This window comes from Ochotona princeps, chromosome 14 (assembly GCF_030435755.1).
Source record: "Ochotona princeps isolate mOchPri1 chromosome 14, mOchPri1.hap1, whole genome shotgun sequence".
In the NCBI taxonomy this organism is placed as follows: Eukaryota; Metazoa; Chordata; class Mammalia; order Lagomorpha; family Ochotonidae; genus Ochotona; species Ochotona princeps.
In genome coordinates this window covers 35,522,637-35,666,815 of record NC_080845.1, presented here as the reverse complement: position 1 = coordinate 35,666,815, position 144,179 = coordinate 35,522,637, and positions in this window count along the sequence as shown.

The window sequence follows — 144,179 nt, the reverse complement described above, 5'->3', positions numbered from 1 at the left end:
GCAAATTATTTAATTGATAATAGGTACACATATTAAATTTCAGTAACAGTACCCTTGAATATTGAAGGCTCTTAAAATTTTTTGGCTTGTTTTCCAACTTATATGATTTAATGAACTTGTTTGTATTAAATCATAGAGAACAGTACTTTTCTCCAATTTTACATGATGAAAAATCATTATATATGTAAACAAATACATACAATAGGATATTTATTTTGTATGCATATGTATCATTCCACCAGAAATTGAAGACATGTTTTACTATTAACTCAAAAGGTCCTATGCTTTTTAATGTATTTCCTAACTGGTAATACACAAGAATGTTGGCAAAATAATGGCAGAGGGAAAAAGTAACCGAATATGTAAAACAAAGCAATCAATAAAATTTCAGGAGTTAGACTAATCTGCCAACATTAACCTTGTAAATAAATGATTCAGCTACTCCAGTTAAAATATTAGTTGGGTGAATGAATTAGGAAAAATAGAAAAGCTCATACTATCACAAGAAAATCCCCTCACAGGAAAAGACACGGCTAGATTGAAGGTGAAGAATTGGGCAAAAAAAATGTGCTTTGCAAACAGACACAAAAATAAGCAATAGTTACTATATCCACATTAAACAGATTATAAATCAAACTCTGTAAAAGAAATGATATAAAACTTTATTATATATATATATCAATGAGAAGATCACTTAAGCATGAAGACATAAAAGCAAAACAAAAGCATGTATCCAACATAGAATCACCTATATAGATAAATATTATTAAACCTATACAGAAGGAGTAGCTACAAAATAACAAGGGTAGGTTTAAACATCCCAATGTCTTCCATGAACAAACAATTCATACAAAACATTCCGGTTAAAGCATTCTATAAACAAACTGGAACTGACAGACAATCACAGTGTATTTATTCCAGCAACTGCAGAATGTACATACTTCTCACCTACCTAAGGAAGATTCTCCAGGATGGACCAAGTATTAGGCTTTAAAGTCAGTGCCAGCTAATAGAAAGAAAACAGCAAAAAAGGAAGGGGAGGTAAAGCAGGGGTGAGGTGGTAAAGGAGCAGTGAGGAGGGATGGGGAGGGATGGGGAGTACAGAGACAAGAAAGGAAGAAAAGAAAGAAGAAAGAGGAGAAAAGACAAGGAAGGAATAGAAAAGAAAGGAAAAGAGGAAACTGAAATCACACTGTATATTTTCTCAGACCAGAAAGGAATAAATCTAGATATCACAAGAACAAAAGAAAATTTACAAATACATCAAAATCAAATAACATGATCCTGAATAACAAATGGGTTATTAAAGAAATTTAAAGGATGATTTACAAAATTTTTGAAAAAATGCAAAGGAAATCACAACAAATAAAAATGTGTGTAATACATCCAAAAGATTATTAGAGGAATGTTTAAATATGTTTAAATTCAAAATTTAAAGAAAGATTTAAAGTAAAACGATACAATAGTATATCTTGAGGACTTAGAAAAACAAAAAACAAAGCTAACACAACTTATAAAGAAGCATGAAGCAATAAAGATTAGAACAGAAATAATTAAAATTGAGCTTTAAAAATAATAGTAATGTAACCAAAAGTTATATTTTACAAGAAAAAAGTACAAAGCTCAGGCCAGATAAGCAAGCAAAACAAACAATTCAAATAAATAATATTAGAGATATTATTACAACTGATATCACAGAAATAAAAAAAGATCACAAAAAAACTGGCATAAACAAATATACACTCACAAAAAGGAAAATCTCAAAGAAAGTGAAAAATTCATGGATACACACAATCTATTCAAATTAAATAAAGAATACACAGAAAATTTAAACAGACCAATAACAGATAAAGCAATTAGAGTAATTAAAAATCTCTCACAAAAGAGATGTCAGAGCTCATAGCTTTCCAGCCTAATTCATAAAATCATTTAAAGAGGAATTAACTTAAAAACTTTCTAAACTATCCAAAAACTTGGCCTCATTTTATGAAACAGCAATATTAACAAAACCTCAAAAATGATAAGGAACACAATAAAGAAAGTATAAGCAAACATTCTTGGTAAACAGAGATGCAAGATGTCTCTGCAAAATATCGCAAATTTAAACTCATGCTACATTAAAAATATCATACATCAGGACTGGGTAAGATAATTTTCGAAGATGCAAGGATTAGCCGAAATTCAGCCATGGATTAAAGATAACACAACAGGGTGACATTTTGGTTGTAGATCAAAACCACAGCAAAGATATCAAATAAACTTATTTACCTCAACATACACATTAGCATTTGCGAAAGAATGTGTCAAGCTGGGGCTGGAGTTGTTTCATAGTCTGTTAAGCTACTGCTTACAATACTGGCATCCCACATGCAAGTGCCAGTTAAAATTTTGGATGGAGGAGTTGAAGTGGTGGCATACCAGGCCAATCCTCCACCTGTGGCATGGACACCATTTCAAGTCTGGCTGTTCCACTTTTGATTCAGTTCCCTGTGTATAGCCCGAGAAAGCAGCAGAGTGGCCTGCAGCCTTGAGATGCTATACACATGTAGGACATTGGGAAGCAGTTCCTGGTTCACAGATTTACACTTCCTCAACTATGGCCATTGTGGCTATTTGGGAATGAACCACCAGACAGACAGAAGTCTCGGTCTCTGTCCCTGTCTCTGTCTCTCTCTCTCTCTCTCCCCCGCTTCTTCCCCCCTTCCCTCCTCCCTCTCTCTCTGTAACTCTTTCAAGTAAAAATAAATAGATCTGAAACAAAATTCTGGATGATCCAATTCTAACCCAGCTGGGAATGCAGGGGAAGATGCCCCAATTGCTTGTGCCATATCACCCCAGATGTAGTCTGTGGCTGGATGGCAGCCTGGATCATCCCCGGATGTTAAAGCAATTTGGGGAGTGAACGAAGAGATGTAAAATCAGTCACATCAATGAAGCGATCGCTCTCACACACACACACCCCTCTCTCTGCCTCTCTCTTGGTGTGTATTTGTGTGTGTGTTTATGAGACTTTGCTTTTCAAATACACAAAGATTTAAATATGTATATATTTAATATACATATGTATATGTAATATATATATATAGGGATCTGTGTTGTGGCACAGCAAGTTAAGCCTCTACCTGCAATCCCAACATTCCATATGGGCTGCTTCACTTAGAATCCAGTTCTCTGCCAATGGTCTGGAAAAAAACAGCAGAAATGGTCCAAGTATTCAGGTACCTGGATGAAGACCAAGATGATGCTCCAGGCCCTTGGCTCATATCCACCCAAGAGTTAAAAAATGTGACCTTCTGGGAGTGATCCAGTAGATGGAAGATCACTTATTTCCTCCCTACTTCTCCCTCTCTCTCCTTCTGTAACTATGACTTTCAAAACAAATAAATACTCTTACAGATATTTTAAAGAAAATTAATCAAGCTATTCATTCAAATATTTAGTGTACTAAAGATAAGTGTTTTGGTTTTAAATAATTTCTGGTTCTATAAAGAAAGAAAATAGCAGAAGTTAAAGAAAGAAATTCATTTCCTTATCAGTGTTCCAGTAAATTAGGCAATCTATGCTATGTAATTTATATGTATATGTGTGTATGTGCATAAATGCATGTGTGTGTTTGTGAAGATATAAAGTTCTTATCATGGCATGCCAAAGTGGTGTAATTTTGAGCAAGATAACAGAAAAGTTTGACTACCCGTAAATAGGAAATATCTTCAAATATGGACATTTTTCAATGATGAAACATTTTTAAAACCCTAAAATATTACATAATTTACAACATAATATTACAAATAGCAAGTCCACTAGAAAAAAGTTCTACACCATTACAATTTTTTTAAAGATTTATTTTATTTTCATTGGAAAGTCAAAAATACAGAGAGGAGGAAAGACAGAGAGGAAGATCTTCACTCAACAAGTGACTGCAACAGCTGGTGCTGAGCCAATCTGAAACCAGGAGCCAGGAGTTTCCTCTAGGTCTCCTATGTGGGACCCAAGACTTTGGGTCGACAGTTTTCCCGGGCCACAAGCAGGGTGCTGGATGGGAAGCAGGGCTGCCGGGATTAGAAGCGGCTCCCAAATGGGATCCTGGCATGTTCAAGGCAAGGACTTTAGCCACTAGGACATCACTCCGGGCACTACACCATTGCAAATTTAATTATAGGTAGTCATTAATTAAATTCTTAAAGGACTAGGGTAATTTTTAATTTCACTAACATAGTTATATTTTCAATTTATTTGCCTGAAAGGCAGAGAAACAGGCAGAGAATAAGAGACATCTGTTGATTAAAAACTCACCTGGCTTTCCTATATATAGATGGCAGGATCTCAAGAAATAACTCAGACCATCTTTGTGGCTCTCCAAGGTGCATTAGCTGGAATGCGGATCAGAAGTGCAGCAGCAGGAACTCTAAATAATGCTCATATGGGACAACAGCCTCACAGCTAATTGCTTAACATTCTGGGCTACAAACCCAGCCATCCTACTATTATGCTTTCAACTCAGAATATGTAATAAAATTAAACAAAGTGAGAACTAGTACGTATATACATGTTTTTGTGCTTAAGTAAGCCAAAAAACAAACATCATGTTTTCCCTGATCTGTAGTAACTGATACACAAAGTATAAAAATACTAGTACCTATATAAGCAAGATCGACATCTTAAGATTGACTATCATTTGCAGCCCATGTCCACACTCTGGTACCGTGGTATTCTGCAAGAATGCTGGATTGCTGGTGGTATTTTTATTTATTCTTTTTTTTTCCCCACTTGCTATCTGTTGATATCTTTACCCACTAGAGTGTTAAACCTGTGAATGTAACGTAGAATGAAAATATGCCACTGTAAAATTTTTTAAAAAGAGAGAGAAAAGAGAAAAAGGGTGTGTGGGGAACATGAGCTGGCGAGTTGAATAGGAGGAAGGACTGGGTGGGAAGTTCTCACTGTGCTTCTAAATCTGCATCGTGAAATGTGTGAAACATGTTCACATTATATATAATGAGTTTAGAAAATACATATGGGTACATTACTCACTGTATTTTCCACAATGAGTGTTTTCTTCAAATTACATATTTGGTATGGAATCTTTTTTTGGAAATGCACAAAATGAAAAAAGTATATACATTCTATCCTTTAAAGAGAAGACGGGAGTTTAGCAGCTACCCAGTATCTAAGCAATCTGTGAAATCTATCAGCTATGAGAAATACGTTTTATTCAAAGATCTACGTTACTATATAATTGAAGATCACCTGTTTGAACCCAGATCTGCTTTTGTACTAGCTACACGTTAATGCTTCTGAGAAAGTAACAGAAAAGGAGTTAAATACAAGGTCCCCATCCAGGCACGAAGGAAAACAGTATGCCGTACCTGATGACTGATTTCTGCCTGGCCAATCCCCATATATGACGCCGCTTGGGAAGTGAACAGTTGATAGAAAATTTCTCTGTTTCCCCTTCTTTATCACATTGCCAATAAGCAAATTAGTTTTCTGAAAGTGAATTTTGAGGGTATGCCTGACCATAACTGTCTTGCTTCTATCGATTCTACTCCCTATTTATTAACCCACACACACTAACAAACTTAGTAAAAGCAGACATGTAATCTCATATATAGATTTATCTTTACCAAGATATTTGCATATTCTACATGCAATATACATCAGAAAAAAAATGGGTTTTTGATTATTTTGGACCTACATATAATCAAAGACTCTAAAACGTATGTTTATGCTCTCTACTTCAGATCAAACCTTTTGACAACACAGAGTCTAACAGCAATCAGCAACTGTCTTCCAAATATACCCCTAGTATGAGAATGGCAGCCTTAATATTCAGTAACTACGTTAATGCACTGATATTTAGAATTTCTAGAACATATTTATTCAGTGAAAATCCATACATTTCCTACAGAGGAATATTTCCTCAATTGCATGGTAATTGAAACTCTTGGCTTTTTATTTAAATGATCACAAATTAAAATCACCTGCAAACAAAACAGTCATAAAAGCAAATTCCAGAAATCAAAGTGAAATATTTATTAAGACTTCATAATTCCTTCATGATTTTGTGCCCAAACTCCAACAAACATTCCCAAAAGTTCTATGTAGTAACACTATTTAAAAAAATAACTTTTTAAACTAGATACTACTTTTGCAGCCAAAAATAATGGATTATTAGTAGCATTTAGTTTATATATTTGTAGGAATGTTATCTACAGTGCTCTAAAACAACATGTAATAATGAGAACGTTGTTGCTACTTTTGCTAGTGGAAATTCTATGCTCCATTGTATGTGTCTTCTTTAAAACTAAAATGATTTTATGTCAACACTGCAATACGTGGAGTTAAGCACCTATCATAGTGTCAGCTCAAATCATGTTAGTACATTTCCCAGTGTGCTAATCTCCATTATACAGTTTATCTATGAGAATATATGCATGCACATTTACCTATATATATATTTATCTTATATTTTGCATGGAAGTTGCCTTATATCACAGAGATCACATGGTATTTGTACTTTTGGAGTTGGCCTGTTTCACTAACCATAATGGTCTCTTTGGGACCATTTTGTTACAAACAGTAGAATTTCATTTTTTGAATGGCTGAGTAGTATTCGATGGAATAGATATAACATACTTTCTATATCCATTCCTCATTCAACAGGCATCTAGGCTGTTTCCAACAGGCATCTAGGCTGTTTGTTATTTGGGATATGCTGCTGTAAATACAGGATTACCAATCACTTTCCCATATACAGATTTAATTTCCTTTGAATATAATCCGAGGTGCAGAATAAGTGGGTCATAAGGCAGATCAATTTTTAGCTGACACAGCAGTCTCCAAACTGACATTCATAATGGCTAGTGGAGATACATTGCAGTATTCATTTCTACTCCTGAATAAAAATGAAAAATCCCAATGAAACTGTTAAATATATCTTGACAATAGGAAGCTAGACTTTCTACCATTATCTATACCTACCATACCATGGTACACTTAAATAGCAGAATGATGAACTTACTGAAGGACTATAATATTGTAATAATATAGGACAACACGATGGCGGGGGCTGGAAGGGGGTGGCTGATGGGAAATCCCTGTGTTGATGGAATCATATCATTAAAATTTAAACATACTAATACATAAATAAATAAATAAAACCCAGCTATTGTGTTTCCCATGCAACTCCCTGTTAATGCGTTTATGAAGGCAGCAGAGGACAGCCAAATACATAGTCCTCTGCCATTCATGTGCGAGATCAGACGAGATCAGGCGCATTCAGGGTGGTATGGCCATAGACTCATGTGCGAGTTCAAACTGGAGTTCCTGACTCCTGGAGTTAGACTGAACCAAACCTAGCTATTAAGAAGTGGATCAGCAGATAGAAGATGTCTCTCTCTCTCTCTCCCTCTCTTGCTGTCACTCTTTCAAACAAACAGATAAATAAATCTTTATATATATATATACATATATAACTTTAATTTTGTTCATCTTGATATTATTTTAATTACCAATAATGCCTCCTAAATTGCACATAACCAGAGGCAACTTCCTGTACTACAAGAGCCATTTACTGAAGAGAAGGCAGTCAATGGGCTTGGATATCTACCATTAACCACAAGACTTCCCACATAAGGTCATGCTACATCTCAAAATATCACATATGAAGGAACTTCCAAAAAGTTCATGGAGGGGCCTACACAGTGGCATAACAGTCTGGTCCTCCATATGCAGCACTGGCATCCCATAAGGGCACTGGTTTGAACCCTGACTGTTCCATTTCCAATCCAGCTCCATGTTTCTGCTGGAGACAGCAGGAGAGGGTAATTTTGGTTCCCTACACCCACATGGGACACCCAGAAGAAGCTCCTTGCTTCAGATCAACTCAGCTCTGGCCACTGTGGCCACTCAGGGATGGAACAACATGATGGAAGATCTCCCTCTCTGTTCTCCCCACTCTGTCTATACTCTGAGTTTCAAGTAAAATAAATACACCTTTTTTTAAAAATTCATGGAAATGTGTACTATTAAAATATGCATGAATTTCAAAATTTTGGCAACAAGATATTAATTAATTCATTCCATGAAGATTTTAAGCACGTTGGTAGATAAGTGAGAAAAGCAACTGAAATGTTATGTAGATTTTCAAGTTTTAATGAATAATTGTCAACATTGTTATTAAATTTTTAGCTACCTTTATTTTTTAATAGGTCCACCATAATATGGCCATTTTATACTGCCAATATTTTATGATTACATTTTTTAATCTCTGCCATTATTATGTGTTTGTAGCAAACATTCTGGGTAAAACTTCTACACTATCATCAACTTTGGATTGCTCTCTCTATCTCAATTCATGAATGAAAAGGCAATGGAAGAAAAGGTACACTACCAAATCTAAAAGCACAAATGTATGAATCATTTCTATTTTTTGTTAAATTCCTAACAGTTAGAAGCTAATACTTTTTTCTATTATTTTTTAAATTTATTTTTATTTTTTGGAAAGGCATATATACACTGAGAAGGAGATACTGAGAGAAAGCCCTTCCATGGGGAGAGCAAAATGGCAGTATAGGGTGAAGACAGATTTAAATTGACAAAGAATCATTAGCCAAGGTGGAGCAGAGAAGACAGTTGTCAGGAGACTGGAGAGGATGGGCGGATGGCAGAGGGGACCTGGAGACACATGGACATGAAGAAGCAGCAGAGACACTGGAGTAGTGTCTCAGGGACCATATACTCCAGCAGGGGTCAGTGAACAGCAATTAGGGCTCCCCTGGGGGCCAGGGATCCGCCATAGGTCAGATGGGAAGGGAAAGTTCACTGGAAACTGAGGAGGTGAATCCGGGCAAAGAATTGCCCATTTTACTGATTCATTTGATCCAAACACAAGCAGACAGAACTGCAGACCCCAGACAGGTGATGCAGGAACAGGGTGCATTTCATGGCCAAGACCCTGATCAGTGACACATCAGACACTGTTTTGTACTGGAGCAAAAGCTGTGGGACTGAAGGAGGGACAACAGCAAGCTGCACATGTGCTAAAGTGGTAATGAAGTAACCTGTGCCTCAGCGCATTGCACTAGTCCCACAAAGAAAGCAGTGCCAACTTGGCATCCTACAGGTTCCACCCAAAACAGGTCCAAATAGCCCCCAGACCTAACAGACAACAGACCCAGAATCCCACCAATGCCTCACAGGGTGCTATTTTGTGTACTGAGGCAAAGACTGTGGGACTAGAGGGACAACATCAAGCCATGCATGTGCTAAGCCACGAGCAAAATCACTCACTGATCAACACATTGCACTGGTCACACAGGGAAAACAGTACCAGCTTGACATCCTATGGGTTCCACCCAAAATAGCTCTGGGTGGCCCTCAGACCTAACAGCCAGCAGTTTCCACCAAAAACAACACAATCAAAACCCAGTAATATAGGACAGTTGGCAAAAACTGACCTTTGTCATGACACATAATAATCAAACACTTTTTAGTCAAACATAAGGAAAAGATCCTTAAATATGCACATGAAAAAGATTAATTAATATAGAAAGGAACCACAATCAGACTTATATTTGGCCTCTCAGGAAACTACAGGCCAGAAGAGAATGAAGTGACATATTTCAGATTTTAAAGGAAACAAATTGTAGGCATACCCGGCATAGTTTTCCTTTGTCTTTGACAATGGGAAGTGGAGCTGCAGGGATACGAACTGGCACCCATATAGGATGCCAGCACTTGCAAGGCAAAAACTTTAACCACTAGACTACTATGCTAGGCCACTTTTTAAAAAACAGGGGTTTTTTGCTTGTTTGTTTGTTTCTTTGTTTGCTTGCTTGCTTGTCCCTACAACAAAATGCCAAAGATAGACTACTTATTAAGAGATCTATTTTGATGTTTTAATTTGGATTTCCCTTATTGCCAGGGAACTTGAGCATTTTTTCATATGTTTATTTGTCATTTGGGTTTGTTCCTTTGTGAAGTGTTTGCCCATTTCCCATGCCCATTTCTTGAGTGGCTTGTTTGTTTTGACATTTTGGTTGTTTTGTAGCTCTTTGTATATTCTGGAGATTAGCCCTTTATCACCTATGTCATGTGCGAAGATCTTCTCCCATTCTGTGGGTTGCCTTTTTACTTTGTTGATTGTTTCTCTAGCTGTACAGAAGCTTCTTAGTTTGATGAGGTCCCAATTGTTTATTTTGGTCTCAATTTCTACTGCTTTTGGAGTCTTTTTTAGGAAGTGAGGGCCTACCCCTAAGTGTTGCAGTGTGTTTCCAACATTTTCTTCCAAAAGTTTGAAGGTTTCTGGATGTAGGTTTAGATCTGTTATCCATTTAGATCTGATCTTAGTGTATGGTGAGAGATGTGGATCTATCTTTTTGTTTCTGCAGGCTATTAACCAGTTGTCCCAACAGCATTTATTGAACAGACCTTCCCATTTGCCTGGATTGTCGTTTGTCTTTTTCTCAAAACATCAATGAGGTACCACCTAACGCCAGTAAGATTGGCCCACATGAATAAAAACACCAACAACACTTGTTGGCGAGGTTGTGGGGAAAAGGGAACCCTACTCCACTGCTGGTGGGGCTGCAGGCTGGTACAGCCTCTATGGAAATCAGTGTGGAGAATATTCAAACAACTCAAAATCAACATACCGTATGATCCAGCAATAGCACTCCTAGGAATATATCCAGAACAATTGTTTTATGAGAAACCAACATGCACTCCTATGTTCATAGCAGCACAATCAGTAATTGCAAAAATATGGAAGCAACCAAAATGCTCATCAACAGAGGATTGGATAAGAAAGCTATGGTTCATCTACTCTATGGAATACTACTCAGCTATTAAAAAAAAACAAAATGCAGTTCTTTGTGGCCAAATGGGCCAAACTGGAAACCATAATGCTAAGGGAAAGGAGCCAATCCCAAAAGGTTAAATACCACATGTTTGCCTTAATTTAAGATGATGTTATGTATAACATGTTATTTTATGTATGTTATATGTTGTGTATAAACTAAAATTGAAATGTAAGTGAGGTGGTCACAGAAGGTGGCTAGGAACTCGCATTTACTTTTTTTTTTTTTTTTTTTTAAGATTTTATTGTTATTGGAAAGCCGGATATACAGAGAGGAGGAGAGACAGAGAGGAAGATCTTCCATCCAATGTTTCACTCCCCAAGTGAGCCACAACAGGCCGGTACGCGCCAATCCGATGCCGGGACCAGGAACCTCTTCCAGGTCTCCCACGTGGGTGCAGGGTCCCAAAGCTTTGGGCCGTCCTCGACTGCTTTCCCAGGCCACAAGCAGGGAGCTGGATGGGAAGTGGAGCTGCCGGGATTAGAACCGGCGCCCATATGGGATCCCGGGGCTTTCAAGGCGAGGACTTTAGCCACTAGGCCACGCCGCCGGGCCCGGAACTCGCATTTACTTTTAACATATTGGTTACTCATTACTATGTCAATTAATTCCATAATGATGTAAATTTTTGCTGATTGTATGTTGGAGCTTTCAATTGACTGGGATACTCTGCTGGCTCTGTCTTCAGACCAGAAAGGGTATACCTAAGAAGCCGTTGAACTTGACTGGACAATAAGATGCTGGATTCTATGTTTGGTATATGCTTGCAATGGGGGAATCTCAACTGAATTTGAGCTGTGGTTATGCAACAAGGTGGAGGAATCCACCATGGTGGGAGGGTTTGGGGAGGGGTGGGGAGAACCCAAGTACCTATGAAACTGTGTCACATAATACAATGTAATTAATGAATTAAAAATAATAATAAAAAAGAGATCTATTTTGGCTCAATCCTGTGGAAATTCCGAGTCCAAGATCAGGCAGGCACCTTTGGTTCAATCAGTAAGGCATGAGGAAAACAACTGTGGATCACACACAGACGAAGGTTCACACTGTGGATCAGAAAATAAATCTTGTTTAGGTCCAGCTTGGATGTTATGACGTACCTTGGGACTTGGGCAAAGCCCCCGTGCTGAAGGACCCCCTAATAAACCCAACTCCTGAGTATTACAGTTAGATTACATTTCTACTCTCTTTGCACTGTTAACTTAAAACTTTAGAGTTAAAGCCATGGCATGACTTTAAAAGCCATATTCTACTCTAGTCAGACTCTACAAAAACAAAAATTTAGGAAAATGGGTGCTTTAATCGATTGTCTCCAAAAATAGGGGTTCCTTAAGATAATGGGTGCTAATTCTTAAAGATTTCACAGAAAAAAATTCTTAGGAAATTAAAGATGTCACTAAAGTTTCCTAGTTCATTGAGTTAAACTGCAGTTACACAAACATTTTTGACCTATATGAACTTTTCCTTTATTTTTTAAAGCTTTTTTTAGCATAAAAGCTCATATTTTTTATTTGATTTTAAGGAGGTATATTTCCTATGCTATTTCAAGCCATAAGTCCCACAATAGCTGAAGTTGAGTAGCCAATGCCAGCAGCCTGGTAACATACTCAGAATCTTCCGCATAGGTGTTAGGGAACTATCATTACCTTCTGCTTTCCAGAGTACAGGTTTGCTGGAAGCTGGATAGAAAATCAAGCTGGTAACGGAACCTTAGGTGCTCTAATATAGAATGTCAGCAGCACAGACAATGCCTTAACCGTTCTATCAAAGCCTGTCCAGTTAATTTAATTTTCAAAAATATATACCGAAAGTAGTTTTAAGAAACAGATGTAAGCTAATCGGAGTTACTACAATGAATTTGATCCCCCCAAAAAGATACAGTACTAAAATCAATGTATGTTTTTCCAAATATGGAGGAATCATTCTCCTTAAGTAATGATTCATTTTAACTAGACAATCTGAATGACACAACAAATAGTCCCACCAAACATGATGTCAGGAGGTTATGACAACACACGCATAATTTGATGCAATCCACATTATATGTTTCAGGGGCAGCTTTCACTTACACAATTCCAATCAGAATTTAACATATGTCTCTTCTGCAAATGCTCATTCCATTGCCCTAAAAACCTGGAAGCCATACAATGGTCTTCTCAAGACAACTGATTTGTAAAGTAAGAAATGGTATGACTCCCACTGATCCTTAAGTTTTTTGTCTTCATTTCTGCACCTAGCTGTGTTCCTTCCAGAAGAGGCCATCATCATCCTATTTAGTAACCTCCAGTATGTGGCTAGTGCCCCAGAAATATCAGCCTCTTTCCAGCCAGTTCAACTGGGCACTCACAAAGCAAAATTCAGGGGATACTCTTTCTTTTCATCACAGTCACTGCTCAGCTGGACAACTTATGTTAGTAACAAGATTTGAGAGTCTAATTTTTTTTGTCAACCTTCCATTAAAACTAACAATTTACTTTTAATTCTTCACTTTTGGTTCCAATATTCTTGGTGACCCAAATTTTTATTATATGCTAGAATTAGAATATTGGCAGCATCTACTGCATATTCAAGATTACCAGATAATTTAATATCTAGGAACCAAAACCTTTACTGCTTATTTTTAGAAGTATACAGGCTTGGGTGTCAGTACAGTAGCCTAGCAGCTAAACTCCTCGCCTTAAACATGCTGAGATCCGGGCCCGGCGGCATGGCCTAGTGGCTAAAGTCCTCGCCTTGAAAGCCCCGGGATCCCATATGGGCGCCGGTTCTAATCCCGGCAGCTCTACTTCCCATCCAGCTCCCTGCTTGTGGCCTGGGAAAGCAGTCGAGGACGGCCCAAAGCTTTGGGACCCTGCACCCACGTGGGAGACCCGGAAGAGGTTCCTGGTCCCGGCATCGGATTGGCGCGTACCGGCCCGTTGTGGCTCACTTGGGGAGTGAAACATCGGATGGAAGATCTTCCTCTCTGTCTCTCCTCCTCTCTGTATATCTGGCTTTCCAATAATAATAAAATCTTTAAAAAAAAAAACATGCTGAGATCCCATATGGGCACTGGTTTTAATCCCAGCTGCTCCACTTCCCATCCAGCTCCCTGCTTGTGGCCTGGGAAAGCAGTCAAGGATGGACCAAAACCTAGGGACTCTGCACCTGCGTGGGAGACCCAGAGTTGGTTCCTGTCTCTTGACTTCAGATTGGTGTGGCTCTGGCCATTGCAGCCAATTGGGGAATGAATCATGAGATGCAAAATCTTCCTCTCTGTATATCTGCTTTTCAAAAAGAAAAAAAAGTATATGACCTTGGAATGTCAGCAACTTGAAATGAATGGAAATGCTATATATTTTCTTTTTATTTTGTTTATTAATATATATAGTTTATATATATATATATATTTGTTTATATATAGGCATGCTTACCAGCATCCTCTGAAAACACTACATACTTTTAATCAACCAAATAAATGAAAATTATTTTTAAAGGCTGATTTTATTTTTTTTAAAATGTTTACCCACTTATTTATCTGAAAGGCAAAAAAGGAGCGAGACATTCATCTTCCATTTCCCAGTTCACTCCCCAGGGTCTGTTACCACCTGAGTTCATCTCTGTTCAGCAGAAGCCAGAAGTTACAAGTCAGGAGCTCTATCCAGCTCTCTCACATGGAAGGCAGTACCCACAAGATTCAGTCATAATCTGCTGCCTAGAATCAAGGTATTAAACTTCTATCTTACTGTTCTTACTTCCTCTACCCAGAAGACCAGAAATTTCCTCTACTGAGAAATATAAAGATACATTCCTATGCAAATGATGCTGCTTGGTTTTCTCTGAGAAGCAAGACAGTGATTGTGATTTGAATCAAAAGTCAAATTTCATAGTGTATTTCATTTAAAGTTGTTTGGGGCTAATTTTATTTTAGTGAAAACCTGAAGAATCACTACTGCATAAACACTCTTAAGCATGCTAGATTCAAAAATTAAATAGAGTTCTAGTAAGAACAACAGCATAGTATTATTAAAAGAAGTTCTATACTAAAAGTAGAACTGTATGAAATAAATTCAAATTCTAGTCCAATGGAGAATTTATTTAAAAGCTAGTTCAAGATCCCAACTTAGAGCATAATAAAATCAACTGTATGACTAATGCCTTATAGGAAAAACAAATGGCATGCATTTCACGAGATGGAATCCATACATCACAGCTTATCTGTTCCCAAGCTTTGGATAAGAAGGGGAAGATGATACTCTATCATGAATGAAAAAGATTTCTTTGCAGGAGGAGAGAGAAGGTAAGGAGAAAGCAGAGCCACTGAAGTAGACTAGGAGAAAAAGCATCAGGTAATTGTCTTCTGTAACACAACAAAAAAAATTCCTAAGGTTATCACTGGTTTCCCAACAACACCAGTTCTCTGAAATCAGATTCCTTGGCAGCAAAAGAGCAAGAGTAACAACGTCACGTCCTTACGAAAGGATTTGATGAGATAACCTATAGAAAGTATATATCCCAGCGACTTGTATACAATGCTTTCTCTTCCAGCTATTATTATTTCTTTAAAAAGAAAAAAACTACAATCTTCCTACTTCATATTACCACAGAAATAAGAAATATTGTCTTTAAAGCTGTGGTTATGCAACTAGGTGGAGGAATCCACCATGGTGGGAGGGTTTGGGGAGGGGTGGGGAGAACCCAAGTATCTATGTAATTGTGTCACATAATACAATGTAATTACTGAAGTTAAATAATAAATATAAAAAAAAAAGAAAACAACAAAAAAAAAAAAAAAAAAGTCTTCATTCTACTTTAACAGGCTACTTTTCCCACATTAGCACTTTCCTGGTACAAACAACTGTGTTCTTTAGTCCTTGGTTCTAGGAATACGAACATCTTTTCCTCTTTAAATCTAAGAGCTCCATTACATGTCTGACAGCGAAAGGTACAGCCTATATGACTCAGGGTGTTCACCACTTGCATGGAAGAAGGACAGATTTCTACTTTTCAAGCCTGTTTTCATTTTACTTCCTTATACATGTTTTGATGCTAAAGATCATGAATATTGTAAACACTGACTACAATCCTTCTTATCCCCAAGAAATATGTGACCTAGAGGTTTCTCATTATCTTTTAGGATATTGTGAAGTTTCACTTTGAAATGAATGAGAAAATAATCACAAAATGAACACTGACCATTACTATTACACACAAAATTATTACTATTTTATTAAGATACCCCATTGCACAAAGGAAATAGAGTAACATGTAGTATAATTAGTTTTTATTTTAAAATGATCTTTGGGAAAGATCTGTTTGTTTATTTGAAAGGCAGAGCTGAGAGGGTGGGTGAAAGGAAGAGATCATCTATCTGCTGGTTCACTCCCCTAAGGCTACCACAGCCAGTCAGGCTGGGCCAAAGCCAAGAGATGAGAACGTCGTAAGGATTTCCCACATTGGGGCAGGGGCCCAAGTACCTGGGCCATCCCCTGCTTCCAGGCAAATTAGCAACGTACTGGATGAGGAGAAGAGCATCTGGGACTCAAACACGCATGCATATGGGATGCCAGCATGTAGGTGCCAGCTTTACCTGCTAGGACACAACCTCAGTGCATCAGTCCTGAAACATCATGAACTTCTAAACATGCAGTGTGTAAGTGGATGTGAACGTTGTTGTGGTTCCTTTCCGGGGCTAAACAGCTTACACTTCCATCTCCAGGTGATAAGAGTAGAAAAAAAATATTGTCCATAAAGTTAAAGACAAAAGTCTCTCCTTTATGGAGAAGACATGAGAGAATATGAGAAGCAAAACCAACTGTTATTATACAGTAAGAATCTATAAGCTTTTCCACCAGGACATGATGGGAGAAGCGATAACAACAAAGATCACACAGAGAACTATAAACTGCAGTCAAAATTAAAGATGTGCCCACTTCTGCATAATGCTATTACACACTGTTATTGCTAAACACACACTCCAGGAATATGTTATAAGTGGAAGCAAGTGCAACAAATAACCACATGTACTCTTCATTATGACATGTTAATTGTAAAACTACAAAACAGCTTCTCAGATATAACTCACAGCCCACAGAGCACTTGCTAATGGAAGAAAAGCCCCATTAGATTTTTCACCATACATTGAGGAGCAGAAAGCAGCTGAATTTTATGTGCTGCTCTAAGAAATGACAGGTTTTATAGCAGTGTAGTTTTAAACAATATTGGGATTTTAGTTACCTTCAAATTCATATTATAACAGTCAATCAACTGCTGGCTTTAGGCAAGAAAAGGAGATAAAACAAACAGACTTCATGTAATGCTGAGTTTCTTACATATTCCTAGATGTGTAACGGAAGCTAGAAATGTACTTTGACAACGACCACATCTCATTTATGCATATAGACTGAGAATCAATAAACAAAGCTAAAATCTAGCATAGTTTGTATGCCACTAAATGCCTTCAGATAACTTTCTACACTGCATACATTGAAAGTTACATGTGCTTTGGAAAGCAACATTTCATTATTAACAGAACACTTCATACAATGCTAGCCTTTGTAGGTCTTTGAATATCAATTTCACATCACTTCCAGTACAGTACAACAAGAAATTCAGTCATCTTTTTCTTATATCTCATAAATCGTTACTCAGAATATTCAATATATCTAAACTTTTTAAAAAGATTATTTATCTGTTTGAAAGTCAGAACTCCAGAGAAAATGTGAGACATAGAGAGAGACAAAGAAAGCAATCCTCCATCCTCTGGTTCACTCCTCTAGTGGCTACAATGATCAGGACCAAAGCAGGCCAAAGCTAGGAACAGGACCTTGATCTGGGCCTCCCATATGGGAAGAAGGTATCCAAGCACTTGGTCCATCTTCTACTGCCTTTCGGCATTAGCAGGATCTACAGTCCATGATCTGGTAACATATGGAAGGCCAGCACTACAGGCATCTGTTTTATCCACTATACCACAATGTCGGCTCCAGCATTGGCATTGTTTAGAAACACTATGGGGTCACTCTGAGAAACACAAATGTAAATATTAAGCCTAATATCTAAATTGCTGCTGCATCATCAAATATTAGATGTTGTATTTTGAACCAATTTGGTTACCTAAGCTTACCTAAGGTGTTGTAGTTGAAACCAATTTTGTTACCTAAGATGTTTAAATCCTCAAAGTAAATATTAACAGTTAATGGATTAAGGGTTGATGAACTGTGATAGGTTTTATCCAAATGTGATACCTAAACATGAAGTTTTCTGTAAGTGAAGTAATTGTACTGTTGCACTTGTGGAGGTCAATGATTGAGTCACGACAGCTTTTTAAAGATGAGACAATATAGAGGGCAGACCAAAAGTACGCTTCCTGTCTCTTCTTGCTGCCTCAGCATGAAAACATCCAGGACTGGGACAGGCCAAAACCATGAGGAGGTAACTCAATCCCATTGGTGGCAGGAACCCAAATGCTTAGTCCATAAACTGCTGTCTCCCAGGGTGACACAAGCAGGAAGCTGGGAAGACTGGAGGCAAATCTCAGAACCAGGCACCATGATACAAGACATATGCATCCCAAGTTGTGGCCTGACTGCTATGCCAAATGCTAATCCCTCCACGGAGGAGCCATGATATATTATTTACTCTAGAGCAAGAAAACTACCAAGAAAATAATAACCACTTATGCAAGTGAAGTAAATTATTCAAGCATTTCCACTGTCTGATTGCCATGATCTCATGAGGTTACAGATGCATAAAGAATTAAATTATATATTCTCTCCAGCACCCACTTACATAAAATATTTTTAAAAGAAATTCCACTCAAGAAATATTCAGCTCAAAATTCTACAAAATGTTACTGAGTATATGAAATCTGACATTACATGAAGCTAAATGAGAAAACAGTCTGTTTCCAAGAAGTATGCAAACAGAGTGGCAGTTGATGAGATAGAATTATAAATGAAGAATTAAAGTAAGCAGTGATATGCTCAATTACAGAAGAACTGTATTTTACTCCTAGAAGTACACTGCCCTGGCTATTGCACCTGTATTGGCAACATAATGTAGTCTAAACATTGAGACACATTATTCCGAAAGCACACGAATAGCAAAATATACTCTCACTTAGGGCCCAACAAAGTAGCCTAGCAGCTAAACTGCTTGCATTGCACGCACCAGGATCCCATATGGGCACCGTTTCTAATCCTGGCTGTCTCGCGTCCCATTCAGTTCCCTAATTGTGGTCCTGAAAAGCAGTCAAGGATGGACCAAAGCCTTGGGACCCTGCACCCGTGTGGGAGACCTAAAGGAAGCTCCTGGCTCTTGGCTTCAGATCGGCTCAGCTCCAGCCGTTGTGGTCACTTGTGGAGTGAATCAACAGATGGAAGATCTGCTTCTCTGTTTTTCCTCCTCTCTATATATCTGCCTTTCCAATAAAAATAAATAAATCTTTTAAAAATATGCTCCGACTTCAAAGTTGTTTTAGGGCTACCATATTATGTTCAGACTCACAGAGTGAGTTTGATCTTGCAGGAGACAGATCTCACAACAGACTGTTATGAAAAGGATATGACTGGCGGCTCTCCAGCCTCATCATGTGACCCTATCTCTCCAAGTCTCTAAATGTGGCTCCTCACAGTACTTCCCACAATTATCATGCTGTCCCCTACACTTTGGATCTTACAAACCATTAACTAAGTAAAAAAAAAAAAATCACACAGTTTCAACTTAAAAAAAAAAAAAACTTTTTCTTTATAAACTATGCACTATATAGTATTAGGCACTTTTGCCTTAACAAAATATACTTACTAACCATAAATATTAGCATTAGTGCTAAAATATTTTTTAAATCCTACTAATAAACTAAAGAGAGAATGACGAATATAAAATTCAAAAGCTGCCATTGACACCTGATCAAGAAGCAGGAGGACATGGTATTAATGGCGAAATGATTAAAAAAATAAGAACACACAAAAGAAAATCCATCTTTTATTCAAAGGCCAATCTTAACAGGAAATTATTCACGTAATTTTATCTTCAACATACTGGAGCAAGGATCTGGGTGGATAATAAAACAATCAGCTCAAGTCTATTTTCTAAAAGTACCCCAGACTCATTCTCTAGAGATTCAATTCTGTGACACATGAAAGCGAGGAAAGAGCCTTCTGGTGGCTTATCTTATGACTCTTTAAGTTCTTACTCAACCATAGTACAGATGCTCCCACTCAGTCATTATTCCAGTTGCCTAAGTGAGTGTGTGTATAAGATCACACACACACACACACACACACACTGAATAAACTAGATCCTCACCTATTTGAAGTCTGAGGGCTTGCATTTCATCCTATAATTAGACATTAGGGCTAATGATGAGGCTTTGAGGAATTACATGGCTTTGATGCCCAATGCTGGATTTCCATCTTATTAGGTGGTGTCAGAACTCAAAACATATAAACTTACTCTAATTTGAGATAGAGACTTCTTTCAACCATCCTTAAACGAGCACCAGATCTCTTAAAATCGGCTCCAAACCTGAACGTTACATATTTATACTAATAATGGAGTTATTTGAGCTATGCACAAAATAAGGAAAAGGGCACATGGTACCTGGAACAAGCAGAATTCGAATAAAAATGTTCATGCTAATAATTGTGCAGTAAATTGTCTTACTTCCTTTCCTGAGAATCCTTAGTATTTTCCCCTGGCTACATACTGAATTTTCCCTCCAAAGTGGGAACTTTGGGCTGATATTTCTCCTCAGCTTCATCCCACATTCAGAGAGCCTACACTCAGATCTTTCAAACTTGTTTTCCTAAGTCAGCAAGTCACAATCACACACTCCTGACTTCAAAGCATCCAAAGCTGTTGATTTAGAAGCTAATATGTGATCTTCCTAAGAGGCCATCAAACTCCTAAAATCATACTTACAAGGTTTCAATCACTCCTCCAGGTTTCTGTGGCAAATTAAGGCCAGGGAGCATCTTAAGGACACTCTTTGAATTACAAAACTTCCTCATACATTATCTCAAACTTCCACAGACAATCATTGTGCTGCCTTCCTTTTTGGATGAACAATCTCATTCACCATATTCTGATTTGTCTAGAATTCTAGAAAAAGGGACAGAATCTGATCTTGAATCTAGATGGACATCTGTCCAAGTTTAAAGTATAGCACAATTACCTGAAGACTTTATACAAACAGATTTCTGGAATCCCTCTTTCAAAGTATCTGTTTCAACAGATCTGGGGTGGACCTAAGGGATTTTCTTTTCAGTATGTTTTACATCATTCAGATATTGTTGGTCCTGAAACAACGTGTTGAGAAACACGGATGTGAATTTGATAACAGACTCTATGCCGTTTATGCTGCAACAGGGCAGCTCGATGAGCTAAGACTGTTTCTGCTGTCACCACTCTTGCGTTTGAGTATTAACTGCGCCAACCTGCTATGGCAAGGAATTTAGTACTTCTTTTCCTTGGCACCTGGGTCAATAAAGAGGGGAAACAAGACGTACTTTAGAACACTTATGAAAAATCTGATAAAGTATCTGAAGTGACCTAGTTCGAAAGAGATTACCAACAATGCCTGTTCTCCTTTAAGGAACTACTTTTGAATACCATATTTTTCTTCAAAGTTCCCTTGATTTAGGACAACATTTTTGTTGTAACAAACAATTCACTATAAATCATAGAGAATGTGATCACTTCCAATGTAATTATTATAAAGTTACACGTAAGTTTGATTTTCAAATACCAACCCATGCACAGAAAGAGACAGATGTATATTTCATCTTTTTCCAAAAGGAATAGAGATAATTTAACAATGAACATATTTTACTTTCATCATTAGCTTTTAGCATAGTATCTTCCAAAAAATGTTTAGCTTCCGTTCAATTACAACTAAAGTAGCTATTTCTGCACCACTAAAATTCTTGGAAATCTCAAAATATTAACAAAGAAAAATGTATTGTAATTCTTTAATCACTGGTTTTCAAATGTGAAAGTGCATTAGAAATAGCTGCAGGGTTTGAAAGATTCCTAGACTGCCATTCTGTAGTTTCTAAAGAAGTAAGTATGGATGTATATTTCTAATATTTGCCCAAAATGATGCATATGTTTTGGGCCGAGGGATAACACATTGAAACCACAGCCTTCTAGTAAAGGATCTGACCCACAGAAACGAACAGTAGCCAAGGGAAAAAAAAAGCTTCATGTAACATCAGCACCCCATTTGGAAAACAATTCCTACTCTTGACTATTCCACTTCCAGTTCTTCTCCCTGCTAATGTGCCTGGGAAAGCAGCGGAAGATGGCCTGAGTGTCTGAGCCCTAGCTACCCACGTTGGAGCTCTGGATAAAGCTCAGGCTCCTCACTTGGGTCCGGCCAGCCCTGGCCATTAGAGCCATCTAAGCAGTTAATTAGTGGAAAGAATCTCTCTCCCTTCCTGTGTGTGTGTGTGCATGTGTGTGTCTTTCTCCTTGTCCTTCTCTCTGTGTGTGAGTGCATGTGTGTGACTCCCTCTCTCCTGGTAACGCAGGCTTTCAAATAAATCAATCAACCATAAAAAACATCTTCCCAAATAAAACCTAAAATCTGGGAGGACAGTTAATTGTCAAAAACACACAGCACAGCATTCCTACACAAAATGTTAACAAAGAAATCTTTTAGTTCATATCTAACATTTATATTGTAACATATAATTTTCAATTGAAATGTTTGATAAATCCCTTGAATAATTTCAGCTAATGTTTCTATTTGTCACTTTTAAAATAAATTCACATGCATCATTTCTAAATTTATTATAAGCAACTTAAAATATGCCTAAATTTCTTAGTTCTCAAAATGCTTTATTTACTTTTTCTTATCATCATAAAATGGATAAATAATAAAACAAGCAGGCAAAGAGAATTTCCTTTACCAAATTGATACGTTTTTAGAATATTTTTATTTAAAACGCTAATTTCTTCATTTTTATTTGGAAGGAAATGAGAAAGAAGAGTACAGAGGATGGACATAAGAGATAAAGGGACCGTAGACAGGAAAATACCATTATGCCCTTAAAAATATATGTATGAAGTATATGAAACTGGTTCTCCTTACACAATTTTGTAAAGTAAAAACAAGCAGTAGAAGGATGAATGGAAAAATGCTTGTGCTGTATCATATGAACAATTAACAGAAAAATGACTTTCCTTTTCAACATTTTTTTTAGATATTCAAGAATAGATCACAGGCGCAGTGTTGTGGCACTATTGGCAAAGCAGGCACCTGCAATGCCGTGATCCCACATAGGCAGTGGCTCATACCCCAACTTCATGACCACTTCTGATTAAGCTCTCTTCTAATTGCCTGGGGAAAACAGCCCAAATATTTGGGCCCTTGCTCCCATCTGGGACATGTGGAAGAAGTCTCTGCCCCTTGGCTTTGGACTGACACAACCCTGACCACTGACAAAATCATGTTGGCATCTATGAAAATCAGTGTATCTACTAAACAACGATGCTGCAAACAAATACAAACAACTTCAACCTAATAAGGATCTCTACAGATCATCTTTGTTATCTTAGGTACTTAGAATATTCATAATGCAGCAAATCCAGCACTTGTGTCTTCACACTTAAGTTTATCTGAATCAGGATATTGGGCCAGCTGTCAACAGAAGAGATTTTCAGCATTAATGTTCTTGGTGCTGCAGCATCAGTTGAAACAAGAGGAGCTAAAGCGTTAAGTGCTTATATGAGACACATCAGGATTGCTCTGGGATGAATTCCTACAACACAGCAAAAACACAACCTAGATGACATCCCCCAAAAAACAAGAGTACATACTGCACAGGAGGCTGGGACTAGAATTACAATCAAAACCATGACACTTCAAGCTGGTTTTGCTTTTACTTTTTTTTAAAAAAAAGAAAACAATAACAACAAAAAATAAAATCACAAAGAAATCTGACAGCATCTTAAAACCACTAGAAGTTGGCACAGCAAGAATGTTTTCTGTATATATTTGAATGAAATGTTAATTATTCACTAAGTATCCTTAGCTTCTATCCTATTACTATAGAATTGGAACCCATCTATAAAACTACCCAATTCATGTTTCTGCTTACCCATAATACATTTGAGAAAAATATCTTTTTCATTAATACTTAGGTTCCTTGTGTGAGAAATGGCTTATACACTTAGTATGTAACTGCCATTGATATCCAGCAAGGTGTCCCTATAGAGTGGTTAGCGACACCCAAGAAAATGTCAGAGAATAAGGAAAAAGAACCTAGGATTCTGGTGATGATGTTTTGATTTTTCATGTAAATTTACTTGGATTTCAGCCAGTTGCATTCGGAGAAGTATGAATGTGGTCAAATATTCCCACATTTGTAAAATAAATTTTACATAATATGTTATGCATATTAAATAACTTATAACAGTAAAAATCTGGAAATAGACTTACATCTACATATAAAGATTTCCTCCAACTGTGGGAATTATTGTAAAGTAAAAGCTGTGCTGAAAGATTACCCAACTTGGTCCATAGCCCCAATACCAATCACTGCTTTCCTAGAGCAAACTTCACCCAGTTAGTTGATTGATTAGCTGGGCAATTTCTGTTTCTTGGTGTAGAAGGAGAAGAGAAGCAGAAGTGATTAAGGAAGAAAAATTATTACTATCCTTTCTCCTAAGAATATATTATCTTATGGTTGAATTTAATTCTCAGACATTTGAAAGTGATATAAAAGTCAAACTCCTGGGCCCAGAGCGGTAACCTAGTAAGTCCTCACCTTGCACATGCCAGGACCCCATATGGGTGCCAGTTGATATCCAGGCAGCCCTGCTTCCTCCTGCTTGTGGCCTGGGAAAGCAGTCGAGAACGGCCCAAAGGCTTGACACCCTGCATCCCCATGGGAGACACAGGAGAGACTCTTGGCCCCTGGCTTTGGATCAGCTCAGCTCTGGCCATTGCAGCAGCTTGGGTAGTGAATCATCGGAAGGAAGATCTTCCTCTCTGTCTCTCTTCTTCTCTGTATATCTGCCTTTCCAATAAAAATAAAATAAATTTCAAAGCAAAAAAAGAGTCAAACTACTCAGTTACAAAGGTCAATTCATTTTTTTTGAAGAGACATTATGTGTCATACAGAATGAAATCTAATTTAGAAATCTGAAAAAAAAATACTTATATTTATACCAGAAAGGATCTACCCATGACTGTGAAATAATCATTAAAACTTATCATACATATCCAATTTCTGAAAATACCAATTTGAGGGAAGAACATTTAATAACCTTAGAAACAAAAGTCAATTTGTGCTGTATTTCATCATTTTTTCCCCTAATGATTTTTACAACATTCTGAATTTTTCAAGGGAAAAAATGTCATTGTTCCTCTGTATATGCATTTTACTCTGCCAAGGAATCAGAATTGAAAACAAATATACAAAAGATTTATCATATTCTTTATGAAAAACCATTAGGTTTAGAAAAGAATATCAATATTGCTTGTTTAGGACAATGAACAAGTGGGGAAAGCACGTTTAAAGCATGCTTTATCTAAAAATTAAAATATTAATGTAAAAATGCTCTTTTACTTGTTTCTCGAGTAAGCATTTGAAACTGAGTAAGCTGATGCACTTCACACTAGACTTCTGAAGTTTTACATTGTTTAAAAATAACATTGTGCACCATGTGTTTTCATTTTCTCTCTGGGATTCCTCATTTATCCTCCCTAAGGCTTAGATGATAAATAAGAAGTGCATTTTACCAGCTGGCATCCTTCATGCATACCATATTGTGAAAACTAAATATCAAAAACTTTTGAACTAAAGAACAGATTAACATATACTTGGTCTGACTGTACTCAAACTTTTGTATTGTGTCTTTTATGAAAATACATTGCTCCAAATAGCATTTTAATTAGTTGGTGGGTTTAAATCACTTAATCAATGGGAGTCTTCACCTAATGTTTAAAAAACACATACTCTGAAGTGCAGGTACATGAAGTATTCCTTTTATGCCTCACAGCAATAAAGCCTACCCATTATTTGTCAAGAATAAAATATAAGCCTGCTGAAGTTTCTTATTGGCTGACCATAACTGAATGTAATCGAACAATTTCTGTGGAAACAAAGCTTACAAAGGGCTGACTCAGGCCCTGAAGAGCCCACATTACAAAGATGCATTTCAGTGTGCAGTTCGGATGCCTACAGTATCTATGGGCATATGAGGAAACTCCCACACCTGTGGTGGCAGATGCTATTCCCCAAGAGTCAGAAAACAATTTGTTGGATGACGTTACAAAGTATACTGAAAATATATAAGACACTTTGGTACAGTAATTAAAGAATAGGACAGATCCTGGTTGAATCACATCTTTATCATATATTAATTCTGTGAACTTTCACAAGATCTTTCAGTTCTCTGATACACTAAAATACTGGCAAAACCTATTCTGGTGTAAGCTATTCATTGGGATCAACAAAATGTTTTTAAATTGCTTTCATTAAACTAAAAATATGAGTTCTAATTCTGTTACTGGAAAAAACAAGTGTTGTACCTGTTTCTGGGTCATGTACCTCATTGAACATTGTGAACACCTGCTCTAAAATGCAACATTAAGGGTGGCATTTCTCACTGTGGTCAGAATCTGCTTAATATCAATTTCTTCATCCAGAGTCACAGGGGACTTTTGAAAGAGTCGCTAGGGCTTTCAAAGGAAAAAAATTTAATCTATATATTTTCCATCATAGCATTCTACTTTTTCTTCACTTTCTCTTTTCTACCCTCATCTTCATAGAGGTAATATGACAAGCTCCAAGCAGCATCTCCTGCAAGCAAACATTCATTCAGAATTTTTGCCTTTTGTTTTGTTTTTTGTTGTTGTTGTTCGTTTTTTCTGAAAGGCAGAGTTACAGAGAGACAAGGCTAGAGACAGGAAGAGAGAGACATCTTCCATCTCCTGGTTCCTTTCATCAAATGACTACAATGACCCAGTCTAGGCCAGACTGAAGCCAGATTTTGGTCTCCCACATGTGTGGCAGGGGCCGAGGCATTTGGGCTATTCTCCACTACTTTCTGAAGCACATTAACAAGGACCTGGATTCGAAACACAACAGCCAGAACAGACACTTCACTTGATGCACTATAATACTGTCCTGCTCATTTGGGAATATTTACTGAACATTCCTATGATCCAAGTTTGCTACAAAGCCAGTGATATGAACATACTTCATCCAGCAACTGCTGCCATATGACAAATATTGAGTATGTAAGAATTACCAGTTATTTTAAAAATAACAGGGAGATCAAAAAGTTCATGTAAAAAGTAGACTAAACTGCAAGTTGAATTTGGTACAAAACATTCTGAGTTTTTCATAGTATACATCTTTATGAAGGTTTTAAAGGCCACTTGCAGTTTTCAGATTATTTTTAATTTTTGATACAATATATTTTTAGTTTATATTATATTCAAAGGCTTATTGTTCCACTAAAGAGCTTAACAAATAAGGAGAAAAAGATTCCATCAAAACAACGTGTAGTAACCTGGTGTTACCACATTTCTTCTTCAAAACAAACTGTTGGATAATTATTATTATCCTGATTTTAGATAGTAAAACAAATATGACACTGGGAAGAGCAATGTAACAGAGGTTATTCTCTGTCCACACTGCCTTCCTAAGCACTTTTGCTAAATTATGCTTCCTTCTTCATCAGCTAGAGAATTATCCTTGGTGGACTCTAGATATTCTCTGTTGGGAATGAAACTGAACCAACACCTAAAGGATAGTTATTTAGGGAAAGCAACAAAATAATCAGACACATCTGAACACCAGTATTCTCCTCCCCTGTCTTGGTCAAGATCTCCATATAGTCTCCATTCTGCCCCACAAACACATATACTCGCAGTCGTGCTAAGATAAACCTGGTGGGGCTAGTCTGTTGCCTCAACATGCTATTCCTTTACCTTCAAGTGCCAACATCCCATGAGGAGGCAAGCTCATGTCCCAGGTGCTCCACTTCCCATATAATCCTTGACTATGGCCTGGGAAAGCAGCAGACAATGGCACATGTCCTTGGATTTCTGATCCCACGTGGGAGACCTGGAAGAAGCCCCTGGCCCCTGGCTTTGGATTGGGTCAGCTCCAGCCATTGCAGGCATTTGGGAAGTGAACCAGTGGATGGAAGATCTTTATCTCTGCCTCTCCATTTCTTTTTAAACCTACCTTTCCAATATAAATAAATTTTTTTAAAAAGAAAGATTTAACACTAAGTATCAGGATTTTCTACCCTATCCCAAATGAGTATGAAGAACCTATTATATAAACTGTGCTTAATCTTGCATGGCTGTCCTTATATTTGTAACCAAGGGAAAGAACTGATCTAATTACATTCTGTGTAGCATATCCAGAATCTATGAAAGAAGTGAAAATATAATAATAAACTTCCAAGAATTGTAAAATTGCAAAATTGCAATTATCCTCCCCCAAGGAATGGTATTAAGAAGTGCGGAAAAATGAAACATCAGTCACATTAAAGGGACAGATGTTATACAACAACATAATTGAAATTCCTTCAACACAACTTTCACAATTTTTCTTTTGCCTTCTGACAAAAGAAATTAACCAGAAATGTGCCAGTAAAGAAATTGACAACTAGTTCCATTTATTTTAAGTGTCATAAAAATAAAATTAATAAAAACTATAATAGCACAAGTAACTAATTCTTCAACATGTAACATGGAGCCTTTTCCTTTTTTCAAAACAAGCTATATATTTATAAAATCACACAGGCATATCACTGGAAAGTACCATTTGATGTAAAAGAAACTGAATAGTAAAGAAGTAATTTTTTTTTCTCAAGTTCACACAGCCAGTCAGAACATGGCTGAGCAAATATAAAATTTTAATCTAGTGAAGCTTCAATGCACTTACTTTCATTGATCCTTCTCAGATTCCTCCTGAAGTCACATATCTAATTTTATATTAGCATTCTTAAGAAGAGCACCCAAAATGTGTGACATCCTAGGTCCCAAACTTAAAACCTGTCTCTATGGTGCAAACTACTGCCTAGGTCTTATTTAAAAAAAAAAAAAAAAGTAAACAGATCTTAATGCTTTCCTTCCTTAATATCTTTTGCAAGGATTGTGTTGCTGATTCTATCTTGCGTCCCACTAATATGTGTGAAGATTTGGAATTTTAAGTGGAAAAGAAGAGAGATTTGCCTTCTAAAGCTCTTACAAAGTTTTCTCTCTTTTTCTCTCTCTCTTTCTCACCCTGACCTCCCACCCTCTTTATCCACTTTTCGTCTCTGGTTTGCTCTCCTTCTTACTCTCCATTCTCTTCTCTTCTCTTCTCTCTCTCTCTCTCTGTCTCTCTCTCTCTCTCTCTCTCACTATACATATATATATATATATATATATATATATACACACACACACATACACATGTGTATATACATATGTATATATGTGTATATATGCACATGTACACACACACACATATAATATCTCTTCTCTCTCTGCAGCTCTTTCAAATGAATACCAAATTCTGAGAAAAATGCAAAACAAAAAAATCCCAAGGAAAATGTACTAAGTTAAAGTTAAAAAAGCAAATAATGTACCTTCTCTTTCTCTGGCAAGTTCCATACCTTACGAATGCAGCCTTTTCTAAATGCTTCCAAGTATGGAACATCTTCTTCCACTATCTCTCATCTTTCTATTCTCTCCCTCCCCTTTAGGGGTTTCTTTCAGCCAATATCAACAGCTACATCAATAACATCTACCAACCCAGCCTGTGGCTCTTTGTGTCTAGCCAGAGAAGCCTTTTTGGATCCTTTGCTCATCTGAGCTCAGCAGCCTCACTTTCCTCTCCCTGGTGTGGTGTACCTCTCTAATTAATCCCAGCTCATCCATCTCAATACAAGGATACTTCCTTAAGGAGGTTTCCCTTAAGTCCCATGAGACTGGACTTCACAATCTGTAGCTTTCCATAGTCTTTCATGGCTTTGAACACAACAGAAGTTAAACAAATAGCATATTCAATTTCATAATTTCTCTATTTTTATATTCCTGGAATATGAAATAATGAAAGCAGGAACAGGTTTTTATCTTCAATCACAATGCATCTTCCTTTCCATTCTTAAATAGAATGATGATATAATTGGTGTTTGGTATATACTTATCAATTGCCTAAAAAAACAAACATGTAGATAAACATTTCAATGTATGCATAAATCAAAGGGCTTAGAACAAGAAAAAGGGATAGATAAAGCCAATGCAAAGATTGGACTTCTTTTAGGTTGTCTGAAATGCTTAAGTCATACAGTTTCTCTTATATTCAATACTTGCTGCATGATTCTATTGTCGACAGAGTTCTGGTTAAACAAAGCAGATCTGTACACAAGAAACACTGTGTTTTATAGAGTCTCAAGCAGGCTTCTTTCTCAACAAAATATAATTACACTCAGATCCAAAAAGAATCTCTCTATGGTAGCAATGAACTGGAGTAATACTCAGTTTCCTATTGCTAATATCTATTTATGTATTTATTTTGCTGATAGAGCACTGAGAAAAAGATAAACGGGCAAGAGACACAACCAAGAACCAGACAATCTTTCATTCACTAGTTCACTACCTCAGTGGCCATAAACATCAAGGTCTGGGCTCAGGTTGAAGCCAGAATCCAGAAACTACATCCTGATCCTGAACATGGGTAAAAGCCACCAGCTGTGCAGGCACATGCGCCTGGAAAAGTAGCCAGTAAATTCATGACAAGAATATGAGAAAAATCTGCTTTGAAGCAAAATAGAATGACAAGTGAAACTATGCAATACTAAGTAAAATAAACCATGGATGCAAAATATGCCACGCTGCATGAAGAATAGAATGGTAATGGGAACAAAACTTGGAAAAACCTACCCAAAAAAGACCTCCAAAAATTTTTTAGACTGTCATTAAGTTTCCCCTCAGCCCTACTTTGACACTGCCTAACCTGTTTCTCTTTTTCCAGCTATCTACAAATGTTAACACTTGAGGAGTACTTCATGTAATATTTAAATGATATTTAACATCCGGAGTGCTTTTTAATCTTTAGAGCTTCTTGAAAATAAAGTTAATTTAATAAGAAGATTGCAGTGAAGAAACATGCTCTTCTCTAAAGCACCATACTGTGAATAACAAGGATAGGAAAGTAATTGGACAAGTATATACCTTCCTATGCAAACACCTTGCTTAAGTGTGCTCTGCAGTGAGAAACGCTGCTAAAATGCCAAATGGGAACAGAACTAACTCAATGCATCACAGTCATTTTGTGTTGAAGAATTTCTCCCAACCAAGATAAAGTGGCTAACTAGATTTACTGGCTAAACTTTTATGAGAAAAGAGAACAGAACTCTGTAATGTGAAAACTAAAACATTTTTATAAATACTCTTAGGACATACCCCTTACTATCTCCTCTAGGTCATGCTAACACTTTCAGCTAATGTCTACTGGGATAGCTATGTAGATCTACTTTTAAGAGCATAAAGCTCAGTCTCCTGTGGAGACGGAAGATGTTTAGAGGAGAGTAACTCTGCTACCAAGAACCACTGACTAAACAGGCTGATGACTAAGGCAAGAGAAAAATCTAGAATACATGTGTCTCAGGGGTGGGGCTATCTCCCAATTTAGGTGGCTGAATAGTGCTTATACCAAATGTAGTTATGTTTTAAATACTGAAGCATAGGAAGAATCCCTCTAGTTATTTCTTCCTTGTTTTGGGCGGTTTTCATTGGGAGCTTATTGAACACCTGCAAAAAAGTCACCTCCCATATGAAATAAAATGTTTCCAAGTAAATATGTACTGTCATGAAGCTCATGAACACCACGGCTTAATTTTCTTGACTATTAGTACATCATGTATCACAAATCATCTTGCAATATAGTAGTTTAATAGTTCTTCCCTCTTTTTTTTTAAATGAGTCTAAATAGCATCTCCAGCATCAACTAGAAAGACCTACTGGTTTGACCTAACTCAGCTTTCAGTTGGCCTCACTCAGATACACGGTAGACAAGCAAGAAATGGTCTTTCTATGCTGGATTCTTCTTCCCAGTGTTGTCATTTCACTTAGGATTGCTCCAGGCATATTTTCATAGTGGCAGCAAGACTCCAACAAAGGGAACAGAATGTTCCAGGACTTTCAAGGCTTAGGTCAGAAATAGCACACCTCAGAATACCACTCTTGGAAACAAAAAGTCTCAAATGGTAGGAAATAAATTCCACCTCTTGATAAGAAGAATGGCAAAATCACATCACAAGGGGTATTGACACAATGAAATGGGAAAATTTCTTCATTTTTATCTGCTACACTTGCCTATTATGTTCAAGGGGCTATTGTTTGCACACTATACACTTTAAACAACATTACTCAAAATGTACTCAAAATAATCCCCATGAGATAGGGAAGAGATAATTAATGCTTAGAGAAAGGAAATAAAAAAAACCTTTAATATCACACAGCTAACTTTCATAAAAATTTGAAAAACATCAATAAAACCTCTGCAAAGAGCTTTTATAGGTCTCCTATTAATTTTGGAACATGGATAAAGCATACAGTACTCCATTTTAAAATGGTGCTTAGAAATGTAAGGTACATTGTTACAACTTGAGTCTTCTCACTCAAAGACTGGTGCTGTTCCCCAGATGACTGCCACTTCATAATCCCAAACACTACCAAATCCAAGCTCTATGCATATGACACATCTCAAAAGTGGTGAGTTTAACAGAAAGTAATCTGAAAAAGGTCATTAGACGATGCTAAAGTTTTAGTATCCAGCCAACAGGCATCTAGCGACCCTTTTTAAAAGTTTTTTTATATATTTTTTAAAATTTTGATTATGTTTAGATAGTTGATTAGGGTGGGAAGGACGGAGTGTTAGGGGAAAGTGGGTGAGACCACTGCCTCCAAACTTCGCTTTTTCTTCCTCCTGTATCTGGGGGAAGAGGAGACAAGTACAGAAGCCACACCCAGCCTCCCAACAACCCCAGCACACAGTGGTTTCAATAGCTCTGAAATACTGTTGTTCAATCTTGCCAATCCAAGTCTGGGCAAAACCTTCCCAGTGTCCATTCACCGACACAATCCACCCTATAGTATCCATTGCTTGGCTAGGATAGTTGTACAACTTGTTTGCCCGCCTTCCTCTGCTATGATACCAAATGCCCTCTGCAGGTTCCAGTGGGTTGCCATATCCTCCATGTGTACCTAGGAATGCCATCCACTGCTCCATCTTTTCCACTGAGGAGGCCCAGTTCTGAAACATGCACTCTATGGTCAGCCCACCAATCCTGCAATTCTCCCCATGGTTGGAGTTCTGAGTGTAGAGATTCAATTGGCGAATCCCCATGGAGACTTTGTTTGAGGTGATCCCTGACCTGACTTGTGTGTGCTTGCCAGGAAAGGGTCTGACTCAGTTTGTCACCCACAAAAGCCAACACACACACTGCTAATCACAATTGCTGGGTCAGATTTGTCTCTAGTCCCTTCTTTACACAAACCAATGGATGCTATGGCTCAGACCAACCCAGCTCAGTACACACGTGGACCTCACGTATTACAGCGAGTGCTGCAGCCTAGTTGGAGTGAACCCCAATAACCCCAACTAGCCCCGCCCCCAGCCCTGGTTTCTGCGTTTGCCAGTAGTGTCCAACTATATATTAGCAATTAGATATTCAGAATAAGTGTTAATAGTCTGCATTATGCATATACCATGGGTAGGAATTTAGGAAATTATAACACTCATGTAAAAACCAGATCATTTTACCTTTATGAGTTTTTGTATACATATATATGTAGAACACATATAACATGGCAGCATGAGTAGTCAGTGGTAAGTTTGGAGTTTTTTTTCATTCTATATCATCCATTTTTCCAAAGTAAAGTGTTTGATATTTAAAATATCCAATATTTTTAAATTTATTGTATATATAACTTAAATTTTATCATAAATTTTTAAATGTTAGAAGTAGATATTATATCATCATTTTTCCTTTTATTGGAAAACTTGATAATCTATATAGCTGTTTATGAAACAAAAAAATAGTTTTAGTTATTTTTATTCAAAAGGCAGAATCACAGTACAGAAAGGAGAGACAGAGAGGGAGGGAGAGAAAGAGAGAGAGAAATAGAAAGAGAATCTTCCACCTGCTGTTTCACTCACCAAAGGATCACAACAACCAGAGTTGAGCCTGCCTGAGGCCAGGAGCTTGAGCTTCTTCCAGGTCTCACACATGGGGACAGGGACCTAAGGACTTGGCTCATCTTTCATTGATTTCTCAAGCACATCAGCACGGATTTGAATCAGAAGTGGAGCATCTGGGTTTGCATCCAGCACCCATATGGGATGCCAGCACCACAGGCAGAGCGTAACCTCCCATGTCATGGCACCAGCCCCATCTAGGGACTTTGAGAAAAACAAGAAGTAAACATTTGTTTTCCCTGGGCCCAAATAAAAATTCCAGATCAGTTTTTCTCTCTTCTCTACACTCAACCAAGTTAAAGAAATCAATTTCCATTTGGTTGTAAAAGGCTCCTGTTCCTTCAAAATCCTATTTTTCTCATTTATAAATGAGAAACCTGTAATAAATTATCATTCAGAGTCCTTTTATGAACTATTGTCAAGCCACTGATAACTAAAACTATGAAAAATAACTCAATTCATACTATTTAAATTACAGTTGAGATATATAATAAAATTGTTTTCTATTTTTTCAATCCATCAAACAAGGCCTCAGCTTCTTCCAACAGCAACAACAAGCAAAAGACATGTGATTTCCAATTTTCATGTTTTGAAAATCTATTTGTTATTGAAAGAAAGAGCCACAGAGAGATGAGAGAGGAAGAGGGATCTTCATCCCCTGTTTCATTCTCCAAATAGCCACACAAGAGACAGAGCTGAGACCATGCAAAGCCAGCAGCCAGGAGCTTCTGCCAGTTCTCCCACCTGAGCGCAGCGGTCCAAGGAATTGAGCCATTTCCCACTGCTTTCCTGGACCATTAGCAGGGAGCTGGATCAGAAGTGGACAGCAGCGACAGCAACCAGATGGGACGCTAGCATCGCAAGCAGAGTCTCAGCCTTCTAAGCCACAACATCAATTCCTACTTATCATGTTTTAATCAAGTGTTCATTTCAAAGGCAGAGAGAGAAGCAGGGATGGAGGAAGGCACAGAGAGTGGAACATCTCTCTGCTGATTCGGGCTCCCAAACAACCAGGTCTGGGCCATCCCAAATTCAGGAGCCTGGAATCCAACCCAGGTCTCCCATGTGAGTGTTAGGGACCCACACATGGTCTCAGTTCCCTGGGCTAGACATAATCAGGAACCTGGGTTAAAATCTCAGTCTGGACTGGACTTTGATAAGCATTGCAGGCACCCCAACTGGCATCTGACCAGTAGCACCAAATGCCTGTCCCCTACCACAAGCTTTTTTGTGTGTGATCCAAAAAGGCCTACACATACTGCATATACAAGGTCACGTCCTCAGAAGCAAGGATTGGATTCAAATACACTAACATGTAATAATATCGGCATCCTTGCCAAATTTGAAAATGTATAGCACTGAAAATTAAAACAGCCCCCAATAGTTGAGAAATACAGTGAATCTGTGTTCCTCTAGAAAACAAGCCATCAGAGCAACACATCTACCATTATTGCAAACAAGTGATTGACACTGAAAATTTATAATCACAATAGTTATCAATTCACCTGTGGAACGTCTTAGAATAAGTTGCAAGATCAACATAAAATCATATGCTAAAGCATACTAGCAAAGGAATTCTAGAAAATGTATTGCCATTTTGGGTTGGCCACCTTGGAGAACATATCAACATTCTTCTGTATTTTATAGGCCACTAACATTATCTATGGATTCTACTTGCTTTAAAAAGTAAATGAGATGCACATATTGCACATTGCTGGGTACAGTGATGTTTTATAATTATATAATGATAATGTTGCATTCTACAATTTTAATAAATTTTCACACAGAGTCCTTTGTTTCATTTCTATACACACACACCAATTTCAGTTACAGGTTTTAGAGTCACTGTGTCTCCTATGGAGATTCAATGAGGTTAAATTCCTTACATAAACTCACAAGACCACCAAAGTAGAGTTCAAAATGAAGCCAAAATTTCTGAGCCCAGAACATGTCCATTTCTTGCTGTTTCATGGCTTCACAATAACATACTACCACAATAACTGCCTACAACATTACACATGAGCATCAAACAACTGAAATTCTAAATAAATTTCCTAAAAATTAATATATGTATAGGATGGCACTTTAGAAGGTATGTGGAAATGGAATGTAAAATAATATGCATTTAAAAGTGCCCTCATGTGTGTGTGTATATATATATATACGCATATATATATATATCTCACTTTTGCACAGAACTAAAGAAACTGCTATAAAGTAAATCATCTTTTCTCAGTTCCTGTGATTGTGATGAACACAAAAATATAATTTAACCATATCTTTGAAAAGCAAAACTAAAAATCAAAAATGTCAGATTATTTTTTTAAAGAGATTTACACCATCTGATAAGAACAAAGAAGGGAGACAGAGAAGAAGGGAGGGGAAGAGAGAGAGAATCTTGGTTCTCTCTCCAGACGGTCAATTTAGCCAGGAATAAGTTTACAGTACTTTTATTTCTTACTATGTCAATTCAATTCAATTCAAAATATACAACAAATTTAATATAAAATTTTACTGGGGAAAAAGGTAATTAGCAACATAGAGTAATTTTATGAATATGAAACATAGTAGTTTCAAAATCAAGTTCTTGTAGTAAGAATCCGTAGTGCTTCTCCATGTCAATGAAATGAAATTGTGTAGGCTGATGTCACTGTTGGTTATATTAATGCTTAACACCTGTGTGGTGGCATTATAGTTGAAGGACGAGGTAATCTCTGTGTTGCTCACAGAAATTCTGACATCAGTGATGGAGACACTTCTTATTCCCCAGATTTCAATGTAGCCCAAATTCAAAGGATTTGCATCATTGATGTAACTGTTAAAAATTACATGGCTCTGCATCATATTCTGGCTGGCAGAAAAGTTGGCCAAATAATATAGTCCTCTTTCATAGGTATTGATGCTCTGCCCATCATCCCAGAAGAGCCAGCCCTCGGCTGTTTCTTCATCATCTAAGGCAACCTTGAAGCCCAAGAACCGCTGGCGGCTCTGCTGGGTGTTCAGTGCAGGCTCCTGCCAGGGCAGAACGTAGCCCCCAGGAACATGAAGATTAATGTGGTCAAGAGGGGCTGACAGCACCCTCCACTGGCTATTCACTCTTATTGCTCCTTTCAAACCAATCTGTGAACAGTTCATCTAAACATCTAAAAACTCTAAAAATATGAAGAAACCTGAGATGCTTTTCTTTGTTCCCAATTCTAATAAGTAATAATTAAAAACAACAGGATGTTCAACTATAACTTAGAATGTGATCACTGGGCACTGAAAGTGAAAATATATGCATTTTATTTTCCAGCATGTGTGCATGTACACATGCACAGAAGTGTGATATGCAGTTACAGACAGATCTTCATATAATCTGCTGTGTAAAAACACCCCTGGATATTTAATATAGGCTAAATATGGAAAAGTACACTAAGCTTTTTGAGAAGAGCATCACATTTTATTGATTTTATTGTGAACCTCAGTTTTAAAGAATGCATTAAAATCGAGTCTTTAAAAATCTTTTGTCTTTGTTAAAGAGCAGTCAGTGTTGAATCATAATCCAGTAAATGTTACCACAAGCAACAAATTAAAAAGTCATCAGACAGATGGTCCTTCCAACTAGAACAAAGTACAAAAGTATGATTATAATAATTAAACATAATTTTTACTAATTGCTGTAAATTGCTGGAAAAGATAACCATGAGAAATTTTGAGTTTGTACCATTTCCACTGGATATCTTAACAATAAAATTACTTTTTTTAAAAAAAAAGATTAACTTATTTTTATTGGAAAGGCAGATATATAGAGAGGAGAGAGAGAGAAAGATTATCGCTCCATTGATTCGCTCCCCAAGCTGCTGCAATGACCAGAGCTGAGCCAATCTGAGGCCAGGAGCCAGGAGTTTCTTCCCGGTCTCCTGCACCAGTGCAGGGTCCCAAGGCCTTGAGCCGTCCTCAACTGCTTTCCCAGGCCATAAGCAGGGAGCTGGATGGGAAGTGGAGCAGCTGGAACCAGAACTGACATCCACATAGGATCCTGGCGCATGCAAGGTGAGATCAGCCACTAGGCTATAGTGTTGGGCCCAAGATTAGTAGTTCTATAGTTTGAAAAAGCTAACATATATTTTAAAATAGTCTCAGACAACTGAGTGTACTCTTTTGTTTCTAATGTCTTTTCTAAAGCTAACTCTTCCAGTTCATATGATTAAAAATAAGTATGGGCCCGGCACGATAGTGTAGCGGTTAGGGTCCTCGCTTCGGACGTGCAGGGATCCCATATGGGCATCAGTTCTTGTCCTGGTGGCCCCAATTCCCATCCAGCTCCCCGCGTATGGCCTGGGCTGCCTGTGGCCTGCGGCTGCTTGGGGAGTGAATCATTGCACAGAAGATCTTCCTCTCTGTCTCTCCTCCTCTCTGTATGTCTGCCTTTCCAATAAAACTAAATAAATAAATCTTTAAAAAAAAAAGTATGAAGTGTCACTAGAGAAATTAACATAAAAATGCCAACATCGTAACTATTCAAGAGTTTGCTAATCACAAGTAAGTCAAATGCAAAATCAAAACTAAGATCACTGGAGGGTGAACAAGAGTAATACAACCTGAAAAATTTTTAATCAGGGCCCAGTGTGACAGCACACTGGCTAAATTCTTGCCTTGCATGTGCAGGCAAACCATATGGGCTCTGGTCCATGTCCAGCTGCTCCACTTCCCATCCAGCTCCCTGCTGTGGTTTCAGAAAGTAATAGAGGATGGCCCAAAGACTTGGGAACCCAGCAAAAAGCTCCCAGCTGCTGGATCCTGGCTTCAGATCAGCTCAGTTCCAGCTGTTATTGCCACTTGAGGAGTGAACCAGCAGATGAAACATTCAATCTCCCTGTCTCTCCCTCTATCTCTAAATGTACCTTTTCAATAAAAATAAATAAAAGCTTAATTTAAAACGTTATTTACAAAAATGTATTTATAATGAAAAGTCTCATATTAATTTTGAGAAATTATAATTACTTGATGCTAGCAACTTTTCAAGCATTACAAAATATATACTTAGTAACTGACATGTATTTATCCTTAATTTTAATCATTTTTAGATTTTAATATTTATGCGATTTCCAGTGTTAATCATAAATATTTCTTTTTTATCATTTTGGAAGGCAGCTATGCTAACCACTATACCACCAATACCTCTTTTTTATCATTTTGAAAGGAAGGAGAAACTAAGAGGAATAGTAAGGCAACACAGAAAAAAAAATTATGTGTTTAATAGGAACTTGAGTTGAATTTCTTATTTATTTACTCCATTTTTGTCACAGTGTATACATGGATATTTTAGTTGTGACAAGTTTGTTGATTTGCTGCTTAAAGTTGTTTTGGTGGCAACTGTTTTAAATTGAGCCTGCCCAACTGCAACTTAGTCTTATTGATCTACATTCTAATTACAACTAGTCTTACTGTTTTTCGCATTGTAAGTCATATTCCAAGTCCCAAATTGCTTGAGCTGCTAAGAATACAAATAAAATGTCTGGGAGACAATTTATTGTCTAGTTTTTCTAGGCTGTTGCTCTGATTTTTATGATAGTTCAGCCTGGAAAACAATGAGATAAAATAATTATACTAAACATACCATTCTTAACCACATTTAATATTTTCAGACTACCTACTGAGTTTCAGGCCCTCTGCTTAATTCCTGAGATAGTTAGTAGAAATAAATAGTGTTATATTAAAATTATAATGTAAAAAATTTCATTAGCAACAGTTTTCTGGGGCCAAAATTATGGCACAGAGAGTTATGCTACCCGCCATCTGCAAAGCCAGCATTCAGTATGGGTGCTGGTTCTAGTCTTGGCCATTCCACTTTTGAGCCAGTTTATAGTGAATGCACCTTAAGAACTCAGCAGAAAATGACCAAAGTCCTTGGACCCCTGCACCCACAGCAAAGATTCGGACCAGGCCATTGTGGCCATTTGGAGAGTGAACCCGGGAATGGAACACGGCTCTTTCTCTTTCTCTTTCTTTCAATTTCTTTCTCTTTTCCAATGACTTCCCCTTTCTCTTTCCTTCTCCTTCTCTTCATTTTTCTCTTATTTTCTTTCTCCTTCTCTCTCGCTCCTGTCTCCTATCTTTGTCTCTCTACGTCTTCTAACTCAGAAAGTAAAATAACAAATAAATAAACCTTAACACATAACCATTTTCTATATATGTTTTCTCAACTTTCTTACTGTTGAGTCCAGGATTACATTACCAGATCCAGCTAGTTTAGCTCCCCCAACTGAAAAAAACTCAACCATCTAACGACCAATATTCTATTTGTGATTGGATTTGCACAAGTTTTCAATCTCTTCCCAATTACTGGATGAATGGTAAGAACTGCAAAGTTATGAACAATGGCAATGTCCATATTAAGTCAACCAAACTGATTCACACAAGAGTACTTTTAAAAGCTCATGGAGGGCCTACTGTGGTAGCCTAGAGGCTAAAGTCCTTGCCTTGCATGCTCAGGGATCTCATAGGGGCACCAGTTCATGTCCCAATGGCCCACATCTCTTCCACCTCCCTGCTTGTGTCCTGAGAAAAGTAGTTGAGGACAATGCAAAGTCTTGGGACCCTGCACCTATGTGGGTGACCCAGAAGAAGCTCCTGGCTCCTGGCTTCAGATTGGCTCAGCTGCAACCACTGCAGCCACTTGGGGAGTGAATCAGATGCAAGATCTTTCTCTCCGTCTCTCCTTCTTTCTGTATATCTGCCTTTCCAATAAAAATAAACAAATCTTTAAACCAAAATAATTTCATGGAAAAATGGAATTAAAAGGTACGTTGAGACAGGTACAGCCATTTAAGCCACCACAGGTGATACCTGCAAATCAACAGATGTCAATTCAAGCTCCAGCAGATCTACTTTCAATTCCGTTTCCTGCTAAAGTATGAGGGAAGGCAATGAAAGATGGTTCAAGTATCCGGATTCTGTCACCCATGGGAGAGGCTCTGACAAAGTTCCTGGCTCCTTGCTTCATCCACCACACAAAGACCCAGACACTGCAACAATCTGGGCAGTGGACCAGATATGGAAGATGTCTCCATTTCATCCTTCTTTCCTTCCTCTCTCACTCATTTCCTAGCTGTCTCCCTTCCTGCATTCCTCTGATCTGCCTCTCAAATAAGAAATAAAAACTTGTCTTTTATAAAAGTTAAGTTTATGTTGGTGCAAAAGACATTTGAAATGCATGAATTGCTTTTTTCTTCATAAGATCCCCTTATTTTATGAATTACACTATAGTATCTTAGTTTCATGAGTTGAATTTTATTCCCATACTATATTTTTATCAAGGTAATACATTCCTTGTGTATGGCTGGTTCTATAATTCCTATCACTCCTTTGTATGTCTTGATTATTAGGAACAAAAATCTACAGACAGCTGCAGGTTACACTGCATTATTGTTCCAAAAGTACATTTTGTAAAAGAAAATATTCCTGACAATTCAAAAATCGCATCTGTATTTTTCACATGAATCTTTTCCAGTAATGTGCATTTATGTCTATACAGTGATGCTATGCCCAAAATGTGATGCAAATAATACAGCAAAATAACATCTCTCTTCATATGGAAAAAATACTTTTCAAATAAAATATTGTTAACACATTTTCTCAAACTGCCAAGAATTAACAACTTGCTGGTGATCCAACATTTCAATAATATCTCCACTACTCTGAACATTAAAGAGGCTGCTATTGTTAATTTGTCTCAATTCAGCTAAGCAGCTAAAACATTTTTTGGTGACACTTTTTCTGTGCCACAAAGGGCTCTCTGAAACGAACATGGTAAGGGTCATAGACTTTAACAAATATCATCTCTCTGGCTACAGTCAAGACACAGCCCCTGCTCCCCCCTCTGGTTTTGCAGTTTGCTCATTTCACAGAGGCTGCTGGCTGTGAGGAAAAGTGAGGGCTGACCCATTTCCTGCTACTCCTGATGCCAAACTCCATGGCTCCCTGTTACATGACTGACAGGTTATGGGAAATCTTAGAGGAAATAAACCTCTTTGCAATTTTCTGCCCAGGGATGATACTTTTTACCACTTCTCAGCACCATAATATCCTTGCCTTTAGAGAACAAGGAGGGAAACTGCATAGAAAATAGGGATCACCCCTCTTCTGACAAGCTCACAAGCACACACACACAGGTAAGTCTGTACCCTGTCATCCTATTAGCCCCACCTTTGTTTAAGATCACATGCTCACTCGCACTGTTACTGCTTTTGCACTGGTTGTTATTTTCTTGTTTGTTGGTTGGTTTTGTTGGTTTGGTTTTGTTTTTCTTCCACAGGCTCCCCAGGTGCTGTCAATTCAGATTTACCTGATCAGCTGCTTTCCACTGAGACTCATATTTGGTTCCCCAAGTCATAAGCCCTGTTGAGTCTCCTCACACTCAGTATGTAACTAAACAAAAAATGATTCTCCTCTCTCATTTCCATTGACTGGAACCCTCTGTGCCTGTACCTCTTTTGCACCTAGTTGTTGCTTTTCAATTATTAGCATATATATCACCTCTTTAATATAACCTTCCTTCATCATGTGGAGTTGGATTAGGTATTATATTTGGGTGATCCTTAAACATCAGTGTAGTAGGAATTAGGTGTGTAACACATCCTGTGTTATATATTAGATATTCTGGTTGTAGTACTAACCACATAAATTTGTATTCTAGTAACGGCTCATGGATCACGTCAAGCCATCTGAGGATACCATCGGATGTTTATGAAGGATTGGTTCCAGAATCCTCTGAAAATACCAAAGTCCATGACTGTTCAAGTCCCTGATATAAAATGGCATGGCATTTGAACATAACCTGCTTATATAATTTAAATCATCTCCAGATCACTTAAAATAGCTAATATAAGGCAAATGCTATGTGAATAGTCATTTTATTGTGTTATTCTAGGGGCAACACAGAAAAAGATGTCCACACATTTCAGTACAGACAATTTTTTCCCAAAAACGTTTGATCTAGTGTGCTTTGAGTTCACAGAAGCAGAATCCATGGATACAGAGGTTGACTGTACTTAAAATAGAGCTGGCACATAAAAGAATAATAAAAATATACCATTTGGAAAAGCATTTGAGACTTATTAGACAAAAAATGACCTCTACATTAATTTTCCATTACAGATCACATAAAATCTTAGCTGTTATTCCTAGATAAAAATTATCCAAATCTAAGAAGTTTGGCAGATCAACAACAACAGAAAAATCAAAACATCTATGTAAGTTCTGGTTGTAGCATCATAGTTTGATGACAGCAAAACTGAAAGTCAAAATGTGTTCAACATCATTCTAACATGATATTTTATGTAAATAAGATGTTCTCATTGTAGAAAAATAGAGAAATGTGTACAAGTTATATACAAAAAGCACAAATATAATTGAATAAAGAATTTAATACAAAAAGAGTACAATACATTTAGACAAAAGTAATTCATATTTATTATATGAATCACTAGCTTTTCATTATGAAGACAAGCACAGTAAACAGGGTAGGTATCAGTATGCATATATGTATCAATCTATATCTATAAACCAGTTAATTGAACAGCAAGATTCAGTAGACTACAAAGCAGGAAATAACTTTATTCTCAGTTTTCACGGCCTTTCCAACAGTCTATTCTAGCTATCGTTTGTCTCTGGAAAACTGCCCAATCTCAAAGATGTCTTGTCCCTTTTGAGGTATTAACCACAAGACTAATTTTCATGTCCAAAACCTATTTCTGTAATGCAGCATACACTGTTTCTCTTCCAGCTCAAGTCCAACTCAGGTTTGGAAACCTACACACAGTTAAGGAATAAGTAAGCATTGAGGTGCAGGGAACAAGTGTCTACTGCTTACTTGATTTCATTCTTGCTCCATACTTCACTGTGTTGACCCTTTACTCTCTCACGCTGCTAAGGCAGGCAACTGAATGAAAAGGCTGAAGCAGTTGTGTCCAGTAATGATACAGCAGGTGGCCCAGTGCTGACTTACTCAAGAAGAGCTTGTGTGACTAGTGTTAACTTCTTTCTTGCACATCCCAGAGTGAAGCGGCAGAAGGCCTTCTGCAGAACTGTTCATCACTATGGGCTGTGTCCCCACAGTTGACTGTTGCTGCACTCTCCACATGCGATAATCCCTATATTGTTGAAATTCCAAAGAGAAGGATACAAATTTTCCCAGCATGTACCTCCACTACACTAATTGTCACAAGTGGCTAGTAGTCTTTGAGTAGTTTTGCAATAAAAGATTTGTATAAAGACATGCCTTCCACACTCAAATCTCTCCTGAGTAATTCTATAAATCCCTTATGCAAATTTCTTCCATGGTATAAGTTTGTAAACTACTAGTAGTACCAGTCAGTGTCAGCTAGGTTAACCAAAATCAGTGATAGGAGCCACACAGATTTATTTTGGCTTACAAATTACATTTTAGAATATCACATAAGTTGAACCATACATAAGATACCTATCTTTATTCAACATAATTCCCTAAAATTTCAATGTTACATGTATCAGTGGATCATTCTTTTTTACTGCTTAATTGTATTCTATCATACAGATTTAATATCTGTTTAACCTATGACTCATGGGAAAATATTTGTTACCAGATTTTGTGTTAATATGAAAAAAGACAGTATAAACATAGAATTTCCATGTATTTGTGAATATTTTCATCTACATTTATAACAAACAATTCCCAAGAGTACAATTTCTGGATAATATACTAGCATGCCTAGTCTTGGAGGAAAATGCCAAGCTATTTTCCATGGTAGCTTTATTATTTTAAACTCCAACCTCTGCCAGAAATATACGAATAATCCAGTGTTGCTGTTTGCTTGCGAGCATTTAATGTTATCTGCCACCTTCTAGAAGTTTTACAATAATATATCTGGAATTTTAATTTGCATTTCCCTAAACATTAATCATACTACACAAGTTTTCATCAGCCTTAAGTGATCTGTACAAATTCTGATGGAATGGGTGTCAATGCCAATTGCTCTTAACAAAGTAAACGTCTGATATATTTTACTATACAGACTTTTTTTTAAAAGGAAGGAAGACAAGCAGACAGAAAAAACATACAGAGAATTCTCCCTTCCACCAATTCCCTTTTCAAATGCCAACAACAGCCAGCAAACTCTGACCAAAGTCAGGAACTGGGAACTCAAGTCTCCCTCCAGCAGACCAATCAATGCAGTCATCATTTATTGCATCCCACAGTGCACACAGCAGGATGCTGGGATTAGAAGTGGAGTGAGCGCCTGAACCAGTTTTGTTCTGCTTTTGTATCCTTTCTGCAAATTCCTTTGCAGATTTTAAGATTGATGGAGTCCAATTTAGCAATTCTTTTTTATAGAGTGTATTTTAACATTGTGTGCAATAACATTTAATATAGCACTAATTTTGAAAGTTATATTTTTTCTAAAAGTTAAATAGGTCTATGTTTCATATTTAAGTCAGTTACTCAGTTTTAGTTAATTCTCCTTTAGGTTTTTATGTTTAGATCAAAGCTCCTATTTCCACTCTAGATGTCAAATTGCTCCAGCACATACATACTTTTTACAAACATCATTTATATTTTTAATGTACTGGACACTTCCATTTAGATTTTTCAGAATTCAAAAAAATTGGGGGCCCAGTGCCTGCAGTGTCAGCATCCCATATGGGCATTGGCTCAAGTCTCAATTGCTCCAATTCTCATTAAGCCCCTTGCTTTGTACCTGGGCCAGCAGCAAAGGCTGGTTTAAGTCTTTGGACCTGGGCACCAACATGGGAGACCAAGAGGAAGCTCCTGGCTTCGCATTAGCTGAGCTCTAGTCATTGTGGCCATTGGGAAAGTAAACAAGCAGTAAGACCTCTCTATGTGTCTCCCTCTCTCTCTGCAAAATCTACTTTTCAAATGAAAATAAATAAATATTTTAATAAGAGCACAGAAAACAAATTTCTGTGTAAAGCAAAACAAATCTTAGAAGGAAAACAAGTTTTTCTTTCCATTTAATTTTAAAATACTTTGAGTAAATTACAAGGAAAATTTGAAATAAGATCAAGATGGGAGATTTCTAATATCTCAAGTGGGAAAACATAATTTACTCCTACTGTGTTTCAATTACTAACATAACAGCTAAATATATTTGAATTTATTTATTTGAAAGTCAGAGGTTGAGATAAAGAGGGAGAGTCAGACACAGAGATCTTGAAACTGCTGGTTCACTCCCCAAATATCCATAAAGAGCACGGGATGTCCCAGAAGTCTGGGACATTATCAAGGTCCTCCACATGAGTCTAAGGGGCCCCATCACTCTGACTACCATCTGCTGCTTTCACAAGTGTTTTACAAGTAGCTGGATTCGAAGTGAAGCATCACACACATGAGATGCTGGCTTAATCAGCTATGCTACAATGCTGGCCTCTAAAATAGATAATGCTATGTGGATATTCTCTTTTGTTTGTATGTTTGTTTGTTTAACTCTTTATTTTCCAGGATGTAGTTTCTTAGGGTAAGGTATTTGCCCTCCTACCCTCCCCTGCACCGTTTTCCCCATATTGTAATAATAGCTTAGGCTCTCAATAACAGTCACAAGTCCATCACTCTTCTATTTAAGTGTATCCAGACATTGTAGGTATAGAAAATGGTATAAAGTCCTGTATTCTAGTGTCCAGATACACTTAACAGCTGAAAATTGATCTGCCATATGACCCAGCAATCTCACTTCTGGGAATACACCCAAAGGAAATAAAATCTGCATATCAGAAAGTTATCTATAATCCTATATTTAGAGCAGCACAATCTACAATAGCAAAGACATGGAAACAACCCAGATGCTAGTCAAAAGAGGAGTGGATAAAGAAACTGTGGTACATTTATTACGATTGAGCCATGAAAAAGAATGAAATTCTGCTATTTGCAACCAAATGGTCCCAACTAGTGACCATTATGGTTAGTGAAATAAGTCAGTCCCTAAAGGATAAATATCATATGTTCTCTCTGATACAAGGCAACCCTCTTGCAAAATACAAGACCAACAGATATGTACATGAGCATGTGTATACATATATTTATCTAGAGGATCTGTATAATGGAGGCAAGTATACCATGTAATAGAACAACTTATTTGAGATCTGTTTACTAACTAAATTTAATATTTCAATTCAATATTTCATGTTTTCACTAAATATTTTACAGTATACATCATCTGAAGTTATTAATGGATAATATATATTATACTTTTGAAGACCTTCATTCTTTCCTTCCACAAACCCCAAAGTGATTTAGACTATTTATAACATAATTAGTATGAAAGATTAATTCATGAACTTTCTAAGCTGAAGCAATCTTTCAGAAGAAATGTGCTGTTGACTGATAGCAACGCTTTTAGTACAACTTGCCAAAAATTGCAAGGAGAAACACATTTAACATACTTAAGTATCTTCAGTAAATTCCACTTAACCACACTTGCCAAACAGGAAAAAGCTTTGATGGGCAGTCAAGGAATTCACACCATTTATGCATAACACAATACTGATAACAAAGCATGCACAACACAAACTATACTTCAGTAATTCTCTGGATAATATCCTACAATACGGGTCTTAGAACAGGGTATTAAAAGGGCATAGGGCATATTTTTAGTTCCAGAGGAGACTCCAAAGCTGAAAAAAACAGTCATTGCCAAGAAACCTTGCCTTTTTAACTGAAGTAGTAAGACTTCCATACCAAATTCTCAAGGTGCTTAAAAAACCTGTTTTGTGGATAAATAAATTTTTTTTTAATTTAAGTGGTCAACATAGCAAATACCAATTTTAGGATTTCTGGACCTTGAATTTGTTGTAATTTCCTCAAATGAAATCCTGAAGGGGCTTTTATGAGACCAGATACAGTGACACTAAGAAGACACAATCATTAATTGCCGATATGCATCATAAAACCATTGTTGTATGTGGATTTCCAGATGATTATTTGAGCAAAGTCTACACCATTCACTATTTTTAACTCATTTATAAAGTGAATGGCTGTGGCCCTCCTTTGGCCAAGCAGAGAGAGGTGCTGGTCAAACATTTTCACAAGTGGCGAGATTCCATAACATTTCCTGAAGCCCAAAAGGCACCACACTGCCAAACACACACACACACACACACACACACACACACACACACACTCTCTAAGCTTTCCGAGAATATATTTCAAATTCAGTCCAAGAATATATAGAAAAATGGAGGAATTCAACAGATGGGGTGGATTACTGGTCATTCCATAACTTGCAGTGAAATACGTACACACAGCTAAAGAGCATATGACCAAAAAAAAAAAAAAAAGCACCTGCTGTGACACAGAAAAAGTTGGTAGGAAGTCCTGTTAGGAGCCTCTGAGAAACACACGCATCTGTCTTGATAGGATACATTATGTGCTGCAATAGCAATCAATTCCTTAACCTTAGTAGCTTATAAACAGTAAGGTTTATTTCCTGCTAATGCAGCTTGGTGGTACTGGGTCAGTCAGTGATGGTCAGGACTGGTTTTTGAAATCTCAATCATCCTGAAAGAACAGGCATTATCTCTAACATAGTTGACCTTAATGTTGGGGGAAAAAATGAGCTCTGTAGACTTGTATACTATTCACATCTGTAACCTCTACTCACAACTTCCTGGTCAGAACTAATCACTTGGCTCATCCCACCACAGAAAAACAGAACATTCAGAAAGCAGAACTTCAGGCATCCACAAGCAACACAGAGAGCCCAGCGTGACAGCCTAGCGGCTAAAGGGATCCTTGCACACTCCAGGATCCCATATGGGTGCTGGTTCGTGTCCCAGCAGCCTCGCTTCCCATCCAGCTCCCTGTTGTGGCCTGGGAAAGCAATCGAGGACAGCCCAGAGCCTTGGGACCCTGTATCCACATGGGAGACCTGAAAGCGGCTCCTGGCTTCATATCGGATCAGGTCAGCTCTGGTCAGGTCAGCTGGGGAGTGAATCAAGGAAGGGAAGATCTTCCTCTTTGTCTCTCCTCCTCTCTCTATATATATTTTTCCAACATATATTTATATATAATATACAGATTATGTTATATATATTATATAAAATATATATTTGTGTTATATAAAACATATTTATATATTATGTTTTATATGATATATAGTTATATTTATTATATTTATATATGTATAAATAAACATGATTACAAATATATAAATATATTTATATGAATATGTATATAAATATATATTTTTATATGATACAGATTATCTATATATTTCCAATAAACATAAATCTTAAAAAGAAGAGAGAAACATCCAGAAATCTTGTAGAGCATGTCTATTCTGCCATTCTAAGCCAAAACAAAGAGTTGGTAAAAAAACTAATGAAGAATGTATCAAACAAACAAAGCCTATGTGAGGAGACATTCAAACCAACTAAGTCAGACTTCACCTCGAGCTCCCTACCTCTGTGTGGCTGAACCCCAGAGAAGGCAAAGACAGTATCCTTGAAGAGGGTAGAAGCATGGAAGCCACTTTAACACAATACACAGGACATGTGACCAAAACTCCTGTATTCCAGTGGAAGTCACAGAACGAAGGATGATCAGACTTAAAGAAATGGGAGATTTTTAACATTAGATGAATTTAGACAGTCTTTGCTACAGAAAGAGAACATCAGGAAATAATACTATTATTGTGATCAATAGTGACCACAGGAGCCAGCATTGTGGTACAGTGTGTTAAGCCACCACCTGTGACGCTGGCATCCAATTCCAGCCTTGTAGTCTTGATTTTCAAATGGACAAGTAACAACTGCAGCATTATTTATATTCTAATAGTAAGTATGAAGCCAATCTTAGATTTCACTCGTAAAAAAAAAAAAAGACGTAGATCCATAGAACAGTTTAAAATAGAGTAGAAGACGCAAAAGAAAAAGACTAGTTTGACTAAATAAGAATGACAAATAAGAAAATGCGTTTGTGGCAAGTAAACAAGGTTTCAGTGAATAATAAAAACTAGAAAAAAATGAATAAAGGCATGACAGTGAGCAATGTGAAAACAAACCCACCAGAAAAATCCTTTCTAAAAATCAGAAGCTACCAGGTAGAAGCCCTAAGACCTATTCATACCTATTACTGAAATAGGAAAAGAAAAGTTTTGAAATCAAGCTAAACTGCCCTGGAGTTTTTCCCAGCTACATGAAACTGAAATTAAAGATAAAAAGCTCTGAGAATCTGACTTAAGTCAAAAACACCTAGGAAAATGCTCCATCACTGCGAAATGAATGACAGAAAATCTGATTAGATTCTGTAACTGGCCAAACAGGAATGCCGGGCAGAGACGAAAAACATAATTTATTTCCAGCAAACTAGATTTAGCCACAGAACGATAACCCCTGATACTATCAGAACACATTAATAGTGGATCACCCCCAAAGCAAACTACTATTTAACTGTTTAATCTCTAAATTTTCCTCTGACAGTGATGCAGAAAGAATCAAAGAGAAGAAAAGAGAAGAGAAGTGCTTGAAGAGGTCAAATTTTTTTAAAAAAAAGAAGTAAAACATCAACTGTTTCATGCAAATCAGCTATAACTGCAAAGGAAAGAACAAAATCAGTGCTTACAGAAAACTGAAGAATTGCTCAACAATTTTCAATTCCAGGCTAAAACACTGCATGAACATTATCAACCAAGACTTCCGTTAAATCAGACTTGAAGCTACAACAGACTGATTTACATGATTATCTTGGTTTCATAACCTAGAAAATAAAATTCATATCATATGAGCATTCAAGGAAATTGTTATTTAATGAAAGTAAAAATCCAATAGAAAGAAATGGATTTCAAATTCAGTGGTTCAATTTTTCTTTTTGTACAAGTCTTCCATTGAGTTAAGAACAGTCATGGCCTCTATCTCATGGAACTCTATTTTTTCCAGTGGCTTCTAATTTTACACTTTACACAGGAAGACTTCATTTCTTTAAGTACTGAATATACAAGTTTATTTACACTAGTGTTATCATCAAACACCATATAAAATAGAAGAGAAAAACCGTATTGTTCCTCTTTTGCATTATCAGGAAAATGACACATCAGGAGATCCAGATGCTATTCAAGATCCAATCACTAGCAGTCAATGGAGGACTTGGGATCTTTAAATTTTGAATAATTGCGTGATAACTTCTTTATCAATTGGAAATATCATTTCTGTAGTTTTTGGTCCAACTAAACCAAATGCTCAAAAACCCACCATTTCTTCCATTCCAAAAATATTTAATAGGAAATACATGCCAGGCCCACATAATGGCTGGATTGGCTAATCCCTCCCTTCAAGCACCATTATCCTATTTGGTGGTGAGTTCATGTCTCGGTGGCTCCACTTCCTGTCCAGTGAATGGCAGTCCTCTCAGATAATCAAGAAAAAGTAATAGGCAATACAAAAGCTACAGGGAACACAAGGGCTAAATACAGGATAATAGGCAATACAAGGGCTAATTTCATTAGCACTTCTTATAAAGTTACTAGTGGACATGATATGATCTATATAGTCTGTCTTAGCGCACAGGGCCAGGTAAATGAATACAGTCACCAAAAATATAACAACCTATGTGGTATTTTACCAGTAGTACTGACAAAACTTTTGATTATGATCCATATACTAAAGCAGTCACTAGAAACTATTAATTTCCATTGTACCAAACATTCCACTCTCCCTTGAGTTCACTTTAACATGACAACTGAACCTTCTATTTTTTTTTTTGAGGCAGACAGTACTGTTTCCAATCAGTATTTATTCTTCTAATTTCTCTATAAAACCAAACTAGGATCGTACAGAAGTGAATGAACAGAATCAGAAGCTCCAGGTCCAGGAGGACAGTGATTCAATCCACTTCTCCCTTTCACTCACCACTGCCTACGTGTTCTGCTCGTTATATAACCCTCTTTTAGTAACATGTAGAATTTAAGCTTATTGAGTGTGACTACTGATATTATATATCATGTTTGTATGATGCTGGTTAGAGTTTCTCTGCCAAAGACAGACATTTAAGTAGTATCCGTGAGAAGGATCGTGAAAACATTCTGGAATGCTCTTCTCTTGTTGTACACAGAAGCTTTAAGGAGACAACAGGGCAATGGACTTGTTTCCAGTGAAGACATACTCAATCATTCGTTGGAGGGGCTTTTTGAAGGAATGTATCCAAAGCATCACTAAGTACATCAGATAGTCTAAACTGCTCATGGAAAAGATTCAAGTAAGAACTAGGACCCTCATGGATGCTATAGCCCCTTTTTCTTGCCTGCACCAACCACCTTACTTGCCTTGCTGCTCCAATCTAAAACAGAAATAAACTTTGCTTCCAACCTGTGGGAGAAATCTAATTACACAAATGTTGTTGAGACTTCTCTGACTTTACTGGATATTTTAACATCACATTAAAAAATGGTACTACTAAGGGCCTGGTGCAGTGGCCTAGCGGTTAAAGTCCTCACCATGAACATGCTGGGATCCCATATGGGCACCAGTTCTAATCCCAGCAGCCCTGCTTCCCATTCAGTTCCCTGCTTGTGGCCTGGGAAAGCAATCAAGGACGGCTCAAAGCCTTGGGACCCTGCACACACATGGGAAACCCAGAAGAGCTCCTGGTTCCTGGCTTCGGATTGGCTAGGCTCCAGCCGCTGCAGCTGCTTGGGAAGTGAACCATTGCACAGAAGATCTTCCTCTCTGTCTCTCCTCCTCTCTGCATATCCGCCTTTCCAATAAAAATAAATAAATCTTTAAAATAAAAGCATTACTACTCAGAATGCAATGCTATATTTGAAAAAGCTCCTTGACATTTACCTTCTCAAGTCTTTTCCAGTCCCTGGACACTTGATTCTTTTTCCTTTCACCAACACAGCACTTAGTCTTATTCTTCTACTCTCATTTCTTGTGTAACATAATTTCCCACACTGTATAAACCTTAGGTGCAAAGGACCTACAGGAAGCTCTTCCACTTCTTAATTTGTGTTTTCTGTATCATAACTATGTTCACATTACAGATGCTTTGGTTTTCAGAATTAGGCAAAACAACCAAAAATTGCATGAAGCATGGCTTCAGTGTGACTTGACTGAATGAATAAGGATATCTTTTAAATACCTGTGGATCCCTAGGCTTTAGAATGATTAAATTGTTCCTACGGGAAGCTAGAGAAATACGGAGGATGATAACGGAAGTTAGCCCAAGTGAGCGAGAATATCAAAACAGCAGGGGGAAGTTACTGTGATAAAAAACAGGACACACTCCTTCAGCTTACTAGATAGGAAGGAGCATTAAGTGAGACAGGAAAAGATGGTTTAATCTGTTACAAAAAAAACTTATCTTCCATGTGTTCACTGGTACCAGGCATATTTCAGAGAAATCCGTCCCTCCAACCCTCACGGGTAAATCCTCATCACTAAACCTTGCGACTTACACATACCTAACACAAATTTTCATTATGCATTTTGTTTCTCTGAGTTGTTTACAAATGTTTTCACACATGTTAGTCTGTAGTCTTATAATCTGTCCCCTTCTCATTGACAACAAAAGTGTATGATTAAAGCCCAAGCCCAGTACTTAACACAGAAGAGGATCCAAATATACACCAATTGAACGAATCAACTGATTCATAATTGACTCGATACAACTGCATTTTTGTCCTTACCAATTCAACTTGGAGATTTCCTATCATGATGTTTGAAGAATTATAGCATTCCACTATCTTCTTGCCAATGACAAAGTAAGCATTTTCCAGTACTGTGTATATCCTTAAGGGAATTTTCATTATTTGTTTAAATATCAATATCTGTGTTTAAACATTCTTGTTCTTCTCAATGCATGAATATTTGTTCATTCTTTTTCTCGCCTTACTGTTACAATTGCTTAGAACTGATGACAGCATACATTTCCACCTTGCATCCAAGCATAAAGGAAAAGCACTTGGTTTTTCACCACTGAGTCTGACATTAGCTCTGGATTTGTAACACATAGACGAAGTCACTTCCATACCTACTTTGGTAAGAGTTTTATTTTGGAGAGAGCTACTTTATTAAGTAATATATGTACCATTTAATTTATTCCTTTTATTTGAACCATGAGAAAATATTCATAAAATACGCAGACTTGTGCATCATAATATAATGGTTGAAGTTTTCCACCACCCCAAAAGATTCCTCTTGGTCACTGATACTCACCACCCCCATTCTTAGTGTAACATAAACTTCAAACTACTTTCATATTGTACAGATCTATATCTCTGGACTTTGCACATACATAAAAGCAAACAATACATGACCTTGTATTTGTGGTCTTATTCACATGGCATGATGTTTTCAAGCTTGATTCAGTTTATATCATACATCAGCATTTCATTCCTATTTATTGCTCATTATTATTCCACAATGTGGGTAAAGTTACTATGTTTATCCCAGCACTACGTGATTTTGTATATAAAGATTTTAAATACAAACACAAATTGCTTAAAAGACATGGAGTCACTCAAGTAATCTATTTCTTCATGTGTGTATACGACACATATTAGCAGACTTCTGAAGTTAACTTCTAGAAATAAGAACCATAATGCCAACTATTATAAATATTTGCAATTTAATATTGATAATATTTAAATAGTAGCTATTTAAGCTATACTCTTTATAGACTAAATCACTAGTGACACCAATTTAAAAGGTATTTTTTTCCTTACTTCATCACCAACAGAATGTATCAATGGTTCAGGCTTCACGTTCCCTTCAAGTGAATAGCCTACACTGTGTTACTACTCTGTTCACTTGAATTGCTGGAATTATTATCTAAGTCATGCACCTATTGCTCACTTCTACATACTCTCAGCACAACTTCTACAGACTACTCCAAGGCCAATGCTCACTTGACTTTATTCTAAATTACCTAGTGACACACTCCTGTATTGTTTTTCTATACAGCACTGTGAACAAAAGAGAATTAGTCAACATCTCCTGAATGAGGTGACAGACTATTTCACTTGTGGTAATCAAGGTTTCCATTCTCTGCTTCATAAGACCACAAAACTCTTAATAAGGAAAAATTTGCATGCATCATTATATTCTTAAATATCAAACAAAATCACCTTAACATCAGCACATATTCACCAATTTACTAATGTGAAAATCTAATATTTTAGCATTAACTGTAAATAAAATTCCATAAAAGGATGCCATTCCCAATCCATAATTACCAGTTTAACAGGTGACAAGCACTACCTCATGAGGATTGATACATACATAGATGTATATTCACAGATATATATATATTCAGTTATATAGATACATAGAATAATTTAAACATACAATATAGATACTGATAAATTTAAAATATAGATAATAAAATAGCCAAACAAAAACTACTGAGAACAAAAAGGAGTTTTCTTGTTAAAAATAAAAGAAGCCCACTATTTCAACATCAACATATGTTACAAAGCACTGTTGTTGACTCCCATGGTGCACTGGGAGCAATACAGTTTGTATGCTAATTATCTACCTTCGTGCTGGCTACTGGATAGATAGCTTGCAGCTAACCATAGTTGCATTATAATAGAATGAGCCGGTAAGAAGACACAAAATCCTCTTATGCAGTCCAATTTAGAATCCATTTCAAAAAGTTTATACTATTACACCTAGAAACCTCAATGTGCTGGGAATCTTAGATTTTTGCATCTATTTCCATTATGCAGAAACTTGGTTACGATATTTATAAAGACTATTCTCTTCATAGACAATTTGATATTATGTCTATTATATCTATTGCAACAACAGGAAATGTAATCTGTTTTCTAGCCTGGGTTTCTAGTTTTGCATTTAGTCTTACTCATTTTGTTAGAGAAGATATACTCACAGTATATATTGACAATGACACCAAAGCTCTGGGGAAGGAAGTGGTATTTGACTTATTCTTGCAACCACTGAAGCTATTCTTAACATTAACTAGAGAGTACATTTACAAAAGCAACAAAATTTATTCTAATCTCAAATGTTAGCAGGCTTCATATTTTCTCAAAAGAGCACATCATTCTTTCAATGAGGCTTTTAAAATTTTATCCGAATCCATGAGTCATTTAACATCTACCATTTAGTTTCCTTCTAATTTAGTGATGAAAAAAACTTACAGTAATATCAGCCACTAAAATAAAATCAGATAAATGGACTATCAGTGTTCCTGGGTAACACCTACTGTAAAAAACTAAAATACTACATTAGGTTTGTGTTCAACTTCACAGACCAAACCACTGAGTCAACATTTCATAGTATATCTCTGGAAAGAATTCATAGAAACTGTGTAACTAAAAACAAGAGTGATTTATCTGTCATTTTAAGCACACGCAAGAAGAAAAACATAGAATTATTTTAAAACCAGGGATTACACTAAAACTTTGCTATTAAAACATATTTTGTTCTGTTCTTTTACCTCTAATTTGTCAACACAACTGTTGAGGAACAGTTCAAATATCAACACAAACTTCACTGTCTCACACAATGAACCTTTTCTGATTTTCCTATAGCACTTAATTTGTGCCAATATGGTAGTTTTACTTGTATTCTTAATATGTGTTTTTTTCTTGTATAAAATCATACAATGCCTAAGATATATCTTACATCTGAAAATTTTGTTTCCCTTTTTCCAAAGGTGATTTTTTTCCCAAAGGTGATTCTAAATCTGATTAAGCTTTAAACAAAAGAATAGAGTGAGGAAATACAAATGTTCCCATTGTATGCAAATCAACTTTAAGGCTTAGAATAATAAGGCGGCTATTCATATTCACAATGCCACTAGAAAGAAACAGAAGTGGAACTACAGTCTTCCAATGTCAAATTCAGCATTTTTTCTACTTACTCAGTATGACAAGAACTTGGACTCTCTTAGGGAGATTTTGAAACCAAGATTTTTCTTTCAAAGATATTGAAGAATGCTTTAGTAGTAAGGTTTGTGGAATGACACAAATTTTAAAAAAATATAACATTTAAAAATAGTTTGGAATGGACAGCGTGGATTCACTTATATCTTATTATGTGGGACACAAAGATTAGTTACTCCTCACTAGTGTACTGAAGATTTCTCTGCACACCCCTCCTAAAACTGTTCTGCACCTAAACTGTTGACATATGTCTTGTTAGAGTTATAAGTCAGTCCAGACTACCCGAAAAACAGCCAGGTTCAGCAAAATTATGCTTCAACGCAATAAAATGCTAAATACTATAATGAAAATAGACACGAGACAGCTGAATAGTAATCTATAACCATTTTAAGGATGTATAGAACTCGGGTGTATATAAAGTAAAATTGAAATGTCAATGAAGAAGTCACAGGATGTGGTTAAGAACTTGCATTTTTTTTAACATATTGGTTACTCGATACTATGTCAATTAATTCCATAACGTTATAAATTCTTGCTGATGTTATGTTGGGGCTTTTAATTGATCGGGATGATATTCTGCCAGCTCTACCTGCAGACCAGAGATGGTCTCCCCAACAAGCCATTGAACTTATCTGGACAATAAGATGCTGGACTCTACGCTTGGTATATGCTTGCAATGAAAGAATCTCAACTGAACTTGAACTGTGGTAATGCAACAAGGTGGAGGAATCCACCATGGGGGGAGGGTTTAGGGAGGGGTGGGGAGAATCCCAGTGCCTATAAAACTCTGTCACATAATGCAATATAATTAATAAATAAAAAATAAAATAGCAGTTAGTAGTGGCATTGAAAAAAAATAGTTTGGAATTTGTGATGATTTGGAATGTGTGACAGTTTCCTGAAACGAATTATTAATTTATGAAGTTTTTCTTGACAACTGACTCAACCATTTGCTTAAAACGAACAATTTGACTATTCGACTACATTGGCCAATCTGCACAATGAGAGCATTAACTACATGCAAATAACCATGTTCAGAGGCAACCCATGTTCTCCAGCAACTAAATATGCATTCTTTATGCGGCAAAGAAACAAAGGCCAGAGCCACTGCAGCCAGACTCCAGAGACATCCACAGTCCAGAAAACAAGGACCACCTGATGACTCCCTAAAAATTCAAATTCATTCTACTGGGCATTCTTTTGCATTAAAAAATTCAAGAACAAATATAATAATGTTAACATCGTAAGACTATCCCCTTTTTAACAAACAAATTATGGTTGACAACTAACTATGAAATAAGTATAAATTAGCCTGTATTCCATTTTGAAGAAAACACTCTAACCAAAAAGAGAAAGACAGAGAGAAGGAGGCAAGGATGGAAGAAGAGAACAAAGAAAGAGTGGAAGGAAAAAAAGGAGCAGGGAGATTCCAAACATAACACAGCAAACACAGCATGGCTAAAGGAAGGATCATCAAGGAGCACTCAGTAGGGTAAGTGTGATTCCAGAGACTGATTTTTCCTGGTCACATGTACTTCAAAGCACAATGTATGCTCTTTAGGGAATACCAGCTTTTGTGTTAAATAGGTCTTATAGTTCTTATCAGGAAACTAGTCCAATGGGAAGTGACTTACTGACATATTTCAGCATAGAAATTATAAACTGAGTGCCCAGTGCCTAGCTGAGGGCTATGTCAAAGAGGGCACTAGCTTTGTGTTACAGAAACTTCTCATTTTAATCTCACGTGCTACTTGATGAATAAAATGCATGCAAAGGGGAGAATCAGTGACTGCCAAGCCTGATGGCATCTGCTGACCTCCTCTGCTTGTACTGCAGGAGAACATTTCCACCTAGAGTCCCTTCCCAGAATGTCTGGAGACCAAATGAAATCAACCATAATGACTAGCAGAGCCAGATCATAATCAGCTTTTAATTGAAGCATCAAACCAATTAATTTGTGACAGCCTCCTATCACTTTCTATTCTGGACAGGAAGCTTTTGAGGACTCAAATGGTTTTCAGGTCCACAGCAGCCCTGGAGCCTTTCAAGGTTTGATGTCTTAAAGATCATGTTTATTAAGGAGGAAAAAAACATTCAGAGATGCAGCCTGAAACCTGCCTTTGAGGTTACAAACCAGCTTCACTAGTCTAATTCAACTGAACATGAAGAAACCCGTTAACCTTAAGCATCCCGCGCTTGCATTCCTAACACAAGCAGCTCTTTGATTTAACAGCTGTCTTTCAGGAAGACATTCGAGTTCTTAAAATGTATTTGTCTTTGTGAATTCAATTCAATAAATAAGTTATTTGTGCCTATACATACAACTATACTTATCTGAATAACAATCAGTTTTCACAACCAAAAAATTTCTAAAATTGCTTAAGAACATAAACCATCTTTTGGGGGACTTCAGCAAGATATTTCTCTTTTCTTTCCACTGAGAGCTCCGCTCAATACAAGAACATACATGAGAAACTTTATATAAATCTTCCTTGAGATGATTTTATGTGTTATTAGGGATAAAAATCAATAAATTGTTCTGATTCCATTTTCACTAAATTATACTGTTACACCAAAACATTAACATATATTTCCTTTAATCAATAAGGTAAACAGTAGATGTTTTCCACGTAAATGATAACCAAAGCACTTCAGCCATCATCAATAGTCAATCAATTCTATTTAGATTCGACAAGTGAAATACTTGCCAGTATCTCACAAAAGATTTTACTGGCTTTCAGCAGGAAGTGTTCGTTTTTGTTTTTTTTTTCTCCCTCCTACTCCAAGTGTATTAGAAGTAATGTGCACTACAAGATGAGCTGGTAGTATGCTAAGGAACAGCTCCCTCTTTAAAATGTTAACCACTGCTTCCCATTACTGGAAAAAAAAAATTAACTCTTTCAGCAGGTGACCCACTATCTCACAAAAGCTGGGTCTTGGCTTTTATTCAATCTTCCTAGTAAATTCCATGCCCCGGCATATTTTTTTTTCTTCTTTTAGTATTTTTCTGCATGAAGCTCAATAGCACACGTCGTTTCTGTTAATAACAGCCACCTTTAGAAGATCCTAAAATCACATTACAGTGCAAAATGACCACAAATGGTTCGCAGGAACCCACCACACGACACTGAAAAAATACACATTGTCAGCTGCATGACAGGCACAGGGTAACTGCACCAAGTGCACACAGTACACATCCCCCCGCCCTTCGTTTTCAAATTTCCTCTCTTTGGACTAAAGCACAACCGTCATTCATATTCAGGGCCCACCGTGCCCAAGGCAGTATCTAACAGAGATATGTGTTACTGGCCTGAGTAAACTGGATTATGTCAAAGACACTGTGAAATATGAAATGGATCTGACTTCAAATAATCTGAACTCCAAGGCCATTTCCCAGCAATCCTTCCTCCCCACCTCAAACACACAGGCTTAAGTTAACCCTCCCTCCCATGATGTTCCAGCCATGACTTCCTTCATGTGGCTTCTCTCAATCTCTCTCTCTCTCTCCCCCTCTCTCTCACTCTCTCTCCCTCTCTCTCTCTCTCAAGCTTTGCTGTGCTCAGAGTCAATCAGGGAACGGATATCTGTAAAATGCTGAATGGGGACACTTCATCAGGTGAAGCGGAAGGGGAGAAAGGGAGAGGGTGTGGTGTTCTTTTTCTCCACCACACCCCATCCCTGGAGTCTTGTGCTCCTGTCCACTGCAGCTCAGAAAAGGGCACAGCAGGTCCCCTCCAGCTCCGGAGCAACCCGGCCCAGACCAGCCACCCGGGGGCTCTGCACAGAAAACTTCCCTTAGAGCATGCAAATATCCAGGCAAGGCGGACGAAATTAACAGATTAGTTCGAATACACCTTTTCTGGAGCCTCAAGGAGACCGAAAGGCACCTTTCCACGTACAGTCTGCAGACTCCTTTGCACCCTTCGCTCCCTCTCATCTGGGTGGAAATCCCGGGAAACCAAGGGATTAGGTGGGGCGAAAGGGGGCATTACCTCCCAGGGATGCCTCTAGGGCTCGGACCAGGATCGCCTTCCCAAAGTGGCTCCAGCTCAGGGCAGCGCTCTCCAGAGCTCAGCTAGCATCCAGACCCGCGCCGAAGCGAAGCGCGAGCCAGGACGCGCCACGGGACTCCCGCTCACGTCCCAGGACCCAGCCGGGCTCGGCCACCCCGCGGGCAGGCTCCCTCCCCGCGCTCGCCCCGTCGCCTCCCGGCACCCCCACACCCACTGCTCGGCGGCGCCCGCTGGGAACCTCTAGCGGAGGCGAACGGGAGCGCAGCTGAGCGCGGCCGGGGCTGCTCCGACGCCGGCTGCAGGAAGCCGGCCAGGTGGCGGCGTGGGCTTCGCGAGGCCCCCAAGGCACGGGCCGGATGCGTTCGCTGGCCCACCTGCCCACCTGCCCACCTGCGCCAGGCTCACCTGCCACCGCGTCCTAGACGCCTACACCGGTATCCACAGCTCTACGGCGACCAGGGGGTGGGTCTGCGGTGCCAACGGGGGCGGGGGGGGGGGAATAAAATCTCGCCATTGAAACAAATAAATAAAATCCACTGGGTATATCACCCTGGCCAGAGGACCCGCTAAGACACCTATTTTCAATAGGTTCCCAAAAGTCTAAGGACATGACACTCTCTCCGGCTTCCAGTCTCTCAACTGGGCAGCAGCAGCAGAGGCGACTCCCCGGCCACCAGCCCCGAGCCAGACGTGCGGCTCCGGCAGCCGCGGGAACACGCCGGAGCGACCTTCCCAACTTGGCTCAAGCCCCTAGCCCATCCCCAACATCCATTTCAAGTTGTGCTCTCTGGCAACTCAAGGGTAGGTTTGGCTGTCTCTTACCTTGAGGCGCTGTCAATTCTTCCTGTCCTCATTAACATCCGAAGCCAAGGATGCTGCGCACCGGGTCCGGAGGCTCTTCTAGATTTCCCTTCCAAAGGGACCCGAGGGGCGTGGGGTAGGAGGCGGTCTAACGCCCCCGCTGTGTAGGCTTCTCCAAGCGCCTTTCCAAGCCGAAGCAACTGGATAGGGGGCGAAGCTTCCCGGCACACGTAGCTGCTCAGCCCCACCTCAGCCAACTTGGCGGCCTATTTAGTGTTCCTCTTTAGCCCACAGACGCCGCAGCCAATTCCCGTGTGTCAGGCAAGCGAGAAGCCGGCGCTCTCGACTGCAGTCGCTCGGGCTTTCTCTCAGGTTTAAGAATACCCTTCCTCCTTCTCTCTCCTCAATTTGGAAAATTTGCTGTCTTGCTCGAATCAGGTGGGAATGAGGCGGCAGAGGTGCTGTGAGAAAAACCACTCAAAGGCGCCAGCTTGAGGACCCCCGTCTCCCTGGTTCGTCTCGGCACCGAGCGGCGTGTGCTGAGCAAACTTTGCTGGGGGACAGCGGCGGCCGAGCCTGGCCGGGCGAGCACCCGCTGAGGAAGCTGAGGAGCCGGCAGCCGCGGAGGAGGGACGGCGGGCGGGCGGCGGACAGCGCGCGGCGGGCAGCCGGGTCCCCGCGGCCGCGCTCGGCGCACGGGTTGCGCACACACGCGCGCTCACACCCGCGCGCGCGCAGACTCCTGCGCACGCCCAGCCCAGCGCCAGCCGCCCCAGGCCACTGGCCGGAGGGACGAGCAGATAAGGGTGAGGAGGGGTTTCCGGGATATGGATAATGGGGAGACCCAAGCACTCCCCACTAGTTAGCAGACAGTTGTTTCTTGCAAACCCCGAGTCCCTTCGGCCACCTCCCTGGTCTCTACCCAGTCTGGTAATCTCTGTCAGCTGCTCTTCCCAAACGCTGCAGTTGCCCCCGGACGGTTGGTTAACCCAGTCCCCAACCTCTCCCCTCCACACACCCCTCCGGACCAGAAGGTTGGTTCGCGGCGCCTGCAGCTCCCTTGGGAACTGAGGGGCTCCCCGAGGTCCTTCGAATAGAGGAGCCTTTGCTGGACACAGCGTTTGCTGGATACAGTCCCACTTCATTCCATCATTTCTGCCCACGTCCTGGCCTACCATCCCCTTCAATGAACTCCTCAAACTCAATGAGATGCGTTGGAAAGACTCTGCCAGGGGATTTGTATCGACTAGTTTAGAAAATTGGGATAATTTAGGGACTACGCTTATATTGCATACTGGACGGTAGCAGGTGAACGGGTTTTGCTGGGGAAAAGGGAGGGATCTGTAGTCTGGAGACCCAGCCCCTTGAAGCAGCCATTTCCAAGGTTTTGCACCTGAAGTAACTGTGGCGTCTTTGTGTGGCTGGAGTCCCAACTTTTTTCTTGGTTCCATGGCTGAAAAGCATTACTCACTGGATACCTAAAAGCTAGGGAGCCGCTTGCCGTATTAACTCCGTTCGCTGGAAGCTCCCCAGACTGGAAGATTCCCAGCAGAAGTCTCTCTTTCCACGGACTGGATGGTCGGGATTAATTGCGCTAGGAAAGTAAACTTTTGCCCCTTGGTGTTTGACTTGCATGCTCTGAGCAGTCTCTACAGCAGCACCAGACCGAAGAGTTACACTGCCTTCCTAAGTGCGGGACAATTTCTCCTAAAAGGGACTTTGCACAGCTCTACCACTTGCGACTCACCGGCAGAACCTACAAAGTTGTGCAGTGTGAGGATGGAACTATGTTCCTGTGCTCCGGACCGCGCCACTGTTTCAGAATCTCCATCCTGGTAGCAACTCCTGGTAGCAGGGGCACCGTGTGGTCCTCTTCAAGTTGGAATACAGCTGACTGCCAGGAATCCAGCAGGGTTCCTGTGAGTTGTGGATCACAAAAGTAGAACAGCACGAGGATTTCCTGCAACCAGTGAAACTAGCTTTGGTAGGACCTCTTGCGATGCTTCCACCGACCTAGAATGCATCCGGAGCCTTCCCAGGTGAGCGTGGCAGGTTCCGGGGGCTGCGGAGCAGTAACTGCAGGCTCAAGTCTGAATTTGAGGGATGAACCTGTTTTGGATTCTGTGCATACCTGCGTCACCAGAAGCACTGCACGGGAGGGACTGTTGGTGTTAAGAGCGGCAGCTCCCAAGGCTGCCTGCTGAAGCGGGCTGATAGCTGGCGATGCCTTCCCGGGAACTTGCTCTGCTGCACAAGGTTGTTATTGGACCCACCAGAAGGAAGTCCGGGGCTCAGGTCCAATGTTCTGCCTTTCTCTGGGAAGAATTAAGGAAGGATCTTGAGGCTAAGTCTCAGAGACTATATAAAGGAAAAATGAATTATGAATTTGGTGGTGAGATGCTAAATGATAGAGGCATTTTATTTCCATATGTATGAGTTTGCCAGAAGCGATTTTTTTTGATTGGTCTCCCTCCCGAGATAAATTTTTTTTTGTAAGATTTAATTTAAATTAGAAAGATTTACAGAAAGGAGAGACAGAGAGAAAGCTCCCCATCTTCTGTTTCACTCCCCAAATGGTTGTAACCGCTGGAAGCCAGGAGGCTGGAGCTTCCTCTGGTTCTTCCACATGGGTGCAAGATCCCAAGCCTTCTCCTACTTTCCCAGGCCATAAGTAGGGAGCTGGATGGAAAATGGAGCAGCCAGGAAATGAACCATCGCCCATATGGTATGCCTGCGCTTAAAGGTGGAGGGTTAGCCTGTTGAGCCAGGCACAGGATCCTTGAGATGTTTCCTGTAAACTGACTTTTCGTAGAGCTTCAAGTGGCAAGCCTTCAGCAGTGTAACTGGAGCCTGATGTTAATCTATACATTGTCGGTGATTACAAGGTCTGATGCTTCTTCGAGTTCTAAATCTTATTCCTAATTAATACATGACCAAAAAGTATGATAAACCATTCCAAAAAAGTGTTATGATTTCTGGTTAGATAGATTTATCAACAGTAATATACTGTGGCAGACTATAAGACAAGACTTGTAGGTAAGAGACCTACTTGGTAAAAGAAAAGTCAGCTCATAGAACAGCCTCCTCTCCAAAAAGAGACCTATCTTGAAATGCCTTTATGATGCTGTGATAGCACCACTGTTTACTAATAAAACTTTAAAATAAACAAGCACTGCTCATTTACACATTCATTTAGTTTAATAAATGACAGATGCCTTACTGTACAATGAGAATATTGTTAAAAAAAAACAAACATGCCCCAGCCACAGAAGAGATTTTTTTTTCATTTGTATTTGTTTTTGTTCTTAAACTGCCTTTCATTTTCAGTTTTTAAGGTGTGTAGACAGCAGTGATGTGCAGGAGCCTAATACTCTTGACATTTAAGCCCTACAAAGTGAACAATCCGTAGATTTATGGACTCTTCAAGGAAACATGCACTTCGTACCCTTACAAAAATGGAAGCTGCTCAGTGATTTTTGGGTTCACTTGTGTTCCTGGCTATGAAAAAGTCCTGGAGTAGGAATCATACCTTTTCACTTCATTTTTCACACTTGGCTTTAGGGAGAAAAATTGCTACCAATAAACAAGAAAAACAAACATCAGCATCACAGAGTTCATCTATTCTACCCTCCCTTCTATCTGCCCTGTCTAGTCAAATCTAAGTGCCTTCCAAATTCCACTGCTACCCCCAAATTAAAAGAACTGCTGCATAATTGTAGTCTTGTATACTTCTCCAAGTTCTTTGAATAGTGAAAATTTTTAGACAGCATACCTGCTATCTCTTCCACTAAGGACTAGTGAATCCTTTACCTACCGAAAACCGTTTAAATCTACTTAACTTAAAGCCCGAACAGCAAAGTCTGTCATGTACATGATGCTCTCCAACATTATTACGAATGAAGCAGATACAGGTGATAATGACTATGAACGCTACCTTTAACTGAGTAACTGCTTTATGATGTGAGGTGCATTCACTTCTCCATTGACCCATTTACAATCTACTACCTCAAAGCTATGTCCTCAATGTGTGGGGAAATTAGCTGCTACAAATTTTTCTTAGTCACAACAGTTGAGTAAGTGTGGAACCTTTGTTGCAGGACTTTGAAACCTGTGCTATTAATCAGCTTGCTGTATTCAAATAGCCACATTTTAAATTACTCATGGCTAAATGGATTTATATATGTTTAATGCTAAATAAAGTTAATGGAAAATTCAGAAATGCTCCTTTGCTTTTATGTAATGTCAATATTTATTTGAGAGTAAGAACACTCTCATGTGTTAAACTATGATAGGTCTTCTTGACATTTATAGTATGGCAATGCCAATTACTGAGTTCAAGTTTCCTTGAAGGGAAGGGACTCAGGCCACTGTGCGTTTATTTTACAGAAATGTTTTCATTTTTATTACAATGTTATCTCTATTGTGAAAGGAGCAAATGTTTTAAGTTTCATTAATGTGAGATGAAAAAGGTGTAGAAATTCACACAACCTTGTATTATCCATAACAAAAACCGTACTGTACACTTAAAAATTTTAAAGAGACTAAATATCACTGTAAAATCATATTAAATAAAACCCTCTTTCCTTCTTCCTTTTTTTTTTCTTTATCCGTGAGTTTTTACCATGGCGTGCTTTCAGTTCACCTCTCAGTCACAAACTTAACAATCCATTAGATAAAAGATTCAAATCATGGAAGGTAGAAAAGAATAAAAGCCTCCAAGTGCAGAAAGCATTGAACACGGAATAACTAGGAGCTTACCTATCAGGGTCTCCCGTCCCGCGGAAGAAATCACCTGACACTCCAGGCTCTGTTTCATGAGGCACTTTATTCTTCCAACCAGTGGATCTCCCAGCCAGTGGACTCGACTGCTTCCTCTCCTGCTTCCTCCCGTTTTTCTTCCCATTTCTCTCTGCTTCATGCCGCAGTCTCCTCGTCGCCCCCCAGTCGTCTTCTGTCCGTCCGTCCCAGTCGTGCCCTGTCCTCCGTCTTTGTCCGCCCGTCCATCTGTCCATCCGTCTGTACATCTGTGTTGGTCCAGCTTTTTCCTGCTGCTTAAATATCGCTCTTCCCCAATCCCCTTTTCCTGTGGGCCCACTGGGTGCTACCTGATTGGCCAGGCCCTGGAGAGGAGGCAAATCTGCCTCACCTGCAACCTCCAGGCCAGGCCCTGGAGAGGAGGCAAATCTGCCTCACCTGCAACCTCCAGGCCAGGCCCTGGAGAGGAGGCAAATCTGCCTCACCTGCAACCTCCAGGCCAGGCCCTGGAGAGGAGGCAAATTCGCCTCATCTGTGACCTTCTACCTTCCTGCTGCCTCCTGGCCTTGAGCCAGCCGCCATCTAGAGGTCCCTCATATGCGTGGGGTCAGCTCCCGGGTCGCTGCTCCCCACACTTACCAAAGTACTGATTGTCATCTCCTGCAGCTCATGGTACACAGCATTTCTTAAGATTTGGTCCATGCATTTGAATGGCAGAGATACAGGGTGGGGCTGAAGTGTCTTTCATGGTTTGCTTAGAAAAAAATAAATAAAATGTGATGGAAGTAGTTTAAAAAAAAAAATGCTGTATTTGCCCAATCAGTCCCTTTACCTTAGACAAGATTCTAGAATGATAAAAGTAAAGGAAAATGTTTTCATCCCAGCTGGAAAAGCAAAAAATAGCATAGTTTAGGTGGATGAAATATTAAAAAAAAAAAAAAGTATTTCTCACAGATGCTGAGAAGTCCAAGATCAGAATGGTAACAGATTTGGAGCCGAGTGATGCTTTTCTTCTTAGCTTGGGAGCATATTCCTTCTAGTGCATCCCCAACTGACCTTTGTTCAGCACATATAGAGAGAGAAAGAAAGAAATCTGTCCTTCTCATTTTGTATAACCATTAAGCCCATTAACAGGACCCCACAAACATTATAACATCTAACCATAATTACTTCCTAAGAGCCTCATCTCCAATATCACCGCGTTAGAAGTTAGTACTTTAATATATGAATATAGTCAAAATGTAAACATTCATTCTAAAGTAGGAAATGAACAATTCTTATCTCCTTGTCATTTGAAGCTTCTTTGAGCAAACAGGGATATTGCTGGGAATAAGAAGCCTGCTTATCATTGTCTTTAGTGGGATATATCTAAGGTAATCCTGTAATGAATGAAATACATGATTTCTCAAATAATTTAAATATAACACATCCAATTCTGAATATAAAAATAAAGATGTTTTGCACCTGAAGCTCACCTGCTGTGTGAGGACTAACTCATGCCACCTGTTCACATCTCATCTGCTTTGGACCAAAGGGACATGGTTAAAGGATGGGAAGACCTGGAGAGCCACTCTCGATTAACTTTTTGTATTCCAAAAAATTATTTAGTTGATACTGTTTATGATCTCTGAATCATAGTAATTTGTTTTTTAATCTTTTATTTATTATTATTATCATTATTTCATGGTACAGTTTCATAGGCCCCTAGGATTTCCCTTATCCCTTACCCAATTCCCCCTCACCCGCCACCGAGTTCCCCTATATCATTACTAAAGTATAGTTCTTCATGCACAGTTATCAGTCAATTGTTGTGAGCATGGACAATGACAGAGAGTCCAGCATCCTATTGTCAAGATTTAGTGAACAGTTTCATTGTAAGTCCATCTTTGTCTGGAAGAAGGGATGCATACTACATTATATCCTCACATCTGGATGTTAGTCTCCACTTCACAGTTACTGTACATACCCTTAAATGAAAAGTCACAATAAAAAAAATCAACAATAGAAAGAAAAATAGAAATGTACAATGCCGTGAAGTTAAATAACATGTTACTAGATATGACAGTCTCTATTACACAGCTACTATACATCCCCTTAAATGAAAAGCCACAAAACAAAATAAACAACAGGAAGAAAAAAAAATTAACAACACCATGAAGTTAAATAACGTGCTACTGAATGACTAATGTGTTGCTGAAGAAATGTAAAAAAAAAATTAACATTCTTGCAGAAAATGATGCTACTGTACAATCTATCAGTCACTGAGGAATTTAATCAGAACATGTTTTGAAGAGATGAAACTAATAATAACAAAAATAATCAAAATCCATGAGTTTCTCATGACTTTTGTTGGTGAAGATGTGTCTCTTGTAGGAAACAAATAGATAGGTTTTGTTTTTTAATCCAGTCTACTAATCTATGACATTTGATTGAGCTTAAGCCATTTACATTTAGGGTTAATATGTATGGGTGGTAATTTGGTCCTGTCATTTTAGGAATGGGTTGTTCATTGATTTAGTCTTCTGTTGTCTTTTTACTGGGATGTTCTTCACATTTGCCTTTGGTTTTATTGGGTGCTATTCCTCTTCTCTCTTAAGAGAACATCTTGAAGTATCATTTGTAGGGTTTGAAAGAGGCACATTCTTCTAACTTTTCTTTACTGTGGAAGAATTTTATTTCATTTTCAAAGACAAAAGAAAGCTTTGCTGGATATGTTATCCTGGGCCGACAATTTTTTCTTTAAGAATCTAGAATATGTCACTCCATTCTCTTCTGGCCTGTAGTTTCTTGTGATAGGTCTCCTGTGAATTTAATTGGCATTTCTTTATATGTCAATCGATTTTTTCATGTGCCCATTTAAGGATCTTTTCCTTATGTTCAATTGAAGAGAGCTTGATGAGCATGTGTCTTGATGAAAATCACTTTTAATCAAGTCTGTTGGGAGTTCTGTGACCCTCCTGGATGTTGTTTCCCAATTCTTTCTCTAGATTAGGGAAATTTTCTCTTATTATTTCATTGAATATGCCTTTTATCCCAGTTTCTCTATCTGCACCTTCTGGGACTCCCATAACTCATATATTAGGCCTTTTAATAGTGTCTTTCAATTCTTGAATACTTTTTTTTTGGCCTGATCCAGCTCTGCTTCCAGCTTTTTGTTTGTTTCCCCCTGATGACAGGAACTATTTTCCAATTCTGAGAATCTTTCTTCTGCCTCCTTCATTCTATTTTGGAGACTCTCCACTGTAGTTTTAATTTATATTTAATTGTATTCTTCATCTCTAATGTATCAATTTCATTCATTCATTTCCAGTGTGACATATTCCTTGAATTCCTTGAACAACTGCTTTACATGCTTCTCGTTATTGATAAGAAGCTTGATAACAAGTGTTTTGAATTCTGTATCTCCCATTTTCTCGATGTCTTCTTCAGTGAACTCTGAGTTTAGCATAGGAATTTGCTGCTTTGCAGGGGAGTTTTCAGTAATATTCATTTTTCCCTTGTTTCTTCTTTTGCCCTTGGTCATTGTACTTTTGGTTGGGGGCAGATTTCTTAAATAATTTAAATTATAACTTAAATTATTTAAGAACTAATCTTCTCCTTGGGGCAGGTTTCTAAGCTGTGTCACCCACAGGTCTACAGTGTGATTTTACTTATTGCAGTTGGTATACAGCTCTTTTTTTGCAGCCAATTGTACCACTCTCTCCAGCAACTTCCAGGTATGAGTTCTTAATGTTAGATTTCCACCATGATCTCCAAAGCCCCAGCTCCTGGCTCACCACACTCCACCTCCTGTAACACTGTGCTCAGGCTGCACCGTTGTCTGTACAACCTTTCTTCCACTTCCGGTTGAAGCAGTTCCCAGGATTAGGGAGACACCAAGTGTCCTATATAACTGGGTTGTTGGTGGTGGTAATCTTGCTGGAACCTGTTGGCTTAGGTCTGAGCGCCACACAGACCTATTTTGACCCATACGATGCTGCAGTTGATACTATTTTCCTGTGGGACCAGTGCAATGCACTGAGCTCAGTGATTTCTCACGAGCTCAGCACATGCACAGCTTACTGTTGTCCCTGAAGTCTTAAATTCTTTGTCACACTGTACAAATTAGTGCCTGACGTACCACTACTAGAGTTCTTGATCTGCTGGCCATCAGGTCTGAGGGCTACCCAGACCTGTCTTGGGTGGAACCTGTAGAATGCCATGTTGTTGCAGTTTGCTGAGTCAGAAATGAGTTTACTCCCAGCTCAGCGTATACTCAGTCCTTTCCCTTGCCTTTGCCTCTTTAAACAAAATGGTGCCCGATTCGGCTCTAGTGGGGCTGACTGGGCTGTGAAATCCACCCTGTCTTGCACTGCCCATCTGGGATCTGGTGCTCAATCTCTGCTCCTGGTCAAATCAAAAAGACCAGGAGGACGAAAAGTTCTTTATCTGGGTTCACTTTCCAAGCTTCCAGTGAAAGTCCCTTCCCACCTGCTTGCTGGTGCAGTTCTGGCTGCAGCTGGAGTTCAAATCACCATTCGCTGAATGCCACTGGGGTATCAGTCACTACAGCACCACACCGTTGTTTTCGTTGCTTTCCTGTGTCTCTCAGTCTCCTAGTACCCATCTGCTGTTGTTCTGTCCTCTCCTATTTCCTGGAATGTGCCTCTCAGCTTCATACTGGTTAAATGTTTCTCTGTCCATTCATAGTGTCCTTACTGTATTCCGCCATCTTGATTCTGTGATTCATAGTAATTTGATTTAGAAAACTCAGCCTTAAAAATTGCTCTAAAGGGCTTGGCAGCGTGGCCTAGTGGCTAAGGTCCTTGCCTTGATCCCATATGGCCGCTGGTTCTAATCCCGGCAGCTCCACTTCCTCTTTATCTCTCCTCCTCTCAGTATATCTGACTTTGTAATAAAAATAAAAATGAATCTTTAAAAATAAATTAATTAATTAATTTAAAAAAAAATTGCTCTAAAAGTTACTGGTCTAATTCAGCCTGGAACTTATTTTTACTGAATGCCTTTTATGGAGCAGTCATATTCTAAGAAAATTAGATACACAGATTCATTAAACATTAAAAAATATTGTTATCATTTTACAAATTAGAGAACAGTCACATGGAATTCCAGGACATGTGCCAGCATATTCTAGCTGAAAAAGTGAGTGGTATAGGGAAGATTTGAACTCAGTTACTGATATTCAAATTCCAGCCTTTGGCACGAACTACAAAGTTCTATGTTGACTATAACACTTGCAGCAGCATCTGGACTTAGTTCTCACAGGTTCCAGAAGCAAAATATAAGTGTGCTGTCTGGCTAGATCCAAAGCATGAAGACTGGAGAGAGAGGTACACATGGAAATTGTAGTGACTGAATATGCTTTGCGTTCTTCAATCATAATAACTGCATGAAAAACACAATCTTACTTAATTTTCACAGCAGCTCCATGAATCAGGCACTATTGCTGCCATTCTAATAATGATCAACATCCAATTGTTTCTCAGTGTCTCACAGCAATGCAATAGAGTAACAATTTAAATCCAGTACTTTTGCTTTAAACAATTATGCCACTCTGCCTTATATTTAAATTATTTTAAACTATAATATTGCATTAGCAACAGAGTTCCTTGCTTAGAATTCAGTCACCATTCCAGTATGCAAATTCTAAACACATGTGACAACAACATAAACAATGGCCAAGCATCTAGTCGAAATAAATATCTTTCCAAGCAGTTGGAGAGTTTTTCTGAAGAAATTAGTTAAGTGTCAGTGATTTACCACTTGCTATCCTTTCTAAGATAAGTGGGTGCCCTGGTGACTATTCTTGACATTTTTTTTTTGACAAGAGAGGAAATCAGATAAAGTAATGTGGTCAGAAAAAAGTACATATAAATGTTCTTTCCTTTTACAGCTTTGGCCTGTTTGATTTCTATCATAGAGCCAGTATTGTTTCCTTCAACTGTCTCTCAGTCTGTCAGTCACGAGATTCATAAGCCATCATATAAAATTTCAAAATGTCATTCTCCATTGCATGCTAGAAAAAAATAAAACAACTAAGAGAAGGCTTTTTATATCTACATTGGTTCAAATACAACTTTTTCTGATATCCTAAGCATAAAGCAATATTTGGAGTGGGAGATTTTTAAAAAATGATACTGGAATCCTTATTTAAGGTCCTCTATTGCTAGAGCTTGTATATTAGGCATCACCTAGTACAATAATCCTGGCCTATGTTTCTCTGTGTAACGGTTAATCTGTAGACTGCAGTTAGATCCTCCACATTTACATTCTGATGCTGAGATGTGCTGGCTGTTTGAACCCTCCCAAAGGTAATCAAGGGTTCTGGGAAGCACATGGGAGGGCTCTGAATCATTAGAAGTGGTTAAACGTGGAACAGCATGGGGAGAAACATCAGGAATGGAAATACAGGAAATACTACACAGAGGAATCCATTCTGGCACTCACAATGGAAGCATTAGCAAAAGGCTGATGCATATTAATAATTAATATCTATTATATTAATTAAATATACAATAGTGCAAACACTATTTTTAAATAATGAAATGGAGATAAGAAGAGGGAGAAAATGTACTGCTTTAAGGATAATTGCAGATAGTCAGACTAAAGCTTAGCAACCACTCACCCTAGTATCTCCAACACGTGAATATATTAGAAATCAAGCCTTTAAAGGAATCCATGAAGTTAAAAGGTAACCATTAAGTTAGCCACAAATCCAGTCATAACTAGTTTCTCTACGTAAAAAAATTAGGGGATGGTGTTGGGGTTAAGCCTCTGCTTACATTCAGGCATCACAAATTGGAACTTCGATTAGTTTACCAACTGTTCCATGCGGTCACTGCTTTGGAAGGCAGGAGAAGATGGTCTAATTACTGAGGCCCCTGTTACACATATGGGGGTCTCAGTACACACATACAAACCTAGATTGAGTTACTGGTTCTTGGCTTCAGTCTAGACCAAATCAGGTTGTCGTGGTTACTTTTGGGATGGAACCAGCAAATGTAAGATTCTCTCTTTATCTCTCTTCCTTCTTCCCTACCTCACATCCCCTCTGTCTCTGCTACTCTGCTTTTCAAATAAATAAATATGTATATCTTTTAATAAAAGAAGTTAGGGCTCAGAGAGGAAGCAGTCCTGTGTGCACCAAGCAAGCAGCATGTCAGGAAGCAGCAGGAGGGCAGGTATCTGCAACTGAAAGAAGTAAGAAAGCAGTAGAAACAAGCAATCCCATGTGTATCTGGTGCTGGGGCTTCCACCCTCCTGAAGTGTGATAAAATGAAATGCTGTTGTTTCATCCGTGCACTACTCTGTGGTATTTTGCTTTGTCAGTTCTGTAAAACTAACGCATAAGGGAAGAACCACTAAGAGATGTCACTGAACAAGTAAGCTTGAACCTTGGTGTGACATTAGTAATGTAATCTTCATCATGGGTGGAGGGGGAAAAAATGAAGGAGGACTTAGTGGGCCTCTTAAAAATGGTGCTGCCTGAGAGATGGCAGTAAACAAAGATAGGGGTAGAAGTATAGAAATTCCACAAAGATAAGAGAGAACTAACAAGATTTAAGGATTGCGCTCAGGTGAACATTTCCTGTATGAGCTAAGTACAGAACCAAGAAAAATTTCCACCAACAGGAAATAAGGAAGGGAAAGGAAAAAAAGGGATTTTTAAAATTTGTTCTTGTTGTATAGTAATGGAACAGGATAAAGAGGATAAACACAGATGAACTCATAAAAGCTCAAAACAATTCCTCATTAGAAACATAAGGAAACAGTTTAAGACAAATGTTAAGGGCCATATGCAATCAAATACAAATACTTATTTTAAAATATAAACCTACTATTAAGGTGATATTGAATTCCCTTAACTGGAACATCTTAAATGGATTCCTAAAAGTTGGAGCTAGTATCTCCAGAAGTTGAGTGGAGAGAGAAAGAAAAAGAATCAAGATACTGTATTTCATGAAAATAATATTCATGTATACCAAATAAATTAGAAGTTTCACAAGATGATTAGTACAAGAAACAATTTTGAAGCTAAATTTGAATGAGATTGAAAGAGAAGTAAAATTATCTTGACTATATTTGGAATGCACAGTTATTATGCATGGATCCTACAATAGTAAGAGTTAGATTTGGTTGTTTTAACCAGGAGCATAAGGCAAGAGGGGATACAGGAACACAAGCAGTAAATACGAAATAATTTATTCAAGTAAGCTTATTCTTCAGAAGATATTCCTGGGAAGCTTATTTTGTGTGGTTGTTACTCAGAGGGGACCTAACCATCAGAAACACCACAAAAGATCACAACTAGAGATTTTCCGCAATAATATTTGAAGATATGTGCTGCTTGAGCAAAAAGAGCCCTCCTGCTACCATTTTTCTATATTTTGAATGTGTGTTACAGACAGCAGGGCCAAGATGGGTGATGGACTATGCAGAGCTGGGTTGGAACAACGAACAGCACACAACACATGCTAAGTTCCATGGTTGGGAGGTGGGCGTGGTCCGGGAGCTAAGGCCACACCCCTGCTGGACTGTGTGGTTGCCACTGATGAGTGAGAGAACCAGAATGGGGGTTGCAAACTGGACTGGACATGACTGAAGCATCCTTCAGCATGTGGACTGGGCCTGGGGTGTGCCACACTGAGCTAAGTTCCAGCACCCTGAGAGCCAGGGTGGATTTAGGCCAGGTGAGGCTAGGAGACTTGGCTCACCCACTGAACCACATGAAAGCCAGGTCTGGGAGTGGGCCAGTGAAGGCTGGACTGTAGTACTCACCAGCAGGAGCCTAAATTGGTATGAATAAGGCCAAGTATCTGCTCGTGAATACCAGGACAAGAGGTGGACCAGGTGAGGTTGGGCAAATCACCGACCAGTATATGCAATATCTATGACAGGGAGGTAGCCTGATAAAGGAGCTTGGGAAAAGCCTCTCTCAGGATGCAGTCCCTGCTGATGAGCGCAAGAACCTAGGCTGAGAGCAGCCCAGATCAGGATAGGTTACAGTGCCTGCTGGGATACATGGGTCAGATCTGGAGACAGGCTAGACTGGGTCAGTTCCTAGCACCCATTGGCAGATGTGAGAACCAGTATGAGGTGCAGGACAGGTAAGGTTGGGCTTCAAAAACAGCCAGTTCACATTGGAGTCGGGATTGGGGTTTGGCTAGGCTAGGCTAGGCTGCAACACCTGCCAGGCTGCAACACCCATCAGCAAATGCCGAGGTGAGGCAGGCCATGCCTGGGATACAGCACCCACCACCAGCACATGTAAGTCCATTACAGAGGGAAGGTGCGGGAGGAAGGAGAGCCTGTTAGCAAAAAAATATACAGGATCTGTGGTCTCACTGTGGAGTGCATGTGTCAGAACCAGGCCTCTTCCGTTGCTGAAGCCTGTGTAGTGGACTGTAAAATGGAAGCAATTGCGTCATCCACGTTCCCCCATTCCTCAACTCTTTCCACCCTAATCAGTGGTCCACATGGGCATACATCCTTCTCAACTACGAAAACATCATCAAAAATGAAATAACTCTTTTTTATATCCTGGACACCTCACTAACCCCTTGCTCTAAAACTCTATTGAACTACTTCCTGGGGAGGCATAAGAGTTCATAAGGGAACTCTTAGCTTCCCACTGCCTTCTTTACATGTCAAAACAAAAGTTTTGCTGAGTCTCCATTAATTAGTTCAGGCTGATTTGAGGCAAATTTTTTGACAATACCCCAAGTGAACAAAATGATGTCCACCAACAATTTTGTGATTAATAATGTAACATTTTCTCTTTCTTGCACTAACAGCAAACAGCAAATGTCTTTTATGTTCACTCCACCGTGTCTAGTCACAGCCACACTGTATTTTTCTGTTACGTGATTTCTGCTCCTAAAGTTATTTTTGTGATCCAGAAACAAGTAGAAACCACAGACATGAAACAAGTAGGGTCAAGGAAAGTGAAAATATAATCTCAAGAATATCACAGAAAATACTTCTGTCAATATACTTCACCCTTGATTTGGCCATTGGATCAGTGGAACTGTAAGGCAGGCTGGGGAACTGCTGTCATTAGGCCATGAGGCAGTATACTCAGCAGATTATAGGAGATGCATGTGCTATGTGAGCTCCATCCATCTTCCACTGCTTGTTATTTTTGGCTTACACTTGTTTCCTCAGAATGATTTTATGGGCACCATTACTGTCTCCAAGTTTGCTTAGATATTTTCACTCTCGGTCTCTTTTTGTCTTGAGTGAGAATTTTTTTTATTCTCATTAAACTTTGTTTTTACCAAATATCAGTGTATTAGAATATCATGGTTTTACATATGCCAGTGCAAAAAAATTAGATTTCAGAATTTTTTCATTAATCAAAGTTGAATAAATGAATAATTTAACCCAGAACCTTAAATAATGGAATCAACATGTCAATGCTGCATAGTAATTAAAAAACAGTGTATAAGCTAGCCTAAATGTAAACATTTGGTATCTTGAAAATTTATGCTTTAGCCAATTAAAGGATTCTGTAATTTTCTTTATCCTATTCCTACACTCACAACTTCCCGTAACAATGTAATGCTGAAGAAATTGTTGCTAACATTTTATTCTTAAGCCAGTAACAGAGCATAAAACATCCATGAAGAATATCATTGTTAAATTGAATGTTGTATAACATGCCTCAACCCTCTGCCTATTGACGTTGGATTTTCTAAAGCTTTACAAACATCAAGAAGACAAAGTATAGCTGCTATTCCAAGAGGCATGCTGACAGTAAGATGAATGTAAGTCTTCCTGAAAGAGTGCCAACTCAAAAGTGTTCTTAGTGCAGAGATAAACCAACATAGTGAAGGGCTTCCTTGCTGACTGTGTTGACATATTTCAAGAGAGCAATGGCCCACTTGTTCAACACAGTAACTTTGGAAATAAAAAGACCACATGTGAAATTTTAGTGAATATTCTTCCTTATCCTTATGGCATATGAGATTTGGGTTGTTGCTGTTGTTATTTGGTTGTCTTGAGAGGCAGAGAGAAATAAACATAGTTCTTCTCCCATGGTTAACGTTTCACATGCTTACTTACCACAGCTGAGACTGGACTGGAGCTGGGTCCAAAGCCAGGAGTAGACAGTTCAGGCTAGTTCTCACATGTGGGGGGCAGGCATTCACTGACTTAAACCATCACTGTTTCCTCCTGAGGATGTGCATTAGCCGAAGTTGAAGGAGGTAGTCAGAGCCAGGTATCAGACCCAATCTAATGTGGAATATGGGAATTTCAACCTCTGGGCTGAATGTCATCCCTCTTGCTGTTTTTTTTTTCAATCTCTTTAAATGAATCCTGGGCAGTTGCTTTAAATGAGTGATGGAAATAGAGTTGAAACTGTTTGCATGTAGTTTTCTGCTGAAGTCATCAGCGACGTCACAGATACCATTTATTTTCTTTGGTATTTCAATGTAGTTCAAATTGTTGAAGTAGAATATGATACACTAAATCTTAAATGCAAAGTAAACTTATTCTCAAAGACTATGTTTCCTCTTTTTTTGTCCATCAAAATAATAGCAAGAAAAAAATACTTCACCTGATAGTGCTACTTTTCACTAATAATTCACTATGGATGTAAGAGAGGTTAAGTGGTTGACTAACTGAAATAGAGAGTAACCTAAATAACCCAGAAATAAATTAACAATAATAATTTTTAGGGTTTAAAACTGCATATGTTTACTACATGACATTTTGATACACATATAGACAAAGAAAATTTAGACACGTAAAAACATTGACATATTTGTCTTGTCACCTTGTATGTATGTGTGTGTTTGTGTGTGCTTGCATATGTGGAGCGGGGAAGATCTTACATTTAGCTTGATGACTATATTTAACATTATTGTTTTTAACTTGATTTATTTGTTCTTTTCAAAGGTGAGTACAAATGCAAAATATAAAATATAGTGGAAGAATACCTACTATATATATAAAATGTAACATATAGTATAGAAACACATACTTATTCTCATATTATTATTATTATGTTGCAGGAAGGTATGTATTTTTCAACCAATGCTTCACTTCCCAAATGCCCACAGAAGCCAGGACTAGATCAGGTTGAAGCCAGGAGCCAAGATCTGCATTTCATTCTCTCACAGAGGTAGCAAGAATACTATGGTCATTCTAGTTGCTAGATTGGCAGTGGAGTAGTTGGGACCCAGCCTGATTATCCAATATGGAATGCAAATATTTTAAGAGAAAGCTTAACCCATATGCCAACTTGTAACCATAATTCTACATGTGATTATGTTTCTCTGACAGAAAGATCAGGAAATAGAATCTTAGTCATGTGGCAGAAACTTAGATAATCTTATAGGATATGTCTTGTATATTGACACATCGATTTTAATACTACTTATTTATACATATGAAGGACTACAATTTAACAGAATTTTATTAACATTAATCCTTGGATCATGACATAGTTCATCATTGTTATATTTATAGCCTATTTCTTTAAAAGTATAATTTCTGAAGTTTTTAGGAAAATTTTCACGTGTAGCAATAAACCTATTACCCGTATTAAAAGCTGAGGCCTTGAAAATTATTTACATGTAACCATATGACCTCCCAGTCTGCAATATATCCTAACAACCTGCCCTCACACAGTATCATCTTTAGTCCTTTGTGTATCATTAATTTGTTTTCCATTTTATATCATTTTCTCTATCTATATCTATTTTAAAATATAACATAGTTTTTCTATTTATTTTAAATTTATTTTTATTTATTTATTTATTTATTTATTTTTCTATTTATGTCTATCCGGGAAAAAAAGGATCTTGCTATACTTAACTCTTAAGAGCCTATTTTTTCATGTATTCTTATATTCTACATGATATATTTTACTTTTCCATATATATATATATATATATATATATATATATTCCACATGCTATTTTACTTATTTTGTCTGCTCTTTTAGATGAATGTCATAATTCATCTGTTTTCTCATGATAAGCATTTAGATGATTTATACATTTTTTCTATGAACAACTGGGCTCTGAATATTTTTGTTCCCTCTGCTATATATAGAAAAGCATAATTGTTAGATCAAAAAGGATAAATTTTGCAACATCAGAAACAAAATTTAAATTCCTTTTCAAAGTGTTAGTGCATATTTGCATTTCTAGTAGCAATAGCTAAAATATACAAACATACAGTGTCTCCAATATGAGGTAATTATCACAATGTTTTGATAATAAAAAGCATATGGAATGGTATTTTAATGTGGTATTTATTTGTATTTCTGTGGTCAATTATAATTTTCAAAACTCTCATAAGTTTGTTTTGCCCTCACATGACTGTTGCCTATATTTTAATGGTGGGAGATAGAGATAGAGGTGTGGGCCATGTGAGATATAGAATTCCTGTTAAAATTCAGCACAAATGAGGAAATTAGCAAGTGATTTTTATCCATGATTGTCTTTGTTTTTAATTGACGCTGTCTCCTAGTTTTATGCCATCTGTACATTTTTAATCAAATATTGATGATATCTGATTTTTAAAAAACAAGCCAAAGACAGAAAACTAAATTTATCAGACCCTAATCATAATTTTAATACAATATTTTTAATAAAATTTTACTTCATGTAGATATAACCTAAGTTTTGAATCAACTGAAGTTGTACCATCTCATTCAAATGAACATCATTGGAATAACTTATTTTAAAAAGTAATATATACCTTTATTATTTTCTTACCAGATGTACCACCCACTCCTCCTCCATTTAAAATAGTGTGTGCTCACTCATTTTCAGATGACATATGTTGATTCAAGCTGCCTCCAATACTTCTAAATTTTCTTTTAAAACTGTTGCATTTTGAAAGTTGCTGTTTTACTCTCTTAAACAACTTGTTTCTCAATGTTCATCCTTACATTTTGGCAGAGAAATGTACTTGCCCGTTTCTTTTTCTAATATCTTTTTTTGCTCTATGTTTTCTCAGAGTTTTCCAAAGGTCACATCTACAGCTTTGATCATGTTACTCAATGACTTACACAAGCATAAGTCCCTTTGGAACTGAAGCTGATTTTCTGTGTGCAGCCATACAGAAGAAGAGGTAATTAGCATGAAATCACTAAAAAAGAAAAGAAATAGACGCTAAAAATTGAATAAATTTAATTGTTCAAAAAGTACAAGATGAACATATCTTATACAACTTTTATGAAGATTTAAAGACAGAATCCAAAGTCTTATTCTGCCCCAATAAATTAGTAATGTAACTAGCAGTACATTTAAGTGTATCAAAAATTTTAGGCCATATCTCGGTACTAGAAAACATTAAAAGATTGACAACAAATTACTCTATTTACAAGAAGGTTATGCACCCAAATTATGCTACATAAAAACTCTTCTCATGACATGTGGCTGTGTATCTTACTATCAGCATAGATTTTTTTTAAAGGCTTGGATCAATTACAGGGAAAGTTGCCCACAGGAAATGATTCCTGCAATATAATGAAAGAATATAAAATATAATGAAAAGATACAAAATATAAATTATATGGAAAAATATCTCATAGGGCGGAAATTCCTTTGCAATGTTTTCACCCAAGTGACCATCTGTATTTATGCTAATTGATGATGTGATAGGATATTGACACATCATATAGACTCTTAAATTGATTTAAAAGGAATGTAGATCCAAGTTTACATAAAATAATAGCAACAGAAAAATGCTTCTGCTCATTCTGCATCAAAATTGTTTTGCTAAATTATCTGGCATATTTTTGGATGTTTATTGCCAAAATAAATGTGTGCCAAGGATGGTAGCCATTGTTGGGTGAGGCTCTGCATAATACAGTAATAGTTGAATCTGTCAGCATTATACATAATGCAAAAATACTGTGTACAATTTTCTAATTTTCTAAATTTCTGAGAATTTTCTAAGACATGAGTAGATTTGATGATAAAACATTAAAAAAAAAACACTGGGAGTGCTCCATGTCACAACTTTTAGAAACACAGTATTAACACACTGCTAAGGTGTTTTAAGGGTATGTGATTCGTAAGTTTTCACAAGTTTCATGTAGTATTTTTGACAAAGCGCTCCATAGAACACACTGTTATAAACACAGGCTACACAGACACACACACACAGATACAAATACACACACAGTAGGAGGAAATGGTATTATTAGAAGTTTTATTTAATGTGATCTATGCCCAGCCGCAAAGGGAGAATCATGTAGCCAATTTTAGCTTCGGTCTAACAAAAATTAAAATATCCATTGCACGTGTTCTCAAAAAGACTGACCACCTGAAGGTAGGATGTAAGCTGAAATTTGGGTGAGACCATCTTTAAAGTCAGTGTCAATTGCTAGCTTATTTGCTTCAGAAAGGACTGCCCACTACAGTCCACAGCGCAGAGAGACCTCCAGAGGTACTTTGCTCCTGTAACTAGGAAGGTCTAATCTGCAGTTTCCTGTTTCCAAAGGCAATGTGAACAAAGGTTAACTAGCCCTGTTTTCTTCATGACTCTAGACTGCTAACTCTCATCTTTCTAGATACTAGTAAGTGTATTCCTAACTGCTCTTAAAGTTCCATTTTTTGTTTCATCTTCCTCCTCTGTTCCCTACTACACTCCATCCTTTCTATGCACAAAAAACAGATTAAATTTTGCAAACTCTAAAACAGATTATGACACGCCTATCATTTTACACTGACTTCCACCTATACTGGTATTCATTTTTTTCTCCAGTTTTGTTAGCTTCTTATTCATCTGCCTGAAGAAATTATCCCTAGAAACTTCTTAAGTCTTATTCACTTCTTTCAGATCTATGGTCAAATGTCACCTTTCTAGATAGTTTTCTGGATTGCCCTCTACAGAGTAAATCTGCACTATTGAAAACCTCGTTCTATCCCTCTATTCCCAAGATCTGGTCATTTTGTATAAATCAGTTAACCTTGCTTTATTTTAAAAGCATGTATTTGACCTGTTATTGGTGTGTCTCTCACCCTATAATCTGAATTCAAGGAATCAGGGACTTTGGTCACTATTTTATTCATTTCTCTAGGACAACACCTTGCAGAACAGAGTGCTGAATACTTTTGTTTAAAGGAAATATAGAAAAGCAGGTTGATTTTTTTAAGGAATTGAGTTAGAGATTATTTTGACATAACTGTAAAATAACCACAATGACAATATGCTACAGATGAATTAATACCACAGTTGTGAAGCTAAAAATACAAATATATGGGTTCTCAAGTCATTTTAGAATAGTCCACATGAAATATAAATGAGGCAGTTATTTACAGACCACATTGCAAAAAAGTTGCTAAGGTAACTGCCGTATGGCTGAAGCATTTCATCACTTTAATAATTGTATAGATTTTCAGTAAGTAGCACACAAGCCATATTAAGTAAGACGTATCATTGTGAAAATTACTTTAGTCTAGGAACCAAACTGCACAGCACATATTTATAGGAGGTGCTTTTCAAGGACATTCCCTCAAAAGTATGAAAGACTAAACAATGTCTAAATATTAATAAATAAGCCATTCATAGTACAAAGTTATTCTTGAAGTCTTTTACTTATAATTTCAAAATTTGGACAATGTGCACATTAGGAATACAAACTATAATTTTGTCTAATGCACTACATCATGGTTAGAAGCCCTTAAAATTACATTAGGGATGGTTCTTCAGATTTTCTTAAAAAGATTTTTGTATCCTTACCTAAAATCGAAGGTGCTATACTTAATCACGCTTCATACAATTAAGTATCCATAATAAAGAAGGTTTGAAAGAATAATTTTCTCAGAGAATCCTACTGTTGAAAAATGTAGCCAGTCGTGAAGTTCCAGGAGGTCTGAATCTTGGGCCAGCATTCCCAACCATGACATCTTCCTGTTCCTCCTTTATGTACTCACTTAAGAAAATGCCCAGAAACCATACTGTATTTTTAAAAAATGTTAGTTGCAAAAGATACTACAATTTTGCAGGCAATGTAAAAAATGTAACAGTGAACGCAGTGAAGCAAGTCGGCATATGGACACAGGAGGAGTGGGTGAGGTCAGCATAAACTGACTAGTGCTGCAAAGGGCAGGCTATGGTATTAGCATCCTTGAGAAACCATGGTATTTGCCTTGCCAGAGATCAGCTTCTTCCTGTGTTTTGACAGTTGATTTGACAGAGAGCAGTTAGCAAGTCCAGCCACTTAAGCTGCATGTACCAGTGAGGTTAGTGCTCAGTCAGATGAAAATATACAAACTACCTCTAGTAAGTTTCAAACCATCAAGTGTGGATGAGAGGAAAATAGTGCCTGGGTGCTCTGAAACCTAGAATGCCTGAGTGCCTCTTTGAGACTAGGAACAAACACTTGGGAAACCCAAACTGGGGACTCAGATCATGCATCTTCCTTTTTTCAATTTTCTTCCGAGGAATTCATTCAAGTAGCATTAGTAGTGGTTGTGTTTATCTTATTAATAGTAACTAAATGTAGGATTTAGAAAAATGTTACATTCTGCATGTATGCACTGGAGATGAAAGTTCCTATAGTGTGGGCAGGTACCATGGCATAGTGCATAAGTCTCTGCCTTCTGTGTCAGACCCTCATTTGGGTACTGATTTATGTCTTGGCTGCTCTACTTCCAATCCAGGTTCTTATTTACAGGAGAAGCAGCAGAGGATAGCTCAAGTTCTTGGGCCCCTGCACCTACAAGGGAGACCCACAAGAAGCTCCTTCTAGCTTCACAACAAGAAAGAAAGTTCTAGTGATTATTGGTTAGCTTCTTTCTGGTAGTACAATTTGATGTGGAATCCAGATAGGAAAATAGCTAATTAGGTTTTGTGGAGCCAAAAGCCGCTCCCCCTTACCTGTCCATCAACTTGTGTGCCAACCCATATTGTTTCTCACATCTGAGACCTGCCCACCAAGGCTATGGAAACAGTGAAGGATGGGAGAGGGGTCTCTTCCCTGGACCTGGCTTCAAGCCATTGGGCCCTTCTCTTCAGGGCACTTTCTCCACCCCTTTTCTCTCTTAGCCTGTGAACTCCAACCCTGCAACAGGATGTTTCCAAACGCTTGCCTCTTTATAAGGTGACACACCTTCCGTTTGCAAGTGTTGCTCTGTGTTTCCTTTTCCTTGACCCTTTGTGTATCAATCTTTGGCCCATTCAGTTGGGTTTTATTATGTAGCTTGACCTGCACTCATGCATAAATGTATATGTGGTCCCTATTGCCAAATAAATTATTCTGGATAGTACCGAATATCAGTCTCAATATTTCCACCTCTGTGGAAGACAAGAGCCTGTTTGAAAACTTTATTATTATTATTATTATTATTATTATTGATAATAATCCTTTCCTTTGTCGCGGCTAGCTGAGCCGGCGTAGTAGGCACGGCGAATGTCCGAGTGAAAAGCACCGACACGGAGACCAGGAAGATGTTACAAGTGCTGGGAGCCGTCTCTCTCGAGCCGTCCTCCACAAGCCTCTTTATTACCATATTATCTCCTCTTTCCCCCAAGCCCATCAACAGAACAATAGGACGCCAATGAGTCTGCAAAGGCTAGGTGCTACTGCCTTAGGCCTGATTCCTGAGTGATCAGCTCAAGGAGTGTAAATCAGCTCCACAGCCCACAACATTCCTTGTGTAGAATTGTAATAAAAGACTACACAAATTTTCCAAACCAAGTAAAAATTTCTAGAATTCACTTGTAGAATATGATTTCTGTGGGTGTTACTGCCCCTTCACCATCTAACATAGCTAAATAAGTGTATTAGCCTTAGTCCTTTTTCTTGGTAGCATTTGAAAATATTTCTGCACAATAATATACATCTTACCATTGCATTTTCATAAACTTCAAAGTCAGTATTTTTAATTGCCATCTTTACCCAGAAGAAAATAGACTGAGAGTCTAACTTGTGAATGGAAATGCCAAGAGTGAATTTGCATTTTCTGCCTGGCATGCCTTTGCATCTCTAGAATTTCAATATAGTTGCAAGAAGGAATATTCACCTAAGCAGTCTCATTCTGGCCAGATAAATTTTCTGACTTAAGTGGCAAATGAGTGATCAGTTTGGCTGTGTTCGTTATATCAAATGCATCATGACTTGGCAGTGTTACATTTTGGAATGTGCAAGGGCCAATAATTGGAGGAAAAATGGGATCTCACTTAGTAAGTAACTTTCCTAACACACATTCATGGCCACAATAATCTCATTGTATTATAAGAAACAAGGACCAAATGGTTGCCTAAGTCATTTAGGATATTCTTTAAAGTATGTGGTATAAATTGTTGTAATTGTAAGTACTGTGTATGCTTTATATCTTTTATAAAAATTTATTTATTTTTATTGAACAGTTAGATATACAGAGAGGAGGAGAGTCACTCCCCAAGTGACCATAGTGGCTACAGCTGAGCTGATCTGAAGCCAGGAGCCAGGAGCCTCTTCCTGGTCTCCCATATGAGTGCAAGATCCCAAGATTTTGGGCCGTCCTCTACTGCTTTCCAAGGCCACAGGCACAAGCTGTATGGGAAGCAGGGCCTCTGGGATTAGAACAGGTGCCCATAAACGATCCTGGTGCTATCAAGGCAAGGACTTTAGCTGCTGGGCTAACTTTATATGCTAACTAACCTATGCTTTATACCTTAATTAGCACATACGTTAAAAACTTTTCTCAAAGCAGGAGACTTTTGTTTCAACAAAGATTTTCTCACATTCTCACAATTTCCAGAATCAGCAAAATTCTTTTGAGCAAGAATTGCTCTCTAAGAGCTATCAAGTCATAGTTTTTTACAGTCTGTCTTAAATTGCTTTTTTCTCTAAATACAAATATTTCTTTTTTGATATTGACTTAAGGCAGAAATTAATTAATTGGTTCAGTTTTAGTTTTGGTTTTGTTTAATGACTGGGGAATGCAACTCTTTTGTCAAAAATGGTGTCTGATAAAGGATTAACATCCAGGATCTATAAACAGCTCCAGAAACTCAACAACAACAAAACAACAAGTCCAGTTAAGTAACGGGCAAAGGACATGAACAGGAATTTTTCAAAGGATGTGATATAAATGGCCACTAGACATGGAAAAAATGCTCAGGGTCATTACCAAAAAAAATCACAATGGGGTTTTAGCTCACCCCAGTAAGAAAAGAGATGATACAGAAATCAGGAAACAATAAGTGCTACTGAGCATATAAAGAAAAAGATGCTTTAATACACTGTGGGTGAGAAAGGGATCTAATACAATCAACGTGGATGAGAGTGAGGGGATTCCTCACAAATCTGAAAGTAAATCTGCCGTATCACATAGTCATTCTCTTGGTATTGACTCATAGTCAATAAAATCAGCATAAAAGTGTTATCTGTACCCGCATGTTAAAGTAGCTCAATTCACAATAGCTAGAATATGCAATCAATCCAGAAGTCCATTAGTGATGGAATAAAGATAGTATTTTATGCATACATAACAGAGTACTATTTAGCTGTGAATAAGAATAAAATCTTGTCTTTTACAACAAAACGGAGGCAATTGAAGACCTTATACTTAGTGAAATAACCAGTCTCAAAAACACAAATATCCTAGGTTTTCTCTGATATATGGCAATAAATTACAGAATACAGAAAAAATGTCAAATTAAATTGATATATGTAGTAGAAACAGGGAATAATTGTTTTCTCAATTATATTGTATCCTTACAATTGAATCAAATCTGTATTTCTGTTTATAAAGTGGTAATATTTTCAGAAGCATGATATACTCCAATCTTGAAAATATTCAAACATCTCCCACCATAGCAGTCATGAACTGCATTAAAACATCATCGATTTTACAATTAGATATGGTTTGAAGTTAATTACATATGGTTTGAAATGAATATTTTAAATACCAGTTTAGACAAATTTTTCAGTGGCAGTGCTTTTTCAATCAGGCTGATTTTCTTGCTTTGAGCAGCCATGATTCTAAAACATAGAATGTGATACTTTGCAAGTAGACAAGAGCTGCAGTTATTGCGTAAACAACTCTCATCACAGCTGGGAATGTGGAAAGTTCAACATTGTGAGTGACTATGGTTTGGCTTGACTTCAGCAAATTTCCCTTGTTCTATATTAGCAGCAATTAGTCATACATCTTTACTGAGTGCTATCTAAAAATCCATTGTGTTTTCAAGGCTGCAAAACAGATCTTCTAATACACTCATAAATTACAGCAGGGAAGTGTTTGAAATTCCTTTCATTTCGTTACAGAAAAATTCCCAAGTCTACCCATTGATAAATCAGATGCAGAAGAGAAGTAATCAAGAGTACTAGTTATATATAGAAATAATTATAATAATCCTTACAAAATAAAAACAAACGTAATCAAAAGTAAATTGAAAGTAATACCTAGGTTTAGGAATCACTTTTTAATTTCAACTGTTGAAATTCATACCGATGATTGTGTGTCATAAAATAATGTCTTGCCATCTCTCTTCTAGCCTAGAAATCCTGTCACTGGACTCCTCTCTGTAAAAGAATTCACGTTTCTCTGCACCTGTACTTATGATAAAACAGTGATAATAAACCCCAAATGTGTTTTCATTGAACTGGTATACTGAAGCATCAAAATATTCCCAAATCAACTCAGATCACATCAGTGTATTCCCTCCAGCTTTTCTTAGTTTATTTCCATGTCTTCTCAGGCAAAGTTCATAGGTTAGTATATCATAATATGTTGAAAGAAAGTCATGCAAAAATCATAACATAAAAAATATGGCCTCTCCCAACCAGCCTCTGGAAGACAAAATAAAATGACTCAGTGTTAAGTTTTGACTGGTTCTTAGCACTTAATTTACCCTTAAGCTTATTAGGTACATTTAACACCTAATACATTTTGATTTGTGTGAAAAAGTCTGAGATTGTAAAGACAGTGTCAAATCCTTTGTTCATGTACGTTGCTGGGAAAAATTGAGGTTTTCACAAACTTCATGAAAATGTGAAAAGCACAGTGTCAGTATTTCACTGAATATTGATTTTTATTTTATGAAATGCTTCTTGACACTCAAGTATACGTAACAGCATTCTTACCTGTTGTAGGATTTAATGTTCATTATATGGATGGACTGTGTGAACACAAATCAATTTTAAACAATAAGGCCAGGAATCCTGCTGTAGTGAAGACATAAAATGCGCTAAATGTCACACCTATTGAAACTGTGAAACTGTTCTTTTTATGCAGTAGCTTCTTCAGGAGGGTTACTACATTTGTTACTTGATTAGAGCTTTCAAATGTCATCGGATGCCTGGCCCTTCCAATCTTGAATGAGGCTTAAGGAGAATGGAAACAAAATTGTACATAATCAAGTTCTGAATTATACCATTTATACCAGTCCCAAGGCCCGTTTTATTATGTAACAGGATACCTTAGTGATTTTAGTGACTTCTTAGTGTAGAATTAGATACTCCTTTCTTACCCCTAGGAAAAATGCTTTTGAGTTCTAGAAGTTTTGCAACCTAATATACAGAATTAATTAAATTGATGCTACATTCTTGGTACTCACACTTATTCTAAGCAATCTTTATAATTTGAAAAAAAACCTATAAAATAAGATAAAATGCTGCTGGAGATTGAAATTTTTTTCTAAAGATTTTTGTTATTCAACCATAGTCCATATGAGCCAAAAGTACATACTTGCTGAGGCTCTGTGCATCTCCTCTATTTAGAAGAAAGTGATTTATACCATTCCTACAGATATGAGGAACTATGCCATCTTAAATGTGCTGCCTTTGAGCCTGGCATGGCATGGTAGCCTAGTGGCTAAAATCATTGCCTTGCATGACTGAGATCCGATATCAGTGCTAGTTCACATGCTGGCTGCTCCACTTCGCATCCAGCTCCCTGCCTGTGGCCTGGGAAATCAGTAGAGGATGGCCCAAAGCCTTGAGTCCCTGCACCCACGTGGGGAGGCCTGGAGAAAGTTCTTGGCTCTGAGCAGCCACTTGGTGAGTGAACCAGTGGATGGAAGACCTTTGACTTCTCTCCTTCTGTCTGTAATTCAGCCTTTCCAATAAAAAGAAATAAATACTAAAAAAAAGAAAGTGCTACCTTTGTTTCAATATAATTAACATTTTCTAAATTTAATTTTTATTACATATATTTAAGGTATATAATATGTTTATTGCATAAAGTAGTGAAAATGCAGTCAAATAAATGAACATATCAATCACATTCCATGGGTACCCTATTTGTGTGGTTAGAGGACTTAAAAATCTATTGAGAAAATTTTCAGTAGTTAATACAGTATTTATTGCTAACTTTTTTCCATGCTGTACATGAGCTCCCCGGGTATGTTTTAATAGCTGCTGATCCATAGCCTTGACCTGTCTTTCAGTTTTCTGCCTGTCACTCCATCACTTCCCAATTCCTAGTAACTAAGTGAGATATTGCCATCTGTGGCTAAACAGATAAATGGGTGGTTATTACTGTATGCAAGGCAAGCCAAAGAATGAATGATCGAACTAACTAACTAACTAACTAACTAACTAACTAAATAAATAAATAAATAAAAACATGATTCGCTCACATGGGGGATTCCCCTTGCTGTAGCTTGTCCCAAATAAGAGCCACTGGATTCTCGAAATGGACACAAAGTGTCTGCCTGCAGTCACATGGAAAGGAGAAATCAGTTCTGAACTGTCTTTCATTGCTTGAAAAACCCATGTTTTACTCACTAACAGTAGGAATGACAACCAAGAGGATGATGGGATATAGCTCTGGTGGTCTAGGAATTCTATAAATTCATGTCATGGATGTACAACATGTGACACAAGCATAATAAATTTTACTTTCTCATTTTAAATCTAGATTTAAAAAAAATCAGCAAATCACTTCAAGTCAGAACTACACAGATGAGAAACTGTAAGGTTCAACTTGGAGCATAACCAAATTTACATGTTTAAGTCTTCTCAGGAAGACTTGAAGAAATCAAAGGTGATTCCTTAAAAATACACCTTTATAAGACCAATGAAGGACTCTGTAAAGACACAATCCGAGACTCAAAGGAGAGAGGCTGATATTCCTGATCCGGGAAGGAAGGTTAAGTTATTGTAGGAAGACTGGTGAGAGCAGTGTGTTATCTTTTCTTTCTTTGTGCCCTGAAGAGTGGGTATACAGGATTGGATATAACAGGGCTGATACTAAATTCTATAAAAACAGCTTCAGCAAGCTGTGTGAAATGTGGAGTCATCTGTAACAGTGCTTAGTGATCTTTTTAACAGGGTTAGCTCAGAAGGGAAAGAAGCTTTGGCTCCTATCTCTGCTTCCCACACTTTCTCTTAAGCTCCACATCCCTTAGCAACCATGTATGCTTCAGCGCACTCATGCTGGTGCCCACTGAGACAGCCACAGAAGCAGTTCCAGGAAGGAGAACCATTATACTAGCGAAACCTTGCGTATTATTGTTAATGTAACTGCGTTTGTACAGAGCACACCATAGTTTACATAGCACAGCACTCGCCTTGCCCCCATTCAGATTCTTATCCTGTTTTATGTCATGTTTGAGAGAATATACAAGGTGGCTTGAAAACTTTCATGAAAATTATACATGAAAAGTTAGTTTTGATGCAAAAATAAGAATAAATATATAAAATCCATCCATCTAAGGAGTCCTCACAAAGTTCATGAAAAATACATACTATGCAATGCCTGTGTTTAGATGTTAAATACTATGTATGCCAGAATTAGCACCTGTTTTAAAAGGTTTATTTTATTTATTTGAAAGGTGGAGTGGCAGAGAAAAAAAAAGCCTTCCAATTGCTGGTTTACTCTTCAAGTGGCTACAAAGGCCTGGGCTGTGCCTACCTATGTATGGCTCAGCTGCTGGGAGCTCCGTCTGCTTCTCCTACAAGTGTGGCAGGGCCCAAACACCTGAGCCATCATCTGCGTCCCGTGTCCACCAACAATGCTGGAGTAGAAGCAGTCTTGAACAAGCGCTTGAACAAGCATTTTAATACTGGTGTCAGAAGCAGTGGGTCAATCTGCTATGCCCCAATGAAGCCCCTATACTTTGTTTCAGTTCAATTTCTCCAGTGGACCTTTTTGAATATCCTTATAGATAAAGATATATTCAAAGGGAGAGTATTTTCAAGTCTTGTGGGTCTCATTCAGCATATTGTATTATTTTAGATTTTTTTTGATACAGATTCTGGAATGGAAATTTTTGTGGAAATAAACAGAGTGTGTTAAGGTGAAAACTCTGAGTGTGAAGGGAACACAGAAGGACAAGGAAAGGAGTCAGCAAATGCCAGGTCAGCTCAGTTGTTTTCAAAATGTGTTCCTCAGCCTACAGCATCATGCTGAACTGCGAAATTGTTAAATGCAAATTTCCAGGCTCTAATGGATTGATTCAGAAACCCTAGGTGTGGGAGCCCAGTAATCTGTGTTTTAACGATCTCTTTAGCTAATTCTGATGCACGCTAATGTTTGGGAATCACTGGTCCAGCCACAGTCCAGTCTCAGCCTAGCTTCACAGAGTACTCAGAAACACATATAGCACCAAAGACTTGTCCATTTTTGAAGCAGCAGAGGCAGCATTTGCACCACCTGTGAGTGAGGTATTGGCTACAGATGATCTCTGGGGAGGAGAACACAGCGTTCCAGAAACTTCTGCGAAAAGTGACTAACACAGAACATTCCTAAGAGTAGGATATCACTATTGGACTGCTGGTGAAGAATGGCTAATGCGCCAATGGAATCTGCTCTAGCTGCATGTTCTACCAAATGAAGTGTTGTGTAGACAAAAAAATGCTTTGTAATAACTTGAGTTCTGGGAGGTCCTCTTGACATCAGGGATCTTACTTTGATGTCTGTTACACAATCACTACCTCCTTCATGTTTGCCAAATAAAATTCTAATCCTCAATTCAAAGCAAAACTTTCAGGTCTTAAGCACTGTGGGCCACAAATGAAGCAAATGGGTGAAGTGGGAGGACCTACTTAGACTAGTGAAGATCTCTGACTCCACTAACACCTGTTACTTGGTGTATATTTGTTGAGCATCCCCGAGTGCTAGGTGGAATGATCTCTTAAGCTTTAGTTATTGGGGAAAGGACATAAAAGGATAACCATGCCCACTGCATGGATTCCAGCAATGATGACTCCAACAGTGAGTTTAATGTGTAGATCTGTGATCACTGGTCTGGCCTTGAAGCTGAGTAAACTTAAGTCTATGTCCTATTGGAATCTCCCCAGAGGAAAGCATGTACCTCCTCATAATTACACATTTTTCTCCTTGATTATCATTAATTTTATACTTTGATGTTTATGAACAATGATTGTCTAATGAGTTTATAAGACTTTTTAAAGGCCAGAAGGTTTCTTACGCATCTGCCATGTTTATATTTCTGTTAGAACCTACATAGTATTGAAAAAAGAACATACACTTTTTAAAATAGATTTATTTTTTTAATTTGAAAGTCCAGATATACAGAGAGAATGAGAGAGAAGAAGATCTTTTGTCCATTGATTCATTCCCCAAGCGGCTGCCTTGGCCGGAGCTGCGCTGACCCAAAGCCAGGAGCCCTGAGCCTCTTCTGGGTCTTTCTTATGGATGCAGGGTCCCAAGTCTTTGGGTTGTTCTCAACTGCTTTCCCAGGTCACAATCTGGGAGCTGGATGGGAAGCAGAGCTGCCGGGATTAGAACCATTGCCAATATGGGATCCTGACACCTGCAAGGTGAGGACTTTAGCTGCTAGGCTACCACGCCAGGCCTGATAGCATATACTTTTAAAAGAGGAATTTGATGAATTGCTTTCTTTGATGTAATAAGGAATTTTTCACTTCTCTACTTAAAAAATAACTACACTGAGGTAACATGTAAGTATAAATCTACACCAAACAGTACAAATAGTAGAAATCTGAAGCATACTACCAGGTATTCTCCAAGCACACACAAAAACAATGTTTTAACACTTATGTGAGTCTTTGGGCCTCTTATCTCTGTCACCATCCTTATATTTTAGCACAATGCAATTTTCTTTTCCTCTGTTTCCCACTGCTGCTGTATTGTACAATACCTAGGAAATTCATGGATTATATATAACATGCGATACTGGGAGGTTGCTTTTGAGAAGTTGGTTGTAGGAGTATATAAACATAAGCACCCTACAAACTATTATCTGGACTATACAAAGGATATGAATTTTAATCTTTCATTAATATTGTATGCATCTGACATTTAGCTAAGCTGAGCATTTTTTTTTTTTATGAAAAATGCTGGCATCAGAACCAAGCACCAAGAAGTTTAAAAGCCAGCAGAACCTTTCATCATCTTTGGCTTCATCAGGCAATAAATGGTTGGTTAATGGTTTTGCATGTTTAAGAGACAGAGATACAATGCTTGTCAAGAATAACCAAAGATCAGTGGTATTGGTTTGTTGTCACTGAGTCATGGATGCTTAGTCTTGATCTGCTCCTCAGTGAGAAAACTGCTTATTCAGAAACTACTTCTCTTAATCTTGAGCTCCTTCCATCTCATTACAGAAAAAAAAAATATTTTCTTAAAGATACAGACTAAAATCAATGAAGTCTTTTACACAGGTGATTACTAAATTTTTTATTGCAAAAAACAAACAAAACAGACTGTGTTCTGACACATCATAAAAGAGATAACTTCTCCTCTGTGAAAATTAATTCAAATCCATTCAAAATGAGACAAGGGAATGATTTAGCCAGCATGCAAAGTGGGTTTTTATTTTTAACACATTACAATGTACTTTTTCTATATCTAGGTTAGTACTTTCTATGTGGATTGAAGCCAGCTTGAAGTCCAGAACCATCCCCAAGAGTTTTGAAATTACCATTCAATGACATACACTGATAATTTCAGTGTAAATTTATGCTTTTGCTATTACATTGTGCTCAGTATTACCTTCAGTGGTAGTTGTAGCATTTGGTTTGCACCCAGTTCTCCTGTAATAAATTGGATTCACTTTCAGGACACTTGTGAGTCACCAAATTAGTTCAAATCTCATTAATTTTTGTCATTTTATTTAAAAATCTTAACAAATTCTTATCCTGCAGCTAATACCTGTGCTCTGTAACTAATGAGAAGGACAAATGCACTACTATTGTTTTATGTTGGGAGAAGCAGGTGGCATTTTTCTAGTAAGACTGATTTGGTTATATTTTTGTCTTTTCATCGTATACATACTGGAATGTCAAGATCCTCATCATCCAATTAAATTAAGGTCTTGTTTTCTCAGTAAATGTTAGAAAATGTGGATTAGGTATCTGAATTTGGATTTGAAACAAAGACAGAAAACTTAAAAAAAAGAGGATTTAAGGACCTAGACAGCCTACTTTTATATTTCATATAATCCTCTGAGAACTGTTTGCTAGAGAAAGATGACAGGAAACAAAGAGAAGAAAGGTAGGAAGCAAAGGGAAAATTGATCAGAAGAAACATTGAAAGAGGAAGTTGGAGATGGGCTATGCACAAAACGTGTAGCGTATGGCAAGCATAATAATTTACATTTATCAAACCAGATTTCTGAAATGATAGACACCAGTATGCTCATTCAAAGAAACAGCTATTACTTCATCTATTCATTCAGAAAGTTAATTCACTTCTAGTAAAGTTAAAGAAGTTTTCATATTTGTTGAAGTAATTTTCTCTAAAATTCTGAGACAGTCACATTCATATTTTCTCTCCTTTCTCTCTCAGATGTTAGAGAAATTTAATACTTTTTTCCTGTTTTCTCTAGTTCAAGACAAATGGTCCTTAAGAACAGAGTATAAGCTTACAGGAAACACATCTTTCTTCACTGGAATAAACACTCTGGGATGAATTTATCTCATTCATTGACAATATTTCGTTCAAAAACCAACTTCAGTATAGTTACAGATTGCTTCATCCAGCGATACAGTCTTCCACACAACATTGCTTCTGGCCAAAGAGCTCATTTGACGGTAAATGAAGTGTGATAACCAGTTCATGCTTCTGATCATGGCCCTGATGATCTTAAAACAGTATTTAAAACACACTTCCAGCTAGGTGACATTGTGGTAAACTGGGCAATGTTCTGTAGGATGTGGTACATGCATTCAATTAGTGACGACTATGATTGTGTTTCTTCTATATCCAGAAACTACATGATGCAGTCAAGGGTGCCCCCCATTCCAGTTATTCTTCAGGATCCAGTAATCATGTTTCATCTCTTGTGACTCTCATCTCTAATGCCTCTCGAAAGGGACACTGTGATCTCTTAAAGTCAGTGAATAAGATGCAAACTGAAGAGTTACTGCACTGGCTGTGGTTATGATTAAGCTACACTCTCAGTGAACTCAAGGTGGAAAGGAGGGATATATTTGGAACATAATACATATCTGTGTAGTGTCTGGTAAATGCTAAAGGAAAACCTAATTGTCTAGCACAGGCAAAACTGTTATTGATCTAGATTCTAGGAATGAAAATTAGATGCTATAACCAACGGAAAACATGAAAATAAAGACACTTAACATTGGCTGAGAGCAAAGACAATGTAGAATGGGAATTGTGAGAAATTATTAGTGTCAAATATAGCTTATGTGACCAGTTGCAGAAATAGCATTTATGATTATGAGTGCCTCCTTTTTAATTTCTATCTATCTATCTATCTATCTATCTATCTATCTATCTATCTTTAGTTGAGAGGCAAAGATGTAAAGAGGCAAATTGATTTTTCATCCATTGATTCACTTTACAAATGCCAAGGACCCTGGAACTCAGTCCAGGGCTCTTGCATGAGTGCTGGTAATGCCACTGCATGTGCCATCATTTTCTGACTCCAAGGTGCAATTAGCAGAAGGCTGTAAACAGAAGCGGAGTCAGGTCTTGAACCCAGTTACCCTAACATGAGAGGTTGGTGTCCCCAAAATGGTGACTTAACTGCCATGAAAAGAACCCACCACAGTGTTATTAAACAAATGCATTTATGTCTGTGTTGATCAATTCTGTTTTTCTTATTTCCAGGATATTTAAACTGATATGTGTTAACACAGTTAACTTTTTCTCAGTATATTTGTTGTAGCATATGGACAGTAATGTATGTGATTTATCTGGAGAACAATGACAAATCCTAGACTTTATTAAATTAAATAAGAAAATGTGTTCCCTGCTTGGGATAGGCATATTTTTAGTTATATAATAGATGACTGTGTCAAATTAAGCAGACAGATAATCTTATTCATGTATTTTTGGAAGTTAAATTTAGATAAAAGATGTTTGCATGGATGTCAGTCTGACAAGAATGAACTGTGATGTTTTATACTATCACAGTCTAGTGGAGTCAAATGTTTGTTCCAGATTCACTTTTCCTTTACAGGATCAGCCTAGGATGGGCCAAAAGAAAAAAAACTTCATGACTCTAAAAAAAATTATTATTTTATAATACAGTTCCATAGGACCTGGAATTTTCCCTCACTCTTCCCAAATCCCCTCTCATTAATTTCCCCCATATAATTACAGTAGTGTAGTTCTTCATAAGCAGCCTGTTATAGGTAAAAGTAGATTATTGCCACTCTGTGTATTGAAAGTTGGTGTAGGGTACTTGATACTTCCTCAACTTACAGAAATTGAGATTCAAGATCACCTTTCAGTGTGGGCCAGTGTCCTCTCTTGCAGCTCCTTTTGATCCCATCGTATCTTTCCCTTTGTTTTCTTTTGACCTTTGGACCAGAACCCCATTCAGCTTCCTGATAAGATCGCGATATTTTCCCGTAGTTTACCTGAGTCATTGGGATGGGAGGTGCTTTCAGCTTCCCTGTGTGTACTAGTTTGTCATTGTTTTTCCAATGTCACATGTTCATTTTTTTTCCTGACAGCTTTCCTTTGTTTCCTCTCATTGTATGTAGAGGTCAATGCCTTCCACAAACCGTGCAAGGACTAATAAGTTCCTTACCGTGATTCAATCATGTTAGTTTCACTTCCTCAGCAGAATCCTATCCTGAACAGTATACGAAATACCACTTCTAATGGAATAATAAGGAAACCACCCAACATCATTGCTAATATTCTGTATAAAATTACATCATGCTGCGACTTGACCAGTTGCTGAACTACATCAAATTCCAGCATTAGGAGTATATATTTAATGAGTCACGTCAATGAACACAGCAATTAAAATGAACATCTCTAGATTATAGGAGAAGGGTCAGGCTCTTTTTGCCTTTGCAGTGTGAATAATTGCTGAATTGCTAAGTCCAGAAATCCAGGATGAGTCTGGAAAAGAGCATATGCCTCCACATCTGCTGTTTTCTGCTTCAGAAAGCCTAGAATCCATGCTGTTTAGCTGTTTAAAAATATCTTGCTTTGACAGAGATCCTGAAGAGGTGACCAAGTTGCCTTGTGTGTCTACTGTACTCAAAATAAATTGGTTTCTATATTAAAAACATTAGGATTCAGAGTTTGTTTAGAGAACTATTTCTGTAAGAGAAGCACATGGGCTCCCCATGTGATTGGACAAAAGCTTGTTGCAGGTAGATAAAATGCTGCTTGGGATGCTTTCAGGATTCTGGATTTGAGTTCTGATTCCTCTCCTGATTGCTACTTCCTGCAAATGTACGCTCTGGGTGACAGCAGGTGATGGATAAAGTGATTGAGTTCATGGCTACTATGTGATCTTGTACCAGAACTGCCTGTTGGAAGCAGAGGGGGAAGTGAACCAGTAGATGGGAGAGCTCCATATGTCTCTGTCTTTTTTAACATCTACTTCATAAATAAAAAATAAATACCTTAAAATGATTGTGGTGGGGCCCGGTGGCGTGGCCTAGTGGCTAAAGTCCTCGCCTTGAACGCCCCGGGATCCCATATGAGTGCCGGTTCAAATCCAGGCAGCTCCACTTCCCATCCAGCTCCCTGCTTGTGGCCTGGGAAAGCAGTCAATGACGGCCCTAAGCTTTGGGACCCTGCACCCACGTGGGAGACCTGGAAGAGTGAAAGACCCCCGTAATGGGTGTCCTTTCTCTGGAGAGGCCCCTCCCAAGGAACAACGAGACCACTCGTGCGGATGCAAACGGCAAGAGGTTTATTCAGATACACAGGTACCTGGGGCGACAAAGTCTCTCGAAGGACTTGCGCGCCCTAGGTTGGGGTCTAGGGGTTTTTATAGGGTCCAGGAGCAAAAAGCGCGATTACAGAAGCGAGAAGCATAGCTACAGGATCCTGATTGGTGGATTTACATGCGGCCAGGGTCATGGTGAAGGCAACTTTATTTTAGTACCGGGAATTTCCAACAATGACTGAATTAGCTTTGAGTTGGTTCTCTATCTTTGATAACAGCTGAGTTGGCGCTGAGTTAGCTCTCTTTCCTAATATTTCTTCCTTATTCGGGGGCCAGATGTTTGGCCACAGATGTGAGGTAAGCTTGTCCTGTCCTTGTCCGCTTCCTCCCCAGAGATCCTGCTATTCTTATTCCTAAGCCTTGCAAAATGGCGTTTCCGCTGCTAAAGCTCATGGTTTTTTGGTGGGGGTCTTTCAAGAGGTTCCTGGTTCCCGGCTTCGGACTGGCGCAGCACCGGCCGTTGCACTCACTTGGAGAGTGAAACATCAGATGGAAGATCTTCCTTTCTGTCTCTCCTCCTCTCTGTGTATCTGATTTTGTAATAAAAATAAATAAATCTTTAAAAAAATGATTGTAGTGAACTTGTATTTAGACAGATTATTTTATTTAAATCAAAATGACAAAGGCATTTCAGTTTTTCCTGGGCAACCAATTAGTACAGATAGCTTGGTTAGACAAGAATTACATTTTATGGAAAATGTGGAGAAGAATATTATGAACATTTTCTATGGATTAGCTTAATTGTCTTTGAGAGTACTTTATAGCATTTAAAATTACATGAAAACTTACAAAACTCATGCTGAAGGATCTTACAGCTTTAAGAGAGTACTTTACATTCTAGAATACATAAGCAGTATTAAATACAAAGTACTATATAAAAAGAACAAATTTTAAAATTTTTGGTTATCTTATCAAAGATACCATCTTAAATTTAAAAGAAAGAGAAAACGGAAAATAGAAAGTAAGCAAGCATATAAAATAGGGTAAAAGTAATGAGGGGGGGAAGAGAAGAAAGCAAGATCATATGTTTATTATACATAGAGTCAAGAAAAGGAATAACCGGCTTAATGTGCTCAATTTAGTAATTGTATTTCATCTCATGTTTTGAAAGTTTAAAATTGGGTGCAGTCAGGGAGAGGGGCCAGCTGTCCCTGCTCCGTTCTTGTATAACCACTCACATTTTTATTTTTGGTGTTCTACAGCACAAATACTGGTGTATATAGGGTGACATCGAGATCTCAATGTGTGGTCCTGCAAGAGGGAAACTGGAACATGTGTAAACAGAGCAATTACTTGTTCTAAGTGAAAAATAAATATTTTTGCTCCTAAAACTTGATACTTGCTCTTAGACCAATACTTAAAAATGAATATTTAAAATTGTATATGATGTTGGGCCCGGCGGCGTGGCCTAGTGGTTAAAGTCCTCGCCTTGAATGCCCCGGGATCCCATATGGGCGTCGGTTCTAATCCCGGCAGCTCCACTTCCCATCCACTCCCTGCTTGTGGCCTGGGAAAGCAGGCGAGGACGGCCCAAAGCTTTGGGACCCTGCACCCGTGTGGGAGACCTGGAAGAGGTTCCAGGTTCCCCGGCTTCGGATCGGCACAGCACCGGCCCGTTGCGGCTCACTTGGAGAGTGAAACATCGGATGGAAGATCTTCCTCCCTGTCTCTCCTCCTCTCTGTATATCCGGCTTTCCAATAATAATAAATCTTTAAAAAAAAAAAAAAAAGAAAAATTGTATATGATGTTAATGTGAGAAATACTTTAAGGGAACACTATTTTGCATTTCCACAAACAAAGAAATATTTAAAAATTTCAAAACTAGTGGAAATCCATTAGCAACCATTACTCTTGTGTTTTTCTGGATCTGTTACTCTCTGGAAAGGCTTGGAGACTGAGTTCCACTGTGTGTTGATCAATGACACTGATAATCCTTCTATGGAAAATGATCCAAAGCCTTGAACTTATTTCCTTTGCCTCATCCTTTTACAGAGTCAGAAGCCAGAATTATTTGGTATAAATTGAATTTGACCAAACTTATAAAGACAAATCTACTTATAACAGAATGTGAAATGCACGTATTATGTACACAGGGAATGACAGGTAACTAAATGTTGTTTGACATTTTAAACCCACTCAAAAATATATCACTTCCTGTCTCTTATAATAAGGTGATTACTTGATTATCGTAACAACATAAATAAGTTCATTTAATGATAACTTCCATATGAAGAATTATTTTCATTTATTTGAAAATGGTAGTGCAAGTATTGTGAGATATTGATATAACCATAACTAAAACAAAATTTTAAGTTGTACTCCTGTGGCATGTATTTCTTCTTTGTCCTTACATATACAGCCTCAAATGAGAAACATTTATAACTGAGGCAAATAAATTCTTGCAACATAAAATCTAAAGCAGAGCTTAAACCCGGAGATGTAAAATGCACATGCAATATTATAATTAGGGGCTCAGTGGCTAACTCCTTGCCCTGCAAGTGCCAGGAATCCCATATGAGAATGTCCTAGCTGCTCCACTTCCCATCCAACTCCCTGCTTGTGGCCTGGGAAAGCAGCAGAGAATGGCCCAAAGCCTTGGGACCCTGCACCTGTGTGGGAGACCCAGAAGAAGCTACTGGCTCCTGACTTTGGGTCAGCTCAGCTCCAACTGGTGCTGCCACTTGGGAAGTGAACCAACTGATGTAGGATTTTCTGTCTCTCCTCCTCTCTGTAAATCTGACTTTCCAATAAAAAATAAAAATGTAAGACAAAAGCAAAACAGAAGACATCATCTAATGTATTATGGTGAGGACTTATACAGATGAGATACTAATTATGAAACACCCTCCATGACAAATAAATGTCAGTAAAGGAAAAAACATCCATCTTTGTCATTATTTATGTTGAATACAATGTTCTGCACCAAAGTGGTGTGCAGTGAACTGCTCTTGACTCTTGGTTGCTCATTAATCCATATAGTGAAGAGGCCCACCCTGGTAAAATCTTTTCTCTAATTTTGAGACTTCTTTATGTTTTGTTGTGTTTTAGGTAACGTAAAGTATGTTTTCTTTCCAAGAAATGAAATATCTTGAATTAAATAACCAGAAAACAAGAAAGAGCTCATTAATGGTTGGTTTAAACTGGTATTAATGTCAACATGAGATTACAAGTTGCAGCATTTAATTCTGAACTTGTTATTGAAAACCAGATGTTGCAAACATTGCATAGTTACATATTTAACAATGTTTCCTTCATAGATGATAGCCCAAATCATATGTTTATTGTCAGTAAAACTTTCAAAACAATTTACATAGGACTAAGACTAACAATGAAATGCCTGAAAGTTGGTCCTGACACATCTCTGTGCTGATGCTAAAGGCAACTTGATAATCAGTAGTGGAAATGGAGGGTACTTTTTCATAGGCTCCAATTACTTACCACATTTCAAAACAGTGGTAAGTCTGTTCATGGATACTACAAGCAATTTCCCTCTGCTCAATTCTCCCACACACCACTGAATAAGCAAACAACATAAGAATTCTTTTAATAATACTTTTTAAAAAAGTTTTTAGGAACACAGAAAGGTTGTGCTATGTATGCATATCTTTCCTCCTTTTTTTCTTTTTAGAAACAATTCTGTGTTTGCTTCTCTAGATAACAAGAATTGTCTCCTCAGCAATAGTCCAATGGTCTTATTTCTTCAATTTGCTGTCCTGCAAAGGGTCTCATTGAAATAACTACAGGAGTAAACAATAAATTAAACTTTGACACAATCAATTTATATATATTACTTAAGGAAAAAAAAGGATTAGGTATCTGTCGGTGGATATAATCTAACCACATCTATCCTTGTGAGGACACAAGGATGAACTGACTAGAAGAGTATCTTTGTATTAAGGCGAACATTTATAGAACCACTTTAATTATCCTAGCCTACAGAAATCTCAGCATCTGTTCCTTCTTAAAAGAAAAGTTATACTAAAGCCACATGCTTTAGAATTCTCTCTCTTCATAAGATTTGATAGTATGCCACAAATATGTCCTGGTTTGCTTCACAGAGCTATTGAGATTTAAGTATCAAATACTTTATTCCCATATTACAGAGGGTGAAAAACCATAACATAATAAAATTTCCTGAAAGAGCACAGTAAGTTGATGGAGAAGTTTAAAACTAGAATCCAACAACTTGGGACTTTCTGGTTTCTCCTATGTGTGACATAGGAGTGCCTTAAAGCAGCATGCAGAGTATAATTTTAGATGTCCAGTTATTACTGATGCCTGTTCCTTACTGTCACAAGTATCTAAATATAGTACTTTTTAAAAAGATTTATTTATTTTTAATGGAAAGGCAGATCAGATTTACAGACAGAAGAATAGAGAGAATCCTCAGGTTCATTCCCCCAGTGTCCGCAACAGCTGGAGCCGAGCCTATCTGAAGTTGGGAGCCAGGAGACTTTTCTGGGTCTCCCACATGGGTGCAGGGTCCTAAAGTTCTGGTCAGTCCTGTACTGCTTTCCCAGGCCACAAGCAAGGAGTTGGATGGGAAATGGAGTAGCCAGGATTAGAACTGGTGCCCATATGGGATCTAGGCACATGCAAGGTGAGTACTTGAACCATTAGACTATTGTGCCAGGCCCAAGCCAGGGGTTTTTTAAGGACTGTTTTCAAATAAACAAATTTTAATTTAGAAATTGGATTGCAAGTGTTCAAATCCTAAAGTGGTAGTGCTGGGCTCTTAGGCCAGCTTTGTTTATCACACATTTTGATTTCAGCTGTCAATAATGGTACTCTGTTACAGGTGGGCACCAACTTGAAAATAAGTATTTTCCAAAACCTTCCTTCCAAGCTTTTTGTTTAGATCTTAGATTCTTTGAAGGTATAGCAGCAAAGAGTATTTTATCATTTATATGCCCCAACTGTTATTTTCACTCATTCAACATTTATGTGCCAGCAATTACAAAGGATCTGGCCCTTTATTGGATATTTCATCCTACTTTAATTCCTTTCACTCATCCACCATGATTAAACTCCCAGCAGATGGATGCCACATTCCAAACTGCAGGCAGGTCCTAAGCAAGGTAAGATCAACCCTTCAGGAATAGGGCTTATTGGATGAAATCATTCTGCCTTTGGTTAATCAATTACTGGTATAAAATGAAATAATGAACTCTAGATCTCCCTGCCTCTTTTCTAGAAGAAAATTCAATAAAGCTGAATTTCCCAGTAACCTAAACTGACACAAAGTTGGGCTATCCCTGTGTCTCAAAGTTCGTGAGCTCTTTGCAACCTCAAGAGGGTGGGCTGAGTCTAACAATGCTGACACTGACACAGAGCAAAGCAGATGGCAGAGACCTCTGTGTGATGTTGAGCCAGACCTTGGATATGTATCTGTGATGATTGGTTTGAGGATAAAAGCCTTTGGTTTATCAGGTGATAGGTCTCAAAATGGCAAAGCCAGCTTTGAGTCCAAACACAAGGTTTTAACTTCTCTATCTTGTCCTAATTCGCAACAGTTGAATTTTGTACAACTGTCTTCCAGAATTTAGTTTCAGGATGTTGTACATGTTTCTTTGGCTGGTTGGCTAAGGATCCAATGACTCAATCTGCAGATACTGGCCTGTGGGTCCTGTGAAACCATGCCTAATTCCTGATTTCACTTTATCATGCATGGTACTTAGATTTCAAGTGTAAGGTCTGGACTTTGTTCTGTCTCTCCCCATAGCAGGAGGTATCATTTCCATACTTGACTACTTAGAGCCAAGGGGAGGATGACATGGCAACTCTTTCCTGCCTTCTCTAGTGCATTATAGCCAGGCATTGTGGGCTTTTACCTGGGGACTTAATAGCTATTCAAATATAGCTGTTGCAAAGGGATATTCATGAGAGTTTCTCAATTAGTTTCTCTTCCCACCTCCTATGTATATTTAAAAATTTTTCATAAGTGGTATTAAAATATGAAAGAAACAGATGAACTTAGCTTTAAGAATACCTTTTGCTTAATTAAATATATTCAATTACTATTGTTTGAATATTCAGCATAAGCTTTTTGATGACATGCATTGCATTTCTAGTACTAAACCCACTGCTATGTCCTGAATGACCCGAAAGTATTCATGGTACTAAGAATATTGAAACTTAACTCAGTTTTGATATTTGGATGTGGTATCTTTGGGAGGTGAATGGATAAGATTAGGTTCTTTACGGTGGACCATCCATGGTTAAATCTCCAAAGCTTTAAAAGAGATAAAGACATAGATATGGACATACAATCTTTTGGTCTCACACCATGTGATTCTCCTTGTTTCTTGGATCTCTATTAGCCAAAGAGTCATTGCTAGAGGTCAAACTGGTGAAGACCATCTGCGCTATGAACCTCCAAGCATTGTGTACCCACATAAGTACCTTTTGTTTATAAAATTAGGTTACCTCACATATTTTAACAGAATGATGAAAAAACTAGCTAAAATTCCCAGTTATATCTTATGTGCCTTTTAAAAAGATTTTGTTAAATTTGTTTGAATTGGAAAATCAGATATACACAGAGGAAGAGAGACAGGAAGATCTTCCACTAGCTGATTCACTCCCCAAGTGACCTCAACGGAGCTTATCCGAAGCCAGGAGCCAGAAGCTTTCTCTAAGCCGCCCATGCAGGTGCAGGGTCCCAAGGCTTTTGGCCATCCTCGACTGCTTTCCCAGGGCACAAGCAGAGAGCTGGTTGGCTCAGAGAGCAAGGCTGCTGGGATTAGAACTGACACCCATATGGGATCCTTACGTGTGCAATGGTAGGACTTTAGTCAATTGGTTACCAAGCTTGCCTGCGTGCCTTTTACTGTTAGAGCATATCTAAGCAGGTTTTAAGAACCTAACAGCCACATGTGACTAATGGTTGCCTTATTGGGCAAGGCAAGCCTATACAAAGTAGCTGCATATTGAAGAGCTGATGAAGAAAAATTAAGTTACAAAGTAACAGTGGTACACCAAACTCATGACACTAGAATATACAACTTTACATATATTTTTAGAATTACATAAGGACTTCCTTAAGGTTCATGTCATCCAGACTGTTAGGCTGGGAAACAGGGGGCTGGAGCTTCAACAACACTTTTTCCCTTGACTTATTGTATGATTGATAAAGTCAACTTAACTTTATAGTTGTTATCTCTATAAGAAAGGTGTCAAGTTAAGTGATCCCTTTGTCTCTTTAAAACAAACACAATGATCCTATGGTGAATTCCTAGGATATAGAAAATCTGGCAAGAAAAGCCATTCTGATATGACCAACATCATCACCAGGGTCTTCTCTATGAAAAAAGGTCAGCAGTTTCTCTTCCAGAAAGCCTCACAATGTAACAACAGTCATCTAGGGAAATCTTTCACAGCAAGACTTCGAATCTTCACCTTAGCCTTTTGCATCTGGATTTTATATTTTGTCAGTATTGCTAGGATAAGTTTTGAAAAATTCTATTTATTTTATTTGAAGAGCCATGTGACAGTGAGATAGACACAATCATGAACACATCACACATAGAGAGGGAGGGAGAAGGAGAGGAGAGGAAATTGAGCTCAATTGTCCATTTCTTGACGCATCTCCAAATGCTTCCTAGAGTAGGGGATGGATGGGTTAGGTCAAAGCCAGGAGTCAGGCACTCCTTTGGATTCACTGCAAAAGTGGAAGGGATCCAAGTGCGTAGGTTATAGTTTACTGCCTCCCAATTCGCATTAACAGAAGCTAGATCATAAGCAGGGGCTTACACTGAAACTCTGATTTGAGATGAAGGAATTTCAAGATGCGGCTTAACCCACTCCATCACAAAGCCTGCCCCATAAAGTTTCATTTTTAACAAATTCAATGACATATAAAAAATCATAGTCTTTAATTAGGATCTGCACATAGAAGAGGAATCAGAATGCTGCAGTATGTATGGACCACTCAACCTTTATTCGCATATTGTCTTAAGAATGCCAACATGATCATTTAAGTTGAAAAATAAATCACACACAAATACTTGCATGAAAAATCTATATGTGTTTTCATGGTGATTATGAAAATAAACCTCTTATATATCCTGTTTCAGACTGTAGTTGACTGATGATCATTGTTGCAATTTTTTTAACTTAAAATTTACATGAAGTGAGCAAATACCTATGTATATCCATAGGGGTGTGTGTGTGTGTGTGTGTGTGTGTGTGTGTGTGACAACATTATGGAAAGAACACATGCTCCTTCCTTAGGTGAAAAATATTCTATAATAGCAAAGGAAAGGCTCTATTTATTTATGTGTTATAAAATATTGCATTTTAGAGTCAGGGGATAAAAGGAGGGTAGCAACTTTAGGGCAATTCATAGTGAAGATTGAGAAAATAAGCTGGTATGCCTTTTTAAAAAAGATTTATTTTATTTCCAGTGGAAAGTCAGATACACAGAGAGGAGCAGAGACAGAAAGATTTTCTGTCTGCTGACTCACCCCCCTTGTGGCTGCAATGGCTGGAACTGAGTCAATCCGAAGCCAGGAGCCCGGAGCCTTTTCCGAGTATCCCATGCGGGTGCAGGGTCCCAATACTTTGTGCTGTCCTTGACTGCTTTCCCAGGCCACAAGCAGGGAGCTGGATGGAAACCAGGGCCACCGGGGTTAGAAGTGGTGCCCATATGGGATCCTGGCATATGCAAGGCTGGGACGTTAGCTGCTAATTTACTGCTGGGATTTGGTTATGCCTTGTGTTTTTATAGTATACTCCTCCATGCATGTGATGAAAAGATTCCTAGCTCTTTCTGGTCTTTGAATGCATCCAACCTTCTTCAATCATTTTCAAAAGGAAGAAAAGAGGAAAAAAATAATGTAAAATGCAAGAAATTCTACTCCATTGATCTTCTCTATTTCTGTGCCAGTACCAGATTGTTTTGATAACTACTGCCCTATTATATGTCTGAAAGTCTAGGACTGTGATCCTTCCTGCTAGGTTCTTATTGTTCAGGATGGTTGTGGTTATTCATGGTTTTTTGTGTTTCCAGATGAAACTTTGTATCATATTTTTCAGCTCTGTGATCAATGTTCTTGGTATTTGGCTTGGAATTGCATTGCATATATATATTGCTTTTGGTAATATGGACATTTTGATGATATTGACTCTGCCCATCCAGGAACATGGTATGTTTCTCCACAGTTTGAAGTCTTCTATTTCGTTTCTTAATGTTTTGTTCTCCTCAGAGAGATCTTCCACATCTTTTGTTAGGTTTATTCCTAGATATTTCATTTTATTCTCTGTTATTTTGAAGTGTAACATGCTGGTTAGTTCTTTTTCTGCCTTGGAGTTGTTTATGTACACTATGGCTGTTGATTTGTGTTGATTGATTTTGTACCCTGCCACTTTACCGAACTCTCGTATACATTCTAACAGTCTCTTTATTGAGTCTCTTAGTTCTCCTAAGTATAGAATCATGTCATCTGCAAACTGAGATATCTTGACTTCCTAATTTCCCAATTTGAATTCCTTTGATTTCTTTTTCTTTTCTAATATCATTCTCGAGTACTTCCAGTACTCTATTAAATAGCAGTGGAGATAGTGGACATCCTTGGCTTGCTCCAGATCTTAGCAAGAAGGCTTCCAATCTTTCCCCATTCAGTATTATGCTGGCATTGGGTTTTTCATATATTACTTTCATTATGTTGTGGATTGTTCCTTCTGTGCCAACCTTATTTAATATTTAGCATAAAGTGGTGTTGGATTTTTTCAGAAGCTTTTTTTTTCTGCATTTATTGAAACTATCATATGATTCTTGTTTTTCACTTGTTTTATATGTGATGTATCATGTTTATAGTTTACCAATGTTGAACCATCCATGAATGCCCAGGACGAATCCCACCTGGCCTGAATGAATAATCTGTCTGATGTATTTTTGTGTCCTGTTGGCTAGTATTTTGTTGAAGATTTTAGCATCTATATTCATTAGGGATATTGGTCTGTAGTTTTCTTTCTCAGTTGATTCTCTATCCAGCTTTGGTAACCAGTAAGAATTATCTATATACAGGAAACTACCAACAGCAACTGTTGGTGAGGTTGTGGGGGAAAAAGGGACCCTACTCCACGGCTGGTGGGATTGCAGGCTGGTGCAACCACTATGGAAGTCAGTTTTTGGAATAGTTAGGCAACTGAAAATCTACCTACCATATGACCCAGAAATAACACTTCTAGGAATATATCCAAAAGACTTGTTACATGAGAAAGTAACGTGCATCACTATGCTCATTGCAGCACAATAATAATCGCAAAAACACGGAACCAACCTAAATGCTTATCAACAGAGGACTGGATAAGGAAACTGTGGTTCATCCACTCTATGGAATACTATTCAGCTATTTTAAAAAACGAAATACAATTGTTTTTAGCCAGATGGCCCAACTGAAGACCATTATGCTAAGTGAAATGAGCCAATCCTAAAAGGTCAGATATCATATGTTTGCCATAAGATAATATGATGTCAAAGTTAAGGAATTTTTCCTGTGAATTCTACCCTATTGTACTTCCAATTATTTGTACCTTTTGTAATAAGACCTTGTGAGATAATCCATTAATTAATCAACCATAAGAGACTGATTGTAATCACCTGAAATTGTCATTGTCCCTTTTATCAATGTGATTGCTACTGCCCATAAGTAACAGTCATCTAGTCCTTACTGAACTCTCACCAGTGCCACACATTGGCATTTATTCCCATGTGAAGATGCTGAACACTCTTTTTCACCACGTTAGTGTCACATTGATACCTCTATTATATGTTCACCACCCTCATGTGGATGAAGGTTCACTATTTTTTTTCTTTTTTTGTGTGTTCTTTTTTTTCTCCTTGTGGTTGATTGTATTCAAGGGAATGCATAATGAAACTGCAGTGGAAATTAAAATTCATAGGTGGAAATTAAGAGAAGTATGTCCTCATGCGTACAGTACAAGGACGGACTCACGGCAAATTGGCTGATGATTTCCTACATTGTTAGAAGACACCTCAGTGGCAGCATGATGGACTTATGAAAATTCACAAAACACATCCATTGTAAGACTGGAGAGAAGAGTCATGAGGGGAGGGAACTTGGGGAGGGAGAAGGGAGACCTCAGTGCCTATTAAACAGTGCCATAAAACAAAACAAAAAATAAATATAACAAGCTAGTTAGCTGAGAACTTGGATACTAAACTAACTCTCACTTAAACACATATGTAACTGATATGAGGCAACAGGTTTAGAGCAATATTCTCAAACTGAATATCTGAAGAAAAGGAACTGTGTTCAGCTGCAGTCTTTCCTTGGTGTTAGCATGCATGATCATCCAGATATGCCACCGGCCTTCCTCACAGTCAGTTTGGGTCGTAAAATTCAAAGGACACATTCTCAACCTCACACAGCAGTTAGATGTGCAGGATGGTCTCCAAGCCATCTGTAGCTATGGTCTTAATTTGGGAGATGCCTTTATAAAGGTCTTTTGGATACTTTACAAAGTTTAATTTCAGTTTGCTTGCTTCTGAACTGGTTCCACTACCATTTTGCTGAGTCTGTAGGCTCTTTACCGCGCTTCTTAGTCTTCCTATTTTTCAAGGAACCTGTCCAAATTACATCAGTGGAGTCCATTTCCTGTGTTTTTAATAGATGAATCAAGGCCATTTTCTTCTTAGTAAATTTTGTCTTACTTTTTAAAAATGGATTACCTTGAACTACCTCTGCTGCAATGTACTATTTCTTTGTCTACCCACGCAGTCTATTGAGAACTTTTACCAGTCTGACATTTCACTGCTGAAAGAAGCAACAACCATAAGTGGAACATTTCAACATGTCCACAACATGTTCACATCTATTATAAAGAGATGAAGTCAAATGCAGTATGGGGCCATAGTGAGAATTTCCATTTGGAGAAGTTCATTGTATAATTTTTTTCCTGTGTTTTTCTTCCATTTATTTGGATAAATTTTTGATAATTTTCTGGGATTATAATTATGAAGCAATGATCTGGGAGAGGATAAATAATTATGTGAAATATTAAACATTGCTTTGGGATTTTTCAATCATTCTAAAGATCCTATCCCATGGTCATCTCCAATTAGTAATCATTAGAATTGGTTAAAGTACTAGCTAGGGAACAGGTCAATAATACTTTTATATCCAAGTATAAACAAATAAAATAATATTAGCACTCACTTCATTAAATATAATTATTCTTAATATACTCTCTTGCGTCTACCAATACACATTATTTTTTAATTTCTTAATAGGGAAAAGCAGGAGTAATAAGCTACTTATTCAATTTTGATTATTTATTGGGAAAAATGTACTTGTGGCTTATCTAATCTTCTAACTTCACGGTTTAGTAAATTTGTTCTTTATGATGATAGCCATTTGCCGATCTCTGGTTATTAAGACTGTTTGCTTAGGGGAGTGGGAATCTGTCATCAAGGATGCCTTGTGTTACGTAGAACTGTAAACTTCAGTGCAGAAAGTCCTAATAAGAAAATATTGTCTTTTATGATAATAACTCAAATATAAGTTGGTAACTGATAATTCAAATAGAAGTTGTGATTAGTTTGTCTGAAATTCTCCTGTTCCATTTTTCATTGTGTTTTGGCTTCATACTCAGGTTGGGAGAAAGACAACACCACAATTTCCAGGCGTAAATTCTAAAGTTGGAGACATACATTTGAGGAATATATTCATATTTTCTGATGTCTATTTTTTAGTAATGACAACTTATTTTCTGGAAGTTTCACATAAAAATCCTCTCTGTTTAGTTATACATCCTTTTCTAAATACAGAATGACAAGGTGAATATGATTGTCCTAAACATATCATTTCATTAATCAAAGACTACTTGGGTAGAACAATGTATGTTTGAATTTACATATCTTTTAGAAATATGGAAACTCCTGCTTTTAATTATTACAATGTGAAATGGATTAACTATAGTTATAATTTTAAATTAATTATAATTACAAAATTATAATTAGTAATAGCAGAAAATACAATAGTATAAATAGAACTTATAACAGCACTAGAAAAAACTCTCAGTTTATTTTATATATATATATTCAGTGTGAATGTCAACTGTTAATTATTCCACCAAGTTTATATAGAAACTAATATATTCATCATATAAAGGGTTAGAGAATCTCCATGTTTTCAGGGCCATGTGTCATTGCAGCAATTGCAAACTTTTACTAAAGTAGTGTCATTTGGCCTCCACTTTTTCAGGGTCATATCATCCCCACTGACATTGAGAAGAAAAGTTCTGTAACAGCCTCTTCTATAATCAGCAGTGGGGCAGAGATGATTTTATTGCTATATGTTGACTGTTTCTGATGTTTCAGTCATTTTTGTACTCCTTGTGACCATGGGATATGGTGTGTCTTTTGTGCCTTTCTATGGAATATAACATAGAAGACTTGGGGAAACACATTTTATATTAATTGTTTAAATTCAGTTCTTTTTATTTAAGAAAGGTTTATTTATTTTTATTATTTTTATTTGAAAGGCAGACATACATATTCACACACACACACACACACACACACACACACACGAGATATTCCCAATCAGCAATTCACTTCCCAAGTAGCCCTGACACTGAGTTCTGCAAGGAGATTCACCCTGCTCTTCTCCATGGGTGGAAGTCCATCTTTTGCTGCCTTCCCAGGCACAGTATATGGAAGCTAGATCAGAAGCGAGATCGGCATGACTTACACCAGCACTTCCATATTGCAACTCCAATGGCTTAACTTGTTATGCCAGTCCCCACTAGACTCCTTTAAATACTTTCCTTTACAGTGTGTCATGTAAGTTGATTAATATAGGCCATTATTTGTTCCATGCTTCTCAGTGTTTATGCAGATTACAAGCTTGCACCAGTTCACTGACTGTTTGCCACAATACTGAATCTGGTATCTTCTGCATGGACTCCAAATCAGTACATTATGTCATGCCCCATTTGTATACTATCATCAGTTTTATCAATCACCTTCAAAATCTAGCCCTGTCTTTACTTTTCCTTACTGCTGCCTTGATTTGACAGTAAAGTTTTATAAATGCTTTGCAGTGCAGTCTCCTTTCTTTTTTTTTTTTTAAGATTTATTCATTTTTTTTATTATAGCCAGATATACACAGAGGAGGAGAGACAGAGAGGAAGATCTTCCGTCCGATGATTCACTCCCCAAGTGAGCCGCAATGGGCCGGTGCGCGCCAATCCGATGCTGGGAACCAGGAACCTCTTCCAGGTCTCCCACGCGGGTGCAGGGTCCCAATGCATTTGGCCGTCCTCTACTGCTTTCCCAGGCCACAAGCAGGGAGCTGGATGGGAAGTGGAGCAGCTGGGATTAGAACCGGCACCCATATGGGATCCCGGGGCTTTCAAGGTGAGGACTTTAGCCGCTAGGCCGTGCTGCCGGTCTCCTTTCTTAATGTCTATTAAGCATAACAATGCTCCAGGGAGGTCAGATTGCAACTGAGTCTTACTTTTTAGCAGGATTGCCAAGATGCATGGTGAGGTAAAATCCTGAGAAAGTGGCCTATTTCCTCTCAAGGAATAGATTCATTTTCCTCCACCACAGGTTTGGACATGATGTATGTATTGGAAGTGTGTGTGTGTGTGTGTGTGTGTGTGTGTGTGTGTGTACATGAAGATGTGTTTAATGGTAATCAGGGTACTTCTTCACGCTCAAAAGTTGAGAAGGATGCTTTGATGTTAAAATACATATGGCAATCAACCAATTTAACGCAATTCTGGAGGTATCTACTCAAATGTCAAAGTTTCAGATTTTCCCAACAGTCTGAACTGGGCGTACCAGACATCCTTATGATGCCGTTTGCTTTTACTTGTAGGTCAGTCACCAAGATGATCAAACCATGGCCATGCCTCTCCCATTTTTCTGTTCTGCTACAGAAGATCAGAGTTTCCTCAATGCAACTGCTGAGACAGTTTAATTTTCGTACTAGTTGTAAGCTGTGTGGTATTCACCCTCAGCTGTTTTATATCTTTCTATGGGGGATCAGATACATTCCTAAATAACCTTAAAAATGTATTACTGAGCTTGCTTTTTGCAAAAAAAATTAAAAATGTTTATTTATCTGAAAGGCAGAGTGAGAGAGAGAGAGAGAGAGAGAGAGAGAGAAATCTAGTCACTGGTTCACACCCAAATAGCTAAAATGCCTGGAGAGGGATCAGTTTCTGGGTCTTGCATGCAGGTGTAGAGGTCCAAGAATTTGAGCCACCTCAAACTGGTGCCCATTAGGTGCTGGCACTGTAGGCAGTAGGTTTATGTGCTATGTCACAGTGCCAGTGTCTAATGCATTCTCTTCCACCAGTATTACAGCTACTTACTTCCATTCTAGTTATAACAACTGAACTGCCACTAATGTCAAGGATATTTCATATTTCTCTTTACCACCAGTGATGGGGTTGGGCAATTATCTAGCAGCATATGAATAATCCAAAACCCCATGTCATTGACTACTTTTTGGACAATTCCTGATTAAGTATTAATTTGAATTTTTGTTCAATAAATGATGAAATAATACAGGCTACAGGAAGTTTATCACATCCCAATACCTAGAAAAGGAAGAAAGTGAAGTTCTGTTGCATAAAAACTGAAGTTGTAATGGAATCTGCCAAAAAGAATTTCCTAATGCAGTAGGGAATTTTGTTGTGACCTCAAGTTGAGGTGGTTCACTGTACTTGACCTTGTCTCTGAAGAATGTGACAGATGTAAGTCATCTACAAACTGGCTGTGTATCTATAAAAAGACACCTTGCAGGGGACTTGGCTGGTTTAACATCAAGTCTACTACTTAGGTAGGAAGAGTCCTCTAAATGAAATCCTGTGATCTGTTTTTCCCTCTTGATTCCATGTACAACTAGAGTTAAACAAATCCAGGCAGAGAAACTGTCTTAACTCCAAGAGGCCTTAGCAAAGAAAATTCTGAAGCCTCCCTATAACGTTTTATCTAAAAATTGTGCCAAGATGAAACTGTACTTGGTTGAAAGAAGTGCATTTTGACAACCTGTTCAGAAAACATTTATTATTTTTCTTTCCCAATGATGCTGAGAATAATAAGGCTGGATGCACTGTGAGTGTATTTCACCAGACTTTGCCTGTTAGGTCAAGCGCCCTGGCAAGCCAAGCACTTTGTGTGCCCCGAGATAATCTTTCTTTAAAGGACACCAGTAACTTCCTGCCATAAAGACAGGTAAAAGCCTTTCCAAGCAGAACAAAGATTTGTTCAAAGAAAATGTTGAAGAACCAAAAGTAAATCTGCTTAAAATGGTAGGTTTTCTGAATTTTCTTGTAGTTTTCTCTGCTTTTGACAGCAGTCTAGAGTTACCTTATTTTTGAAGAAAATAAAGGCTGGTTTCTTAATATTTGCTTCCATGAATCTGAAAAAATCACGACTCTTGGAGCGTGCAAGTGGAGCTTTATAAATACAATTTCACTGAATTATTAGAAGACAGAAATATTTGTAGTTTTAAATTTATGATTGAACAGTATATTTTCTTTAGCTGAGCCTAAATTTTTGGTTCACTGCTATGCTACAGGAATTATTTTAGGGCCTGGGAATATAAAGATAAGAAAGTATAAGAATACTGCATTATTAGCTGCTCATGAGAATGTAACGTTTGAAGTTAGCTGGAATTTTAGTATATAAGAGAGTGCTAATGGCACTCTGAGGCTCTCTTACTGGGAGATTTTCATGTAACGGACTAGAAAAACTCATTATGTGGTTTTCTATTGTTTATAACTTTGTGTTTGTGATTCCTGTGTACATGATTAAATGTGAATTCCTGCTATGTCTATGCAGATCTAAACACTGGTTTTTCTTTTCTTTTCATTTTTTTTTTTTAGCTCAAGGTGACAAAGTGTCTGAGCAAGTCAATTTTGTGTTTATAACCAAACCCTCAGTATCCTCATATTTTTGATTCTTGAAAAGGAATAGCAGATGTACTTTGCATGTAGCTAACTAGAATTTCTCTCAAAACCAAATATAAATGTTAACAGCACCACACAAATTGCATCATGCATTTTCTTTTCTTTACATATTATCACTTTCCACATCTATTTGTAGGCGGGTTTGTCATTGATGTAACTGGGAGTTCTTTTTTGGAGCTACCCACAGATATGAAGAAATGAAAAAAAAATCATTTATGAAGTTTTTTCAGACCAATAATCTTGGAGTCTGACTGATTAGTGTCTACAAATGCTATCACAGTTGATTGCAGAACCCTGAGAATAAAAGGGTAGGTGGAGTAGGAACAAATTCTTGTTCTCACTGTGAACCCTGATATTTTACTTTCAGGTTACTGACAGAAGAGCCTAAAGGAAAATGTAGGTCAAGTGCTTTTATCCTCTGCAACTTTCACTAGAGCAATCACAAAATCACAGTGACTGGCCCTGATTTTCAATGATGGGAGAAGGGTAGCAGGTGAAAAAGTAATGGGCAGGCATTATTGGAAAATACAAAGCAACACATACCATATGTTTTAAAATTATAACTATTAGTCTCTTTGATTTTTTGAATTAGTAGATGCAACTTTTTAATGTGTTTTTTTTTGTTCTGGTTATATTAACATGATAAAGTAAATAAATGAGAAGTTAAAAGATGAATTTGTACAAAAAAACAATGTTTAATGTACTTAATTCTGTAATTTCCATAGAAATCTTCACTAAATAATTTTTCCTAGATATATAGGTGTGTAAGTGTAGACACCTGTCTATCCATGCAATTATTGTAAAATTAGATCAATCTAACTTCCTGTTCATATATATTACATTAATTTAGAAATAATTTATGGCTTCTAAAAGTACTTCCTAAGGTTTCAAAATGGCATATTTTTATTTTATTTTTTTAAGTAATTAAATATAGCTTTATTTTATAATAATAAATTTGTATTAATATTTAGGTTGAATTATTTTCTACACTGAGATGTCTCTCTCCTATATATTCACAAACATCTCTCCTATATATTCACAAACACCCTCCACATCATATTAAGTGGTTACATTGGTCTTCAACCTTTCACATTATTCATTTACTTAACATTTCCTTTTTATTTGATAAACAAACCAGACAGAGTAAGATGAAGAACATTCTTTCTGTTTGATCATCCCCCAAATGCACATAAACACAAAGGATTGATCAAACCTGAAATTCAAAATTCAGTCTAGATCTCCCACTTGGATGACCATGTACTTGAGCAGCATCTGCCACCTTTGAAGGTGCACATTAGTAGGAAGCTGGGTTAAGAGCAGAGAAGCCATTCCAATGCGTGTGGGCATCCTGAGTAGCATCTTTGCCATTATACCAATGTCCTCCTATTCTGTGTTTTTTTTTAAATTTATTCATTAATTACATTGTGTTGTAATTACATAGAATCTGGGATTCTCCCCCCCACCCTCCCCCCATGGTGGGTTCCTCCACCCTGCTGCATAACCGTAGTTCGAGTTTAGTTGAAATTCCCTCCCTGCAAGAATTTGCCAAGCATAGAGTCCAACATCCCATAGTCCGGACAAGTCCAACTACTTATTGGGAAGACCCTCTCTGGTCTGAGGGCAGAGTCAGCAGAGTATCTTCCCGGTCAAATAAAAGCACTAATATACCATCTGCAACAATTAACATCGTTATGGAATTAATTGACATGGTATTGAGCAGTCAACATGTTAAAAATAAATGCGATTTCTTAACCACTTTCTGTGACCCCCCATTCACAGTTCAATTTTAGTTTATATACTACAAATGACATAATATCCATAGCATAACATGATATGCTTAACATCATATCATATTAAATTAAGGCAAACATGTGGTATCTAACCTTTTGGGATTGGCTCATTTCCCTTAGCATTATGGTTTCCAGTTTGGCCCATTTGGCCACAAAGAACTGCATTTTGTTTTTTTTAATAGCTGAGTAGTATTCCATGGAGTAGATGAACCATAGCTTTCTTATCCAATCCTCTGCTGATGGGCATTTTGGCTGTTTCCATGTTTTTGCAATTACTGATTGTGCTGCTATGAACATAGGAGTGCATGTTGGTTTCTCATAAAACAATTGTTCTGGATATATTCCTAGGAGTGCTATAGCTGGGTCATACGGTATGTTGAATTTGAGTTGTTTGAATATTCTCCATACTGATTGCCATAGAGGCTGTACCAGCCTGCAGCCCCACCAGCAGTGGAGTAGGGTTCCCTTTTTCCCCGCAACCTCGCCAACAAGTGTTGTTGGTGCTTTTATTCATGTGGGCCAGTCTTACTGGCGTTAGGTGGTATCTCATTGATGTTTTAATTTGAGTTTCCCTTATTGCCAGGGAACTTGAGCACTTTTTCATATGTTTATTTGCCTCAAAATGGCGTATTTTTAGCTGAAGGAATTTTTCCTGTATTTTAGCACTTTTTAAAAATTTCATTTGGACAAGATCAATTTAGTTCGTATAACTAAATGTAATGAAATTTTAAATTATATTAGAACTGGCTATGATGAGTGTACGATGCTAATACTTTTTTTACCTTTTGAAGAGTGAATATAACTAGAAAACTGTTATAAAAAATCCATGTTTCTTCTTCAATACTGTTTAGTTTTGAGTTAAAATAAAACATTTATCATGAATTTATTGGCTATAGGCTGTTTGAAAATGTTTTCTTTTGAGGAATTAATACATCTTATCAGTTATTATATCAAAAATTTGCAAATAGTGGTATAAAGTTTTGAAGACAGCTGAGAGAGTTGTATGTTACAGACAAATGGCACAGAGCTGATAGAAAACACTGTGAAGGGAAGCAGTGGAGTGATTGGTTTGATTTATTTTTTCTTTTATACACCTTGTTCTTAGGAATTTGAATGTCCCAAGACATCCTTATCTGGACATACCAAATAGAAACTTGGAATGTCATGGAAAGGAGAAGAGGCAATAGTGAATTGAAGGAACAATCAACTCTTTATAAAGCAAATATGTAGACTTGTTCCATGGTTTTTCATCATAAAGGTTTTACATTATAACATACTGTAAGTGTGATGGAGTGTATCATAGGAAATTTGGCATGACATTTTAAAATATAAAAACAATTCTCCTTTAGTACTTTTATCATAGGAAATTTGGCATAACATCTTAAAATATAAAAACAATTCTCCTTTAGTACTTCTGTTTTGTCCTAATTACTGGTTTTTGAAGTGAGAGTTGTTACCTCTGCAAAGGGAAAAACAAAAGCCACCAAGGACGAATACAGGATAGATCATCCTAAGGTTAGTTCATATCAGAAACTCATGGGAAATAGAATTCTTCTTGTGTTTGGAAAGGCATTGTAAGGGGTAGGTGAAAAGTGAGAAAAAATAAAACAGGCCTAGTGCATCTAATTTGACACAGCATCTTAGATAATATACCACCTACTTGGAGCTAAATGTTGAAGTAAGCAGGGAGAAGCCACTTGATAAAGGCTGTAACTCCTACCATAAAAAGGCTTAGTGCTCATCTTTCCTTGTTCCTACACTTTGAAGACTTAAGATTATTTCAGGAGGGAAAAAGATAAGAAAAATGGAGATAATTCAGAGTTAATTGAGATGAAAATAATCTGCCTTAGATCAATGATTTTACATCAGTGCCTTTTATACAGCTGGTCATAACTCGTTAATCCATCATGAAAAGAGCTTTAAATGGGAAAGTGTAAGTGCTGCCTCTCAGTAGGTGTTTTCTTTGTTCACTGCTCAACAGTAACGAGGAATGCAGAGTAAACAGAAGACTGCTACTGAAAACAAGTTAATTGTCTCTTATCCTAAGTTTTCCTTGCAAAAGTTGACTCAGGGCCTGGTGCAATAGCGCCTTGATTAAAGTCCTCATATTGCACACACTGAAATCCCATATGGGTATCGATTCATACCTTGGCTGCTCCACTTCCCATCTAGCTCCCTGCTTGTGGCTTGGGAAAGCAGTTGAGTAACATCCAAAACCTTGGGACCCTGCGTCCACGTGGGAGACCTGGAAGAAGCTCCTGGCTTCTGGCTTCAGATTGGTGCAGCTCTGACTCTTGCTGCCACTTGGAGAGTAAATCAATAGATGGAAGATCTTTCTCTCTGCTTCCCCTTCTCTCTGTAAAATCTGACTTTCCAATAAAAATAAAGCTAAAATAAATAAATAAATCTTATTTTTAAAAAAAAAATTGGCCCCATACACCAAAAATAGTTAAAGTATTTGAGAATGTTTGTCATTTCTTTCATTAAAACTACAGTGGAGTTGATGCGATGAGTTACATGTATTGACTTTCTCCTTTATTTTTGTAAGTTTTCCTGATTGAATTAAAATGGTAGAGTGACAGCCAATGTAGTAGGAACTATGCATACTCTGGGAAGTAAAACCTTTCTGCATACTTCATGCTATGTCATTGACTGTAAGAATCAGAGAGGAAAATGTTGGTTTCACTTGCGTTAGAATCTACTAAATGGGGCCCAGTGTGACGACGTAGTGGCTAGATTCTCCACTTTCAAATGCCAGTATACCATATAGGCTCCAGCTCATGTCCTGGATGTTCCACTTCCGATCCAATACCCTGGTTACCTTTTAGACAAGCAGTAGAGAATGGCCCAAAACCTTGGGACCCTGCACCCACGTGGGAGACCTGGAAGAAGCTCCTGACTTCAGATTAGCTTAGCTCTGGCTGCTGCTGCCACTTGGGGAGCAAGTCAGCAGACAAAAGATTTTCTCGCTGTTTCTCCTAGTCTCTGCAAAACTGCCTTTCCATTAAGAATAAATAAATCTTTTAAATTTATTATCTTTTTAGATCTATTTATTTCTATTGGAAAGGAGGATATACAGAGAGGAAGAGTGATAGAGAGGAAGATCTTCCTTCCAATGGTTCACTCTCCAAGTGGCCACATGGTACTGAGCCCATCTGAAGCCAGGAGCGCTTCCGGGTCTCTCACGCGGGTGCAGGGTCCCAAGGCTTTAGGCCATCCTCGGTGGTATTCCCAGGCCACAAGCAGGGAGCTGGATGGAAAGCAGGACCGCCGGGATTAGAACTGGCACCTATATGGGATCCCGGTCCATCAAGGCGAGGATTTTAACCGCTAAGCTATCGCGCCCAGCCGAGAAACAAATAAAAAACGAAACAAAGCAAAACAAAAAACCTCTTAATAGCTTTAAACTATTTTCAGATCCTGGGCAAGCAAGGACATCCCTGATGGAGGCAATTGGAACTTTATACTAGTCATTATACAGGTACCTTTACAAGCCTTTATAATAATTTGCATACTACTTTGAGTTTTTAGTGTAAATGATACCATGTATAAATGAGCATAGTTTTATTACTTTTTCTGGAAATTCTTAACACTTTTAAGTTTTCACCTCATTATACTGGTTTTAACATCAAGACAACAAAGCATGATAATCAACCAATTTTTAATTTTTGAAGTCCATTTTTATATAACTTTGATTCCACTTGTGTCAAGTAAATACGCTTGTTCTTCACCGTAATGCTTAGGTTATTCTTGTAAATGCCATAAGACATTAAACAAAGCTATTTGTCAGTTTAAATTATATATTTATTTTATAGTAATTATGTGTTTATAACAATATGTGTTTATAACAATATGTATAGTGTAACAAAATAGAAAACACAAAAGTTAAGTCTATTTTTTACAATATTTTCACTGATGTGATTTCTATACCTAAACTAATGGGTCTCAGGCATTCCATTTTAGTTTCATTTTCACTTGTGCTTGGCTCTTAGGCTACCCCCAAACATTACTTAATAATAATAAATAGCGGAAAACAAACAATGGAATATGAACTATCGCTGCACTTACCCAGAGAACTCTACATCACAGTTTCCCCTAAAGGAACCATCTGTAGCTGTCACCAAAGTGTGCATCCCATGTGCCTCATTGTACAAATCCCATATACCGTTTATTCTATATCCGCAGTTCAACACTTAGGCTCTTCTGATGATATCTACTTTTACTGTAGTCTTTAACTCCAAACCTTAAAGTATCCACAGTATCTTCGCTTTGGCTGGAATGAATCATCCCTTTTGTCACCAGTATAAACCAACATGAAGCAGATTTTTTTAGATGTGACAGCAAGTTATAAAGCATGATATGCCAAGCATGCTATAAAAACAAACACAATAAAGTAAAATTTTCACGTCATTATATTTAGTACCTGAAAATGAAAATAGATAACTCCCTAAATTTGAACTGGCTCTCCTTACCTAATATTAAAATTCACACAGGGAAGATAGAACATTGTATAGAATGGCATAAACCTGAATTGTACCATAGACCAACACTAATTGTACAGATGAAAATTGTTTCATTGTATACGCTTGAGTATAAGGCAGATGAAAACGGGAAGGCTAGTTTATGTCCCCCCCACCCCTTCCTACTTCTGCTTTGCCGCCTTGGATAGCAATCTGAGATGATGTATGGCCACATTTCCTTTTGGCTATTTTCAAAAGCTTTTTGGTATTCTTGTTGTGGCCAATTCCATATTCACTTCCTTTTCACCACCAGGAACAACCATCTATAAGTAACCTTAGTAGTCTCCTTTTATTTTCAAGTGGATGACTAAACTCTTTGCATATAAAGTCTTGAGATTAGAAACTCCTGAAAAGATATGCTACATTTCTTTAAATGTTTCTTTTCCAATATTTAGATTGTTCCCAATTTTCTCTCTGTAGTCACATGCCAAATTAGCATTTTCAGAATCATTCATCGTCTGCTCAGCATGGAGATGACCCTCTAAAACGACGCACATTTTCCTGTCATGGTTTTATAAATAGCTGAAAGGAGATTTTTCTTTCCATTGAATAATTTAGCTCCTTGCTCAGTTACAGACTCCAGATAGGCTGCCATATTATTGGACTGCTCAGCCTGCTTGGTAGCTTTGGCTTCTCCTACTGACACATTATTATCCATGATGGGTATTCTGGATCTGGAGACTGTGCTGGTAGATGGACAAGGCTCAATAATCTCTATCTTTTGTTTTTCAAAGATACTATTGTTAAATTAACCAAGAGTCCATTAATGAATTAATAAGTATTTTTATTATACTTACCGATTTGGATTACATCTTACCACATTTTCCTCCACTTAGTTGAAATAACCATACGGTTGTTTTCACTTTGACTCTATCAATGCAGTAAAATGTATATAATTTTTCTAATCATAAATCTAAGGAAAAACAGTTTTATGCATTCTTGCATAATTTCCCAGTTCAAAGACACTGTAGCAGGTTAGGCTAATCTCTGATGCATCCTAGTGAGTCCAAATTTGTGTATACACAACTGATTTGAGGGGCATGTTTTGCCAGCAGATGTGGTCCTCAATTCTCTGAAAATTTGTTAGATTCCTTTACCTTTGGGAGAGATATTTGAGGTCTCTGTTTGGCTCATGGAAGAAGGCAGGATTATCGCTCATGTGCACCTGGATATGTTCCTCTCCTTTGAACAAGAGTCAGTAAAGACAGTGCCCCACAGGCTACTGTGAGTGCCAAGTTCAGGGCTTGTAGAGGCCCCGAGACACTGAAAGCCAACAGGACATGAAAGCACAGGCTGTTCACATATGCCAAAGGCTATCGGTGGGATCCAAAGCAAATGCAACACAGGTAGGAATTTCTGGGAGATGATTGACCTCCAGGACTTGGAGGGGACACAGGCAGCAAGAGCTCTGGGCGATCCCTGCCTATATGCTGCAAAGGAAACCATCCACAGTAACTGAGGATACCTACCTACATGCACCTCATGCACCCATGCCCCAGGCAGTTCCGCAGCTGGGCCCATCTGCATTGCAGGGCCATGATGGCTGTTTTCTGCCTGTGGACGAGATATCCAGACTCCAAGCTGTTTCCCTAGTTGTATTGGCTGCAGCAGTGGGATTCTGAGCACTTAGCTCAGGTACCTACGTACCAGGGACTTCCCAGCCTTCCCCTGCAGACCAGACCATCTCTTGCCCTCTCCTAGATGAAAGAAAAAGAGAAAGAAAGAGAAAGAAAAAAAGAAGAAAGAAAGGAAGAAAGAAGGAAAAGAGGGAAGGAAGGGAAAAAGAAAGAGAAAGGGAGAGGGAGGAAGGAAGACAGGAAGAAAGAAGAAGAAAGAAAAGAAACAAAGAAAGAAAGTAGGATAATTACTTAAAATTTTTCCTGTGTTTCCATGAATGGTACATGCACTTTGACTTATTTTAAGTATATTACAAAAAATACTGTGCTACATGAGCTGATTTAGGACTTTTTCTACTAATGATATATGGTTAAAGTTCATGCATATTATTGCATATAAATGTAATTAATTCATTTTGTACATTTTTTTGCTTTTAAAATTGATGGTGGTACTGTGAAATACTACAACTTTGACATCATCTTGTAAGTTTTGATATAGTGAAATCCTACAAATCAACAATTCTAACCCTCTGCAAAAATCCAAGGGAAATTAATTGCAGATGGATATAAAAGTCAGAAAACATGTTTAACATGTTTTTAACAATATATTAATAACAAAAACATAGAAACAATTCACATGCTTACCAACAGTTGTATACCTGGCATATAAATGTATATGATAGACTATAGAGCAATTAAAATGGTTAAAATCACATCATTATATATAAAACACCAATTACATGTTATATGTAAAAACATCAATTGCATATTATTCAGTGAAGATGTATTCTAAATTATTACACATGGAGCAATATTGCATTATTATATGGATGAACACTAATTACATACCTCTCAGGGAAGATATATTCCAATATATTACAGGTAGATCAATACTCTAATGCAGTCCTATTCTCGTTATTGGCTCCTGTAAGTATTTAAAGTCCATATTTAAAGGAAAGCAAAAGAACTGTGAACACAAAAATGTAGTTGACAGTTTCTGTGGGCAGCGCAGTCGGAGGAAGCAAAGTGTAGGTGCATGAAATTTGTGGAGTCAGCAAGGTGATACTCTCAAGAATGTGGCCTTCCTTTTGGATATACATTCATAAAAGTTTCTTAAATTAAACTGAACAATTTTAATAATACATAGGTCTGAAAAGGAAGGCCATATGTAGATCTAATTCTAAGCAATTGAAATCCCTTAAAATTTCAGTACATTTTAGAAAACTTAAATAAAGTTGGTTGGCATATCCTAGCACCAGTTTGCACTCAGCATTTCTCCAACAGTGACATACATTACTTTCACCCTGATATTTAAAAATGTATTAGTTATAAAGAGGCTAACCTGTCTCATCAACTGCTATATACTGTTAATATGTTTAGAAACAAGAGTTTCATTTTCAATGTATATAATGTATAGAAATGCCTGAAGATAAAGTAAACACTGGATTCTAATTCTTTAGTGCTCTAAGGTAGAATGAAATATGGAGGAAGAGATATAAACATAGGGAAAGCACAGATAATTTTTATCATGAGATTCAGGGAAGAAGTAGATCTTGAAGTATTGAATGACTAAAACAGATGACTGTCAGATACTCAACTTATGTTACTCTCCTTCATTGGATGGATTCCATTTAGTTCTCCCAAGAGCCAGGTATATAAACTTTCTTCTCGGTATATCCTACAGTTGTGGCAAGAGTTGTCCCCAACAAAAGAACATAAAATGAGGTGAACTTCAAATGACTTAACTTCTCTGAAAGCTTAACTTTATACCAACATGAAGCTACACTTTCCCAAGAATTCCGCAGAGCAGTCATCAGAGTTCTGTGTTTGCTACCAATTAATGAAATAACTATGGCCTTGATCTAATCTATTATTTATCCCTTTGATACCATCCAGAGTTTCTTCCTGCCTTGTAACCCTTGGCCATATTTCTTGCTTGAGAGGCAGTAGAGTGTAAACACTGAAGAGGAAAATTTAAGTCTCAAGGGAGTCATAAGCTCATACTTGTACCATTTATCTATTTGATATTAATCATTTAACATCTTTTCTGTACCTTGCTTTTCTTACTTAACATATAATAAATATGAAAACCAATATTTAATAGTCTTTACATATTAATAATATTAGATGAATGAATATATACAGAATAAGAACTCAGAATGTTCCAGTTAACAAGAAAATTTAGAAATAGTTTTATTTTGATATTTGTGCAAGGATATTTTATGCTACAGAATTGTCCTGAATGATGAAAGACTTATTTTCTACCTGAAGGAAACTGAACTAAAGACATTTCTCACTGTAGCAAGTAACCTGTAGAGGGCGGTGCGGTGGAATAGTAGACTAATTATCAGCCTGCTGCACTGCCATCCCATGTAGGTGCCAGTCCTAGTCCCAGATGTTCCACTTCTCTTTTTATAAAAGATTGCATTATTTTTATTGGGAAGCAAGATTTACAGAGAGAAGGAGAAAGCTCGTGTGTGTTTGGAAAGCTGTACATCTGAGAATGACTGAAAGACTGATGAAAACATATTTTTTTTTCTTTTTTGAAGAGATATCAAGAAACCTGAGTGTGAACACACAGTCATTTTTACTAATACTTTGACGATTTTCATCAAAGCAGAAGAGAATGTGCACACTGGAGTTGGGGATTCACACATCTTCCCTTAGCATCTGTTTGACAGGAACCCTGCAATACCAGCACACTCAAACAAAAATGCTTTCGAACATGTACTTGTGCTGTGTGATAATCACAATCCTTTTTTCCATAGCAGACACCTGCAATTCTTTTTTTTAATATTTTTTATTAATTATTATGCATTATGTGACAGTTTCATAGGCTCTGGGAGTCCCCCCATCCTTTCCCCTCCCCTCCCCCCTGGTGGATTCCTCCACCTTGATGCAGTATTACAGTTCAAATTCAATCAAGATTCTTTCTTTGCAAACATATACCAAGCGTAGAGTCCAGCTACTTATTGTCCAGATGGGTTGAACAGTTTCTTGGGGAGACCATTTCTGGTCTGAAGTTAGAGCTGGCAGAATATCATCACAGTCGATTAAGAGTCCCAATATAACATCAACAGCAATTTGCAGTATTATGGAATTGACATGGTTTTGAGTAACCAGTATGTTAAAAAAACAAACAAAAAACAAACAAAAAACAGAAACAAAAACAAAACAAAAACAAAACAAAACAAAACAAAACAAACAAACAAAAACAAGTCCTAACCACAACCTATGATTAGCTCATTGACATTTCACTTTTAGTTTATATACAGGACCGGCTGCTATATACCTTAAAATGGCTAGAAGGTACCATTCAGCTGTTTCGTGTCTATTTCATTTTAGTATTTAGCCATTTGTTGTGTTGAAGTATAACTTTGCTGATCTTGGCAGATTTTAGGATAATCTAGACTGGCTTGTAGCTCTAACAAGATATTTGTCGACATTTAAGGTGCAGAACATTTTTTTTGGGGGGGGGGTGCAGGAAAATCCTCAACACCATGGTGAGGAGTAACTAATCTTTGTGTCCCACCCAGTGAAGCATGAGCCAATCCACGCCAGCTCTTTCCTGTCAAATTGTTTGTCTATTTATTTTAGTTTTTTTTTTTTTTTTTTTTTTAGTTTGTATGATTGTTTGTTTGCTGTGAGGGGTTTTCGAAGCGATCCCGATGGTCATTGCGAGGGAGGGCGGGGGGCCAGAGGTGGAGCCAGGCTCGGACCAGAGAAAGCTCTCCTCCCTGGTCCCGAAGGACATTTATTGTTCTTCTGTGTCTGCGGACCGCTCAGGGCTTCTGGTTGTCTTTCCGATGACGTTGGTTTCTGCGCGGTAGTGCTTGGACTTCTTCCATCCCCTGCGGAAGCTCCGGATGGGGGTGGGTGACCTCAGAGTACTCGGCCTCTGAGGGCATCCAATTCCCTGTGGCCTCCTTGGCAGTTGGGATATAGTTCTTGTTGCTCGTATTAATAGTTTGTGACACCTGCAATTCTTAAAGAAAAACAGCATCAGTTAAACGTTAAAAATTAAAACAAAATCAAACCAAAAAACTATGATATGTTGGTAAATTCTAGAAAGTATTACTTTATTGAGATCATTAAGCTAAGCTTATTATTCCCAACCTAAATTGTTCTACCCTGATTGTTTGCTTAAAATAGAAAAACTTAACCACTCAGCTATTTATTGTTTTTTTTGTAAGTATAGTACCATTTTTATTATTTTTTTAATTAAAATTTTTTAAATTAATAACATTGCATTATGTGACACAGTTTTATAGGTACTGGGAGGATTTGGAGAGGGGATTCCCCCATCCCCTCTCCAAATCCTCCCCCCATGGTGGATTCCTCCACCTTGTTGCATTACACAGTTCAAGATCAGTTGAGATTCTTGCATTGCAAGCATATACCAAGCATGGATTCCAGCATCTTATTGTCCAAATTCAACGGCTTGTTGGAGAGACCATCTCTGGTCTGAAGATAGAGCCGGCTGAGTATCATCCCCATCAATTAAAAGCCCCAACCTAACATCAGCAACCATTTACAAAGATGGCAAACAGGGTATTTATTGTTTATTCAACACTTTTTTTTAAAAAAAAAGAGAGAAACAACTTATGTTAAATAGTAATGGTTGGATTCAAATTTATGAATAATTTTAAAATGTATTTTTAAAAACAGATAAATGGAAAATATCCAAAGATGTAAAATTCCACGAATGCTTACAGAACATGTAGTTAAACAGGTAACAAAGCACATTCATTCTGCATTACCTATGAAGTTCATAGGAAAACAGTATATTCATACAATTCAGGTTATCCACTTTTCTTACAAAAAGAGTCCTATTGGGAAAAGATTATCCTTTGTCATATTCAAAGTTTATGAAGAGAGAAATAACTCTCTAGATTCTCATCCTGAAGTGGAATTGAAGGGAATATTCTGAATCTGAGCTCCACTTGATCAAAGAGTTTGAGCCAGTCATAGTTGATCTAACTGTGGATTACACCAGTTATTTTTTTCCTATTTTAAATGATATTTAACAGGCAAACATAATTGATATTTAGTATTAAGCACTTCGGCCTCTTTGTATTTGAATCAGACCATCCTATAATCAGTTGTTTGGCTTCTCCATGGGAATATTATTTTCAGGTTCCTTAAGATGCAGTTGTGCCACAGTCCAATAAACTCTACAGTTGTTTATTTAGGTACATCATAGTAGCTTTTTTTTTAACCACCCTAAACCTGGATCCCTCCATCTTCAAACTATTGAATTTCTGTATCAAATAGCTAATGTGCCTCTAAATGTGTGTGTGTGTGTGTGTGTGTGTGTGTGAGAGAGAGAGAGAGAGAGAGAAGTGGTGCTGAGTGGAAGGTCAGATAGAGGCTCAGTTTTTTGGCAATGTTGCTTGGCCTTTCCCCACAAAATATCAGTAACATACCTTACAATTGCCACAGTCAATATGCCTCCAATTATTATGAAATGTTTCCTAAGGGTAAAATTGCTCCAACTTAAGAACTGTTGTTCTCATCCTTTGTCGACGATCCCATGTTCTTACCCTTTTATGTTGTACAAGAAGTGTTGCATATTCTTTAAAATGTATGATATATTAGTTCAATGCACAGTGCCTGTTAATCAGTTATTCACTTGATTGGTGCCACAAGGAATAATATGGATTCATTAAGCCTCAATGTTAATGTTGATTATGAAGAATAATTACTGTGACCCCTTTAAAGGACTTGGACACACCAAACTGAAAACATAACTTTTAGTCAATGTTTCTACCTTCGAAAAAGGGATCATCCTATCTTCACCCTAAGGAAACGTGGATATTTAAATCTTGTCTGAAGAATTTGGGTCATAAACCATTATTCACAATTATTGCAAGATCATGCCTTAGCCTTTCCTTTGTGGAAGTTTCTGCTTAAGGAGAATGAGCAAGGCCTTTAAATATTTAAGATGTCTCTAAAAGAAGGAATTGGAGAGAGACAAATCACAACTATAAAACCTTCAGACTGATTAAGTGAGAGCTGAGGAAGCATTTGTTTTTAGTTTTAATTCCTAATCTTTTACTCCTAATTTTATTGTTTTTAGGTCATTATCCTTAGAATTCTGATTACCCAAGTCCTTATTTACTAATATTATACTGAATTTTCAAACACCATTTTTATGTAATATATCATCTCTGAGAGTCTCTTTCTTCTCTCACAGTCCAGCATAAAAATGGATAACTGATTTAGTATTCTAGTACAACAGAGAAATATATAGCTAAACTAACCAATAAAACATTTATATTATGCATAATTTTTATTGCTCTTACTATAATGGTTAGCATAATATCTGATTTCTAACAGGAGTTGTGTTAGATGCTAGAAACAAAAAATGTTATGAACAAATATGACATGTTATTGTTGGAACTACCAACTGAATCATAAATTTGAACAGTGCTTTATTTCCCTGAATTTTGGTAGATTTTTGCCCATTAAATAACTGAGAAATGCAAGGAGTAACTCTAAATGTGTATACTTTGCAAGATTAAATGTACTAATTTCATATGCAGATGCATTAAACTATACTATTTTCAAGAAATCTCTCATTTTCAGTATTTTTTTTTCATTTCCAGTATCTTCTACAATGGAACTAATTTATATCTTTGCAAATTATTACGCTAGCTTTTGACTGAAAATTAGCTTGTAATAATTTTGGGAAAATATCTTACAATCAATAACGGTATCTTAAATATCAAAGCAAAACCTCGGTGTTAAAACTATCAAATGATTGCAAATGGATCAACTTTGCTTTGGCTGTATTGTTTTCCCAGTAAGTTAGCACACATTTCAAAACTCACCCACAATTATTGTGTTTTGGCTCTGGCACCTGATATAAAGTGATGATATTTCAAAGAAAACTGAAATGCAAAGGATGTTACATTGCATTTACTTTAAGGTTCATTCACTCTGACTTTTACATGACTTGTTAGACATTAGCCTCCCTGTTTTGAAAAGGCCAGGCACATCAGGGTTAGTGCAGAGAGTGAACGCCATTAGTTTGCACTTTATCACTGTCATGCAGCTACTGAGTGCTTGCACTTCACGTTCCACAGGTAATGGGAGACGTCAGGAACATTTCAACTACTACACAAGTCAAAATTAACTCAACTCAGGGTTTCTGATTTGAAGAGAGATTCTTTTGGTTTTTCTTTTGCCTCTAGTTCCTGGAATAACCTACATTCAGTATTTAATGAAAATATAGTAATTATTGAGGACTTTTGGTTAGTTTTGATGATCTCAATGACAGGATCCATTCAGAACTTATTTTACAATATAATTAAATAGACAGAAGATATCTTCAAATAATTTCTTTGAATTAGATTTTAACCAAGATTAAACAACATAATGAGATCAAAACTTGCTGCTATTTACTCTTTACATGAACTCACAAAGATTTCAGAAACATAAATAATGATTTGTTCACTCCACACTATATAGATTTTGCTGTCTGCTATCTATGTGTAGCCCAAGAGCATTTCACTTTATCACCTCTTAACACACTTTTCATTTTCTTTTTTAGCTTACTCAGGTTCACCTTCCTCTCAACAGTGCTATTGGCTGTCAATCTCAGCTTCAAACCCACTCAAAAGAGGAGCGATCAAATAAGGAACAAAGGAAGTAGACCATAGCCAATGTTTCATTCAGACTAATACAATGTCTGCAACTTCAGGGGACTTGTAAGTGTTGTCTTCAGAAAAGGCATGCATTGCATATCAAAAGGTTTGGGTTCCAGTTGCATGCTGGAACTCACCAGCTGAAAACATTAGTGCTTCTGACATCAATGTTTCAATACTTGGCCTGAAGTACACTAGGGCTCTGGATGCCTTCACCTCCATGTACACATGCTGCAATTCCTTATATAATACCTCTCTTCAGATTTTTACAGATGTTTTCAGTTTATGATGGGTTACATCCCAAAATATCTCTTATATGTTGAAAATATGATAATTAAAATACATTTAGCATTCCTAACCCATCAAGCATTATAGTACAGTTTCTACTGAATGTGTATTGCTTTATCACTACCATAAATTAAAAATAAAATCAGAAGTTGAATCATCATGTGTTGGGAATTGTATTTGGATGAATGAGTGGATTTTCAATGAGGTTAAGAATATAGCTGCCTCTTGATACCTGCTAGACAATCTTGGCCTTCCCATACTTCAAGAGAATGTTTCCTGATTGTCCTGTGATGGGGAACAGGGCTTTGGTTCTGAAATTTGGTTAACTTGCACACCATCTGGTGGAATGCAGCTACGCCTCTCCAACGACTGCATCCACCTGGGGAAGAGGCCTGATTTGCCCAGCTTGACCTTTCTATCACAGTCCACTGGTACTCCTCATAAACCTTACATGTTTGTGATTGCTGCTCTGCTGTTGTTGTTTAGCTGTTGGAAAATCACAGGTTCCTCCCCTGAAATTTCTGAGTACATTGTCATAGATGGTGGTCTTTAGTTTGTACACTTAACCATCCCTCCAGTTGCTTGACAAATTACCCATTTCAGTGTCTTACCTAAGTAAAGTACCAAAGTTCAGCACCCTTCTACATGTTCATTGTACACTTGGAGTTTCAGAATGGTCTGTTGCAAAGGTTTTATCTTCTTTTTATTGCTTTGTCTTTTAAGGAGTTTTCTTCTTACAAAGTTTCTATAAAAGTCCTTTATCAGCTATATATGTTGCAAATAGTCTGCTCTATGGATTTGATTTTTAAGTGATGTCTTTTGAAAAAAAGCAAAATTATGCCCATAATTTTAACATCATTGAATTTATTAATATTTTTCTTTGCAGTTGCTGCTTTTTATATTTTGTTTAAGAAATTCTTTTCTGTCAAGGGCATTAATACACTATTCCATATTATCTGTTAAAACCTTTATGCCTTTGCCTTCCACAGTTAGGGTTTTAATCTACCTGGAATTGATTTTTTTGTACAGCATGAATGCCTTTCCTATTATGCTATCATTTGTAAAAATCAAATGCATTCAAGGTCACCATTACCATTTACTTTATGAAGCTACTGTTGTGGAATAGCTAGCCCGATTTAGAATGAATCATAGTGAAGTGGGGCAATGTTTTCTATAAAAGAAATTAGTAAATAAGCTTTTAACTGAGTGTCAGATAAAATACAAATATTTTATTTTCATGATCTTCACATAAGCACATTTTTCATAAGTCATTCAAGGGTTAAAGAATTTTGAAGAAATTGGCCTACATAAATTTGAACAAGAATTTAATCTTTCACAGTTTAACCCAAAATCTTCTAGTAATTCTATCTAGAGATAAAGGTTTTGTGATTATTTCCTTCCCTTTTCTCTGCGTTTAATATGCAGTTTGTGTTTTCCTAGAATTATCGACTATCTTTGATTTGTATTGTAAGCTTTGCTTCTACTCAAAGTTCCCTTAATTTCATTCTTCTTTCTTATGGTTTCGGAAGAGTTCTATTTGAAGAGTTGTGCTTATTTTTGTACTTTCTTCATATTATCACCAAACAAAATATGTTTTATTCAAGCGATGTAAAGAGTGCACAGAATAATGGAGTTTAAATGCTTATTTCAAATGCAGAGTCTACAGAACCTGGATTAGTATTTGGTAGTTCTGTGTGTTGAAGTCCCTGGAGGCTCTGCCAAATTTCCACCTAATCCACAATGGGGATGCCAGACAAAGCAGACAAGATTTTAAACATCCCATCGTGCACAAAACCACACATTAGCTTTAGCCAGAAAAAACTACCAGACAAAATTTCATTGAATTGCTTTGAAGTGTGTCTGAAAATCAGTGGTTAAAGTGGGTAGTTTTTATATCCAGTGGTGTGGCTTCACTTATTCAAAAATAGGATTATAAAATAAGTTATAGGAGAAAATTGATAAGATAATTTAGTAAAATCAATACAAAAATCAATTTTGAAAACCATGATAAAACCACTTGAAAACCATGATAAAACCAAAAATATTTAGAAATTATCTTTCAATAGACCTGAAAAATCTCTGTATTAAAAACTACAAAGCACATCTGAGTCACATAAAGGAAAGCATGAATAAATTTTAAACTATGTTTATGGGTTGAAATTTTTCAGTATTGCTAATATGTACTTTTTGTTGTTGTTGTTGTTAAGATGTGAGAAAGGTTAGGTTGCTGCACCCACCAGTGTGAGTTGGAGCTGGGGTCAGCTGACCTGAGCCAGGCTGTAGCACCTGCTGGCAAATACTGAGACTAGGGATTGACCATCTCAGACTGGGCTGCAGCACCTGTTGACCCACACCAGTTCTGGGATTGTGAGCAGGCCAGTTGGAGGGAGGGTGGGAGAATCTCTTGGTGGGTTGCTGCTCCCATTGGTGAACATGATAGCTGGGACTGGGAAAAACCTGTCTGGGGGTGGGCCAGGCTGGGTTGGTCTACTGAACTTGCTGGCATGAATGAGGGCCAGAATGGGTGTGTGGCAGAAGGACTTTGCCATAGTTCCAGCTACCAAGTGCTGGGACTGGGTGACAGTTTTATCTAAGGGAGCTACAGTTCCCCTAGGTTTAAGATAGGGGCTGGGAACATGTCTGGCAAGGGAATTTTGGGCATTCTCTTCTAGGCTGTGCCTATCACTGGTGAGTTCCAAAACCTGGGCTGAGAGTAGGCTAGGCTGGACGAGGAAGCAGAACCTGTTAGCATATGTGTGTGTTAGGTCTAGTATTGGGTCATGGTGAGCTAAGCTGCAGTACTCATGGGTGTGCATGAGAGCTGGATGGGATGTGGACTGGGCCTGCTGAGCATGTTGCAGAGGCTGGCATGTGCAAAAACAGACTGGAGAAGCCTTGGTGGGGCTTTTCAGAGATTACCCAGACTAGGCAATAGCTCTTGCTGGCATATGTGAGAGCAAGGTCAGTGGTGGGTTGCTAGAATGAGTCATAGCACCCATCAGTTTGTGTGAGATATGGCTGGTTCAGGTAAGACTGAACCTGACCCTGAGATCACCACTAGATGAGGTTTCTTTGGGGAAATCTCAATAGGACCACTGGACTCAAACCCCCACCACAGGAAAATTTACAGGATGTGCAGTCCTACCTTGGATTATTAACATATTGATGATACTGAGTGATCTGCATATTGTGATTTTTCATATTTAGTATGCTGAAGCGATGTCTCTTGGTTACAATGCAGCTTCCATATCTTTGACTCTTTTATTATTAAGTTTATTAATTTTATTATTTTGTGATACAGTAGGCTCTGGGATTTCCCTTCCTTCCTTCCCAAACCCCTCCCCTTACTGAGTTCCCTATGTCATTACAATAGTATAGTCCTTCATAAGCTGTCATAGGCCTACCATTTTGCTATTTAAGTCTATTCAGACTTTGCAGGTAAGGACAATGGCAGAGTCCAGCATCCTATTGTCAGGATGTATTTAACATTTTCATTGGGAATCCATCTTTGATTTGGAAGTAGAGATGTATACTGCATTGTATCTTCACATCTGGATATGACAGTCTGTATTATGCAGTTACTATACAGCCCCTTAAGTGAAAAGCCATAAAACAAAATCAAAAACAGGAGGAAAAAAATAGAAAATTGGCAACAACACAAAGTTATATAACATGCTATTGAATGATCCATGTGTCAGTGAAGAAATGAAAATCAACCAAAAACATTCTTGAAGCAAACGATGCTTCAACTATTGAAGGCACTTGAGAGAGAGTTAAGAAAGCTTGGGGAAAACTTCGGAGGACAAAAGAAGTGAACTCAGTGAACTAGGTGAAAATCTGCATGTTTTGGCAAATGGTTGAACTTTGAGTCAAGGACAAAATTAGTGTGTAAATTTAATTGAAAGGTGTAAGCAGTATAAAATTGACTCACTTCATTTCACCCTAAAATATCTACTAGCATTTGGTTTTAGTGGTTCTGAGAGTTTATTTGTTCTAAATGGTGACAGTTTCATAGCTTCTTATAATATGTAGATTATTCTATAAACTCACAGGTTTAATTGTCAGAGCCACTCTTACTGATCAGACAATTGAAAAATTCCCTCTCATTTCTCCATTATCAGTCCTGCTTCTAGCATACAATTTTTTCTAACTTTAAAGAAGACCAATTCTTTCAGGTTTTTATCATGGAACCTGCATTCAAAAATGTTTTCTTTGCAGTATAACTCATTCTTACGCTTATTGCCTTAGTTTAACTTCAGTGCATTCTCTTCACTTGGTTTGTATTTATTCGGATTCCTACAGCGTGTGGAGTTCCTTTTTGCTTCTGGGAAAATTTGCCCCAAATATGAGCATAAAAAGTCAGCCTCACTTTGTTTAGGAAGCAGAGAGGTGGCCGATTTGTCTTCCATGGGTGATTAGAATGCTTTTACCGTGAGGTTTATCGACATTTAGAATTGATGTGATGCCAGCAGGGTGACATTCTATCCAGTTTTATGACACCTCAGATTTTTCCAATAGTTTGCTTTTAGGACGAGGAGGAGTGATAGTGTGTCCTGGTTTGTGAGGGATCATTTTGCCTGCTCTCTAGACTGCGTAAACTCTACCTTACAAGGAAACAGCGCAGGTTCTGGAGCAAGAGAAGTCTGATGTAAGAAGGTCAGATGTACCATTTATCAGTTGCATGAGCACATGAAAATGCTACAAATCTTTAAACACTCGATTTTTTATTAATGAGAAGGAAGAATAAAGTATTGCTATCTATATAATAGTACTATGGAGAGTATAAAATAATAATTTATCAAGTACTGTGTGTTCAGAAGATGCTCCATGAGACTATATTGAGTGAATTAATGAAGCTATTGATTTTTTTATGCTTTATATTCTTCTTTAGGGTATAATGACAGCTATTAGACACAGATTCAAATCTTATTGACAAATGTTTCAATGATACTCAATATTTCTTACATTTCACATGACCATTTCAATCCAGTATTTCTCAAAAAGGATTTCTCTTACTTCATATAGTTTCAGCATTAATCACAATAACACTGTCCGCTCAATAATCCTTCATAGGAAAGTGATAGCCTCTTTGAAAATAAGACTTGGAAGTCAGTATTACTTTTAATTACTAGGTGTAAAAAAGACTGTTATTTGATGTTGCTGCAGTGCCCTTTAGAGTAGATGTATGCTTTTATGCTGCTTCCATCAAGAGTGTCGCATTGTGCAATAGTATGTGCCTTGATATTAGTCTTTCATTAGTTTGGTATTTCTGGTTTCCCTACTGTTTTAAAAGGGTTCATTTGCTTACTTGAAAGGCACAGTAGCAGAGAGATAGTCCATCTGCTGGTTCAACTCTCTGAATGTCTGCCACAGCCAGGTAAAAGCAAAACCCCGTACAGGAGCGAGGAAGTCTTTTTAGGTCATGCATGGACGTCAGTACCCTCACTGAGCCATCGCCTGCCGCCCCCAAGGTACATCATCCACCAGCTGAATCAGGAGGGCAGAGCAGAGGTGCTGAACCAGGCATCCTTTAGCAGTAAGGTCATAATAATAGTCTCTGGGTAGTTTCTTCAAGCATTTGCAACGTTATGTTAATATAGCACTTACTGATTGCTTGGCACTTATTGAAAATTAGAGTATTAATTTTTTGATGTTATTGTTATGATTTAATTTAGAATATCATAGTGAATATCACTACTATAAATCATCAATATCAACGATGAAAATATTTGAGGTGTATAGTAAATAAATTTTGGTATTTAAGCATATGCAATGCTTACTTGCATTTAATGCTTTATAATATTTAAAATTTTATTATATAAGTGGAATATATTTTATCTGTTTTATGTATGCAAATTTAAGTGCATAATGATACTTTCCACTTCATATCACTCCTGTCCGCACTTCTAACCTCTTCCTCTTTTCCTACTTATTTTTTCTTTTAATTTCTGAAATTTGATTATCCTTTACAGCCCTTGTCTCTTGAGGAACAGTTGACAAGCAGAAAAACATTTGTTATTGGGAAAGGTAGAAACAAATCAGATTTACTTATAGGGAGAATTTATTTAAGGATATAAATAACTTTAAAACAGAAGAAAATTTTCTTGAAGATCTTGGAAATCAAGTAAACATTCTCTTTTTCCCCAATTTCCCATCCAGTTTCATTAAAAAAAAACCATTATTTGTGAATGTCAAAGTATTGATTCAGTAGGAAGCAGATTCTGAGGCAGATTTTAGGGTTCAGAGGAGCCACATAAAAATAGTAGTCAGTGAACGAGGAAACAAGGTTGAGGAATGAGATTAGATAAAACAAGCTGTTAGGAGAGCTAACAGCCCAAGCGAACACCTCCGAGGGCTCTTAAGCTAAAACGACCCATCAGGGTTCTTCTCCCTTCAACTGAAATAACTGGCTCTTCATAACTGTGCTTCAAGCAGTCACTGGGTAGGGGCTATGATGAGAAATGTGACCTTGGATGCAGCTGCTGAGATGATTCCTGAAGGAGCCCCCGTGTAAAGACTGTTTACCGTGTATACTTGCCACAGCTTGAGCTGCAAATTCCTCCTTTATGTTGGATCTCGGTGGTCTATTTCCACATCCACTACAATAACCCATAACATTTCTAAAACTCTCACTCAGAAGAGACTCACAGTCATGCACTGGGGATATGTAGACACACTCTGCCTCTGGTATGTGGGGGACCAGGAACAGTTTTATGATTTCATTGATGATAACATCTTTATCTGACAGAGATCCTATTTTCCTACACATTGTGAAAGTGCTTTTGATATGGACCTCTATTAACAAAGTCTGAACTGTTCCATGCTAGCTATGAATATCCTCAGGATGTCGTCCGTTCCACAAATTGCCTGCATTCACTTTAATAATACCAGCTTCCACACTCTGGAATCCCCTGATGGTTTATGTAAAAGTTCAGTTATTTTCATTGTGTTTGAAAGTGTTGGGGGAGAGAGATAGAAACATGAGAGAGAGAGAGGGAGAGAGAGAGAGAGAGAGAGAGAGAGAGAGAGAGAGAGAGAGATAAGGAGAGAGAGAGAGAATCTCCTATGTAATGATTCAAGCTGGGCAACCACAACAGACAGGACTAGGACAAGCTGAAGCTGGGAGCCAAGAACTCCATCTGTGTTTCTTACATGCGTCACAAAAACCAAATAACTTCGCCATCGTTTACTAGATCCTGAATTAGCAGGAAGCTGGGTCAGATGTGCAGGAACCTGAATTTCAGTCATGTGCTATGATATGGCATGCAAACAGTCCGTGTGGGATCATAACCACAGTGCTAAATGCACAGTCAATATCCTATTATGTAGAATTTTTCATGTGCCTCAGGTTTATAAAAAATGTTCAAAAGATGCTTTATTATTAAGAAAACAAAAAGCAAAAGCAAAATTTTTCTTCCCACTGAGTTTTTTTTTTTCACTTTCCATGTGGTTGTCAGCTGTTCTGTTGAGTATGAAACACAATTTTATTCCAGGTTTATTTCATCCTCTCTTCTATAACCAGATGTTTTATATTTGACACAAATATAAAATCATTCTCTTTTGTTGTGTTTTAGTTGACTTTTCTCACCTCCTAACAAATGGCTAGGTTTCCATGAAACAAAAGTTGCAATAGGGAGCTTAAAAAAAGCAAACAAATAAAAAACAACTATTCTTTACATTTTGAAATCTAGATGGAGGTTGGGTAGCTGTGCATTCATTTATTAAAACAATAGGGAGCTTAAAACAAACAAACAACTAAAAAACAACTATTCTTTACATTTTGAAATCTAGATGAGGTTGGGTAGCTGTGCATTCATTTATTAAAACAAAATTATTTCCCATTTTGTATGCTTTTATGTCATGATGTTGACTATTATCTTGTTATTATTTCAGTTTCAGTAGATTTTATATCCTTTCATATGAATAATCTAGTTCAATGTTTTTCTTCTTGAGTCTTCAGTTTTCTCAACTTTCCCATGCTTATATATTCACATTAATAAAACCAGTAAATATATTTAACTTATGCCAATTTCAACATATATGTGTTTTTCAATGATTTCATCTTCAAGAACATGAGCCTTTCTCTAAACATATAGCAGTGCTGTCTCACAAACTATTTGTCAGATTTGAACTAAACAAATGTGATCAGGAAGAGAAATATCAATTAACATTAATTTTTCTCCCTCTGAAACTGATTTGAAATCAAGTAAATATTTTCATCACTTGCTTTTTCTATCCATTTCTAATATTTTCTTGATAAGGTAAGATTTGCCTTTGGAAAAAAGATAGTTCTGACTAATCCTTGATCTTATTGGCAACAGAGGGTTACATATATGTGTTAATGTCTCAAGTATTTCCATTAGATTCCAAGACTTTATTATAAATCACATAGCACATATGTCTGACTTAATAAAAATTACTGGTGATTAAATACGTAGGCGCCGACATTGTTTTAAATAGCTACATCATCAAAAGTGGAAATTTAATTTGCATTGTTTCAAATATTCACATTATTGAAAATGGAAATTGAATCTGTTTTGACTTAAATTTTAACATTTTCAAACTCCTGACTTTGAAAATAGTTTAACATTAAGCAATTTTCTAATCTTCAAGAAACATACTTGTTATTATACAATATTGAACTCAGACGCAATAAAGATTAATATGACAAATAGAAAGCCAGTATTTTGTTCTTTAGAGCAGAATAGAATATAGCCTTTAAAATTAAAAAATAATTCTACATCATGATCAATCTTACATTAAGATAATAAACCATACATAAAAACTCAGTGCCTCACTGTATATTGTCCTTGATAGAAATTGCTTTTGTTTTTTAATTGCCATAACTTATCATTTATAATCCTCTGGCTTTTCCATTGTGGATCTGAACATTAAATATGATAATATTTCCAAATCTATAATATTTAGGACTTCCTCATTGATAATTTTTGATGTAAATATTCATTCACATGCAGAGTATCACCCACACGTTTAAACTATGTTGAAATATTTGACTTTTCAAAAATTTTTAGTAACATAAAGAAATAGAATTTATGTATTCCATATCTATATTGTCAAAACAGTAACCACCATTCCTTCACTCTTCTACTCCACATTAACTCTTCTTCCTCTTTTATCAGTTTTTGCAAAGAAACAATTTCAATTCACCTTTATTCACAGGCATAACATGCCATTAATTATAATATTCACCAAGCAAAATGTAGGAAGTCTACAGTTCCACAGGAATATTAAACATAGGATAAAAACAGCAATCATACACCAAAGTGATCATTTTATTCCTATATTTGTCTTTATTCTACATTGGCTGCCACATATTATATAAATAGATGATCTTTTGATACTGGCCTATTTTATTAATCATAATGTTCTCTAGCTGTATCCAGTTTTTAAACAAGACAAGATTTTATTTTTATGAATAAATAATATTCTGTTATGTTTATATACCATATTTTCTATATTCTGTCATCAGTTGACAGGCACCTGGTTTGATTCCATATCTCAGCTATTGCTAATTGAGCTACAATCAATATGAGGATACAAAATAATTTTCTAATATGCTGATTTCATTTCATTTGGGAAAATATTTCTTTTAAAGGGGAAGTGTAATAATAGTTTATCTTTCAGTGAAATGGAACTTTTGGCAATAAAGACAATGTATGAATTGAATATTTGACTTCAATTGCATTACTGATCAATAGAATTTATATATTTTCCCACTGCCAGAGACAGTATAGGAAATAATCAATAGCCTGAGAAGGAGCTAGACATGCCTGACCCGAGGGCACTGGGTATCCTTTGGGCATCCTGTATGCAAAGCAGCAGCTGGCCAGATGCTGAAGCTTTCAGGGGCAGGTGTTGGTCATGAGATGAACAGTTAAGGGAACTTGGCCTGCTTCTTTCGTCCCTGTGGTCACATCACGATCTCCTCAAGATCCCAGGGGTTAGAAAGCAGTCAGAATAAAGGAATAATCCTAGACTATGGTCATGTTGGTAGAGAAATTTGATATCCTAAGAAAATAAAAACCACTGGGAAGAGCATAGTGGATTTTCCCTTTTGAAGACAGGATTTCCTCTACCGTTAGAACCTTTATTTTGTGTCTCTCTAATTGCCCAGTGCTCACATTCCATTCTGTTTCCCTCTTCATTGAGCAAAGAAGAGCATTTCAAGTAACTTTGAAAAATTGTATTTATTTGGGCCTGGTGCAGTAAGCCTAGTGGCTAAAGTCCTCACCTTGCATACTTCAGGATCCCATATGGGCACAGGTTTGTGTCTTGGCTGCTCGACTCTCCATCCAGCTCACTGTTCATAGCCTGGGAAAGCAGATGATGATGGCTAAAAGCCTTGGAGTCCTGCTGGAGACTTGGAAGAAGTTCCTGGTTCCTGGCTTTAGATCAGTTCAGCTCCATATATTGTGACCATTTGGGGAGGGAATGCAGATGGAAGATCTTGCTCTCTGTCTTTCCTTCTCTCTGTAGATCTGCCTTTCCAATAATAAAACAAATCTTGAAAAACAAAACAGGAAAGGCTTTATTATGAATGTAATATCAAAATACATAAACCTTTATGAACTTTTTCGCATTTAATTGTATCATACTGTGCTAAGCTTGGATGAAGGAATATTAACATGTGCAGGAATATTTGCATGTTTAATAAAGGGAATCCTTTTTTTTCAGAAGTAGAGACATGTGCTGTAATGTACATGTATGCAGTATGTTAATTTCCATTATACTTTTCATCTGTGAAAGAATATGTGTGTACTTGGTAACCTACATCTGTTTATGTTGTAGTTTCCCTAAGGGTTGTCTTCTATGAAAGAGAGCATATGATTTTGTTTTCTGTTTTGGGCCTGGCTTATTTCACTAAACATGATGGTCTCCAGTTGGGACCACTTTATTGAAAATGACAGAATTTCTCACAAAGGAACAAACCCAAATGGCAAATAAACATATGAAAAAATGCTCAGGTTCCCTGGCAATAAGGGAAATCCAAATTAAAACATCAATGAGGTACCACCTAACGCCAGTAAGACTGGCCCACATGAATAAAAGCACCAACAACACTTGTTGGCGAGGTTGCAGGGAAAAGGGAACCCTACTCCACTGCTGGTGGGGCTGCAGGCTGGTACAGCCTCTATGGAAATCAGTATGGAGAATATTCAAACAACTCAAATTCAACATACCGTATGACCCAGCAATAGCACTCCTAGGAATATATCCAGAACAATTGTTTTATGAGAAACCAACATGAACTCCTATGTTCATAGCAGCACAATCAGTAATTGCAAAAACATGGAAGCAACCAAAATGCCCATCAACAGAGGATTGGATAAGAAAGCCATGGTTCATCTACTCCATGGAATACTACTCAGCTATTAAAAAAACCAAAATGCAGTTCTTTGTGGCCAAATGGGCCAAACTGGAAACCATAATGCTAAGGGAAATGAACCAATCCCAAAAGGTTAAATACCACATGTTTGCCTTAATTTAAGATGATATGATGTTATGTATAACATATTATGTTATGAATGTTATATGTTGTGTATAAACTAAAATTGAAGTGTAGGTGAGGTGGTCACAGAAGGTGGCTGGGAACTCGCATTTACTTTTAACATATTGGTTACTCATTACTATGTCAATCAATTCCATAATGATGTAAATTTTTGCTGATGGTATGTTGGAGCTTTCAATTGACTGGGATGATACTCTGCTGGCTCTGTCTTCAGACCAGAGAGGGTATACCTAAGAAACCGTTGAACTTGACTGGACAATAAGATGCTGGACTCTATGTTTGGTATACGCTTGCAATGGGGGAATCTCAACTTAACTTGAGCTGTGGTTATGCAACAAGGTGGAGGAATCCACCATGGTGGGAGGGTTTGGGGAGGGGTGGGAGAACCCAAGTACCTATGAAACTGTGTCACATAATACAATGTAATTAATGAAGTAAAAATAATAAATAATTAAAAAAAAGAAAGAAAATGACAGAATTTCATTCTTTATATTATTGGGTAGTATTCCATGGAGTAGATGTGCCACAGTTTTCTTTACCTATTCATCTGTGACAAATATCTTGGCTGGTTTCATGTCTTCACTATTGTGAATTGTGCTGCATGTTGCATGTCCTTCTGTTGTATGCTGATTTCATCTCCTTTGGATATGTTCCCAAGAGTGGACTAGCTGGTCATATGGTAGCTTGATTTTGAGTTTTCTGAGCACTCTCCATACCGACTTCCACAGTGACTGCACTAGGTTATACTCCCACCAACAGTGGAATAGGGTACCTTATTCCCCATATCCTCACCTGCAGCTGCGGCTTGTTGATCTCTGTTGGCTATTCTCAGTGGAGTTAGGTGGAACCTTAGTGTGTACTTCTTTAATTTGCCTGATGGCTAGGGATTCTGAGCAAATTTTCGTATCTATTGTTCTTTTAAAAATTGCCTGCTCATTTCTTTTGCCCATTTTGTTTATCTTGCTATTGTTGAGTTTCTGAAGATCTTGGTAGATTTTGAGCGTTAGTTCCATATCTGTTCTGTAGTGTGCATAAGATTTTCTCCCATTCTGTTGGTTGTCTGTTCACGTTGCTGACTGTTTCCTTTGATGAACAGCAGCTTCTTAGTTTGATGTAGTCTCATTTGTTTATTTTGGGTTTGACTGCCTGTGCTTGTCACGATTTTGCTAAGAAGATTTTGCCTACTTCTTTGTTGTCAAGTGTTCGCTGTGTTTTCCTCTGGTGACTTAATGGTGTCTGGGTGCAAATTTATATCCTTGATCCACTTA